General features: G+C 35.8%; 8 protein-coding genes across 16 annotated transcripts; 1 reads left to right on the top strand and 7 right to left on the bottom strand.

Annotated features, from left to right (window-relative positions):
- The first annotated feature begins 13,328 nt into the window (after positions 1–13,328).
- On the top strand, positions 13,329–22,775 carry LOC105046451 (serine/threonine-protein phosphatase PP2A-2 catalytic subunit). Of its 5 annotated transcripts, XM_010925043.4 has the most exons (11): positions 13,329–13,632; positions 17,169–17,225; positions 18,461–18,544; positions 18,748–18,819; positions 18,904–18,975; positions 19,151–19,191; positions 19,733–19,799; positions 20,851–21,042; positions 21,117–21,206; positions 21,407–21,514; positions 22,292–22,775. In XM_010925043.4, exons 1-11 carry the CDS (start codon positions 13,540–13,542, stop codon positions 22,355–22,357), a joined length of 942 nt encoding a protein of 313 aa, XP_010923345.1. In that variant the 5' UTR covers positions 13,329–13,539; the 3' UTR covers positions 22,358–22,775. The 5 variants fall into 5 exon arrangements, with proteins under 5 accessions (XP_010923345.1, XP_073115999.1, XP_073115996.1 ...); XM_073259895.1 differs by lacking the exon at positions 17,169–17,225 and having other exon boundaries at positions 13,336–13,632; XM_073259896.1 differs by lacking the exon at positions 18,748–18,819 and having other exon boundaries at positions 13,337–13,632.
- Positions 22,776–33,347: 10,572 nt separating this feature from the next.
- LOC105046453 (lipid phosphate phosphatase delta) lies at positions 33,348–40,127 on the bottom strand. 2 transcript variants are annotated; one of them, XM_010925049.4, is made up of 8 exons: positions 39,729–40,127; positions 39,521–39,616; positions 39,351–39,425; positions 39,088–39,218; positions 35,289–35,389; positions 34,942–35,070; positions 34,700–34,815; positions 33,348–33,886 (listed from the first exon to the last, which is right to left on the bottom strand). In XM_010925049.4, the coding sequence occupies exons 1-8, from the start codon at positions 39,891–39,893 to the stop codon at positions 33,476–33,478; spliced, it is 1,224 nt and encodes a 407-aa protein (XP_010923351.1). In that variant the 5' UTR covers positions 39,894–40,127; the 3' UTR covers positions 33,348–33,475. The 2 variants fall into 2 exon arrangements, with proteins under 2 accessions (XP_010923351.1, XP_010923350.1); XM_010925048.4 differs by having other exon boundaries at positions 35,289–35,392; positions 39,729–40,106.
- Positions 40,128–40,871: 744 nt separating this feature from the next.
- LOC105046454 (phosphatidate cytidylyltransferase 1) lies at positions 40,872–55,906 on the bottom strand. Of its 2 annotated transcripts, XM_010925051.4 has the most exons (12): positions 55,553–55,906; positions 53,437–53,545; positions 52,728–52,981; positions 52,389–52,540; positions 50,624–50,765; positions 49,488–49,644; positions 45,715–45,762; positions 45,546–45,632; positions 44,966–45,094; positions 44,827–44,883; positions 41,238–41,321; positions 40,872–41,159 (listed from the first exon to the last, which is right to left on the bottom strand). In XM_010925051.4, exons 2-12 carry the CDS (start codon positions 53,512–53,514, stop codon positions 41,070–41,072), a joined length of 1,278 nt encoding a protein of 425 aa, XP_010923353.1. In that variant the 5' UTR covers positions 53,515–53,545; positions 55,553–55,906; the 3' UTR covers positions 40,872–41,069. The 2 variants fall into 2 exon arrangements, with proteins under 2 accessions (XP_010923353.1, XP_010923354.1); XM_010925052.3 differs by lacking the exons at positions 53,437–53,545; positions 55,553–55,906 and having other exon boundaries at positions 52,389–52,545; positions 52,728–52,872.
- Positions 55,907–59,939: 4,033 nt separating this feature from the next.
- On the bottom strand, positions 59,940–60,671 carry LOC140858624 (uncharacterized). Its single transcript, XM_073259894.1, has one exon. The coding sequence runs from the start codon at positions 60,534–60,536 to the stop codon at positions 60,060–60,062; it is 477 nt and encodes a 158-aa protein (XP_073115995.1). The 5' UTR covers positions 60,537–60,671; the 3' UTR covers positions 59,940–60,059.
- Positions 60,672–62,599: 1,928 nt separating this feature from the next.
- On the bottom strand, positions 62,600–67,754 carry LOC105046481 (constitutive photomorphogenesis protein 10). The gene is made up of 4 exons (XM_019851142.3): positions 67,480–67,754; positions 65,587–65,660; positions 63,109–63,256; positions 62,600–62,972 (listed from the first exon to the last, which is right to left on the bottom strand). The coding sequence occupies exons 1-4, from the start codon at positions 67,703–67,705 to the stop codon at positions 62,875–62,877; spliced, it is 546 nt and encodes a 181-aa protein (XP_019706701.1). The 5' UTR covers positions 67,706–67,754; the 3' UTR covers positions 62,600–62,874.
- A 1,862-nt stretch (positions 67,755–69,616) lies between these two features.
- LOC105046455 (uncharacterized) lies at positions 69,617–89,257 on the bottom strand. 2 transcript variants are annotated; one of them, XM_010925053.4, is made up of 15 exons: positions 88,911–89,248; positions 87,801–87,935; positions 87,564–87,643; positions 87,331–87,414; positions 85,830–85,917; positions 85,533–85,696; positions 83,359–85,369; positions 79,731–80,041; positions 78,885–79,203; positions 78,502–78,657; positions 78,181–78,322; positions 75,053–75,129; positions 70,843–70,982; positions 70,382–70,490; positions 69,617–70,238 (listed from the first exon to the last, which is right to left on the bottom strand). In XM_010925053.4, the coding sequence occupies exons 1-15, from the start codon at positions 89,091–89,093 to the stop codon at positions 70,044–70,046; spliced, it is 4,194 nt and encodes a 1,397-aa protein (XP_010923355.1). In that variant the 5' UTR covers positions 89,094–89,248; the 3' UTR covers positions 69,617–70,043. The 2 variants fall into 2 exon arrangements, 1 of the variants encoding a protein (XP_010923355.1); XR_002164961.3 differs by lacking the exons at positions 69,617–70,238; positions 70,382–70,490; positions 70,843–70,982; positions 75,053–75,129 and having other exon boundaries at positions 78,185–78,322; positions 78,893–79,203; positions 88,911–89,257.
- A 1,761-nt stretch (positions 89,258–91,018) lies between these two features.
- On the bottom strand, positions 91,019–98,171 carry LOC105046456 (probable homogentisate phytyltransferase 2, chloroplastic). Its single transcript, XM_010925054.4, has 11 exons — positions 97,815–98,171; positions 97,388–97,509; positions 97,110–97,256; positions 96,649–96,874; positions 95,631–95,704; positions 95,349–95,441; positions 94,121–94,238; positions 93,739–93,801; positions 92,851–92,883; positions 91,447–91,521; positions 91,019–91,355 (listed from the first exon to the last, which is right to left on the bottom strand). The coding sequence occupies exons 1-10, from the start codon at positions 98,070–98,072 to the stop codon at positions 91,447–91,449; spliced, it is 1,209 nt and encodes a 402-aa protein (XP_010923356.1). The 5' UTR covers positions 98,073–98,171; the 3' UTR covers positions 91,019–91,355.
- A 1,426-nt stretch (positions 98,172–99,597) lies between these two features.
- Positions 99,598–102,955, bottom strand: LOC105046457 (small ribosomal subunit protein eS28). Of its 2 annotated transcripts, none has more exons than XM_019851072.3 (2): positions 102,908–102,955; positions 99,598–100,098 (listed from the first exon to the last, which is right to left on the bottom strand). In XM_019851072.3, the coding sequence occupies exon 2, from the start codon at positions 100,095–100,097 to the stop codon at positions 99,900–99,902; it is 198 nt and encodes a 65-aa protein (XP_019706631.1). In that variant the 5' UTR covers position 100,098; positions 102,908–102,955; the 3' UTR covers positions 99,598–99,899. The 2 variants fall into 2 exon arrangements, with proteins under 2 accessions (XP_019706631.1, XP_073115993.1); XM_073259892.1 differs by having other exon boundaries at positions 102,846–102,934.
- Between the last annotated feature and the right edge of the window lie 16,386 nt (positions 102,956–119,341).

Here is a 119,341-nt window from a genome sequence, read left to right as displayed (position 1 = left end):
AATTTATCTTAAATTAACAGTCATCTTTGCCACCAGTAATAATTGATTATACTATATATGTGTATCATTCATTTTGAATAATAAACTTTTTCTCTTCTAATATAAAATCTTGGGTCAAATGATGTCAAATTTAATCTACGATGATTTCAATATGTCTCACAAGTTGTAATTCTGAATTTATCTTAAACTAAAAAGCATCTTTACCCAAGTTTAGCCTAGAATGATATGACCATAAATTTAACTTGGCATAGTAAATTTTTTCAAGTATCCACGGTCTTTAGAAAATATACTAGACGATTAGATCTAGTTTTTGTAAAAAAATTATATTTTTTTTTCTTTTTCTTTCAAACTAGATGCTTCTCTCTTGTGCATTAGAACATCGCTTCTTCTTTCATGCAGTAGAATACATCCACATGGAACAACAAGCTGGTGGAACCAATCAATTTAATGGAACTCTTTCAATAGCACAATTTAGAACCTTGAATGCCTCCAAATTTATTATAGATGCTGACTTATATGAAAATTCACCAGCAAAACTCCCATATAAGTGCATTCCTCCGATGAGGGTTTCAAAAACCCAGACAACACACACACACAAAAAGCAACACAAAAGCCAAAGACGAAAAAACCTTGGTCTAAACTAGAGCATGGTTTTATAAAGAGAAAGAGACGGAAAAAAAATATAACGCCTTCTACAAATAAAAGAGAGAACTTTAATGTATAAAAGAAAGAAATAGCAAAAAGAAGAAGAAGAAGAAGAAGAAGGATAGAGCACTTATTTGGGAAGAAATCTTAGTGTAAGGGATTGGAAGAGCTTCTTGTACATCTAGAGCACAGATCTGAGACCAACGAAGGAAATGGAACCTTAGATGGTGGCTAGGGTTTGCAATCGGCAAGAGGAGAAGAGAGAAAGTCGGACAAGACAAGATCAGAGGATTTCAGAGAGTTCAGCCAACATAACCCAAATATTTGGGATCCACGGGTATGTGGGTAATGGGTAAAATCCAGATCCGAAATCCAAACCCATTAAGAAGCAAGCATTTACAGCCCAAGCCCAAGATGGCAGAAGACCATTCAAACCCATTCACTGTAATCTCAGCTTAGCAGCTAAAGCATAAATAGCATGTAACAGAAAGTTAAAAAAGCAAGCAAGTAAATAATATTTTTTTCTTCCCAAAAATTTTCCTCTTCTTCCTCTCAAATCTATCTGTCGTATTCTCTTCTTCTCTGAATTCTCCTTCTTACCTCTTTATTTCTCATCAGACCCATCTGAATTTCTCTTCTCGATCATTAATTCTTCATCACATATTCGAACAAAACTCTTACCTTCATTTTCTTTACTTGGATCTACATAGATTTGGGAATATTTGGCCAGAAAAACTTACTTTAGAGCACTAGGCTATTACAACTTCGTATCAGAGCAGTGAAATTTTTGGATCTGAGGATGTGGACACCACTCGTACTTGGATCTATCCAATTCAGCAGATCGGCATCAGGTATTCAATATATCTCTGAATTTCATACCAAATAAATAGTAGTAGCATAGATCTGAACAGTAGTAGTTTAGATCTAAACAGAAATAGCATAAATCTAATCTGTACCAAGATCTAGAAGTGATCACTATTCCAAAACTTAGAAATAGCAATCAGGCCTCAAGATCATCATCAACCATCTTGGCTGTAAATTTTCTGTAGCCAGGAGAGTAAAGTAGTAGTATAAAATATACTCAAAGTAGCTCAAAAAAATTCAAAATAGGAATGAAAAAAAATAGAAATAGAAATAAATATCAGAACCAATTCTTCTAGAAAGAAGAAGAAATGGCTGAGGAAATCAGATTAAGAGAAATCAATAAGAGCCTCAGAATTTTAGAAGAGAAAATGCAGGTACTTACCATTGAATGCCATAGTCAGATAGAAGGAAGAATTCATCAAGTTACTGAAGAATATAATATCAAAATTAAAGTTCTGGCAAAGCAGTTAGATGAGATACAACTAGAAGAAAAGTAGAGATATAAAGTACTGCAAATTGAAGTAGCAAAGAGGCATGAAATCATGATGCAGGAACAGAATCGTAGGTATGAGCGGTTGTTGAAGCTTATGACACCCCAGCTATCAGTATCCCAGTCTGTTACTCTAATCTCTGCATACAATATCCCAATAATTATAAAAAATAAAAAAATAAATGTACAAGATCAATCTGATGCAAGTTCATCAGCATCAGCAGCTGAAGATAAGGGCAAAGAAATATTATCCACTCCATATAAGTTAATGGACAGAATGGAGGACATTCCAAGCAGAACAAACTTTCATATACCTTATCCAAAGTTGGATTTTTCAACTTTCAGTAGAGAGGAACCTAGAGAATGGGACAGCAAATATGAGCAATACTTCAAAATATATCAAATCTCTATTACTCACTAGGTGAAAATAGCCACCATGCATTTCATAGAAAAGGCACACAAATAGAAGGAAGGATATCTGACAAATAAATCAAATTTGAATTAGAAAGAACTAGTAGAAGCAGTGAACAGAAGATTTGATAATAGCAATATGATGCAGTTAATTAGGGAATTTAATAAATTGATACAAACAGGTACTGTAAAAAAATATCAGGAGAAGTTTGAAGATCTGAGAGCTAGAATGATGTATTACAATCCAGTACTCATCAAAAAATATTTCATAGAAAGCTACATCTGTGGATTAAAAGAAGAGCTGGCACCATTTATTGATTTATCTCATCCTATCACATTGGAAGAAGTATATGAACAAGCCAAATTACTTGAACAAGCACTAGCAGTAATGTGGAGGAAGAGTAAAGGGGCTAATAGAATAACTCTCTCATAACCTGCTGGATATCATGCTCCAAAATTTGCTACACAAGAAGAAACGCATAAGCCCCAAAGTACCAGATTTGTAAACTTACCTCAAGGAGTTGGAAGGCAGCAATGGGAATAAAGGAAGGTAGCAGGCTTATATTTTAGATGTGGGGAGAAGTATCATATTGGCCAGTAATATTCTCAGAAATCAGCTCATTCAATCAATGCCATAGTAGAAGAAGATGAAGTAATTGATGAACATTTTTTACATGAGGAAGAAGAAGAAGAGAAAATTATGATGGAAGATGGAAAAGAGAATAAGTTGGAAACTGCTATATATGCTCTAGTTGGACAAAATCAGCATGAAACCATCTAAATACAAGGAGAAGCAAATAATAAGATAGTGATTATTCTGATTGATACAGGAAGCACTCACAGTTTTATAGATTTTCAGATAGTCAAAAAAGTAAAAGCTACTCTTACCCCTGCAAACCTAGTGACTGTGGCCAATGGACATAAGATTCTAAGTAAATTAAAATGTGCCAACTACCAGTGGATCATGTAAAGAGAACCATATCAGACAGATCTAAGGGTGATCATACTAGATGGATCAAGTATAATCTTGAGAATAGATTGGTTGAGAACCTATGAGAAGATAATTTTTGACTATCAAAATAATTATGTTACATTCACCGAGGATGAAAAACAGATGACACTTAGAGGTATAACTGGAGGGTCCAAATTGAAACCTACTAAGGCCAAACTCCAAATGGTTACAGCTATAGGTATAAGGCTGGACCAAAAGAAAATTGCTGTTCTATTGGGCACCTAGTGAATATTGAGAAGAGCAAAGGAAAAGCAAAAATATCTTTAATAGTGAATAAGATTTTAAAATAATACTCAGATATATTTCAAGAACCTAAAAAATTGCCCCCCCAGCAGACCACAAAACCACAGATACCACTACTGTCTAGAACCAACCCTGTCAACATTTGGCCTTATAGGTATACTTTTGAACAAAAAGATGAAATACAGAGACAAATATAAGAAATACTCAGTTTTGCCATCATTCAACTCAGTACCAACCCATATGCATCACCAGTGCTTTTAGTTAAGAAGAAGGATAACAGCTAGAGGTTTTGTGTGGATTACAGACAACTAAATAAGGCAACAGTGAAAGACAAATACCTCATTCCACTAATTGATGATCTTTTGGATGAACTTCAAAGATCTCAATATTTTTCTAAAATAGACTTGAGATCTAGATACCATCAGGTAAGGATGAACCCTGAAGATGTGTAAAAGACAGCATTCAGAACTCATATAGGGTATTATAAATTTTTGGTTATGCCCTTTGGGTTAACTAATGCACGGGCAACATTTCAAGTCATCATGAATGAGGTTTTCTCTACTTATCTCAAAAAATTTGTATTAATTTTCATTAATGATATTTTTGTGTACAACCAAATATTTGAGGAGTATGTGGAGCATCTCAAGGAGATCCTAAAATTATTGAGAAAAAACTTACTATATGCCAAAAAATCCAAATGCTTCTTTGGACAGCAAGAGGTGGTATCTAAGGCACATTATCACAAGAGAAGGAGTGGCCACTGACCCAAAAAAAATGACAGTAATGAGAAAATGGCCTACACCAACTACACTCAAAGAATTGAGAAGATTTTTGGATCTCATAGGGTATTATAGAGATTCATTAAAGAATATGGAACCATCAGTAAACCCTTGACTGAACTCCTCAAAAAAGATAACTTTCATTGAAATGAGGAGGCTCGAGAAGCTTTTGAGAAATTAAAGGAGGTAATGACAACTACCCCAGTCCTGGCAATTCTCAATTATATCTTACCATTAACACTAGAAGTAGATGCTAATAGGTATAAAATTGGAGCAGTGCTTACCCAACAAGGAAGATCCATAGCTTACCTTAGCAAAGAATTGAGTGAAAGGCACAAGGGACTATCAACATATGAAAAAAAAATTTTAGCAATACTGTGAACAATATCTAAGTGGAAATATTACATTAGTCCCAGATCCTTCATCATCAGGACTGACCACCAGAGCCTAAAGTACCTATTAAAGCAGAAGATCACTATAGCCATCCAATAGAAGGGAATGATGAAACTCATGGGATTGGACTATTCTATACAGTACAAAAAGGGGAAGAAAAATCTTGTAGTTGATGCTTTATCAAGATGGAGATCAGTGAAAGAAAGTATACAAGCTATAACCGCAGTAGTACCCATATGGAGTAGTAAAATTGCAGATAACTATGAAGGGGATCAGTAGATCCAACAGATCATAGCAGAGGTACTTATCCAATCTGATTACTCTTATAATCAAGGAGTGTTCTAATTCAATGATAGTTTTTATATGGAAAGCGCAGGAGGATTAAGACAGAAACTTTTAGAAGTTATGCATGCATCCTCCTTGGGACGTCATTCTAGAATGAGCCACACTTACAGAAGGATTAAGCAACTATTTTATTGGCCTGGATTGAAAAGAGAAGTAGATAAAAAGGTAAAGAAATGTGAAATCTGTATCAAGAATAAAATTGATAGAATTCTATATGCAGACCTATTACAACCTCTACAAATCTCGACCCAAGCTTGGCAAGAAATCAACATGGACTTTATCGAGGTACTATCCAAATTAGAAGAAAAAGGTACAATATTGATGGTAGTGAACCGACTTACTAAATATGCACATTTTATTTTCTTAACACATCCCTACTCAACACAAGAGATAGCAAATGCCTTCCTAGATACTGTGTATAAACTGCATGGGATGCCTTAGGGCATTATATCTGATAGGAACAAGGTATTTACCAATCAAGTGTGGTAAGATCTGTTCAAAATAATGGGGGTCAAATTACAGTGAAGCATAGCTTACCACCCACAGACTGATGGACAGATTGAAAGCGCAAACCGTTGCTTGAAGACTTACCTGCGTTACTTCTATTTTCAGAGTCTACATAAATAGCACAAGTGGGTATCCCTGGCTGAATGGTGGTATAATACTAACTACCACTCCTCCCTAGGGATGATATCCTATTAGGTCTTGTATAGTCATCCACCCCCTATGTATCCAGTAATCGATATGGGAATGGACATACACACTACAGCAGAAGACTGGAATAAGGAAAGAAACCAAATGATACATATGCTAAGGGACAGACTCAGAGAAGCTCAAAATTGCATGAAACAAAATGCAGACAAGAGAAGAATGGACAAGGAGTATAAAGAAGGAGATATGGTATACCTCAAACTTCAGTCATACAAACAAAGCACAGTGGCCATCCGTAGGAACCTCAAACTTACCTCATAATACTATGGTCTTTTCAAAATATTAGAAAGGGTCGGACCTGTGGTTTACAGGTTACAACTTCCTGAAGGGTCCCGAATACACCTCGTTTTTTATGTTTCTCTACTTAAGAGAAGTATTCAGAACCCACAGCAAGCCTCATGACAGTTCTCCTCACTGAGAAAGATGGATAGGTATTAGCACAACCAGAAAAAATTTTGGACCGTAGAATGATCCCTCGAAGAAACAGAGCCGTTATCCAAGTGTTGATTAAATGGAGTAACCTCAATGAGGAAGAAGCTATTTGGGAGGACTACTAGGTTTTCAAAAATCTATATCCTCAGTTTGATCCTTGAGGACAAGGATTTATTGGAGTAGGAGGGGATGTAACACCCTCTGCAAATAAAAGAGAGAACTTTAGTGTATAAAAGAAAGAAATAGCAAAAAAAATAAGAAAAAAAATAGAAGAAGGATAGAACACTTATCTGAGAAGAAACCTCAGCGTAAGGGATCGGAAGAGCTTTTTGTCCATCTGGAGCGCTGATCTGAGACCAACGAAGGAAATGGAACCCTAGATGGCGGCTAGGGTTTGCAATTGGGAAGAGGAGAAGAAAGGAAGTCAGACAAGATAGGATCAAGGGATTCCAGAGAGTTTGGCCGATATAACCCAAATATCTGAGATCCATAGATATGTGGGTAACAGGTAAAATCCAGATTCAAAATTTGAACCTATTAAGAAGCAAGCATTTACAGTCATATTTAAGACGGCAGAAGCCCATCCAGACCCATTCACTGTAATCTCAGCTTAACAGTTGAAGTATAAATAGCATGTAACAGAAAATTAAAAAAGCAAGCAAAGAAATAATATTTTTTTCCTCCCAAAAATTTTTCTCTTCTCCCTCTCAGATCTATCTTCCATATTCTCTTCTCTTCTCTTCTTTGAATTCTCCTTCTTATCTCTCTATTTCTCATCAGATCCACCTGAATTTCTCTCCTCGATCATTAATTCTTCTTTATAGATCCGAACTAAACCCTTACCTTTATTTTCTTTACTTGGATCTACATAGATCTAGGAACATTTGGCCAAAAAAACTTACCTTGGAGCACTGGGCCATCATAAAAAATAAAAAATGAAAAAAATGAAAGCAAAGATTGGAAAAAGACTTGGAGAGGTGTGGGAGAAATTCTAGGATCTATTCTTTGGAAGGGGAGCGAGAGATTGGGGGCTGCGGGAAGAAACCTTAAAGCTTTTCGAAGAGAGAAGAGAGACCGCATGCGACGAAGTCGAGACTAGGAAAAAATATTTCATATTGGGAGTGGCTATTTTCTACTCTAATATAATTCTTTTTTTTGTCTTCTACCTTTATTATTGTCCGAACCCTAATTATTGTAGAATGAGAAACAGAGAGATGGGGGAGAAAAAGAGACAGAAAGTTGAAAAAATTGAGAGTAGAGGTGTAACCGAGATGGAGGAGTCAATTAGTTGAAAGCTTGAGCAACTCGATTCAAAATATTCAAATTCAAATTGCAATTCGAGGTTGATTGGATCTTAATACGAATTTAGTTTAATAAAAAATAGATAAAACTCGAGATCCATTAGACTCGGATATCAATATCAAGCTCGAAATCAAGTCTGTACCTACTAATAATGTATATTAATATATACATATTATAAATAAAAATAATATTATTAAAAATATATAAATTCGAATAGATTCATGAGTTTTCTAATGAAGTATCCTGTTTCTCGAACTCGATTCGAAAGTTATTTAAAATATTCAAGTTTAACTCAAGTTTAATAATAACAGAGTCGAATCAAACTCGAGTAGCTCGTAAGTAGCTCGATTTATTTATACCCCTAGTTCAGAGGACTCAGACTAGCGTCATCGATAAAACAGGCATCTTAGATTGTGATCTAGCTAGGACAACCATTGGACCTACGTGGATAGATACATCTCGACTAGTGGATCGATGTACCAATAAGTAACTTTACATAGCCACGTGATAGTTTAGTAATACACTTATCCTTCAATAAATTGAACTTTTGCATACAGACCCCTAGTAAATTAGATATCTTAGTTAGGAGTTGCCTGTGCATGATTTAAATTAAGGGATATTATGATAAGTTTTCTCGAACCACTATATATTAAATATTTAATATTAGAATATGTTATACTCATCAAAAAGAAGCAATGGAAAGGAAGGCGGCGGCCATGCTATTTGAATTTTTTTTTATCATACCTCAATTTAAGGAAGGAAGGTCTAAGGTGATAGTATCTAAGGTTGGGTTGATCTTTTTAAGAAACATCAACCATTAGATCGTACCCTATATAGATCTCAAAGCAATATAAATTTTTTCATTCATTTAATGTATAGATCTCAAAATGACCATTGCACAATCTAACAGTAGATTCATATTAAGAAAAGAGAATTCTTCTTTCACACAAAAAATAATAATATTTTATATGATGTTCTTGATTTTTTAATTTTATAAATAATTTGATATCTAAATGCACTTTGATTTTGAGATATCATATATTTTTTATTAAAATAATTAACTAGAACTAGTATGCTCATTAGACCATTTTATATCTTAAAAAAAAAAGATATTTGATCATCATTTTGACGAGCGTTACACCTAGAGCTTTGGTTGCAACCATCATTCCATTATGACAACAATATAAATTAAAAATATTTTTTGTTATATACATTTAAGGTTATTAGATTCAAAAAATCTTCAAGCAAATCCAAATCATATTTTCTCATTAAAAATATATGACATATTCAAATTACCAAACTTTATTATTTCCATTATGATATTACAACAATGAAAGTTATATCATTTATTTTTAAAAGTTTCCATAAAAAATCAATTGGAGGATTAATTAGATAAATAATAGATATTGATTATGCTACATGATGACAAAAATTAGCTTTGGAGGAGTTCATATATCTTAATTTAAACTCAAAAGACACATCTTTTAATTTGAAAATTAAGCTCATAAGAGACATAATTTCATTAATGAGATACAATAAGTTAGAAGAATACACTTATCAAGGAAAGGCCATAACTTATTTTTTATGAAACACATTCACTTGCACTGTCTCATAGAATGGATTACCATCTTTGTGAGATTTGAGAAGTACGAGTGAATTAAGGTTGTCCATTTACTGGGCTTATTATTTGATTGGGTGTGTATAGAGAGGTCACATGTAATATTTTTCCTATATCTATTTTGAAGATTTTTAGCATTGTATCATATCTGAGTTAAGGTTTAGAAGGTTTATTAAGAATCTTCTTTGAGTGCATGTTAAAAGACTTTGGTAGATCATTATATCTTGATTGCATATGGAGGCGAATTATACTTTAAAAAAAATATTTTTTATATCATGTCTTGAAAAAGCTTTTATTCTTCTAATCATGTTTGTTTTGTTGTAAAAATTCTAGATTATTTGAAGTATTATTTCTAATATTTTCATCCATGATATCATTGAACTACTTGGATATATATCATAAATTAGGGAGGCTTTCTTTCAATTATAATGTATGTTGTGCATATAAATAATGTTTAGTTCAAATACTAAATTACAAAAAAAAAGACTTAACTTTGCTGCTTAATTTTTAGATTTATTTTCAATAATAAAATTTACACAGAAGAAGAGAAAAACAAAAGAGAGAAATGGAGCTTTAGTATATATGTTTTAATTATATTTAGTACATCTCAATAGTTATATATATTAGTATACAAACTTTATATAAAAAAATATAGGTTGATACAAAATCATGCTAACAAAAAAAATATTATGCGATCATATTAACAAAGAAAAATATTATAGATTGTCATATAATTTTTGAAATTATATGATCTAAAATCATATGATCGCTAGAATAATGTGATTACTTAAAATCATACTAACACCTTCCCTCAAACTCCAGGCAATATTGTAGATGCACATTTGAGTTTGAAAATTAGATCACGAATATACTCATAAATTGACATCATAAATCGAGAGCTAACATAGCATCATAGAGACTGATTAGTGAAATAAAAGATATCATAACAGCTCAGAAGCTGATTCAACATATTAAAAATTGATATAGCAATTCAGAAGTTGATATGGCAAATTAATATATCTGATGACATAACTATAAAAAAATATGCAGAAGATGACAGTTATAATAAAGATCAGCACTCAACAAGAAGGTAGTAGAAAGTTAATAATCCTTATATACAAAAATACCACGAGAGAAAAGATCGATGCTAAAAAAAAAACAGTCGAAGACTGATGATCCTTATAAATAAAAATATCATGCAAAAAAGGCTAACACTCAATAAAAAGATAGCCGAATGCTAATGATAGAGAGGAATTTATCAAGCAATGATAAGGAGAGACGATCAAAGATTTAAATACGTGAAGAAAAACGGTGGATAGAAGTTACGGATTCATCAGAAGATAAGAGATATTTGGTTATTAATCTATCGAAAAATTAAAAATCTGCAGATCTATTGAAATACATAGAATCTGTAAGGAAATATAGATTGATTAATCGACAGTGAAGATTTTTAAGGCTTGTAAATATGATAACAACATTCACAACAAAGGTAAAAGAAATGATGACTTCATCTGCAAGTGATCAAGGACTCTAATACTATGATAAAATATTTTTCAAAGAAGATGAAAAAAAAGAAGAAGAGAGAATAGGCTTTATTACTTCTGTTTTAATCACATTTAGCAAATCTCAAGGATTATATATATTAGTCTACATACTCCATATAAGAAAAATAATATAGACTGATACGGAATCATGATAATAAAGAAAAATATAATGGGATCATGCCAACAAAAAAAGTATTATGGACTATCATGTGATCCTTAAAATCATGTGATCACTTAAAATCAAAATGATCCCTAGAATCATATGATCGCCTAAAATCATACTAACACTTAAAATAAAAAATCAGTATACTGGTTTATAAATTAGTATATCACCACCTTTTGATGGTTGATAATGAAGTAGATCTCAGTCTTTATTAGATGCAACAAATTAAAATTTTGAGCATACAAAATTGGGGGTACACATGTTGACTCTATTTTGAGAACTTTGCCTTATGATAGTGGATAGTTGGTAGCAATTAGACACTTTCAGAAAATCAAATTGCAAGTTGTTGCGGAGATATTTAAAATTAGATGGAAAAAGATGAGATACTAACTTATTGATAAAGCTTCTCAGCGGTTATACCATTGGAGAATCATACAAGAGACAAATGAGGTTTGGATACATCTGGACTATCATATACAAATTGCATTCTTGTGTGGGCTATAAATATTGGGTGCTAACATATATTTTCATATGCTTCTTGATTACAGATCATGATCTTTTAAATCTTTCATAAATTTTATTAAACATGGATGGAAGGATAAATAAGATCAACATATCCCTAGATTCTACATTAGCATACAAAAAATAACATTATAATATATTTGCTTAAATTCAAAAAATGATGACAATAACAAAAAATGAAGAGTAATGGTGGTAATTCAAGGAAGGAAGAAAGTCTAAGCAAACCTTTCATGTGTGTGATGAAAATACCGCTCTTAGTTTATCCCTCTTTTTTTATTTTAAGGCTAACTCTTCATTTGACTTGGAAAAGACTTGCACGCAAGAACATATTATCACAGAACTTACACATCCAATTAACTAACTTAAAAATAAAATAGAGTTTAACAGCAATATATGTAAAGATCACAAGCTCATAATAATATTTCAAAGCTCTGTAAAGGCTTGCAGCAAATACGAGGAACTAGAACAGATATGATTGTGAAGCAATGATAGATGCAGCACATGCCCTTCTTATTTGATTTCTTGATAGAAAATAAAAGGATGGGCCGTTCGCCAATCTCTTGCAGCCCCATTCAACAATCCATTCTTCCCCCATGATGCATCCAGCTACTTTGTGTGCTGGAAACAACCCAAAGCTCTAAAATCTAAGAAAAATCCTACGGAGCATGGAGGGAGGCCCCAAGGAACCAACCTCCAATCTCATATAGGTACTAATACCATCAAGCACAGACATACATTTTTGCTTCTCAAATGGGAAAAATTATTGGTTAGAACGATTTTATCATGTGTATCTTGCACCATCCAATAATAAGTCAGTATATCATCTATTATTGGAAATAGGTGCACCGTTATCCAAGATACACTATCCAATAATAAGCTACCACATCATTTATTATTGAAAAAATATGGACCGTTATCAAAGAAGATAATGGTGTACATTTTTCCAACAATAGATAGTGTGCTGGTTTATTATTGGATGGTGTAAGATATACGTGGTACAACTGTTCTAACTAATAATTCTTCAAATGCCTTTTGCTAATATATAAGATGTGCCTCAAGTAATTTAAAAAATTATTGGTTAGATCCATTCTATCCCATATATCTTAGACTATTCAATAAGAAGCCGTCACATTATTTATTATTAAAAAAATATATTATTTTTTAAGTTTGATTTAAAATTTTGAATGAAAAAAATTATTGTTAATTATGATTGACTGGTTGATAATTTTGCTATTTTGAATGAGAATTTATTTATTTTTTGGATAATATGATGGTCCAAGATACGTGTGAAATAATAATTGTAACCGATAATTTCTCAAAATAATTTATCTAGAGTGCTTCTAGAGAAATTATTGCCTGGATGTCGAGCCAAAAAAAAAAAAAAGCCTGGACTATGCCCAGGTAGAGCAGCACAAACCGTGGGGCATATGTGCATGGTGGATAATGCACGATCGAGAATTCATGACAGGCAAGGGTCAATGTGGCGTGTTATCCACCGTCGGATTTGGGCGGTCTACCTGGCGTGGTCCGGGCAATAATTTCTCAACAAATTAATGCATGAATCAGATCCAAACGGACCAGCGGAAGCCTGTGAGCCTATGCACGGTGGATCACGCGCAATCGGTAATGGGTGAAACACGAGGGGTAACGTGGTATGTTATCCACCGTGGGATTTGGCGTGGTCCATTGGACCTGGTCCAAGTAACAATTGAAGGAGTCCTCCTCACTGACTAGACAGTTGACACGTTTACTGGTGCCTGGGATATGCTGTTCGATGAGAGAGAGCCGATAGCGGTTCCGGCTTTCTAATTTTGTTTTCGATTAGGATTTTCTTTTCTTTAACGCGAGCGGCACAAATAAAGTGACCACGGGAAGCAAGGGCGGGGGTTTCTTTCTTTTTCCTAGTTTCTCTGGCTCTGAGCGATCCTCTCCTCGTCTGCCTCTCTGCCCCCTTCGCCACTTCGCCTTCGAAGCCCCGAGAGAGAGAGGATTGAGATCCCTAGGCGGCGAAATCTGGGGTTAGGGTTTCGTTCTCGTGGCGGCGTCGGGCGAGCTGGAGGCGAAGATGAGCGCGAATCCGGCACCGGCGAGCTCACATGGCAACCTCGACGAGCAGATTGCGCAGCTCATGCAGTGCAAGCCCCTACCAGAGCAAGAGGTTCTCTCTTTCTCCGTTTCTCCATTCCTAATCTCGAAAGGATTTCACTTAAGCGAATGTTTTCCTTTTTGTCTCTTTGATTCTTGTCGTTGGTGCTCGAATCGGGGCGGGGTTTCGACGGATCTGGGCTGGTGCGAGTGTTTTCCGGCGGAAAACGAGGTTCGCTTCGAGCGATCTGCGAACAGATCACGTTTCAAAGTTTTTTTTTTCTGAAACTTTTTTTTAAAAGGGAGACTGGACTTTCGGAACAGATTGGGGCTTTTTTTTGGTAGGAATTTATTGGTGGATTTGCTGGATCTGTTAAAAGATTTTGCCTTTTATTGCAAGAGTTGGATGGTAGAGTGACGTTTGGATCCGATATGGAGGAAAAATGTCTTTTCCACTCACTGGTATCTTCTTTAGTTGGAGTAATTAAGTTAAATCCGAGAATTTGTAGCGGTGAGGTGTCATCGTTTTTATTAACATAAATGGTTCCCATCCTTTTTGCATACTTGATGTTTTTATTAACATACATGGCTCGCATCCTTTTGGATAGTTTATGACGTTCTCGTGTCACATCTAGAGTTAAATCAGTGATCCTCAAAGCGAAGGAGGTTTCTTATGTTTTTAACCACCTACGTAGTTCTTTGTTTGAAACTAATTATCGCTTAAAAAGTACATCGAGAGATGTCAAACAGGATCTTCTCTTGGTGAAGATAGAGTCTCTGCTCTATTTTGTCGAGTTTTTTTTTTTTTTTTTTGATGCTCCTGGAGACAACATGAATTTGAGTGTATATGTATGCATGTCATGTGGACATGCTTGTACACGTGTGCTCATGCACATGTGTGCAGTTGCTGCATGAGTCCGTTATATCAATCTGGTTTTACAATTAGGTAGTGCACTTGCTTGAAAGATGCTTGGTGCAGTAGGATGAACCATATGTTGTTTTTATGCTAAATTACCTCATCAGCATCATATGATTTATATTATTTTGAAGCACATATTTGCTCCATTTTCTGAATTTCTGCTTCATTATACCGATCGATGCCATTATACATGTCTACTCCAATGGAGTCTGTTCATAGTTTATCATAGTAAACACATTCAATTGTGCTCTAGTGCATTAATTATAATTGCCTGGTGGTAAACTAAGTAATTTTGTTGAATATGCATAATTGCTTTGTTCAACCTGCTTATCTGCACAAATAGAAGGTTGCTTCAAATATTCAAGTAAAAGTATTGCCTGTATGAGTAATGCATATATTTGTTTTCCATAATTTACTGCCTGTTGCATAAAATATTGAAGAGTACGGATTTATTTTAAAAAGACAGAAATGATGTACTAGTGACAATGTTGTACATTGGTATTTACATATTTAAAGAGTTGACATATGTAGACTTTATGTTCATAGCGGAAAACATGATTAACTCGCTGCATTTTTTCCGTCCCTTGATTCAATTTTAATTAAGTTGCAGAAACAACAGGATAGCATGTGACGCCATCTATGGGGTCCTTATGTGGGCACTAAGTAGGCCGAGAAAATTAATATGAATACCTGATCTTGTGCTTTTACTTTGTATAATCTATCTTGGAACTCTCAAGCATCATGAACTGAGAGGGTAAATGTCACGCAAAGTGGGGGAGTTTGTAAATGGCACATGTTAAATTTCAATCTGCAATTTTTTTAGTACATCAAGTAATTTATTTATGGACACTTTTAGGAGCTCTAGACCTCCCTCCAATGCCAACAAGACCTTATGTTGAGAGTTCATGTGTTATATCTATCTGAAAGGGGCCCTGAATATATCAGATGACCTTAGATAGCTCCCATAGCCAATGTTTTTCACCTACATGGTGGTCCTTACTAGGACTTGAGGATTTTGGCGTCTATAATCATATTTTGGTGAGTCTTAATTGTTCCGGATCCTAAAAACCTACACCCATACAGGATCCCAGATCATAGTCAACTGACTTTATGCCACTTATCAATAACCCCTCAACCTTCTCTATCCTCTTAAGGTCTCTATTGTTGTTACCATGCTTATTAACATCCGTAGGGCTTTAGAAACCCCTTGAAACATGAAAATGGGGTTCAATGTTTTGAATACCTTTAATTGAGATCTTGACCAACACCCATTTAGTCCAAAAATTTTAGGTCTAGTATTTGTCCTTCACACCAACCCGCATTATACCACAAAAGGGTGGTCTCCATCTGGCTTTCTTAGTGGTCTGAATAACCACTGCAAAAGAGACTGATTGGACTATCTAACAATCCCATCATACCATAAAACCCTGTATGACATAATACAAATCTTTTCTATGCAAGGGGCCACACTTTTCATGCAAGTCCACCATACCTTGTCAAATTTCAACACAAGCAAACAAGTTATTAGTTGGATGATTTTTTCCTCCACTATAGCACAATTCTTTTACAATGTGTAATGAGCCATATGTAGGAGAATCCTTCTTGTTTTTCTTTTCCCATACATCCTTGTTCCTAAACCCACTTGATTACCCTTTTGCCTTAAGCTCTGGGATGCATGCCCTGATAGCCTTTGTTTGCACTAATTTATCTGTTTTATGGCATCTCGCCACTGCGAACACAAAAGACCAAACCTTCTTTGCATATATCTCATGTTGACAAATTTTCCTTGTTATGATTCCTTATCCATGTTTTTTTTTTTTTTAATGCATTCCATGGGTAACAAGTGCATGGTTACTTGCACCATGCAATCTATCCCAAGCACCAAAACATGCCTTTTGGTGTATGATTTTACTCTTACAACCCACATAGCCACACTTGTTGTTGTTTCTTCATCATAAAATGATCTCTTGCTTTTTCATCACCACCCTTCGTCACAAAGACTCCATAATCCTAATTTCATCCATACACCTGTCCTAGTGTATGACTATATCCTCCCCATCAATTTGTGTTTATTGACACCAACACTTGTTTGGATGCTTGACCATTGCACTGATGTGATATGTGTGATATGGGTGGAATTGGCTTGGTGAAGATGGCAGAGGAAGAGAACCTAATTCTATAAATTCAGCAGTCTTGTGATTTATTAACATATTATCACCTATCAAATAATGGTGATCTTTTAAGAAATAATGGGAGTCTAGACTCAATCAACTACCTCTCTAATCTCTCTCTGATCAACTGCCTTCCTAATCCCTTCCTTTTCTTCCACTCAGGCCTTCCCACTTCTGTGGGAGATAGCCTCCAAAATAATGTGGCTGGGCAACCAAACAGAACCTGAAAGAATACAAAATATACCCTTTGGTTCTTCCACATAATATGTAGTAAGAAAGTCTGTTGTTTCTTCTACATCTCTCTTTTTCAGATTCCATCCCAAAATTTTTAAGAATAGCAAATTAGTGAAAAAATATCAGGTGACTTTTCATCATTGCTTTTTACTTAATTATGCATTGCAGTATCTGTTATACCCAATTCACTATCAGCAGTTGTTATTTTTAAATCAGAATTCAACTTTGTCACTTAAAATATAGGCTTTACCTAGCTTTCAAATTTTCTGAATCTCTATCATGCAGGTTAGGGTGTTATGTGAGAAGGCAAAAGAAATTTTGATGGAAGAGAGCAATGTTCAGGCAAGGCCTACTTATTGTTTATTGTTGTTTGATCAATATCTTTTTGTGAGGCTTTCTTATTTGTTCATGTTTCAAAGAAAGGATTGAGGCCAGATGCACTTTCGTGTAGATCATGTTTACTGTCAATACTCTTCCTCTTTTTATTTTTTATTTTTTTTTGCTTTTAAATATAGGGTATATAAACTAGGTGAGACATATGGAAGAATCATATTGTTGGATTGGAAGAGGAAGTTTGGATAAGGTTGAAAATACAAAATTTCCCTTTTCTATCCATTTGTTGCACTTTCATGATGGGGCAAATGTTTTGTCAGCTTATACACTTAATTTGTGATGTAAGAAAGTGATGTTTCAGAAAATCTGTTAAAAAAGTTTATGCTGATCAACTAATTCTTAAATTAGTTTAGATTGATATGGCAACTTGACTTTCTTGATCGATCTTCTTTAGATTAAGCTGTATTTTAGGCTGTAACATGGTTTCTATGCAGATGCACCATAGATTTTACACTATAACATCCAGGCTCTTCTTGCCCATTCTGTTATGAGCCTACCCTGTAAGTAATGTATCTCTGTTTATTATAGAAACAAAGGAATAACATTACTCTCCCCTGTTTGTTGGGATGTAGTATGGTTCCATTGTTATGCAATCTCTTTGTTTCTTTTTTTGCAATCTTTTGATTCAATCGCTTGCCTCAAATGCTATAAGAAAAAGTGGATGTTTTGGTGTCAATGCATCCATGATGAGCCATTGCCATTGGAAGTACTGGAAGTGGCTGTTATATCTGCAATTATTGTTCTATTTTCTGATGTTCCATTGAGGATGAAGTTTAACCGATGATGAGGCCTTGAATTGTACCAGACCTGGATTCCTTACAGTCAGTGAAATTAGAGGCTAATATTTGATGATTATGAGTTGATTTATGATTGGGATGAGCTTATGTGGAATGTTATTTGTCAAATAACATCTTTTGAAAATATTTTGATCTTATTTATGATTCAATCTTCTGATTATGTGTCGGAAGTGTTGTTTTTGTCTTTTCTTAATGTTTGTTGAATTTTTGAGGTAAATAGTGTTCTACGAATAGATTCTTGAACTTCGAAATTCACATGATCAGTCTTTCTTCTTAAGTTGTGCGGTTGTTGATTCACACTTAGTTGTTGAAATTTCCAATCTTACTGCAAACTTAAAATAAATTATTTTTGTTTTGAAACTAAACTATCATACTGGGGTATTGCAGCCCGTGCAAAGCCCTGTAACAATATGTGGTGACATTCATGGGCAATTTCATGATCTTGCGGAACTATTTCGAATTGGAGGGAAGGTAATCTCTCTCTCTCTCTCTCTCTCTCTCTCTCTCTATACAACATGTTTCAATTGCATTAATTATTACCTATAACCATTTTTTCCCTAAATTAAGCACTCTTTGACATGTTGTAATTGCTTAAAACTTCAGAAGTCGAAATTCTGCTTGTATTTGCAATGTTGCTGACAGTACCCCCTTTTTTTTTTTTCAATTACTTGTAGTGTCCCGATACAAATTACTTATTTATGGGCGATTATGTAGACCGTGGGTACTATTCTGTTGAAACTGTTACGGTAAATTGCATGCCATTTTTAGATTGTCATTTTGTTGTGTCATTTCATAGAATTAGGTAAAATACTGATTGTTTTGATTGACAGCTATTGGTGGCCCTGAAGGTGCGATATCCACAACGAATTACCATCCTTAGAGGAAACCATGAGAGTCGTCAGGTATGTAGTTTGAATTTTTTTGTTGACATCATTTTAACCAAAACTGAATTAATGAGCTAAAACCTAAATATAATTCCTAGCACTTCATTTAGGTCTTAAGTAGTCTATAATCAATAATTAACTTTTGGTGCTAAATTTGCAGAGTTTTGAACTGAAATAATTTATTGAATTGCAGATTACTCAAGTTTATGGATTTTATGATGAATGCTTGCGAAAGTGAGTTCCTTCTTTTCTTCCTTTTTTTTTATTAAAAAAAATTATCTTTCAGCCATTTGTCTAATACATCATCCATTGGTTGTTGGTCTTGAGATTGATAAAGAACCTGTTCTTTAGCTATTTGCATTACCTCTTCCTTTTCTGATCCACTGCTTAAAAGTATGTGCATAAGAAAGGTGAACATGATATTGTTCATTTTCAGTGTGACACAATTACTGCAGCTTGCTTATCTATCACAAGTACACTTATCTCAGACTTAAGGCTAAATTATATCAACCATGAAAAGTGATGTGTAGCCAACCTAGATTTTTTTAAAAAAAAAAAATTAAAAAAAATAAAATTAAGCTCCCTCCGTGCCTCCCTCCTGCTCCTGCATGCGTGCATTTTCTAAAGAGCATGTTTTGCATTCTTGCACTTTCTTTCAAAAATTTAAATTAAGCTTTTGTAAAATTGTTCTAATGAGTACATTCTTTGCATTCTAGACTTGCAATTCAGTAGTTTCAAGTCTAGTTTACTGATTTTTGTTTTCATTAATTGGCAGATATGGTAATGCAAATGTGTGGAAGATCTTCACAGACCTTTTTGATTATTTCCCACTGACAGCATTGGTCTGTACTCAGCGTTTCCTGAAATTTCTTTTGCATTTTATGTATTCTTTCTTCCTTTCTCACTTTCTATTTCTTTCAGTTAGGCCTGCTGATATGTTTTTTAATGGTGTTCGGGTGTGGTTTGGATAATGCAATTTTCTCATAGAGTATGTAATTTACCCCTACCATTTGCACAGTATTTTTCTCAGCTGGTCTGCATTAGTTGGGTCTAATACTAGTAGCAGGATATGCCCAAGGTACATCTCATCTGCGATGTTAATAGGTGATTGGAATGTTTTTCTCCTGCCACAAGTCCACTTATCAGTTTTCTTACGGTATTGGGCTGTCCTAAGGAGATTCTGTGTACATTAATGGACAGCAACTCTTTTTATATCATATTTAATGTATTTCATATCGCTGATGCCTAAATGTTATAAAGGAAGATTTATTCCTAAAAGCTTTCTTGTTACTTCACTAAACTAAGGTTATTATTATTTGCTTATGGAAACATCTTCAGAAAGTTGTCTTTTCTTGAAATTAGATCATCTCAACATATTTCACTATTCCAAAATATTATATGCAGATGGCATATGATGGTGCAAAATATGTCTACTTGTTAAAATTAAATTGCATTTGGTGTAGTTGAAGGATAGTTGTATTGAAAGACCTGTACGAGTTTTTCTTTAGAACCATTAAAGTTCTTTTTTTTTTTTTTAAAGAAAACTTCGGTAAAATGCTAGTAGAAGATTCATTTATGCTTCATCTTTTATAGTTTCGAAAACATCCAATTATTGACAGATGGAGTTGTTTTCTATGATAATATATTATTTTCAAGTTGTCACATAGTTCTGTCTTTGTGATGTAATGACTTCTTTATATGAGGTTCTATACACTTTACACAATAGATAACTATTTTATGTGCAATTTGATGTTAATCTACGAGTACAATGATATTTGACCTTTTCCCACCTGGCTGGTGAGTGTTGGGTCCTTGCCATGCTTGTGAGTTGGTTCTTTCTTGCTTCCAATACTTTAATAATATATACAATTTGCAACATGCTGCATTCTGCAGGTTGAATCAGAAATATTTTGCCTTCATGGTGGGTTGTCTCCATCTATCGAGACCCTTGATAACATACGCAACTTTGACCGCGTTCAAGAAGTTCCTCATGAGGGAGCTATGTGTGATCTTCTATGGTCTGACCCAGATGACAGATGTGGATGGGGTATTTCTCCCCGTGGTGCTGGATATACCTTTGGCCAAGTATGGTAACCGCTTCTCTTTTTTGTGTTCTTATTGTGATCACTTTCTTTACCATGTCAATTTGGTAATTTCAGGATATATCTGAGCAATTTAACCATACCAACAACCTTAAGCTGATAGCCAGAGCTCATCAATTGGTCATGGAGGGATATAACTGGGGACATGTAATTATCCATTCATAATTTATTTTTTTCTGTCTTCTGCACTTATCATTATTTATATTTTTGTTTCTTCTGCTCTAGTGATTTAGAAGTTCGTATTTTTTTCTATCTTCTGCACTAATCATTGTTTTTATTTTTGTTTCTTCTACACTAGTGTTTTAGAAGTTCATCATGTGTTGATTATTTTGGTTTTGAAAAAACAGGAACAAAAAGTGGTTACCATATTTAGTGCTCCTAATTATTGCTACCGCTGTGGGAATATGGCTTCCATCTTGGAAGTTGATGACTGCAAGGGGCATACGTTTATCCAGGTAGATCTCTCTCTCTCTTTCTCGTGCGTGCACGCACCCTCTATCCATTCAGACTAATGGGTCTGGACACTGTGTGTACAAGATTTGCATGATCTTGGTAATGCTTATTCAGGAAACAAAAGATTCTGCTTGAGAAAAGTTCTTGAAATTTCTATTAAATATATCCATCTGAAGTGTTGAAATTATCAGATATTTTGATGCATTTTTGTTTGCACTGAAAATATTGTTAATCATATTATAGGAAAGAAGGAATTATAAATGTAGATGTAATTAGGCTATGGCTATCTACATGACCAGTGCAAATGTCCTATGGATGAAATTGTGCCACAGCGAGTGCATACAGGCCAGGTTACCTGTTAAGTAGGGGAAAGGTTTTTGCTTAGCTTTCTCTGTACCCTCTCTACTCATTCATATGCATCTAGCTTCTGCCATCCCGAATTCTTCAATTATCTTGATATCTCAGACTTGTTTTGCTTTCTGATAACGGCCAAAACTCACTAGATTTTCAGACATTTTCTGTTGTAAATGGTGAAAATGTTGATGAGAGTTCTTTGCCAAGCATAATGAAATAAGTCTATGGATTGCCATTGTTTTTAAATGAGCTAGAAATATTATTGCTGTTGGTAGCCCAAGGCCAATGCTTTTTATCAAGTTCCTAATTGTGTTAGGCCTTGCACTAGGTGCTCTGTGGACTGGACTTGTCTTATGGGTCTATAGCTATTGCCTGTATTAATTGTGATGGAATTCTTGTTAATTTGGCTTGTCTCATGCTTGTAGTTTGAGCCAGCCCCCAGGAGAGGAGAGCCCGACGTAACTCGTAGAACACCTGATTACTTCCTATGAAGCAATTATTGAAGGAGGTGATTTGCAGATTTCTGGAAACAGGTCTATGCTTGCTAAATGAGGTTGTGAAGCAGATATTTCCTCAAGATTCTATGATCAGATTGACATTTTTATTTCAGGCTGCTGTGCTCGGTGGTTTGTGGGGAAGGGAATGTATAATTGGTGGGAGGGTTCCATTTGTTTCTGAGCCACAGACCTGTAATTGGTTTCCATTGTGGTCAGAGGCAGCAGAGCTGATATTGCAGAGTCGGCAGCAGCATGTATCATTTTAAAGAGAACTACAGCTTCCCTCTTTTGTTGTGGTTTTTGTTTTCTTTTTTCTTTTTTCATTTCCTTTTTTTGATCTTGTAGAGGGGAAGAATTTTGAATTTAGGGGGTGCTTTGCTCAAAGTATTAGATATAACTGATTTATCTGCAATGATTCTCTTTTTCTGCTTGCAGCTGTCAGTGGACGAGTTCAACCTACCTTGTAAGTTACTAGGAGTAATACAGTATCTGAATCTGCACGCCCTTTAGCCGCCCTATACCTCGTCCTCTATGTGTGTTTAGAGGTGAACGTTCAAACTTTTCAAAGGTATTAGATGTTTCTGTGAGCATTCCTTCCATGGTTTAATGCATATGGCTCTGAGGGTTCATGCTGAGTATTGAATTGTCGTACGCTTGGAATGCTGATGGTTGCATGGCTGGTGAGTTCTTTTTAAAAATACTTTTATCTGTGTGATTGAAAAGAACTACGAGTCTACACGGTGGGTTTGGCATGTTTGGTTCTGAAACTTTGCCTTATTGATTGTGGTGGCATGATCGCTGATACGATGATTAAAAATAATTCAGCATAATTTGTGCCCCTTGAATTTCTCGTTAAATTTGTACATCTTGCATGATACATCATAATATTGCTCAAGGTGTGATGAAGCTATAAACTTTAAAGCTACTTGAGGTTTTTGTTATGCGTGTGGAGATTTTGAGTCTAAATTTTCCATTGTCATCTTTGTGCGTGATATTTTTTCAATTAATTTTGTTACAGGGAGATGGGGTTTGTATCTTCTAATCTCCATCCGATTCATTTAGGTGATAAATTTAAAGTAGTCCAGAGTTTGCATTTTCTTTTTGTTTTTTAAACTCTACCAATGGAACCAATTGTCACCCGCGGCACGGACTTAAGTTCTGTCATTACTTGCTTGTAGGCAAGATACTGAATTTTTCAGTGAGTGAAAAGGGAGAGAATTACATAGAAGAAAGAATATACAAACATTTGGAACTTCCGATGCTATCTTTGCCAAAGATCTTGAAAAAAGTGGGGAAGATTGCTGTGAGACTTATTTTGCGTAAGGAATATCATTAAAAGGTGTAGGTATGGGATTGCTGTCGAACATCTGGCTCATCATTCTCCAGTATTATATTATCATTTTACTTTTTAAACATTGCAAATTTGTGATTCTGTCTTTACTTTTAATTTGTAGGATAGATTCCTCTGGTGCTAGTGCCCGCCCTTCTTTGTAAAGGAATACTATTCCAGTATTAACTGCCCTTCCTAGACACCAAAGGAATATTTGGATGGCATAAAGCGTACGGCGGATGGTACAATGGAGTTTAAATGACATATTGTCACGTTATCAATAATAAAAAAAGTACGTGCACTCAAGGGCGGTTACTGCATTTTACAACCAAAGGTTTGACCTTTTGGTAATTGAAACCCGGCAAACTAGACCTTCACGTTAGCCCTTCGTTCACTCTGCTCTACCTTTTTCTTCCTCCTCCCCTTCTCTTTGTTATTTTTTGTTGGATACAGACGGCCGGTCACTCTGTTCACTTTGTTCAATTTTAACGACCTGAATTGTACTCATTATGATTTTATTTATTTATTTATTTTTTTTGGTATGCATGGATAGGCGATCATGTTATTCTGATGTGAGAGTAGTCTAAAAGATCATAGTACAAAAAATCCTATAGGGCCAGCATGCAGGTGTCGTTTGATCTCCAGATCCAATCTTCTGAGTGCTTCGTCACAAAAGAAGCGACTCAATCAACCATGCTATTCATCTTTCGATAAATATGTTAGACCGACATCACAATTGAAAGATGAAGAGCAGTTCAGATGTCATAGAGAAGTAGATGGGCCTTCTGTTATTTCGTGTTGTCTTAGATTTAGTCGATAACAATGGCAGAATCTTCCTTAATGAATATCCTCTTCGTCTACAATATTTTCCTGGCATAGATGATGCCTATCCATATGGCATGAAGCTTGATTTCTGGGATAGAAGGCTTAAAGAGATAAGAGGCTCTTACTGCCAGCAATCTAGCATTCGGATCTTAGATGACAAAGTCTGTACTATCTCTTCTATCTCTGACACTGGCATCGAAGTTTATCTTGACAAATTTCAAAGGAGGATACTCTCAAGAAATGAAAATAATCTTTCGGATCACTGAAGGAGCAGCATGGAAGTCTTAAGGATCGGCAGCATTAAGGGGTAGGTCAATGGTGTCGAAATAGCAATATTCTTCAGTCAAGTTGATGGCTCTCTCTAGCATCTGCTGTGTAAGCACCACTTCATCTTCGAAAATCAAGCTGCTCCTGGAAAGCTAGATTTGATAGGTGACATAAGCCATTCTAGCCCTTTCAATTAGAGGTTATCCTCTCAGCCATACTTTGATGGATCGCGCTCAGAAAGGACTCCAACTAAGAGCCACTACTCGCTTTCCAAAGCTGGTCGCTTGTCCTCCTCTAAATTAGCTTCTTTCTCGGACAACATAGAATGGCATGCTCGGTCGACTCATCTTCCAGTCCATAGATCAGATAAGAAATTGAAAGTTTCATGCCTGTATCTAAGAAGCATGTGTGTCGGAAGCTGGTCCCAAGCAAGCTTCTAGAGAAAGTCTCACTCGAGGGTGGGCGGTCGCTCTTCAAATTCAAGCAGTCTCGATCCTCCTATTCATTGTCGGCCTGCACATCTTTGACAAGTCTCTCATGGAAGCCTTAGGATAGCATGAGCGGCCCCACTCCCTTAAATCCTGACTGCAATGAATCAGAATCGGAGTGATGAGGATCCGATTAGCAAGCAGACCATCAAATAACTAGGTGATATCTTGAGCCCTCCAGCCTCTACCACCAGCTGTGAGCAAATCACAGACCCGTGATGGTCATCTATCTCATTACTGACATAGGTTAGCCAATGGAAAAGAGGCATATTGGAAATCCATGCATCTTAGCTTACATCCACCAAAATTTCAGCTCCAATCAATCATCTGACCTGGGCCAGTACTGTAGGCTCGCGAGCACAAATCTCCTTTCAGATGGAGTAACTACAGATGGCCTGGATCTAGGACTCTTGACTCCACACCTCATATCGTGCTTTCATCACTTTGCTCCATAGGTACTTAAGTTGGATAAGGAATTTGACAGCATGTCTAGCGATCTTAGTCTTCCTTCTAACCAATAGAAACTAAATCCCAAGACCTCCATCCCTCGTAGGTTGGCAGAACATCTCTCAAGACAACAGGTGGATCCCATGACTATCATGTCTCGAGTCTCACAGAAAGTTTCGGAACTACTGCTTCAATCCTTTAAGACAAGATCTTGGCACAATTATATTAACCAAGAGATATACTGGGATGGAGCTTAGCATCGATCTCACAAACATCATCCTGCCTATCATAGAGAGGGTATTAGCTCACCATCCCTCGAGGCGATCTTGAACCCACTGCTCCATGAGCCTACAACTGATCCTTCGAAAGTATCGCCCTATGATGGGAATACCTAGATAGGTCAAAGCACAGATCTGCTTTTGGATCCCCAATCTTCTCCGAATTATCTATTTCACTTGGGCCTTCATCCTGGGCCTCTTTATGACTTTATTAACAAGCTAATTTGTGTGCACATTGCTTTCTTTGGATTCTTTAAACACGCTGTTGTACTAAAGTGATAAAGCTAGGCAAGCCACGTGCTTGGTTGCCAAAGAAAATGATCAGCCTTTAGCTGCTTACCAAAAAAAAAAAATGATCAGCCTTCAGTTGGACTCAAGCAATAACCAGTTTGTATGGTCTTCCAAATTACATCCTGCACGGCATGCACTAATACGGCCTTGCACAACATCAATGAGTTCTTTATCAAAATAATTTTAAAAAAAATTATTTATAAAAATAATATAATTTTTAATTTATTTATCAAATTAATATAAATTTTATAAAACGTCATTTGGAATAACATTTTATAGTATCCACGTCACCACCCTTTTTCTACGTAGACGACGAACAAAAAAAAAAAAAAAACTCATCATTTTAAATAGTATTTTTAAAAATGCCATTTGAAATGATGTTTTCAAAAATGCCATTTTAAATGACGAGTTTAATTATTTATTTTTCAAAAAAAATAAAAAAAATAAAAAAAATTATAATTTTAATTTAAATAAAAAACATCATTTCAAATTTATTTTTTTAAAAAAATATCTTAAAAAATTTAAAAAATAAAAAATATCATAAAAAATGAGAAAAAAAATAAAAATTATGATTTTGAATTTAAAAAAAAATAAAAATTTTAATTTTAATTCAAATAAAAATCATTATTTTAAATTACTTTCCTCATTTCAAATTAATTTTTTTAAAAAATATTCCAAACAAAGAAAAAAATATCTAAAAAAAATACCATAAAAATAAAAAAAAAGTTAAATGAGAAAAAAAATTAAAATTTTAAATTATAAAAAAATAAAAATTTTAATTTGAATTCAAAAAAATAAAAAAAATAAAAAATACCATAAAAAAAGTGAAAAAAAGGAAAAAAATGGAAAAAAATAAAAATTATTAATTTAATTTTTTTAAAAAATAAAAATTTTAACCTTAATTCAAATAAAAATTATCATTTCAAATTACTATCTTCATTTTAAATTAATTTTTTAATTAAAAAATCTCATAAAAATAACTTAAAAAAATAAAAAAAAATTAAAAATATCATAAAAAAGAGAAAAAATAAAAAAAATAAAATTTGAAATGAAAAATACCAAAGAAAATGATGTTTTTAAAAATACCATTTAAAATTATAAAGAATTATATTTCTAAATTTTGAAAAAAATAAAAATTTTAATTTTAATTCAAATAAAAAATATCATTTCAAATTAAATTTTTAAAAAAATATCTCAAAAAAAGAGAAAAAATAGCTAAAGAAATAAAAAAACACCATAAAAATAGGAAAAAAAGTAAAAAAGTAAAAAAATTATAATTATAATTTTTTTATAAAAAAATTATAATTTTTATTTGAATTCAAAAAAAATTATTATTTCAAATTACTTTCTCCATTTCAAATTAATTTTATTAATAAAATATCTCAAAAAAATAAAAATTTCCTCAAAAAGATAAAAAAATAAAAAAGATCATAAAAAAGAAGAAAAATGAGAAAAAATTGAAAAAAAATTAAAATTAAAATTTAAAAAAAAATAAAAATTTTAATTCTAAGAAAGATGAGACACATAAGACTCTGTGTATCTATATCCACAAAGCATAATATCTGATCACTTGAAATGGTGTTTTCAAAAATAGACTTAAATATCAAAAAAATAGAAAAATATAACTTTTAAATTTTAAAAATAAAAAAATAAAAAAATTATAATTCTAAATTTTTTAAAAAATAAAATTTTTTATTTAATTAAAATAAATTTTAATTAAATAAAATAAAATAAAATAATTAATTTTAATTTAAATAAATTTTAAAAAAAGAGAAAAAAATAGAAAACCAATCCGTATCATCCCCGTACTGACTTATAGCAGCCCAAACCGCATCACACCTAGCAGTTGGTAAAAGCACCATAATGTATCGAAATCTTACCGATCTATACCAGCCTATACCACATCGTACATAGCTGTTCGTATCCGTATCAGATCAAGATGTACCAGTGCAATCCGATTTATCTCATTTATCGAAAAATCGGTTTGAACTTTGATGGTTTCCCACCGACTTGTCTGATTTAGCTTATTTTTAGATATTTTAAAAAATATAATTAAATTATCTGATATATTATTATTATTTGCATTATAATTTTTATAGTCCTTTTAGCATAACTTTTTCTCTCCTAATGTTCTGAGACACATGAGAGTATGTGTATCCATATCCACAAAACATAATATCTGATCATTTAAAATTAAATAATATAAAATAAAATCAATAATTAATAATATAAAACAGAATAAAAATATCAAGTGTACATAAAATAGTATAATAAAAGTTTCAAAAATACTAAGTACAAATCTAAAAAATACTAAGTCCTACAAGGACGTCGTGGTGCCCGTGGTCGCTTAGACCTTCTTAGAAAGGTCCTCAGCGGCTGCTCCTGCTCCTATATCTGCTGTGATGGCTCCTCCTCTATATTAGTGGAGGTCTGCTGGTCATGTTGCTCAGGAATAACTGATGCTGTCGGATCATCTACGGACTGAGCGACCCCCTCAACCCTCTCATCTGGATATACGGATGGGTCTGAAAAAAAAGTGTCATACTCATGTGGCCAACTGGTACCCGATGATGTCATCTGGAGAATGTAGGAAGAAGAAGGTGCTACCATCTGTGGATCAAAAGGTGGTGGCATCTGTGTAGTGTTTAGTGATGACATTTGCGGAATATACGGTGATGGCATATGTGAAATATATGGTGACGGCGTATATCTCATATCTAGTGCATCGGCTGCTCTATACCAAGGCGCACAGGGTTTGAAAAAAATTTCATGAAACAACTGTATCGAAATTTGCATGTTGAAGTGCAGCCATATAATAGGATAATTTAGCATAAGACGGCTCCCATTCTCCATAAATATCAATCAATGCCTTCTGTTTTTCACATCATGCTTTCCTATATGACACTGTATATTGAAATTGATCATTAACGGTTGCCACAATAGCTTCAACTCTAACACTGGGATCTTTCTCAACAATATATCGGACTAGTGTGCCAATCATCCTTCCACTGACATGTTTGTGGTCTCGACTCAATCCTGTAAACAAACAAGTGTGAGGACCCTCATATCTTGTGATTTGAAAATATCCATATTTTTTCAACAATGCAGCATGAAGCCTTCATTTACAATTTTGAATATTATCTGATGATGCGCATCGTACGGACCATAACTTTGAATGCGACTAAACTATATTATATGTTCGATGCTTCATAATGTGATAAAGATCAACAGCTCTCCTTATATAATCTTTACTCTCAAATATTAGACTTTTAGAAAATTCAGTCATCGAGGAGTCCCAAAACTGATAGTCAGAGTTCAATCTTCGATCAGCACTAACACAACCACCATCATCTAAATTATATCATTAAAAAATTATGGAGATTCGTGCAAACGAGGTTGAGGTTCTCCCACATTAATATTAGGCTGAACATCTTCATCATCATCCTCATCTTCACTATCATCATCTTGACTGCTACTGTCCTCATCCATTCAATCATCTTTATCTCCGCTTTCATCTGACTCAAAGCCTAGATTATCAGAATTTATTCCATCACCTACCCAGTCATCGTTCCCTATATGAGTGTCATCTCCTGTACTTACCACTATTACCAAAGAAGAAGTCACTATAGCAGAAGACACAGGAGAAGTCACCATAGGACTTTAAATAATTGGACAACTAGGATCGACAGTAATAGAATGTTGTTCTGCAAATATGGCCTCAATACTGTCGGTTTGCACCATAGGAGTTACGAAAGGTGAGGAAGGCCCAATAGTATTATCCGCTTGGGTTAAAAGCCGACTATAGTATCCAAAGCTCGGTACATCTTCCTTTTCAATATATAATTTTAAAAATCGACATTCTGAATATTTCAAAGAAAAGCTCAGTATTTTTTCGACATCTTCATCGTCATCAATTGGAACTAAGATATACTTGCTCTGTATTAACTGTCCCGACAGATTAGGAGATCTCCATTTTAATTTTATTTCATATTTCTCTTTATCTACAGAAATACTACTGTATAAATGGTCCAATAATTCTTAACGTGATAATGATGAAGATACTCTAATCATCCAGTTTGCAGAGTGACTATACTACACACCAGTTTCATTATTCTGTATTATGCCATCATAATACAATAGTATACGAACCCGAGTGCTGGCCATTTTTTCAGAGAAATCTATAATAAAATCAAAATCAAAAAATTTAGTATTAATAATTATTTTATCATTTCAAAATTTTTACATGATAAATGCATCATATCATCAACAAATAGATACAGATAGGTCCTATCCCATTCGAGAATTGCATTAATTCTATAGGTTAATTACATCAATATGTAATAGGGACCAAAAAAATTTTGACAGTATTTCTCCTAAGTTCTTCCCACACGGTTGAAAATGTATGAGAAAAACTAAAAAAAAATACTGTCCGAAATTTCTCTCGAACCCTCTGCATATCGTTCGAATAATGTAATTACCTACAGAATTAAATGTAATTCCCAAACTATCCAAACCGAACAATCAATTGACCAATATATATTTTATGGTGTCCGCATAAAAATATATAATCAAATATATATTTTATACGGATACCGTAGAATATCCTACATTGGTCAACTGACAGGTCTACGGTTTCATAAAATATAATATATTTTAAAATTATTAAATTAGGGTTGAATCAAATTTTAAAACAAATTCAAATCTAATGAGATAAAAAAAAATAAAAAATAATGAGATAAAAATAAAAAATAAAAAGATCGAAATAGAAGGGCGCCGTAGGGTCGTCGCCGGTCGGCCACCGCACGGCCGCGTGGGGCTGCTGCTGGGGGCCATCATCGGTCGGCCGCAGCAGGGCCACACGGGGCCGCCACCGTCGGGCCATGTGGGGCCATCGGGGGCCCATCGCGGGGCCGCCGTCGGGGGCCCGCTGTAGGGCCGTCGCCGGTCGGCCGCCACAGGGCCACCACTGGGGAGGGGCCATCGCTGGGGAGGGTCCGCCGTGGGTGGGGATGGGGCGGGGCGGCCGGCCAAGGGAAGGGGAGGGGCGGGGCGGCCATCGCTGGCCCATCGATCGATGGGCCAATGATATGGGGGGGTGCGCGGGTCCGCCGTCGATCAGCTGTCGCCAGCGGGCCAAGGAAAAAGAGGGAGAGAGAGGAAGAGGGAGAGAGAGAGGAAGAGGAAAGAGAGAAGAGAGAGCTCACCGCCGTCAGAGCTCGCCGCCGTGTCGTCGGAGAGAAGGAAGACACGGAGAAGGAAGGCACTGGAGAAAAAAAAGTTTTTTTTTGGATCTTAAGCAACAAAAACGCCAAAAGAATGGCGTTTTTGAAAACGCTATTCCAAATGGCATTTTCAAAAATACTATTTTTTTTTATATTTTTTATTTTATTTTATTTTATTTATTTTTTTATGATATTTTTAATTTTTTTAATTTTTTGAGTTATTTTTATGAAATTTTTTAATAAAAAAATTAATTTAAAATGAGGATAGTAATTTGAAATGATAATTTTTATTTGAATTAAAGTTAAAATTTTTATTTTTTTTAAATTTAAATTTATAATTTTTATTTTTTTTCTCATTTTTCACTTTTTTTATGGCATTTTTTATTTTTTTATTTTATTTTTTTAAATTCAAATTAAAATTTTTATTTTTTTATAATTTAAAATTATAATTATAATTTTTTTCCATTTTTACCTTTTTTTTCCTATTTTTATGGCATTTTTTTAGATATTTTTTAAGGTATTTTTTTGAAATATTTTTTTTAAAAAATTAATTTTAAAAGGAGATTGTAATTTGAAATGATGATTTTTATTTTAATTAAAATTAAAATTTTTATTTTTTTTAAATTTAGAATTACAATTTTTATTTTTTTCAATCTTTTTTTTTATGATATTTTTATTTTTTTTACACTTTTTTTTTAAAAAAATTGAAATGGAGATACTAATTTGAAATGACGATTTTTATTTGAATCAAAATTAAATTTTTATTTTTTTAAAAAATTTAAAATTATAATTTTTTTATTTTTTTTAATAAATAAATAATTAAACTCGTCATTTAAAATGATGTTTTTGAAAATGTCATTTGAAATGATGTTTTCAAAAATGAAAATGGTGTTTCCAAAAATATCATTTAAAATGACAAGTTTAATTTTTTTTTTATTCATCATTCATGTGGAAAAAAAATGATGATGTGAAGACTATAAAATGTCATTTGAAATGATATTTTATAAAATTTATATTAATTTAATAAATAAATTAAAAATTATATTATTTTTATAAATAATTTTTTTAATAAAATTATTTTGATAAAAAACTCTAATACCAATCATCTTGTCTTATTTGTATGATCCAATCATCAAGATGAGCATATGATAATTGAGACTCGCAGAAATAAAATGATGTGATTGATGTGATGCACTATAGAATAAGATGACGTGATAGACATGGTGCACATGGCGCAGGATATTATTCCTCCACTAGGAATCAAGCAGTGACAGGTAAGATAATCAGGAAAAAGAATCTCCACTTGGAATGTGGCTATACGCTTCTATTTGGATCCTCTGAAAGGTACTTATCTTGGTGCAACGTCCAAAACACCATTATAATTCCTATGCGCAACTCTTGTCTATATGCATGATATTCCATCAATAGTATACTTGGCATCTAAAACCCCGCAAAATTTAGATATATTCTTTACATATCATAAAGAAAAAACCGAACTGAGGGCCTTCTTCCCCTCCCTTCCCATTAAGGCTTATTATAGTTATCACACCAGTCCAGGGAAAAATCATACCAGTATCCCACTTACAGGCTGTATAAGGCGCACTAAAAGGGTACCCCCCCCCCACACCAACCATGGAACTCTCCTTGTTGCAGCAGGTTTACCAGCCAGTCTATGGGACCTTTGTTTCTCTCAGAGATTATTTTTTCATAAATTTCAGGTCAGCCTATGTAGCAGCTTATTCCATTTCAGTAAGATGGTCACAAGAAGAAAGTAAGGCCTGATTGGTTGTACAGGACATCAGAATGCATCAACCATTTTAAGGCACAGATAACTCGTATTTGAAAGGCAATAATTTACAAAATCAATATCAACAAAAGATTTCATTTACAACTTCATAAGAGCAATGTGAGAAACTGCGAATCGAAACAGGCTACAACTCTCATTTGTAGAGTACGTATACCTGCTACAAATTTAGATGAGAGAAGAGTGATGGAACCAAGTCCACCACCGACCATGCAAGGCCAGCATACTGGAGAAACCTTATTCCAGTGTCAACATCATATGCTTTCCGAGGGAAGAAAGAAGTCACTCTCTGAAGATAACCCAATTGCTTACCATCAGACTTGCTCTTACCGCTATCAGATCCTCTCAATGCTGGGACATAGCATGAGGACACTATTGGGATGCCCAAAGTGTTGCACATCACAGGGAGCAACCACTTGGCTATGGCCTTGCTGCAGAACTTCACTACGAGTATGGTGGGTATGCCAACCAACATCCTTCCCAAGAAGACAAGAAGGGGTAGCTGTGGGCTAAATATGTGTGGTACGCCGTCATGGTGAAAATGAAAGTAAGTTTGCTGGATTCCACTCACCTAAATGATAAAGGGGGAAAAAGAAAAGAAAAAATTAAGATTAAGTGTTCTCAATTTGATTAATCAGCAAATAGAAATTTCACTGCTGTGAGAAGAGAATGAAATTGTCACCTCTAGAATTAAAAATACAGTAGAGAAGGTTAGCGCCAGAGCAAATAGAGGTGTTTTCAATCTTTTTTCTACATTTACTACCATTGTTTATGTCAGTCTGGGGGGATGCATATGAAATGCGACAAGTGCAGGCAAAATGGATGCCTGAAAGGGTGATGGCAGACTACATATCATAGTTTATGTCAGTCTGGGTGACAGGTATAAAATGTGACGATTGTTGGCAGGCTGGATGCCTGACAGGGATATCCTTGAATCAACATTTGCCCCAAGTATTTTGGGGGTTTCATATATAATATCATCGACTTCCCAATATTTGTTTCCAAGCCCCTGAAAGAAAGAACTAAGCAGAGGTTTGCTTATTATCAACTAATCTAGATATGCCCTAATATAATTGTGGACAGTTCAAACCTGAAAAAAGCTGCACTCGAGGAATTGTGAGAAGTAGATAGTGGTACCTATACTTTCATCAAACAGTAGTTGTTTCTTTTTCCCCAAAATAAGTGGTTCGCTAAAATGCCCAGCACAATAGTGAGCTGATAGTCCCACATGGTTCCCTTTGATTAACGAAGGAATGGTTCCCTCACATGAATTGGTTCATACTTATTCTTACACCTACTAGACATGATGAAAACCATCCTACCATAGAAACCTAAGGGTTTGCATAAAAAAATAGATTTAAATGAAATCTAAATTGATGCTTACGATTCCGAAGGCAACACCATTAAATGCTGTGTGGTATTCGAAGCTTGGAGTTGGGAATTCTGGAGTAGGATATGCAAAACACAACAGGAAAGAAAGGCTAGCCCAGAAGGACGTAACTGCAAAGCAAATCAGATTAAAAAGAAAAAAAATCATCAACTGTGCACAGTGCTGAAAGAAGATGTTCTTCCAATCACAAACAAGGCATTTGATGATAAACAATACAAAACTTTTAATTTGCATACCATTTTGCCCAGATATAATAAAATCATCAACAAATCCATGGATTGTCAACCAAAAGGCAAGGATAACAAGCCCAAAGCTGATCCCAGCAGCAACATCAATCAAACTATGCATGCCCAAATATATCCTCCCTACAAAAAGAAGTGAAACCAAGTTTATACATCCAGAAGTAGAACACAGAGAATGGAAATCACAAACACCATTAAAAGTAATTCCTCCTCCCTCCCCTTTATAAAAAAGAATTCTTTCTATATTTAAACCTGTCTCCTTAAATGTATCCTGTCATCAACATAAATATCAAACACTGACAAGCATCTGCTAACAGATCTAAAAAGAGGTTGAAACTCACCTATGCCGATTAGCATGACAAGTGTGAAAATTAAAGCAAACCCAACAGCAACCGTGACACCATTTTGAACACCATGAGTCAGAACATAGTGCAGCAAATATCTGCTACATCCACAAACCAGCATAACAAATGTTAGACAAGTTCCTTTCCACACTCAACTCATCTATAACTGAATTTCTGCATATTATACTATTGCTTTAAAAAGCAAATGGTTCAACAAATCAGTAAGTCAATAAGAGAGAAATAACACGAAGGAATTAAAAATTGAATTACCAGCACTTCATCCGTTTATATTTTTTGTCAAGTGGAAACTGCTCTCTTTTTCTTCTTCTTCTTCTTTTTTTCTTTTTTTCTTTCTTTTTTTTTTGTGGGCAGGGGGGTGGGGGGTTGTGAAAGTGGTACTTTTAATTACTCTGGATCAAAGTTTTAAATCCCGTAGGATAGGGGTGTTCCGGTCTATCCACAGAGTATGCCCTGCTGTCCTGCCCCATTTTGGTTTTAGGTAACCCGTTTTCCCATCGGGACTTAAAACCATGCTCTTTACTGCAAGACCTATCATTATTTAGAAGAAGCATTACAAGTTTTGACAGTTTGGAGAAGGCATAAACAATTGTCAATTGTCACATGCAAAAGGTGGTTATTATCAATTTGGTAAAGAATGTTGAAAGGAGGCTAGACAAGCAGTATTAGGCCAATCAAATGAGGAGGCACCCGACATAGGCAGTCCAGTCTACAGTCCCCTGAGAGTTTCCCTTCTCCAAACTCTTCCAAGTGGGTCAAAGACAATGAGAGCATTTTTGTTTTCATCCGCATTTGTTCAAGTTTCATATGGTTTCTTTCATTTACATAGTGCCATATTCCTAGTTTTCTCATAGATTCCTTCATACCCTGTAACCTTGTCGGAATGGCTTAACATGGCTCGCTTGGTTTGGCTAGTAGCCAAGCTAAGCTAGAGTCCAGATCCTGAGCTTGAAACATAAACAAACAAAAATAAGCTATGTCCAGCTTGCTTATGTTCATCTAGATTCAGCTTAATATAAATGTATGAATATAAATAAAATGCAAACATAAATATAAATATAAATATAAATATAAATTACATCTATATATAATCTATCATCAGCTTATTTAGTATATAATTAATATGTCTTTAATTGTATTCCAAGATAAGAGAATCTATGCATAATATTGCATATTCAAGTATAAGACGTAAGTTACTCAACTATCAAATAGAATCCAGCGGTCGAGTTATTATTTGCCCATCAGGAGGGAGATATGCATGTCACCGATCCTAATCCCCTCTCACCACACTAGCCCTAACCTCTCTTCGGCCCAATACCAAGAGACCTCCACAACAAGTGAAGCTACATTGAAGGCTAGGGCTGAGCAAATAACCAAAATCCAAAGAAACCCATCCAATCCAACCCGTATGAAACCGAACTCGTATGAAACCGAACTTGAATCGGGTTGTTATTCGTAAAAAATTCAGTTAATTACAATCAGATTCGGTTTTTGCATTTTTAATCCGTATGAAATTGAATCCGATCGACCGATATAGTATTTTCAATATTTAGGCTACTTGGAGAATTGGAAATTGATAATTATGACATGTTATGTACTAACTTATGGATGTTATGAAATTATTATATCCGAGTTTCTATATGAATTAAATGGTGTATTGATTTGTAATGTTTAAAATCAACATTGGATCAATATTGAAGCCCAAACTGACACAACCCATCCGAACCCGCTACAAATCGTTAACTTTGGTTTCAAACGGTTTATATATGATAAATGGTCGGCAGCGGGTTGGATTTTCTTCAATCCGATTGGATTTGGTCGGATCAAATTTTTCTTTCAACCCGACCCGTGCTCAGCCCTATTGAAGGCAAGGGGGCCATAGCCCCGCTTGAGTCTAGAACTTTCCCAGTATGCTGCTCTTTTCCTATTGCCTAGACATCTCCAACTACTTGGCCTTGTCCCCTCCATGTCCCATTGACTTTAATTGCCCCTCTCCTTTCCATAACCTGGTTTCTTTCCATCACCGCGTACTTAAAACGTATCTATATCACCTATAAAACTTTTCTAAAACTTTTATTTTTCAAGTTCTTATTTTCCTAATCTAATTCCCATGATTTAGAAGATAAAAATCATGGCATTTGTAATAACAGTTATGAACCAAGAGCAAATATCTTTTACCAACAAAATACCTAAAATTTCTCCTGTTCTCATGCACCCATACCCCCACTAACTCTCCAAGAACTGGACCTAAAAGATGCTCTCCTAAGTATCATAATTCTGAGATTTTCTCCTTGGTGGATGAATTGATACACTACTTCCCCTCTCTCTCTCTCTCTTACATTTTTATCCCATCTCTTTTAAATCTCACAATTCATTGCCAGCCTCTTTTTTTTTTTTTTGTTGATGTCTCTATAGCTGTTTTGCCTGTTTAATATAAAGAACTAACACTGGAGTTTGCATCATTTTATCAATTTGATTAATCACCACTAAGAATTTAAAAAAAAAAAACAAATATTTCAATATATGCTGAAATTTTTTATTTGTTGAACTATTAAGGATAAAAGATAATACCTTTTCCCTGAAAAATAGTAATTTATTGGAACATGTAAGCAATTAATGTTAAGTTTTCTTCGGGTGAAAAAAACCGCATACTAAGGAAAAAAAATCATCGGTTGATTTTCATGATTAACCTCATATAGCAAATATGTTTAACATTGTATCGTTTGCTAAGTTTGTACTAAGAAATTAGATAAAATTTATTATATATTATTTAAAAATGAAATACAAATTAATATACTTATTCACCATTTTATACTTATTAAACATTTCTGGCTAATGTTCCCCCCATATAAAATCCTACCTCTCCCACTACTACTCAACACTCCTCCCCCTTCCCCACCTTCCAGTGGACAATCTCACATGTCTAGAAGGTTCAGCATGATCCAGTTCTTCCATCTCTGCCTCAGACTTGATCTAACTCCTTCCTTTGCTGCCTCTGCCAATTCAACCTTGAGTTATGTTTAGCAAAAGGGGGGGAAACCTCACCTGAGACTAGTGTAGCCAGCCAGTGATGAGACGAAAAAGCATAATAATTGCAGACTGCGTTAAAATGGCTGTCCACTTATAATATGTTATAATCACATTGATTAGGCATCTAGAAAAGGTCATTCTAAGTGCACAGCCAGAAGGTAACTTAGTCATGTAAGTTAAAAAAATGCATTGCATTGTCATCAGTGTAATTGGAATATACTTGTATATTTTTAGCTGGCAAAGAGATTTCATTTAAGGAGATATTTTGGATGAATTTCTTGCCAATCATTCTTGTTGTAGCCCATAGAGCCCAAACAAAATTAATTGTTGATTCCAAATTGATGCTTCTTGCCTCTAATTTCTGAGATTTTATATTTTGTGTTGGTTAATGATAGAGCTTAAATGGTTCAATCTGCCCTAAGAGTGCAGAACTGGCGTGGATAGAGAAGAGTTGGACATTGTTCTCTGGGAACTGGACTTCTAGGTAGTCAATCGCATTAGACCAAGGCCAACTTAGGGAGATCGATCTCTTGAAGGAATCATATTTGTGATACACTGAATTAGTTAGGTTCATCGATCAAAGTCTACAGCTTCCCAACAACAACATCCTTAGGCCTTGATGGAAAAGCTTTCAGTGGCCTTCGGTCATTGTCTTTATGTATCGGACAAAATCTCTACATCATAACATGCAAAAGAAGGGAACAACAAGCATCGACAGGTAAGATGACTAATAGAAGCAAAAGAATACCCGGAGAGGCAAACAGTGTTGAGAGCATGTGAAGAAGGCAATCCATATTCCATGGCATTCTCCTTCTCATCTTTAGTAGCAGTCACTCTTCTCACAGGAGGACTGCTGGGTCTTGGAGCCGATACCATATCCTACAATCCGACAATCAAAAGATCAATAACTCAACAAAAAGAAGACAGAGAACCAAAAAAACGCATGCATTAAATGACTTTCCTAAGGATCGCAGATCGAGACCAATCTCAAATAGGCATCTAATCTACTACCTTTATGGAGTTTCCAATGTAATCGCAGAAAGCCATCAACAGGGTCATCTGCCTGGCCAATTTGCTATGCCCACTCTACAAAATTATCGAAAGCAAATAAGACGAATGAATCGTTTTTACCCAAAATAACCAAAATTAATGGAGAGAAAAATAGAGAATCCAAAACATACCCAAAAGAGAAGAGGAAGAAATCCGGTGTAAAAGGGCACGGACACGACGCAGGACAGCACCGAGAACATATTATCCAAGAAGCGATGCTGAATCCTCTGTTCAAGAAATCAAAAAAAAGAACCCCAAAACACAATAAATATCCCAACTTTCGCACAAAGACGCCCTCAGAATCGGCGAAAAAGGGGTCGATTGGTCGCTAGAGCTCACCTGCAACCGAAGGATGGAAGGGGTATCGACGATGACGCGGCGGGTGACCCAGGGCTGCGTCAGGGCTCTCACCCTCCGGGTCAGATCGAACGCCGACGACGCCAGCACCCATCCCAAGATCGAGGAGAGGATCAGGGTTTGCCAGAACGGCATGCCTCCTTCCATCTCTCCCTCTCTCTCTCTGAGAAAATTTAAGCTATATGTATGTATCTAAAGATGCCACCCTCGTACCAAGCAACATGTGGTTTTCCTAGAGTTCTTGGGATATAAATGGCCTGGTTTACGAGTAGCTTCTAGTTGAATTCATACCTACCATGTAATAATGCTATAATAAATTCTGGAATTCCTAAGCCCAAAGACCAGTTCTTTTTTTCCTCATTCTTTCCCCTCTGGATTGGATTGATTTTTTTTTTTTTTCCATGTTTCTAATTTTTATTACGGGATGGATGCGGACGCTGTTGACTTGTTGTGGGGCTCCTTCGTTTGTATGGCTCGGAATCAACGAGAGTCCGACGTTTTGAATGGCCGTGTGGAGTGGGGTGGTGGAAGAAGTCGCTGGAGACTCCCTCCCTAGCCCCCGGGTTTCGTCTCTTCTGGCGTCCGCAGCCCCCCTTTTGTGACCGGGCACCCAGAACCCAGGGGCCAGCGGGCTTTTCCGTCAGGCGTGCGATCGTTTTCTTAATTAATAGTGTTTGGCAAGAAAATAATGTCGGAATTCGTTATGTTGCATCCGGAACCAGGGAATTTCTTGCTGCGGCCGGCTGTATGTCATGGATGGATGGTGGTCTGACTTTGTACCTTATCTTGAACGGACTCTCTCTCTCTCTGCCGTTTCAAATTTAAATCGTCGGCACCTACCTCCAGTCAATGGTCAAGCAGTTCACACATTTACGCGCCGAGCATTGCACGTCTAATTATTTGCCGTCCAATGTGGGAGCTCATCCACCAACGCTCCATTTGATAGCATCCTCTACATGCATTCCCAGGCTCGAGTTTTCCCACAGGTAAACCATCTACCGCAATTTTCGACAGTCTCAAAAAAAAAAAGAAAAAAAAAAAGAAAAAAAAAAATCAATTCGCTGATTTTAATCTCTCTGTCTATCTTTCCTCGTGAAGATGCAAGAGTAAGCCTTCTCACGCATGTTTCGAATGGAATGTTCATTTTTCTCTTGAAGCGCAAGGACGGTTTCAAGACCATACAAGGGTTCTAAGACTAAAGATTCATCAAATTGACATGGTTTAAGGAGCTATACAAAGCATTTAAAACCATGTTGATGGATCAAATATTTAGAGCACACCGTTTCACAAGCACTGCAACTAACAAAAGTAAATCAGATGGTTTTAGGGTGGCATAGCCTGTCTGTCTTGAAAGATCTTCCCAAGTTGCTCGTACAGAGTTTGCTGCTCCTCAAAGGTAAGGTTCCTTAGTATCTGCATCACATCCACAGTCAGTCTCTGATTGAGAGAAGCAGATTATGGAAATAATAATAATGTAAGAAGAAAATATACCTGGTCCAGAATCATTTCAACCGAAAAGCTCTCAGGCATCACAAAAGATTGATGGTATATGTACGCAAAAACTGCCATAACCATCTACAACAAAATGCAAGCAGAAAATTGTTTACAAATAGGCATACAGGGTATGCATGTATGTGCGCGCAGAGGTTATGTTTTAAGGCATAATATAAAACATAACAAGTGAATGAAATATGGACAGGCAAAAAGGCCATAATTTTTTTCAACAGAACAATACCATGCTATTCTTTTATTTCATGGGAAGGAAACATGCAACCAGAGAATTATCTAACAAAAAATATACAAATTAGCACATCATTAATTTATTAGAATATATTTGTCATATAGCATTTAACTATGTACAAGATATCAACAATAGTGGCCATGTAACAATACTTGTTTTCCAAAATATTTCGGAAATGTAATTATGATGCAGTCAATAGGGGCCGCTGCTTGGTGCAATAATAAAAGGCTTGGGTTGACAAGTGTAAGGGCAGGGGTGAGCAGCCACTTTGTGCAAAAAAATTATCAAAGGTCATGTCTACCCCTAATTGCTGGGACGGCAACCAGGCAATGGTGAAAATCATAATGTCATCAGTGCATTTCAGTTCAAGTTTCTGGTGTGCAGCCATCTAGATCAACAGCAACAGGATGAATTAAAGCAAGAATATTGAATTTTGTTTTTCTATATTTTTATTACCTTGTTAATAATAGATTCATTTCGATCAAACTTGGTTCTTCATATACAATCTATTGTAGCAATCATCTAAACTTGACTACAACATTGCTGTATGATCTTGATGAAATCAAACATGTGCTAACATAATTTTGTAAAACACCTTATTCTTTGCAAGACTGAAAAAAAGAAGATAGAAAAAGAATCTTTACGCGGCAACTCTTTTCCTTCCCAATTCCACATTGGTCATATGGCTGAAAGATTGGTTAATCCCCATGATTGGCAGCAAAATGTCATTGGTCAGGCCGTCAGAGTATAAAAGCTTCATAGTGACTACTTATATATTGGCGGACAAGTACAATTAAATTTGTACACAAGGTGACATAAACTCCACTAGAGAACTAATGAAAAACAATAGTGGGTGTGCTACAAAATGAAAACACTATTATAAACATTGAAAGGATGATGTAGGACAGTCTCTGAACAGGACCTATTAGGGTTTAAGATAAAAATTAACTAATAGATTTCTGAAAATTTAATTATGATCTAAATGTTAGTTAAAATTAAAGTATGAGGGTCGAAATCTCAATTCAAAATTGATTGTGATGAATCTAAAATATATGAAACTAATGCCCAATTAGGACATAGGAGGGATTCCGATTGGTTAGGAATACATTTAAGTGCTTTACTGTCCATTCAGGTCCAGGTCTGGACTTCTTATTCCTTGTTTTTGGGCTACAGATCCAAAGTCTGGATTTTATGTGGTGTGCAACTGCATAGAAGTCTGCTAGATAACAGATACGTGCTGTAAAGATTAAATCTTGCAGGAAAGCTGACTACAAATAAATAGAACTAGGTTCAAGGATTGATGCAATGATGCTTGGAAGGAAAACAAGGGAGGAAGAACCAGATGTACAGAAAAAAAAAGGAAATGGAAAGTTAACACAAGAATAAACGAAATAGGAAAGATGCCACTGTACTCTTTCTGAGACCTAGAATCACACCTAGGATTTGAAGGTCTCACACCTCCAATACACAGAATCCAAAAGTCCTATTTCTTACAAAAAGAAGCCCTTACCATTTAGGAGGTGTTTGGTTGGGGGGATTGGGGGTTTGAAATCGGAATCGGAATGGGTGACTCCCATCCCAACCGTTTGGTTGGGAGGAGTCCCATTCCGATTCCGATTTCGGGGTGGAATGAGAATGGCTCAATCTATATAGAACTCAATCCCTACTCCCCTCTATGGATTCAAATTTTCATTCCGATTCCGATTCCAATTCCGGTCATGAACCAAACGCTTTGGGGGATTTGGCCATTCCGATTTCAATTCCGATTCCAAGGGGGTATTTGGTTCGCAACCGGAATTGAAATGGGAATGAAAATCGGAATGGCTTGGAATCAGAATCGGAATGGCCAAATCCCCCGAAGCGTTTGATTCGTGACCGAAATCGGAATCAGAATTGGAATGAAAATTTGAATCCATAGAGGAGAGTAGGGATTGAGTTCTATATAGATTGAGCCATTCCCATTCCACTCCGGAATCGGAATCGGAATGGGACTCCTCCCAACCAAACGGTTGGAATGGGAGTCACCCATTCTGATTCCGATTCCAGACCCCTACTCCCCCCAACCAAACACCCCCTTAATTAATTGCAAAATTAACCCTATGCACGGTGCATGGTTGCTGTAGAATGAAGAGTACCATGATAAATATTATGTAAAAATTATGCCCAGCAAGCTGTTAAATAAGATCTGTTTTTTTTTTTTTTTTTCTATCTCCACTCTCAATTCAAATAACCGACTAGAAACTAAAAATAACTAGTTATGAAAGAACAAAATTACAGCAAGTTAACTAAGATTATATCTAAGAGAAATCCCTGCAGCCCTTTGGTGCATCATGACAATGAACTCATGTCCATCAATGGACTTGCTGAACTTGGAAACATTTACAATTAGCAAAATGCAATGGAAAACACCCAGACCATACACATTGTACAGAACAAATTAAGCATAAACAGAGATCATCATTGGATACCAAGGAAGAGTTGGATTAAGGTAGAGAGGGATGACTTAAAGAGATTTACTTCCAAACAAAGTTTTAAATCATAGGACAGGGGTGTCCCAAATACTCCACAGAACGGGACACCCTATTGTCCCGCCCCATCCCAGTTATAGTTCCAGTCATGAGTCTCAATAGATATCCGTCATCTCTCTCCCCTTCTTCTTTCCGTTCTTTCTTTCTTTTTCTTCTTTTCTACGTTTTTTTTTATTTTCTTCTACCTTCCTTTCTTTTCCCTTTTTTTTTTTGTTTCTTACCGCTTTCTTTATTCTTATTTCTTCTTCTTTCTCTTTCCTTTCTTTCTTTCTTTCCTTTCTTTTTCTTCTCCCTTTTCTTTTTTCCTTTCGTTTTTCCTATTTTTCTTTCCTTTCAGTTTTTTCTTTTCTTCATCTTTCCTTCTTTTTTTCCTCTTTCTTCTTCTCTCCCCGCATGGATGGGTTTTGTAGTCCCGACCATGTCCCGGCCCTATTTTCTCACAGAAACGGGACGGGACAGCCGAGATGCCCCCCTATCCCATCAGGACTTAAAATCTTGCTTCCAAACACTTCAGTAGCTACCAATAAAAATGTAGAATCCCAGTAGCTGAACAACAGAATAGTGCTTAAATGAAATTGGTGTACTTAGTCTCAAACTGGTAATACAGTTACAATGATAATACAAGAATCCAGTTGTTTGCTTTACCGAAAAGCTGTGAATAAGCAATATCACAACTGCCAAAATAGTTGATTAGAAGCAAACATAAATATCATATGCTAAATTTTTTTTCAGTGTTATTCATACTTTCATGATCTAGAATATACTAAAATGTTTAATACTTGAGTAGTATCTAAAATTCCCATCAACTTACTTGGCAATCCATTCTATCAGTAATTCCACCATGTCCAGGGATGCTATCACCGAAATCCTAAAATTATTGAAAGGAAAAAAGATGTCATTATTTTTCCAACTCTCTCAAATATTTAGTCCTACAGTTAAAAAATGAGCACCTTAAATTTAAATGCCCTTTTGAAACCACTTGCAAAAAAACCTCCAAATGGTGCTATTATTGATGCAAATAGACCAAGAGCAAGAACATGCCACTGCACAGGCAAAATTGGTACTTCCTTCCAAGGAAACTGCAGGAACAACAAGGGCATATTAGATATAAATTGAAAAAAGATAATCAAATTAACTAATACTGTAAGAAAAAGAATGATCATATCTATAAAATAAAAAGAGCAGATCAAATAGGTTTAAAGCATAAACAACTGCTTATAAATATCATAATGACACGTCAACCAATGACATGGGTCTTTTCTAGAAATGAAATATATTCCATAGTTAAGACCAAGAAGGGAAAAAGAATCATCCATTTAGCAAGAACAAAATGGAAGCAGCATTAAAAATTAGTTCCATAAACACTTGCTTTAGCATTTAAAAAAAAAGGGTTAAGAACATTCATGGCTAAAAAGAAGGAAAAAAAATTGCCCTTTCATCAAACCAAAAAAAAAAAATCTATTTTAAGAAAATTTGAAATGAGGATAAATTTATGCAATGAAATCAATTTTAAGTTTTTAGAGTTCTCACCCATTGAGGCACCCATCCCTGTAAAGAATAATATTCTGGTTTAAACATTGGCCCAGGATCACAGTGAAGCCATGCCGTAGACAAGTCCTGTAAGTATTCCAACTCTGAGATTCAGATAACCAACAACATTGGATATGGAATCATTAATGATTACAAAGGAAAAGGTTACCTTTCTTGGGCATGTTAGCCACTGGAAGCGACCCATTAGATTTGCTAGCTGCACAAAGCATATAGAACAGATTTGTGATTTAGAATATATAAGAGTACATAAAAAAGGGGTGTTTGTGGATGGACGTATCTATATAAAGCTGATCTATTCAAATATAATCACAAAAACACACATAAGCTTAAAAATATATCACCATTAATGTGCACCTGCACGTTTACACATTTGCACCATTATTCAAGGAAAAGAGAAGTTAAACAAATGGCAAGGAGTGCTCAAGTGCAGGACCCAGAAAAAAGGAAGAGGCTAAAATACCAATCAATGTGAAACATTTGCTACTGAAGGGCTGATACAAATTTATGCACCTTAATGTGGGGTTGTTTTTTGAGTTTCCTGGATTCACATTATACTTCAGGGCTTATATTGAAATGCTGTAAAAGTTTATTTAAGCAATTTCTTAAGTTTTAGATGGTGTCTTTATAGCAAAATTTATTTTCCTTGCAGATTATCTTCAACTATCGATGACCATAATGACTGATTCCAGGAGCTAATTTGCTAAAATGATTTGGTTTTTTAGCTCAAAGAGGATGGTTTTGAATTTCAGTGTTTGTCTATAATGTGTTATGAACAGACAAGTATGTTTCGTTCAGTTTGTATGTGGTTTTAGCAATTTTTGAATGGTTACGGGCTTACAGCTAAATGATAGAAGAAGTTTGAACATTTCAGGGTAGCATATTTTGAAGTTTGAACGGTCATCATTATGTCTAATGATAAAAAGCATGTAAGATGTCCAAGATATGCTGTATAATGAACCAAGCTGCATTGAGAGAACAAGGAAAGGAAATGTCCACTCTATTTGACAGATTAAATGCAAATCAAACCTAAGTTCAAGTACCAACTTGCAACTGGTGATATTCTTTGTTTCTGCAACTGTTAATAAAGCTGTCCAAGCATTTGCACCAATAATAGGAAAAAGGAAAATGTCCGGAAAATATACACAGTATAGCAGAGGTTTGTACGTCAAGCTCCAACATAAACATTAATGAATGAATTTTAGATAGTGATATCCATCAGCACTAGTACCAGAACAGCCTGTCTGCAAATAGCAAAGAGGCAATTGGAATTCTTGCTTGGAGCGAAAGATCCAAATGACTAACGACATAATTAAAAGATAAAGTTACAAACATTTCTGCTGAAATGTATATCATAGAACCCATACAGGTCCATTTTTTTCTCTTCATGCCTGCTTTTTATGTCCATCTTTATCGCTTCCCCTTTATTTTTGTCGATTAGAATGTTTCAATAGGGCCATAACAAGCCAAACTTGCCTCTTTCTTCATATATGGTACTGGTTTCAGCGAAAGGGCACAATCATTGGGGACCTTAAAATCCAGGGGAGGTGAGAGAGCCTTGTGAGAAAAAATGATCTGATCATCCACTTTAGAGAAAGCTCCAGTGACACTTGTAAGAACTAAGAACCATCACCCTTCATTCAATCAGACACATCACATGGTCATCCGTTTTCTTTCTTTTTTTTTTTTTTTCTTTTTTTGGATTTTGTTCAATAAATCATGGACCAGGAAAGTTTGTAGAGGGGGCAACAACCAGCATTAGATTATCAATGATGCATGCTATACCATGAAAATAATAAAAGGGTTGATACCGTTGATTCATACTTCATGAGTTTCGTAAGGAGATGTTCTGTAAGAATGATAACATAGACACGTTGATTAACTCGATGAATAGCTCCACTTGATACTGGTCTTTGTCAAATTTGAAAGCACTCTTTCAAGCTTAATAATAAATTAACCACCAAAATTACTCAACAACTTTATACAAAATACAACCTTCATCAAATTCAGATACTTCAGTCATTATTATAAGAATTAAAAAAAAAAGAGAGTTTGACAAATTTGAAGGTGAATTCAGGTGAATTCTTTCAAAAGCAGCATCAATTAAGCAACGAAAAATTGCCAAACTTCTTTATATGGATGGCCAGATACAACCTTTATTACATAGGGATGTTTCAGGACAACAGGGGGAAAAAATCATCCATTAGAATGCAGGTTATTTACAAAAAATAAGATCACAGGTCACAATTACCAATGAAAATCAAGCGAAACATGCTTAAAGATCAAACATAAGGTCACACATCTGCCTGTGAAACTGTTTTTGCTGCAACTTAAATGCACAGAAAAGAAGTCTTATAACTAAAAACATTCAAAAGAAAATTACCATTTTTCTTTGCAAGACAACAAAATCTTCTACAACATTCATGACCAGTAATTCAAAAGAATTGTTAAGTGACAAAAAAACAAGTCTCTATTTCCAAGAAAATCACAAGAAACAATCATAGGACAGGAATAAAATCTGCTGACTTCATGTGCACCTTGCACCAGTGCGCATTACATGTGTGCATGAGAGAGAGAGAGAGAGAGAGAGAGAGATGTTCATGGCAAGCTAATAAAAAGTAAGCACAAACTTTTACTTTAACAATAAACAATCCTTGGACAAGAGAATACTGGCTGCCTCCACAGCACACAGGCACACATCACCAACTTGTGCAATAGAAATGACTTTTTATAACTGGTGGACAGCATTAAGGCAAAAAGCAATTTTCTTGGGTCCAAAATTCATAAAAAGGAAACTGGAAAACAAAGCCATGAAGAGAGGGTGAGTGATATGTCAGTGACCTTAATTTTGCAAAGTTTCAAATGACTGACTCTATGGATATTTCAGTTTTTAAATAAAATTACATCCATTATGCTTCACATGATTCTTGAAAAACAATGTTCATCATATAATTTGTATTGCAAGAAACGACATGCACCCTAACCATGGATGCATGTCTCCCGAAATCCTCTGCCCTTTCTAGGTCTTTTAACCATAGTTGAACCCAGAAAATGTGTCTGCAAATCATACTTTATGTACAATTAATGGAGATCACTCCCACCGATTCAAAACCCAAAGAATCACAAGAGAAGGTGCATAGGAACAGGGCAGTATCTCAGCACAACTGAACATTTGGAGTGGAGATGAGCATCATTATTGACTATTGAGTGGGCTGAAATTTAACAAGGAGAAGAAACTGAAGGAACAGCTCCCTTGAAACAGCTAGACATGAGAAATTCAAATTCAGTGGCAACAGTGTAAGTGTTCATACTTGAATGAAGAGACAGGAGAAAACATTCTGGCATATATATCAAACGGAGGTGAAAATTCAAACCACCAATCTTGTGTAACTGTTAACATATACATAAGGGTGCGCTGATGGAGTGATATTCAGCTAATTCCAGCTTTGCAAGCAACAGAACTGTTAGACAACTATATGAACTTAGCTTACTGTATATCTGGCTCTCCTGTTTGCAGCAGCTCAATACCATGCTGGTTCGGAATTTCAAATTTCAAGAAGTTTCCAAGCTAAGGCTTGCATCCTGGCATAATATATATTCTTTTTTATAAATTTTAGAACAAATATTGAATAAACTTATGGTCGGGTTTCAGAGGACTAGTGCTTGCTGTCTGATAGTTGGAGAACTCTTGTTGTAACAACAAAGAAAGAAGGAAAAAGGTACCATGCCATCAGGTAATGGTTAGTTGACCCAGTGTAGAGAGTTATAAACTTATAATTCTCAACAACAGTGTAATAGACAAGGCTAGCATAGATGCACAAACAAAGAGATCATACCTGTGTGTGCATGTGCTTGTCTATATGAATATATATACAGTATATAAGAGAACAGACATGATTTATAATTCAGGAACAAGATGCTTACCACAAAAGCGGAGAACATGGTTGTGACTAATGCACCGATGAAACCCTCCCAAGTTTTCTTTGGAGAAAGTTTGATCAAAGGTGTTCTCCCAAAAAAGAATCCAAAGAAATATGCAGCAATATCATTGATGACGATAAGCGACGCTGGCAAAAGAAACCTGCAAATAAATCCATCCTTACTACAAGGTAGTTTAATATAACTGGATAATCTGGATTAATATCAGAAAAGCCAAAATAATAAAAAGCCTGCTACAGGACATAGCATCTAAAAGGAAAAATATAAAGTAAACCATCCTCAAACGAACAAAATTTCACTGCTTGGTCCTTTTTCAGAGCAGCAGCCAAAAAAAAAAAAATCAAACAAAAAGAATAAAGCACTACAAATATTTCTTCACAACCTTCTTTTAAAGCAGTATAAAGAATAGGTCCATAAAACTGGTACTGGGAACTTGATTAACATATTACCAGCCATATGATAAAATCAGCATGGTATGATATGCACCCCATACTGAGACAAACTCAACACTTTTTTCACTCCCCAGCCATGGCATCACCCAAAACCGTGTGGAATGGGTTCGTAATGGGTGCGTCAGCCAAAGCGAATCTCAGTAATGTACTGGTGCCTTACTGGTACAGTATAATATGGTAGATACAACAGATGTAGATTGAGATGGAGAGTCAAAGGAGTTAAAAAGAAAAGGAAAAAAAAAACAACCAGCACTAGTACCATGCCTCCTGAGTCTCAAATTATTAGAAACCTTAATGGATTAACCTCAATTTAACCTACTATGAGGACCCTTCCACAGAACATAATACTTTTCAAATATAGACATATGCAAGTACATCACATACCTTCTTGTTGGAAAATCTATGATCATAAAACATAACATGAGAGAGAAGAAAAAGCTATACACTTCATTGATGATTAAAACTATAAACATGTGGCATAATTAGGCTGGCTTTTGAACAATCAAATAATTCATAAAATTAGCACACTATTACAGAAAGAAAAAAGTCATGCCTTTCAAAAAATAATTTGCACAATGATGAAGTACTACAGATCTGAAACAAATGATGTTGACTAGAACAAGCTTCTAGCTCATTCACATCATAAATAAGGGATAAATAATTATTTACCAGAATATTCCTTCAAATATATTTGCGACAGTGAAAGAGGACTGGACAGAAACTATTAGAAGGATCATGTGAGTCCACGCGTACTGGCTAAACTGATACTTGTACATCTTCTTCTTTAGTGTAAGAATAAACCATACAAAACCTAAGCCACCAATAGACAAAGATTAATAACTAAAGGAATGCATTAAAGTATGAATGTACATATAGGAAAATAAAATAAAAAAAGGTAGTAATCTTAGGGCAACATTTTAAATTCAGATAGGCCCTGTTAAATTTGGATCAACAAGGTCTGGACACCAATAAGATAAGGAATAAGTTTAAGCAAAAAAAAGAAAAAAAAAAGAAAATGAAAGAACAACGCTGTTCTGTGCATAATCTGAAACATCCACAGCTACAAAAAAGGCAAGCATTTCAAGAATGTTTTGGTAGAATAATACATGAAAACTATAATTACCGCTTTGAACTATTATAACTTAGGCAGTCTATTTGATCCCTCAACCCTTGCTAGCAAGAATATTCTGTTTAGGAGGGTGCCACTGCTGTTGAATCTCCTTGGAAACTATTTACCACACATACTACATAAGTGTTCCCTCATTAAATTTTTTTTAAGAGACCTGCTTTCCCATACCGACATCATACCCACTTTTCTAGTAACTAAGCCTCAACACTCCTCTCGCCCCCACCCCCCCAGCCCCAACAACAAAAAAAAAAAAAAGGAAGAAGAAGAAGAACACCAAATCACCAAAAAAAAAGAAAAAAATAGAAAAAACAAGAAGCTAAGTTAGTCCATTCCCTTTATACATCACAAAAATGGATGACCAATGCAACATTTCTCCAGTATATCTTCATTATTTGCACTTTTTCATAAAAATAAAAGATCTTTAGTGCTAGTGATTGGTGAAATTAGAGAAGAAGGTGAGTAACTTTATCTTCTGTACTTTGCATTTTCTTTAAATCATAAAGAGTGGATTATTTTCACTAGATTAATTTTATATAGCAATGACACTCTTAATTGTTATGGTATTACATCATGATATTTACGGGGGTGTTTGGTCGGGGGTGTTGAGGCTTGGAATGGATGACTCCCATTCCAACCGTTTAGTTGGGGGGAGTCCCATTCTAATTCTGAGACGGAATGAGAATGGCCCAATCCCTCTAAAACCCAATCCTGACTCTCCCCTAAGGATTCAAATCTCCATTCCGATTCTAATTCCAATTCCGGTCATGATCCAAACTCTACGTGGAGCATGGCCATTCTGATTCCCATTCTGATTTCAATTTCGATTCTGATTCTGACTCCGGTCGCGAACTAAACACCCCATGTTGAGTCTGTTGTTGAAGTTGCCTCTAAAATCAGAAGTTACTCTAGTTTGTAACTTCATTAGAATAAAGAATTTTGTCTCTTTCCAGAACTTCTTTCCTCGTAAAGTTATTCTGTTATGATGTTAAATCAGTTATATTTTATCACATATTGATCTGCTACATCATTTTGCAACATGTTCATTCATTCCCCTCCACATTGTTAATTAAAATGTGACATTGAAACTGCATAATAGTCTAAAGCAATTGAACAAGCCATGAGATAAGAGAAGGATGAACCAGCAATGTCCTGGTTTCATACAAAATGATAGGAGAGAAGAACAGAGAAAACCTTCAGTAATACAAGGAGGCACAAACAAAGTTCATGGTTCCTGAATTTTTATCTTTAGAATGTGATCACAATATATGCTCATATATGATAAAAGAACATAACAAAAATGATAACCTGCAATATATAGGAAATAGCAGATAACCATCTGGTATTTGATAAGCCCGCTCACAAGCTGATATAGCAATTTATCTGAAGTAACAGTATTGACAAGCTGTCTGCTGAGAAAGCGTCCGTAAGTAAACAACATTGCGGTGAAGAAAAAATGCCTGCACTGTGGAGAATGGATAAATTAAATGAGACTTGATTCAAACCAATAAGCACTCATTCAATATTTTTCTTTTTTCTTTTTTCTTTTTTTTTTTTTTTGGATGGGGGTGGGAGGAACATAATTCAGTTGATTAACACTGGCTACCGAACATGATGGAAACATAATCAAATAGAACGAAGATATACCAGTTTAAAAGCCTGAAACCTGGAAGCTGTCTGTCTTCATTAGCTTTCCTAAGCAAATTAAACAGCTCCCTTGCCATAAAGATTTGGATGACAACAATCATGCCCCAGATATATAGATGACCCATGTAGATTATAAATGCAAAAGCCCCTATCATCCACAATGATGAATGCGTACGAATAAGCATTGATTTGTATTTGTTGCGGTCATTGACAAGCAAATTTGCCCCATTTGCTTTATTTGCATCTTGAGAAACCTGAAACAATGGAATTATTTATTTTTATATGTTCCATCATCAACTGCAGCAGTCCAACAATCCACCTGCTTAAACTAATCAAATTTTACTACATTTGCCAAAATAAATCATCAACCAATGCACCTAACAGCATATGAAGCTATACTATTACTCATCATTCTAACAATGGCTGACAACGGAGTAGCCCAAAGGCTATATAGCAAGTTAATCGTAAAAAGACAATGGCCAACTAGACTAGGAAAGAGAAAATGATTTTCAATCCATCAATAAGCTGTTCAGTGGTGTAAATAAACATGAAGTTTAATAAATCAATCCTAAGCTGTAGCTGTTTTAGTTCTGTCGAATCCTCAAAATACTCATTTATGAGAATCAAAAGAAAATCCAGGTTTCTAAACAAATGACTATAGAATAAGAAAAATAACTAGAAAATGAACCAAGAAAAGCAAGTAACTAACCTCAGTTGAGCGTTTCCGATGCCGAACCCGCCCCAGATGATTTGATGGAGTGTCATTGGAGCTGCTATCCTTTTGCATAGTTGCTTTATTTTGTTATCTACCAAAATGACTGACATTGACAGAACATTGTTCTTAATTAAACAAGTTAAAAACCCTATCATTCACCTACAAAAGACTATGAATAAATATATCTCTGATAGTCTGTCAAACATTAAAGTTCGCAATTTTTTAATTCAAAAGACATAACAGCAGCACAGCTAAAGAAAAACCAAGATTTATGAGCATCTACTAAATGCAATTTTTTCGATTTCCATGATGTATTTTGTTTAAAGCAGGAAGCATAGTTTGCCAGCGACTTTAATTAGTTAAAATATAAATCAAATTTACATGCACATTTGTTCAATGAATTGTATGTCATAAAGTTTGAATCCCTCACTATTTTAAAAAAATAATTCTCATTAATGCACATGATTTAAATGATACTCAGAACAACTGTACAGAAATTTTAATTCCTTCTTTCTTTATCCTCTTTTCATTAGCAGTGGCATTGATTAAGCATTTTCACAGTTTAAGCATGTTGACTGATTGATGACTCAAGAGTCAAGACAACATTAAATATAAGTGTCTTAAAGACTTTTGGGACATCATTAAATATCACAGTGCTTGATAGTACTCCAAATCAATTGCTACCACTTTCAAGTTTTCACTTTCCAACATTTATTCCACACTAGGTTCACAATCTACGCATCCACTTCGAACCCTTCATAGCTTCAATTTTACATTCTTTCATTGCATGAGCAATCCTTGACTAGGTAAACTTAAAAGCACTTTGGCCCACCCTCAAGCAAAATAGACAAACTTGTTTACTATAACACCTGCTGCTTTTAGACTTCAATTCCACAAAAATTTATGATTGCCCCTTTCATTTCAATGGCTCTTCTACCACTCCCATATACTTTAACCTAACAACATTTTTCCCAAAAAGATTTAAGTTGTATAATTACAAATTAATTTAGCATTCCTTCCAGCCTCAAAACTTTGATTCAATTTTAAACCCACACTATTCAAGTCGACAATGTGCCGTTCCTCAAGAACGCACCATGGGCTTCAATTACTGTGAGAATCTGTGGGAGCATGCATTTAGTCCTACATTGATTATTTGCTAGAAAGATTTTAGATACTTATATAAGATCAAAGAAACCAAATAATACATTCCTGCTAGCCTTTCTGCATAAGGATGGCAACAGGTCGGATTAAGCAATACCTGTACCTATCTCGTCATGGAAAAAATCCATACCCATATCCGCCCTGTACCCTCTCGGGTTGGGTCGAGTATACCGGCCTTGCCTCGGGTGTTGTCGGATCGGGTCGGATCGGATCTCACAAATCTCCCTCAAATGCTCTTCTTCCCCATGGATCTTTGAAAAAGAGAATGAAATGAAGAGGAAAAGAAGCTTATGGGCCCTAGGAGTTGAACAGAGTGAGAACAGCCTTGTTCATGCGGATCTCGCATCATGGATTTCTTATCATATTCATATGAAAACAAAACTCTATAAATCAAAAATAGGTCGAGTAAAACCCATCCCATTCAGGTCGGGTTGGGTATCCAATGGGTTGGCCAAAATCCTATTTTTGGATAAGAAAGACCCTAAATCGTTACAAATGGTATTAGAGTCAGTCCAGCCTATAGCCTATGTGAACTAGGAGATATTGTAGTACGGGTTTACTAGGAGTAACCACGGGCCAATCATGGTATTAATGAATAGATACATGAATTTGAATCTTTAACTGGCAGGGATGCCGGGATTAAACGAAGGGAATATTTGAGGATCCATGCGAGTGTATATGTAGTCCTATCGATTTTGTGAAAACTTATGCAGGGCTGAGTCCAAATAATACTTTCCGGCTAGCTTTTTTGGATGAGGTCCTAGGCCGTTACAATTACAAATCAAGAATCCTGTCAAAAGAAAGTCTTTCCAAACCAAACAAACATGCTAGGTTTCTTCCGGTTAGATCATTTACCATATAAAGAAAAGTAAAGAGTCAAAGAATAAATGGGGATTCAAATCAGATTTGCAACCATCGCAAGAAAAAGAGAAAAGAGATCAAATCGTACCTCCTTTACCACGCCTCACCGGAACGAAAAGATCACAGATAACAATGAGACTCCGTCACTACTCCAAGGCGGCGATCCCTTTGACAGTTCGAATTTCGCTCGTAAGATTCTCTATGATCGCCAAGAAAAATGGGATCCACAGATAGCAGATAGTGGCAACAATCCTTGCTACCTTTGGGCTTAGAGAGCTGAGAGAGAGAAGGGAGGAAAGCGCACGGCAAATCTTAAGAGCCTCCGGTCTAGACGTAGCTCAAAGAACGGCTTACAAAGGAGGGGATTTTGGGTGGAGTAGTAAACTAGCAATAGAGATGGTAGAGCGCAGCCTTCCGGTCTTTTTCTCGGGGCGGTGGTTTGAAGAGAAGGGAGGTGGATGAGGAAGAGGGTTTCGTTGCATCGGCGGCAGGAAGACCCGGACAAGTCCCCACCGGAGATCTTTCATCCTCCTGCACCGATCGTAAAGCTATCATTCCACGGCGGATTCGTTCGAAAGATGGAACCTCGGCATTTCATTTCATTGTTTTAGAAGTGGTCTATTTATCCTATTTATACGAAAAATGCGTGTACATACGTATTGATATGGCATATAATTAACCCATCTATCGTGGAGGGACACATGGCGGGCAATTTGCCAATTTCAAACAAATTCAGATATCTAAGCGGTTACTCTGAAGAAGATAGGCCCCAATAAATCAAGTCTTTACCCATCTAGATATTTTGCCTAAGTAATAGCTATATAGGGTGTTGAGAAGAGTCCTCTATACTATAAATTTCATCCTCTTCCACCCAACAAAAGGAAGAGGGACACATCCCACTGGATCTTTCCTCTTCTCCCAATTGTGGCCGACCAAAGTATGGGGCCCTCGTCTGACATTCGAAAAGGCAACAGCCTATCATTCCATAGGGTTATATCTCCTCACTCTCGCTCTCTCTTCTCTTTGAAAATTCAGATTTGGTCTTTTCGAAATTCCATGATCTCACTTATTTTCTATAGCCTCTTTTATCCCTTTCAAGTACTTGAGGGTAGCCTAATTGCCTCCTCCTTTTGAACTCCCATGGCCGACTAAGCAAAAGCAAAGGGCAACGAGGTCTTCTCCATCAATCGCTTCGAAAAAGCTATTTGCTACTTCTTAAAAGTGATTATGCTTGATCCCATGAAGTAAATCTTCCATTTTAACTGCTCTGTGGCTATGCTTCCGTCCATTGCTATGCTGAGACCATCGCCGACAATGTCTACGGCCACACCCGTTGCCGGAGCCCTCACCCATTGGAAAGATCTTCCAAAGGTTGGATCTATGGACCAAGCTTACAACAAATCCGATCACTATGGGTGCCACAGTCGGATGTTGTCAAGATAATGCAAGACCAACCAGAGTTCATTGACTTTGAGGTCGAACTTCATGAAGAGATCGAGCGATCTTTGCCGGCGATCCTAAGATCTAATTGGATCTCGTTGCTCCTAACACTATCATCATTGATCTCCAGATCAGCCACACACTGATTAGATCAAAACTAACCCAACCATCTCTAGATCCACCCCGTGCCGACTATATTAGAACGAGACCGACTATCTCCAGATCAGCCATATGCTGACAATATAGGAATCAGACTGACCATCTCCAGATTGGTTATCTATTGACCAAATCCAAGCCAGACCAATCAAAACAGTGTATCACACTCTAATCATTTATTACATCTTCTTTATTACTGTTGTTCTAAAGATGACCTGGCTAAGACATTGAAGGATTTGGCCAAAGCTAATTCAATAAGCTTTTTCTTTTTGTGTGCAGATTTACGACTTTCCAAGATAAATCATCTTCCACCATTGCAGATTGAATAGCGCCTCTACGTCTTAAGATCTTTAATAAAATTATCATCATCGGACTGGATTTTAGCAGCAACATACACAAGCATATGGAAATTAACTTTAATTCACTCGGAGTTGAAACCAATAAAACATCCAAATGGCGAGTTCTAGCAAAAGCTAGTTCTTGCTTCCCACTTCTTGGTAACCATAACAACTAACAATATAACTCAAGTTGGTCGAGTTAGTCCAAAGAATTAAACCTATACCAAATTTGTTTAATAAACTACCAACTTTGATGCAACCCAATCAGATATAAACCTTAACCAACCTAATCTAAACATGACTCAAGTCTATAATTTCCATATTTCCAATCCAAATGTAGTTTGGATCTAGTTAGGTTAAGCCGAGCTGAGTATGGTCAACATCTTGCGAGCTTTGTGTAAAGGATGGGCAAGCTGGAAGATGTATGGATCAAATTTAGTTTTGCTTTAGGTGGGGTCGAATTGGAGGAACCTTTAACCAAACCCAATCTGACTTTTGATCAGATTGATGAGTAGCAATTGGACCCAGTCTAAACCGATAGTACAGATCTGTGAGGTTGGTTTGGATTAACTTTTGCACCCACAAGAATCAATCACTCCTAGACTGAACGCCAGATTCGCAAAATAAGGGAGAGCATTGTGATATAGGTTGGTGTTCTTACAGGGAGTTTTTTTTTTTTTTTTGATAAACGAAGTTAGTGAGACACTTCCCTCATGAATATATTATGCATAGTAATAGCAAGCTGACGGTTACAACTTGAAGATTAGAGGATAAGTGACATAGTTATGAATGAAAGAGTTGTGTCTAGGAGAGAGAGCAAGGTAGGAGGGTAGAGAAGCATGATCAATAGTTTCTATCTCCCTGTGTTATGACTACATACGCTAGCTTAAGTAGAGGGGAGGAAGTATTCCAAAGAAGGGGAAAACTTATAGTGGAGGCTGGCAAACTGTTCGCCTTTTAAGCTCCTTGTCCAATCACCAAAAAGGTAGATGATCTTCTTCGCCAAGGTAATCTGACAAAGAGCTTCACATCCAAATATTCTATTGTTGCACTCTACCCAAATGCACAATTAAGTAATAGTGACCAGGGTGTCTGAGGCTGTCAAAGATTTTTTATCAGCATACCGTTGTCTCCAAAAGTGCTAGAACTCTTGGACTTCATTTGGAAGAGGTGTATGGGGAAGTAGTTGGCTCCAAATTTTCTTGGTGAAGGGGCATGATACAAAGAGATGATCTGAAGTTTCACTGTGATATCCATATAAGGAACATTGATTAGGACCCTGCATTCTTTTTTTATTCAGAACTTTCCAGGTTAGCACCCGATTGTTATAGCAAAGCTAGTTGAAAATTTTGCACTTCTTTGGTAAGGGAAGCTTCCAAGTCACTTTGCCAAACTGAGAGATGACCCCTCCCATGTATTAGAAACTTGTAGCAATTGAAAACCGAGTACCTGTTGGATGAACTCCATGTCCATTTTCTATAATCTAAGATGAATTTCGTTGAGGATGATTTGGAGATGTTGATATTCGGTAATGCCAGTTGTGGGGAGTGGGCACTTGAAATTATTTGTCCAATCAGATTGGGCCATGAACTCGGCTACACTTAGGTTCTTCTCTTTTGCAAACAAATATAAGGTGGGGAAGATGGTGTTTAAAGAAGAGTTATCCACCCAGGCTTCTTATAAGGAACTAGAACCAGAGAAGGGGTGGGCCCCTGGTGGTGGCATCCCGACGGGAGAGAATGAGGACATAAGAGAGGTTTATATATCTGTAACCTTACTCCCATCATATTTTTGTAACACAACTGTGGTCTAAACTCATCAAAATTTTGAATTCTCTAAATGATTTTTGACCAAATTGATATTGAGAAGACCCAAAATTTCAAAATTTCAAATAGAACTAGCACAAAATTTTCTCTTTGCCCTTACTTCACCGCGAGCATACCCTATCAAGATGAACCCTTGAGCTAATTTCCACACTTGAAGCCATTACATGCACAGAATCCCAACCAATTATCATAATCCTTAGTGATTTTAAATCTAACTCTGATATTAATCTTAACCCTAATCTCTGATACTACTTCTGTCATGCCTTAGCCCATGTAAATGTCATATTGTTTGACATGATGCGCAATGTGCATCTAATGTTGCATTGGATTTGCACTCAAAAAACTTGTGAAAAATATATAAAATCTGTAGATTGAAGAAACCAAAAATAATTGTTTGGTAACTCAAACTCTCATGCGAAAAAGTCACTCAAGCGGCTTGCTCTTCCTTTATTTCATCGCGTGACAAATTTTTTGATACTAATTCAGAATGAACAATGAAATAGCAACACACCAGCCGAGTGATATTTATTACTCATTAAAGCACTTTCATAGATTTGTAATTTACTACTGTGTGAAAAATGTAATAACAATTTTCCTCAAGTATCACAAAAAGCATGCTACCAATCTTGCCTTCTCCATGAGATCTGTACTACTCGATCAGGAGCCGGATTTGAAGCTTAAAACCATGGCAAGAGTGATATGAAAGCCATAGAAATAATTCTTAAAATGAGCTACCCTTGTCTCTTTTATGATATCATGCATTCATCACCCATATAAACATGATTCATGGCTATAGCCAGCAATAAACTGCAAAAAAGACACCATCTGAGATCCACTAAATCAACAGCTGAACCACATTTTTCTTCTTCGAGCTGCGCTTTACCTTGATCAAATGGTTCAACACCTTTGCGTACCGGGTCACCAGTCCAGCCATTGTGGCTCCTTCCATGCCCTCACCTTGTTTTCTTACTATAGGGAGGCTCTTCTCTGCTGCTTCCACACCCTCACCTTGTTTTCTTACTACAGGGAGGCTCTTCTCTGCTGCTGCTTCCATGAGCTTCTTACCATCCACATTATCTTGAACAGTTCCACTCTCAGCCTCGGTTCCATTCTCAGCCTTCTCTCCATTGCTTTCTTTCATCAGCTCCTTCAACGAAACACGATGGAAGCCATCGTTGCTCTTCTTCTGCAGCTCCTCATCTTCATCCTGAGAGCTCTTGGTGGTGGTGGTTGTGGAAGTGGGCTTTCTAGTTCTTCTGGACATGCTCGGGTCGTATCGCCGTTGCTTGATTGGTTCGCATTTGCTCGCCATTGTTGTTGATGCAAGAAGACCACCAGAGCATCTGCTTGTTTCCTCTTTCAGGAGGGCAGGAGCGAGAGACTGCTTTATGTGCAACTTAAGCTTAGGTGAGGAGGGGCAGGTTGCTTCACAGAAGGTAGAGTGTCTGTCTCAAAAGGTCAAGTTAATTGAAAGATCAACATCTCTTTAGAGCTGTCAGTTTGAACTAAGAGTGAGATTGAAGCATCCTAGAATCAGATGGGACATATTTTGGTGCATGAAAAATATTATAAACTTAACCATTTGATCCACTTAGAGCATTATCAGGTCATTTATCACAACATTGGCTTTAACCATTTGATTCACCAACAGCTTTATCTAGTCATTGGTCACAAGATCGGAATTCCTGAATAATTTGGCAAGGAAGGATTTGAAATTTGGGTACTTGCAGAAAGTAGTCAAAGTTGGAGGACCCCCCCGCCCCCCCGCCAAATAAAAGGGAAGAAAAAAGATTAGGTGAGGAAATAGAAAATGGATCCGAGGGGAACAAATAAAGCATGTAAGACTTAATGACAACAATTAAAAAAAATAATCAACAAATAGTTCATGTGTATCTTATCAGTAAGTGCACTATCCTCGAAAAAAAAGGCAACATATGAAATTTTTGAACAATCTGTGAACAATTTGTTTTCAGAAATAGTTACAGCAATCATTTAGCTATGAAACGTTCAATCACCTGAAGAAATATGGTGACTGTTCTTGTGTGCAATTTTTTCTCAAAAGAACTTAACATCCCAATCCTTTCATACACGCAGATCAACTTTAAATGGTTTCTTTTCATCTGATGGCAGTTCCCTTTTTTTTTTTTGTGTGTGTGTGTGTGTGTACATTCTGATGGCAGTTACAGGACTCAATTTTCCACAAAATTTATTTCAGAAATTCTTGATACTAATGTGCCGTGATGCTAATAATGGTAATAAGGATACAGAATCCACCCCCCTGTTTTTTATTAATATTTAAATGAAAGAATAAGCTTAGCAGCACAGAAGATTATATACTGACTGATATGACTATATTTAAATTATGGTCCCCATAGAGGTTGAACCAAGGGCTAGAAACATGAACATTAGAATCAAATTAAAGGCCAACAACAACCCTTCTCATTCTCTAAAATTTGAGGTCCACCTGTCCATTCTTTTTGACAAAAATTAAGATCTACTCGACTGCTACCCTACCTTTCAGATTGTTGCATCTGATTTAACAATGACTTTGGAGTTCTTTTCTTGCTTTTCCATTCAAATAGAAATGGAGACTTAAAATGTAATCTTGGGTCTAATAGTTTATTCCTGATGTTTCAAGAAACATAATATATTTGAGGGTCTTGAATCCAATGCAACACCTCCTGCCAATGTCCATCTTGTAAGAGTAGGAATATCACCTTACGATAATTTCACCCTTTGAAGGTAACGTGAAAATACAAAAACTCTTCATTGCGTATTAATGAAACCATTATCAATTCCAGGGACAAGAGAACCAAGCACAATTGTTTAATTCCTGTAGTTTGAAAAGAAATATAAATGCTTTAGGATGCTAGCTGATTTATTGTGCATCTGGTCTATAATCTTTTTTTCCTTGTGGAGACGATTATCTTCAAATAATAAAGTTTAGAAACCATTTCAGTTTGCAGAAAATCGACACTCAAGACATCAAAAAATTTAACAACATGACAGTCATAGTTCTCAGAGATGACCAATGTAGGAAAATTTAACGTAGTTGGCTAGTCCAAATAGCTAAAGTAGCTAGGTGCCTCTGAACCAATCATATGCTTGAATTCATTCTTGACCATGGTATGTCCGGTTACCAGTATCACAATCAATGAATTTTTAGATTTCTGACAAGGGTCCTAGGTTCCTGATGAGGGTCCTCTATCATCCTCCACTCTAACAATATATTTGACAAAGAACGTAGAAACCAATCTTAGGCACAACTGTAAAAGTTTAAAGTCCTCAAACATGATGTTGAACTCAAATGATTTAAGCACGCATTGAGAAGTTTGTGTGCCACTTATAGAATGTTCAGCTCATCAAGAAAACAAGTTCACAACAAAAACAAGGCCATTCTGTACATTTTAATAGCAGATAGACATTGTTCTCTGATTCTCTCTTGCAATACTCATGCTCAAATACAAGAGTCCTTACCTGGAAAAACATAGAGGAACAAACTATTTACAGCTAAAAACAAGTTCAGTTGCTTATCATATCATCAGGAGCACTGTATCCAGCTTCTCAAACTATTGCAGGAAATTTTCTATGATCATTAATTTCACCAAATTCTCTGCATTAGCTTTCTGGTTATCAGGATGCTGATATCTTTATCTGGCAAAACGCATTGTCCATTCAGCAGCTATTTCATCATGTTTAGCTCTATCTGTCAAATACAAGCAAGCAATGCTTGACACTAGGGGTTTATCTGCAAAGATGGAACACAATGTTTTAAAAGAGAATATCCAAATCCAAGATTTTTCATATGACTAAAGGATACATGTAGAATGGTACTTCATCAACAAAATCAAAGATCAGAGACTAAAAGAAATAATAGTACATACATGGATCAGGATTGGTGATAATTGCCTTAATGGTCAGCAGCACGTTTGAAATTGTCAGAGCAGGACTCCAACCATCTTTCAAGATGTCCAGATTTAGATTTCCAGTAGAGTCGACATTACAGTGGAATATCCTAGTTTTGAATGTAACCTGCAAAGCAAAATGATCAAATTGGGATCAGAATCAAAAGATGAAAGAAAATGAATGGCATGTAGAATGTGATAGTAAGTCTCCAATGCAATTGCAGATAAAATGAAAACTATTAGAAATAGCCACTATTAGAAATGACTGGTTTCACTCTATTTACTCCCTTGTGTAACATGGCACTAAAGCAGAAGATCTTTATTCTATCCTTTGCCACTAAATCAAGATGCTGACAACATGCAATTGATATACTACTCTGGCATGCAATCTCTCACTAAGTTATTTTTCTGCAAGGCAGAAACTTCCTACCAGTTCAGGTCTATTCAATTTTGACTTATTCCTGCTAACCAAGGATGAGCAAGAAAAATAAACACCAATCTTTAAATGGCAAAGTCAAGAATAATAAATGCAGCCAAGAATAACGATACCCTGAATTCTGGTAGATCTTTGTTTCTAGTGAAATGCCAACCTTGTTGAACTTCATTTCTTCGAGAAAGAAACGTGAAGATAAAGAAAGCAGAGGAAAACTTTGATCCTCTGACACCTGGCCAACTCATCTGACTGAATAATTCACCAGAATGATCATGCATTTAAAATAATGGAACTGACCACCGATGATGGTGAGCGGATTAGAATTTTTGACCCCAAAATTAAAGCTAAATTCTATTTCATCTTGCTGACAGGTGTTTCAGTTGAGAGGTCAATCCTACTGGTTTTTCAACCTATTTCTTCTCCTAGGCCTTGATCGAATGAGGTGGAGAAGTCAACAACTAGAAACTTCTCAAATTTTACTCTAACAACTTAGAGCCTCACCCAAAAGGTTAGCTAAAAGGTATTATTTGAATTCCTTGGCCCTGTAGAAACATTCAAGATTTTTTCAATAAATAACTGATGTGGAACAAAATACACGTCTGCACAAGCCTTCACATACTCTTTCTGTTTAAGCCCTAGCATCCTTGCCAAACTAAGGATTCAAATCTATGCATCCATTCATAAACACCACGATCGATCCATGGTCAGCTCAATGAACCCGTGCTGTAATATCCTCTAGCCCATATAGGCTATGAGTTGTGTCGGCTCTGATATCATTTATAACGACCTAAGACTTCACCCAAAAAGATTAGTCAGAAGGTATTATTTGGATTCTTCGATCCTGCATAAATACCCAAGATCTTTTCAGTAAATAACCTATACAGGACTAAATACATGCTAACATAAGTCCTCAAATACTCCCCCCACTTAAGCCCTAGCATTCTCACCAAGGCATATCGGTTACATGAGCGTGTATTTAGTCTCATATCGGTTGTTCGTTGGAAAGATCTTATATACTTATATAGGGCAAAAAATTCAAATAATACCTTCTGATTAATCTTTTTGAATAAAGTCCTGAGTTATTACACAGTATCAAAGCGGAGTAGACCGATAACCTATGTGGACTAGGGGACGCTACAGCACAAGCCCATTTAAATGGACCATAAGTTGATTGTGGCGTTTGTGATTGGATTTGAATGGATTTGCATCTTTAGCTTGGCGATGATGACAGAGATTAAACGAAAGTATGTGAGGACCTATGTGGGTGTGTATTTAGCCCCACATTAATTATTTGTGGGGAAGATCTTAGGTTCTTATACAGAGCCAGAGAACCCAAATAATACCTTTTAGCTAGCCCTTTAGGTGAGGCTCTGGATTGTTACATTTACTGCTCTAGATCATTGCAGAAGCATCGAAACCTTTCTATTTCATCTTCTTTTTATCGACAATACTTGAAGGACTTTTATATGTGCTTTAAGAACTTCCAATTGGAATAGAAACTACAGTACAGATCCAAAACCTCTACTTCTTTTCTTACATATGGTAAAGGATGTCGACCAAACTAAGAATAAAACAAGGCTGCACTCAACTTGAAGGTTGAAAAAGTCAATATTGGGATTCAAGAAGCGGTTTCTAAAACTTTTATGACTTTTTTTGACTAAGAAACCTAGCAAAACTTCATCAGACATCCTTTACCCAACAAACACCCAAAAATTTGAAACAACCATACACCTATAAAACTTTCAATCCTAAAAATTGCCAGTCTACATGAATTTATTAATATTATGTGGATGCATCATATACAATCAGCAAGTCACTGGGTAGAGGAAACATTAGAGAGATAAGTGCTATATTGTTAAATCCAAGTAGATCTAAAGAACTGAAGAAATTCAGATGATATGACTTGACAACATCATATTAAAGTACTGTTATATAACCAAAAATTTTTAAGATATCATTATGATGTATGACTTTCATAGAAGTGAAAACATGGTGTTTCATTTCCCAGTTCAATTTTCTCATACCTGGGGGGGTCTGAATGGATAATTTTGTGGAAACACGATGTCAAGAAAAAATATTCCACCTTCATATGGAGAACCTACATACAAGAACAATATCAGCTAAATAACCCATAGTTGAATCCTTCTAAAATTTCGTTTTCTTATACAATATTTTTATATAACTAACAAGCAAAAGCAAACATAAACTAGAGATTAGTTGATATTAATGCATTTCATGGTATAAAAAACAAAAAAAAAAAGTAAAAGAACCAAATTATGTAAATCTGACATCCACTCATCAATTGTGCAAAGCTTAGGAATACCACATTAGCCAATTTTGCCACCAAGGTTAATGAAGTAGTCAGCAGTGCGAGTTGGCATCGAATCAACATCAACATCATTGGTGGCCCTACTTGTGCACTCCTCTACTGCTCCACCCTTTCAAATGTCATCCTCTTGCTCAATATTGTCAACGGCGATGGTGCTTAGGAAGCTAGTGGAAGAAGACATCCCCTTGCTTACCACTCACCACCACCCTCTTTCTTGTCTTGATCATTCTTTGTAATGGAGGAATTTGTCAAGAAAGCTGGCATTTTTTAGGTTTTCTAAACCCACGCTCTAATATCATAACATCCATGCCTTTGCAAATGAATAGATCACTTTTAGCATTCTTTAATCTCTATCTTTTCTTCTTTTGTTTCTCTTTTCTTCGTCCTTTTCTTCCCTTTTCTTTTCCTCTTTTGCTTTTCCTTTCTTTCCACTGCTTCCGCCCTCATTATGTTTGGGTCTTCAAATCCTACTTTGTCTTTTCCATTATATTTTGTCTGCCCTCAGTATGTTTGGGTGTTCAAACTCCTACTTTGTCTTTTCCATTATATTTTGTCTTTATTTTTCCTTCTTTTATTTGATTCTACACTCCTTTTTTTACTTTATATGTTTCCTCCTTTACCCAACCTCCCCCTCCTGCACAAGAGCACGTATTTTCACAGTCTGCATACTTCCTTTTGTTTTAATTGTTCTTATTTGTATTTTTTCCTCACTTCTCTATTTATAAATTAATATGTCATGAAATCATACGTTCATATTGATTCATCTAAGCTTCTATCACCTTAGAATGGTTTATTTAGTTATTTATATATTCCTCATCCCACTCCCTTTTTTGGTGAAGTTGATGGCATATGTCACTAAGCAGGAAAGGGTCCCCACCAACTAGGGATCATCTAGACACCTCGACAATCTAGCAAGCTACAACTATAAAGCAGTTTCCTAATAGAAATAAATCCAACAATAGACATGAAGCAAGCAAAACATTAATTGAATTTCGATGCAGGAAACATTTTTAAATAGAATGATTCACCTTGTTCTTCACGTTTTCAACTATCCTTGCCAAAAGGCGAAAAGCGTGAAGGAAAATGTAGTGAAGTCCTGGTAATTCTTAAAAAAAAATCAAGAAAACCTCATTTCTTCAAATAGAGTCAGCTATAGGGGTTCTGCTTCGGCATTTTCTTCATGTCAAAACACATGTAAAGATAAAAGAAGTATAGGACACTTAATTGCAAATGGCATCACCAGTCTTAAGTTATAGCAAATAAAACATGCTTCAACTAGTACATAAATAATTCCCCAGATCAAAACAGATAAATAGTCAGAAATATACCCATAACTCATTAATTAAGAAACAAACTAAGGACTAAAAATATTTCCCTATGGAATTAAACATTCTAAGTGAAAATACATTCAAGCCATAACTAACACATGCCATCAATAACCCTAGTCCCATTCTTCCATACAGAGGATTACACCTTCAACTCTAGAATTCGTGGAAACTAATTCATCGAAATATTCGAGGGTGAGGTGGTTCTCAATTGAATAAGAGGCGGAGGTGAGAAAGGGGTTAGTTAGAGTACAATAGAATACCTTGAGGTCCGATCATGGTGGAGACCCAGTGGAAGAGATTATCGCCCTTGGGGCCGGCGGAGCAACCGGCGGGGGGATCGGCGTTGAGCTCTAGCATCTCCTTCTGGATCCTCTTTCCCAACGTTTGCACTGACGTCTTCGATGGAAACGGCTGCACCCATCCGCCGTCGCCGTTGCCGCCGCCTCCTCCGACGCCGGAGCTCGGGAGGCCAGTGGAAGACGACATCCCTCACTCCCCACTACCCAACTGGAACTACCTCTCAAATATCTTCGCGGATAAAAGAGAAACGAACGAGTTATAGCAGTGGAGAAAAAATTATCTATAATTCTAAAGATAGACAGGGGTTTGGGTGTAATAATGTAGCTATTAAGTTTTGATTCGAGCCGGCACGTCGACTGCCGAGGCTAGTACAAATTCGAACAGCGGCTGAGGACTTATCTGTAATTATAGTAAGGTTTTGAAGTTAAGTGTAATAAATGAAGGTGTTAGTTTCAACCGGTCCAGGCTTGAGGCATGAGGAGACTAGCATAAGACTTATCTCTAATTATGATACATTATGGGTGGATAAACAAGGATACAAATTTGGAGTTTAAGTAACAGAGCTAGTTCAGTTATTGAGTTCGAATTAGGTTTGACATGTTGCTTTAGGGAACTAGTTAAATTTTTGATAGAAGTGATCACGCAAATGACCACTTACATATTTTGGTGACATCGAATAATACCTCGAATCAACTTAGTATTAGAAATGAGTTCCTGTATTATATGTGCTCTAATTTCTATCGGACGACCTCACATCTGCTTTACTGACATCAAGAGAAACAATGAAAATAAGGATTTTATAAATAAAAAAATATTTGTTTATTATGTTTCATAAATAATGAGAACAAATTCTTCACCAAATGGAGAATATGACCATCTAGTTTTTTTCTCTCATTGCACTGCAAGGACACATTTATTATGTTTTTCTTTTATTGGCACTAATGCATGTGAGGTCATAATTTTTTTTTTTGATAAATGTGGAATATAATTATGTTCATGTTAGTTGGCAAACTCATGCACCTTAATGAATCTATTCTGAGTTCTGAAAAATGCATGAAATTGCTCACTAGATTCTTTTTCAAGATCACACTAAATGATACATTCCTCTTGGTGAATCTATTCTTAGTTGCCTTCTCTGAAATATTTTTCTTCGGCAGAGGATTCACCTAGGTGATGCAGAATTGATTCAAGCATTATTTGAGCAAACAACATGTCTAGGTCTTCCACAAAAAAATTGAAGGTATGGTGCCCTTTAGCAGACACTTTTTGTCATTCTTTTGTAAATGTAACTCATTTCAGAATTCTCAAACTATTAATACATCTTTCCTTTCCAAAAGAATATTGCATACATTTTAGAAGCTTTTTACAGGGTCATATGAATAACCGAACCCTTATATAGTACTTGGCATGTGCACTGCACTAGATTGCCGTCGAATCAACAGTGAAATGCCTTTTATTGGATTTTCTTTTGTGATATTTTTTTCCCTTAATTTAGATTGATGAATATGCTAGCATTTTCTAATGCATGCACCTCTTCTTTCTCTCCCTCTCTACTAAAAATATCAATGGAGATTTGATTGGGTGAGCCATGCAGCTATACGCTTGCCATGTTAGGTGGCATTGCAAATAGAACCAATCGACCGTAAACCAATTTGAAGTGGAAATTTTATAATCCAGTGTTTATCTTCAGGAATAACTCGAACATCAACTTGCTACGCCACCTAAAGCAAATGGTAACAAGAAGTCAAAATCATGATTATTTTTTGTGTAATTTTTAAATGCTTATGGCACTATCTTTTCCTCAATGTGTTTATTGCTTGATCTTGTTTCCAGTCTAACATCAAATACTTTTCTTGCTTATATGACCAAATGATATTGATACCCTTCACCTAGTCATTAAAACGACCCCTCTTATTTCATATGGTAAAATATGATATTTTTCAACCTGGATTTTATCCTGATGCGATGGTTGCTGAAGACAGCTTCCAAAATGCTTAGGAGCAATGCTAGGACATGAAAAATCTTACCTGTTCAAATTCTAAATGACAATGAGTGACAGAGACTAGAAAGAAAGTTTAGTGCTTGGACAGTGGATACTGGCGGAAATGCTTTGTGTCAGAGATTCATTCCTTGCAAGACATCAACAAAAACAGTATTAATGCATGCACAGACACAAGAGAGAACAAATCATATATCGTGATGCAGGTTCTCCACAATGGCCTAGCTTCTGAAAGGTCCCCTAACAGTATAGGCTCCTGCACAAGGATGCCCTTATGCCCTTCTGGTTTTACAAGGCTTCCTCCTGGATCCAGGGCTTCCAGAAAAAATCTGGCTCACTTTTGTACATGAATGTCGCATGAAAGACCACTGCAGATGAAGATGGTTCCATGCACCAGCTGCACTGGTGACCGTTATTTCTACGATGCGCAGATGAGCTACATAAGCCCATTTCAAGTGGGACTCTGATGTGTGTTGGTACAGCCGTCTGGTCCAATGCAGGGGAAAGGACTCAAAACGGGAAAGCCTAGTTAAGGGCACAATGAACTCGCTCCAGCAGCCGCACAACCCGATTGACAGAGATAAACAAATGTTGCGAGTCTGAAGTTGAAGGTCTTGTACTCTGCAAGCCAGATGATGCAAGCACAGCTTCTTGTTGCATGCTAGTTAGCTCCAAGAACTGGGCAAGCATGTCTCCATCAAGTATGGTAGGTACTCCCACCTGCATTGCAGCATTAAAAGTTGATGACATATAAATTGAATATATAATGGGATGGTAAATGCTAAGCCACAGGAAATAATAAAGCAACCATATCAGAGAGAAACATGAAGCATTAAGAGTCTAGTACAGTTTTGTAATCATACCGGTAACCCACGCCCACGGAATTCCTTGTGGTCATTTCCTAGGATTGGAGCAGTCAATGGATGAACTGCAAGTCTCCCTTGAACAGCTTCTAATAATTCATGCTCCTCACTGCATGATCACATCATACTATCAGATTTTAAAGAGTCTGTTCATTTATCTGAGAACATGGTGTACATATTGAAGGAAACCCTTTGCTGTTGCCATGCTATATACGAAAGAACAAAAGTAAAACCAACTGAGCAACTAATAAGGGTACAAACAGAATGTATGCCCACATCATCCATCATGTTTAACACTTAAATAAACTAGGATACCTATGACAAAACTAACATCTTAGCTGAAATAACGCAAAGCATATACTGGTTGGATGCATTATATTATCTTCAAAGCATGCATTTAAAAATCTTTTTTTCTGGTACAACAATGGAGATAAACGAGAACTAGGAATAATCAATTTTACCTCGTAATAGGAATAAGGATCCACACACTTCCTAGCAATGTACTTGCAACAACACTGTTGTAGGCAGATTCTAAGACTACCTCCGCACCATCACAACCATTCAATACATCATCCACTGGAAGTTTGTACGAAAATGAAGCCTATAACCATTCAAGAAATAAAGTATTAAGAACACAACATTTTAAAAAAAAAAAAAAAGAGAGATTAAAGACACAAACATCCAACTCCTCACCAAAGTACAAACAAAATTATGCCAATTCCATTCAGCATTTCTTTATAGCAAATCACTGACAGTTAATACACAAGTTATACGAAGAGCCCACGGAGCTACAAGGACAATAAATGAAGCCTTGTAGAAACATATCAACTTTGTTTCATGCAAATGCCAAAAGAGGTTTTGGGGAAGATGGGGATTTTTTAATTTCACATCCATTTTGTTTCATTTTCAACTGTGGCCAGGTATCTCACTGGAGAAAGCTACCACCATCCAAGAACATCAAGTAGAAAAATAAGCAAGTGCAGACCAGGTAGCTTCTGCTATTTCTCACAGTCCCGAGGTTAGATATGTATTAAATTGAATTCGTATTTCTACACTGGCATATCTATTAACACAGAAATATATCCTCTCTTATTGCTAATGATGCTAACCATGCCCAAAACGACATGGCTTTTTTTTTCCCATTTCATTGTCACTCAGCAGTAGTTATATCACTGTTTTTGCATGGTGGAAAGATCAAACAGAGCAATTGTTCTACAGAAATGTGAATAATTCAGTGAGCTTCATACAACATTTTACTCAGGAACGGGGGTGGTCAAATTCTAGGTAATATTCCACATTTGGAAACCAAGAGAACTTGCAAAAGTCAGCGAAAGAAATATTGCAGTACATGCAAACCATAATAATCAACTCAAAATATTAATTCTTAAGACCAAACTGAGGAATTTTTATATAGCAAATTATGAAGAATGCTGGCAATTGACTTAAGCCACTTCCAATGGCTCAATTATAAGCTAAATCAAGCTTAAATCACATGAAAAGCAAATTCTCATTGATCCTTGTTATTGCAAAAAACTGACGAAGAAGATTGGCCATTGACTTGGCCAACAGCTTAATTATAGCCAAACCAAGCTGGAATAAATGAAAAACAAACTGTGGTTGATCCTCATTATTGGGTCAAATTAATCTTATTGAGCCTAAGCAAGCCCCAGCTCAATCAGGTCTCTCTCTCTCTCTCTGTATGTGTCTGTGTGTGCACGCATGCATGCACAACCGCACACACATAGTCAAGCCATTGAAACCAATTCTTAGGCCCTGATTTGAATCTAGCAAAATTTAAGGGTATCCAGCTGTTTGAGATAGGCCCGTGTTCAGCTCATCTCCTAATAAGATGATTAAGATCAATCAAATAGGAAGCAGCCCAAGCTTGTTCGGCATGTTTCAACCAACTAAACTATAAACCCCTATGGATCTCTAAATGCAATTTCTTCAGGAAGAATGGATAGAAAGAGGAGACCTTTGCACTATCTCTCCTGGGGTCCCCACAGGTGTTCTTTATAAGCAAAAAGCTTGATCAAGCTCAGCTTGATTACATCCCTAAACTCAGCTAATTACATCCCTAATAATGGCTGAATATTCCACTTCTACAGGTCAAAAACACAAGTTGAAGATATTGAACCTCAACTTTCTTATTTGGATTCTGCTGTCATTTTATGAATACCACATCATGCTATATCAGATGGATAAAGATAGTAAGACCTCCTAGAAGAAACAGGTTGAAATGAATGCGACTCAGTGAACCACTTCAAACACGCAACATGAACATAATTGAGATGGTTCAGAGACATTGCAATATCTGTTCTAAACAAAATAGTTTGGTCTTGACCGAACCTCCAAAACTCACATGAATTCAACACAAATGAACGTGTATGTGTATATGCAACACACATGGACATGTATGTGTATATGCACACACATTTATATAAACAATATACATACAAACATGTACACATTTATACAGAAACACACACACACACACAGATATACACATACAGACAGATGGACAGACTCATGAACATGGGAAAAACATGCATGCAGACTAGTATTCAGCATGTGTCACACATGTGAAAGAAAGTGGGAAACATGCGTGGCTGCGATACTATTAAAATCTGGATTTCTCCAAAACAACAGTGAATAATTACTACTTTCTTGTGATTTGTGATAAAGCAAATCTGGTCCTGATTGAAAATTTTGATTTTATTTCTTATTTCTGATAAAAGAGCATGGGTGGATCTGGTATTGTTTAAAAGTTAATCTGAGAGATGGTAAGTTAAAAAAAATCTATCATAAGTTTGGTTTATTTTTCCTTATTTGTCTTTTGGACTCCTTAAAATCCTCTTTCTGGACTCTTCCTTGGAAAAGGGAATATCATGGGGAGAAAAAAATGATACGGGAATTAAAAGAAAAAAAATGACCAAGAAAAACAGCATCTCAAATCCCTGAATAAAAACTCGCATTCTCGACTATGCTGTTGTGTTCACAGTTACTCTTTTTTATTTTATTTATTTTTGATATTTTTTACAAATTCCAATTCCAAAGTCTCATTCAATCAAATAAAAAAAAAAAACTCTGGGTGGAGCTAAAAATAAAAATATATCATGAAGCCGAAAAACAGAGAAAAATATATATTATGAAAACCATTCAGGTTAAAACCAGATCTTAAAAAATAAACCAGATCCCAAACAAATCGAATTACATTCATTTTATAGATTTCCCCATCTTGTCCTTCGATTTTCCAATCAGAGTGAATTATAGTTGTTTGTGTTCTTCCTTTTTGTGTTTTTCTTGTCTTAACTTCCTCTTGCGATATTGATCAGTATTTTGGTTTTTTATGCTTGTATATATCTTGGTCCTTTCCTTCTATATCCCTTATTATTGGAGTCTGGATTCTTTTTATTGTGTTATTCATGACATTTATTTTCCTTTCCATTCATCTGATTAGGAGTTTTTTCCTTTTGTTTTTATTTCCACTCATGCCACTTAGGAGCCTGATGTCTTTTCTGCACTATGAACCCAGATGCTTTCTGTTTTCCATCTCATGTGATAACTCGTGAGATGGTTGAATAACCACAGAAAAATTGCAATAGACGGACACGGCTATTGGGAGAGAGTTTCCATTATATATGTACCAACATATATGCATATATATGTGTATACACAGGCACACACACAGATATGATGTTTTTTATTCTACAACCCTAAAAGGCAAATCATTTCTTCTAACTGGAATTACAGCTTAAAAATCTATAAAATCACAAAAGAAGTTACTTGCCCAAGCTGTATGAATTTTCAAACCAACACAATTAGTAGTAAAATCCCCAGACTAAAATTATCAGAATATGTGCAGATTCCACTAGGCTACTGTTACTTCCATCTTATGCAATGCTCTCAAAAAATAATTCCAGGCTATTCCATTCCAGTCAAAATGTGAAAAATTCTACTGAAGCTCAAAGCACACCTGAAGATGTCCAAGACATTTTCATCAGTTCTAGATAATATATGGAACTAATAGTTACTAGTCAAAATTAGACTAATTTTTTTCTTCAGGGCAAAAAGGATAATGCTCAATATAATAATGTATCACTAATCCATATGTTGTAAGCTGTGAAGAAACATAGGAGATGCATGTCAGCTAACAACATAAAAGCAACTTACTAGAGTGGATGGGATTTTCTAACTCTATCACTTCTATCTTGTTTTGAAAGAAAATGGCCATCAAATATACTATTCAAGGTGGATTCCATCTAGTTTCCATTATACATACCACAGCAGCTCAAGCATGGCTTCCAAACAGCACGATCATTGTATAATGTAAACAGCACAAATCTCTAAATACGTTTCCTAGTAACCATATAGCTTTCCTGGACTTCTGATTTCTGATATTTCTCGAACAAAAGTAGCATCGAATCCAAGCTCTAAATCAATTCATCAAGATCACCCTGAATTCTTCTAGCTCCTTTTAATTCTACTTTTAAGAGATATAGATACATATACATATACATACACATACACATACATACATACATACATATAATATATCTATCTATCTATCTGTCTATATGTATGTCCATTCATCATTTTCATTTTACACACAGACAATTCATTTATCAAAATTCAAGAGTACCAATGATAAGGTGCAAGGGACTGAATTACCTTCTGAATGCTCATAACAGTCTCTCCCATGTAAAATGAACAATTTAGCACCAGGTTTTTTTCTGGGCTTTCACTAACTGCAATATAAAACCAAAATAAGCATCAGCATGAGGTTGTCCACAAGTATTACATGCTCATCATGTAAGTAATAAACTTCATGAGTAGGTGATGATTACAAGACCAGAATGGAAAGTTACACTTACACATTATGATGCAAAGGGCATTACACAGTAATAAGATGGCAATGGAATGCAAAGGCAACAAAAAAACACAATTGTAGTTTCAATCAATATTTTACAGAGTCATCCTTAATTGCATAATTCAGCATTTAGCTTAGATTTCTTAGAACACCTTTATTTATAATATGCTATACTGCAAACTCTTGGATTCGGGCCAATGGAGGTCCACTCAAAATCCTAGAGACATCCCCCTCTTAGAAAACATAGAAAGAAGAACATATCCCACTAATTATAAATAATTTCTTTAATTTTTTAATTATTATTAAAGTCCATAGTGAGAACACTAAAAGCAGAGACATCTGGTTAGAGAATTTTACTTTATTGTGTTTATGAGGAATTATAGTCTTGGTGAATTTGCCATAGAAACAAGAAAATCAAAGCAGCAGTCTGCAAAAGCAATTTTTCCATAAGGATAGTTTAGGTGACTCCTGCAAGGATAGTTACATGGAAGGGTCAGATGTATGCAGCCTCACCAAAGATCCAAGCATTGCATGAGTCACTTGGGAGAATTTTTACATTTATCTCTTGCTTGGTATGATAAGGATTCACCTGAGATCAAGTTATGTCATCTTCTGAGGTTCAGAAAGCAGTTCTGGTTTATTGATTGTGCTGACATATGTTCATATATCTAACTTGCAAACACATCAGGTTCATTTAATGCTGTTTACAAAATCTGAGGATACTGTGGTTTGTGTGTTAGAAGAGTAAATTGCATGTGCTATGTGCATGATAGAAAGGATGTTTTGATGGAAGGCTGGAAGCAATCTCTTAGCACATGGGGGAGAGGCTGTGTACATTTGACCCTCCCCGGACCCATATATGGTGGGAGCCTCGTGCACCAGGACACACTTTTTTTAGAGATTTTCTGCTTTTTAGAGCTTTAAAAGAGAAAAGTCATATTTAATTGTGGATTATACTTAGCCCAAGATACGAGTAAAGTAAGGAACAAAAAAGGGGTCAAATGAAGGAATCAAGGATTGCTGATGCAGAATCGAATCCCATGCCGACCAACTGGTAGTACAAGTTGGTATGCCCCCGTGCCGGATCCGAAGCAACACGGAAACGAGGGATGAACTGGGAACGACAAGAGAGAGGAGGGGGAGGGAGGGAGAGGGAAGGAAAGAGAGGCCGATGGAGACACAGAAGGGCCTTCGAGGTCTTCCAAGCTCTGCGAGAGAAAATGCGAGATGAGAGAGAGGAAAAGGGAGAGAAGAGGAGGGAGCGAAAGGCGATGGGAATGCCGCCGTACCCGTCGGATGGCCAAAAATAGCCTGACAGCTGCCGCGGGTTAGAAACAAGGGTTCGCCCTTATTTTGACGTGTTTCTTAAAAAACACGATACACAGTGAAGCCAGCAATGGGTTTGCCGGCTTCACCATGTATCGGCATCCCTCTGACGGCCTCTCCGTCAACTTCCGCTCCCTCCCCTTCTCTCCCTTCTCCTCTCTCTCTATCTCTCTCTCATCTCGCATCTTGCGGAGGATTGGAAGACCTAGAGGTCTCAGCAGCCCTCCGGCAGCCTTTCCTTTTCCTTCTCTCCTCTCCTCTCTCTCTTCCTCTCTTTCCTTCTCCTCGCTCCATCTTCGCTACCGTTCTGAATGGAATGCCTGAACCGCACCGATCCGCCGCCGGTACGGTTCGGCACACCTCGAATCGCACTTCCTTCTTCCTCACTCCGTTTTCACTAGCATCTCAAATTGAATGCTTGAACTGCACCAATTAGTTGCCTATATGGTTCGGCACGCCATGAACCGCCCGATACGGGATGGTTCGGCGAATGTTGGGAGGAATAATAAGGAACAAGTCTATTTTACAATATTCTTGGGATAAATGTATGCTATTTCAAGGGATAAATGAGTAACAGCATGAGAAGCAACCCCAACTTTTCTTATTCCAGTAGAAAGTAACAGTGTTTGGTAGGATAGGACGTAATAAAATGGAAGTAGTAGTCACCCCCAACCATTCCACTTTCTTTTGCAACCAAATGGAGACAAAAGGAATAATGGTCCTGAGTTATATTTGGCCTCCTGAATACTAGATTCAAAGATCCACTTAATTTTCCCCCATTAGGTGTTACATTCCAAAACCAAAATATATTTCTCAAACCACTTTCTATTTGGTTTTATAAACCAATCATCCTCGTTTGCAAATCTAATTGATCTAATACAAGGAATTCGAACTTTAGGGGAAAATTCTTGCAATGTTCCATAAAATTGTGGGCTTACATTTTGTCTTGTTTCTTTGGAAACATGCTTTGCAGTTCATGTACCCCTGCATTTGTCAACATGTAGAATTCAGATTGTCATGTGTTAGATTGTTTTATCCATTGAAAATGATGAAGCATGCATTCCAACATTTTTTATTTTTATGGTTTTTTTATAATTTTAAATAGTCTTAACAGAAACAACAAACTCTATAACCACGATCTCAAGCAATATAATATGCTTTAACATGTTTTTATTTTCTTTACTTTTGTTTATCTTTATATCCAATAATCAACTAATATTATGACTTTTAATCTTTTAGATTTTTTTTATTTATTTTCCAGCATCCCACAGAGAGACAGGAGAGAGTACCATTTATATGCATCAGAAAGGAAACAATAATACCAATGCAGAGAATGAAAATAATATAGAATATATGACATCCTTATGAGTAGTTTTTCAACAGAACACTCGAGAAAGGTAACTAACATGCTCAAACGCATTTTTTTCAGCTCAAATCAACAAGTGAAAGCATTTTAGGGAAAAAAAGCAAGTAAACTTCTCATTTTATTGCACATGTATTTTCAAGGATAACAAAGACATTGCAAATTATATATAGCGCAAACTGACAAGACCAATTTAAACAACTGCATGAGAAGAACACAAAGATGAAAAGCATCATATACCTTCTAAATTATTTGTGCATGACAGAACAGATATATTCCCTCTACGCTCTGATACTACAGCAGTGTCACAATCCATAAGAGCACAATCAGCAACCAACCTCTGAACAGGATCAGAATATAATAGCTCCAGTTTCTTAAGCTCCTAAAAAAAGAATTGAAATGGCAAAGGTCATTTAACCCCAATGAGCCAGAACCGAGACTAAACATTGACCAAAGAAATCCAAACCTTGAAAACATTTTAATTATGAAAGGGAAATGTAAATTTTGTTGTGGGACACAAAAGAATATGTCTTCATGAAGATTTCAGAAGATACAGCATACCTCATGATAAGAGTAGAAAAGGATACCATCACGACAGTCACCGACTGCTATTCTTGTAAAATGAGTCTTCAAACAAGTTATAGTAAACCGTGTCCTCGCTGAAGTAAACCTTCTCAACCGCTGAGGATTGTCATTCACAAAACCAAAAACAAAGAGCTGTTGAAGGAAAGGTAATCCATTAGCTAAACTCATATAAGTTAAGTGAGAGTGTGTGCGTCTGTCATATTCACTGCCCTTAACATCAAAACTACATGGTTCCTTACACAAGCTGCAAAATTAATATCAGTCCACTTACAGGTGAGAACTTATCCTGACAGTTATTGCTTTAGTATTCAAATTAAAATTTTCTCTAAACATCTAACATCTTGAAAATGATATCTTACAATATTACCAGCAGATGCCACGACATATCGGTCAAGATATGGACAAACAGAGAGTACAGCACCAGATAATGTATTTTGATAAATTAACCGCAACTGCACTGCTCCCATTTCTTCAAGTTGAATTCCTTCACAGCAAGTATCATTTGGACTGCTGCAAAGACTGCTGCTTGATAACTGTTCAGTTGCATAACCAACAATTTCACGGAATGGTGAACCAACTCGGGATGAAGGATTCAAAGTTGAACAATAGATCAGCGAGCTGCCTTCTGAAGAACTTTGTGCACTATCCAAGCTCAGCACAATCAAGCGTCCCTTGGCACTGTTGCAATCACAGTAAGGTTAATCAATTGATTGAATGTTATAAAACTGCATTCACTCGATAATAATATTTCATGAAGGAAAAAGTCTTAATGTTAACAGAGCAGGATTAGCCCTAACAACAAATATTCCCAAATCTATCATACCAATTATGAACACATCAATAAAATAGATCTTCTCATGAAACTTATAACAAAGTTGTCCAAAATGAACTGTCAATTATTTGAATTTACATAAAAGGGTATCAAAAAAAAAAATGCTGGGAAAGAAAGAAAAAATGATGGCGGGTGAATAGCAAATGTCATCTACTAATTTCTCATGTCAACTACTGTTGCATGCAATACACTCCCAAGCAAGCAGCAGCAGTTGGCATGAGAAAAAAGCATAAATTGGACCTTGCACACCAGTATACAACCAGCCGAGATCAGCCCTGTATTTAAACGGTACCAAGTGCATAAGTGTGAGCATGCATGTTTTGCAGCTGGAAGAGGAAAGGACAAATGAGAAGAAACAGTCCTGAAAACCAACCTTTCAGCTTCACCACTGGGCATAATGGTCCGGCCAGCAGACTGACTGGTCCCAACAACCAACACTTGCTCATTTCCCACCCTCACTATTTGCATGCATTTTGCTGTTTCCCCAGGTTCACACTTAAATTTTGAAAGCAGTGTCCCACTGAGAGGATCTACACGGCATATGTCTGACGAGCATGTAGCATCAGTTAGTCCAATCCTCATCACCAACAATGTTTTACTTTCGCTATGATATAAAACTTTTCGTGGTGTGCCTCCAATGGGGAACTTCTGCACGTTAAGTCTCTTGCTATGAACCATTTCAACCTGCAAAACAAGGAAACCAATGATAGAAACATAATATAGCTTCTATGAGAATATAGGTGGAAAACACAAAGTAATAACTAAGAAATAATCAGCAACAAGACCTGTCCATTCTTCAATAATGAATAACAAGGAGCTTGTGCTTTAATAATAGAACAGTTAATTCAGATGATGATATTATTCTTCTGCAAAAGATCCGGTTAACATATACATAGCATCTGACATCACAATGATATGCCAGCAACTTTCACTTGGAAAAGTTCTATTTATTGTATGGATTTATTTTAGGATCTGCAATTAAAATTCCTTTTGGTGAATTTTGAAAATTTAGTAATAATATTTTGCATGAAGATGATATTATTCTTCTGCCACAGATCTGGTTAATATATACATAGCATCTGACATCACAATGATATGTCAGCAACTTTCATTTGGAAAAGTTCTATTTATTGTATGGACTTATTTTAGGATCTGCTATTAAATTTCCTTTTGGGGAATTTCGAAAATTTAGTGATAATATTTTTCATGATATGTGTGTCTTACTTGAGTAGCACACAATTGTGCATAATTTCCTAAACTTGAGCAATATATTTATATAAGAGTAGAACTTCACACAAAAGTGCAAGTCCAACACTACCCTATAATCCCCCCTATCATCTCTAAACACTATTCACTATAACCCAGCCCCTGAGTGGAAACCTTTTCCAGAACATGGGAGGAAAGGAGGTGCATCCTGATGAGGTTTGGAGGATAAGAGCTTATTTTTCAACATTCGTGATCTTGCAAAGCCCCTACTGAATGCTCTACTGCTGTGAAATCGTCAGGAAAAACATGTATGCATGTGCACCACTCCACTGCACATATGCATGTGCACCGCAAGCAAGCGATACCAGATATTATGCAGGGGGGAAATCTACTTTTGTTTCTTTACTCCTAAGGAAACAAACCCTTGGTTTTGAGCACAGCTTACACTTGATTCCTGACACTTCTAACTATTCTTAATTCAAGCATGATCAACCACTAAAAAATATTATTCTAAAATCAACCTTGGTGCAGTGACGGAACATTTGTGAATTACTCACTTGGAGGACCATGTCAGAGATGCCAGAAGGAAATCCAAATTCTTTTCTTCCAAGCATAAGGAACCAACTACACCTGCTTCTAATGCTTCTTACTGCTGAAATATTCTTCTAAAACCAAATTTAGTGCGATAAAGGACTATGGTACATAACCCATCTGAGGGAAACCATGTATTTTTGGTAGTAAAAACAAAATAACCTAAACTGCAAGGAAAAAAAGGGCAACTGTTACAAATTTGGCATGTATTCTTTTAGTTACTTCCAGTAAAATGCTTACAAGAAGCTCCTCCTTCAACGCATATTTTATTATTTAAAAAGAAAAAAAAAAGATACCCTATTCTTGCAGAATCTGCTTCAATATACACAATATAAGTTGTCAACCATTTGTATTTAACATAAAGGATGTTTAATGAATTAAACATAATTTTCCATTGTTTGGTCAAGACACGTTTGGTTTTGAACCCGCACTAGGTAAGAATGTACCATTTCTTGTGGTTGGCTATTCCATGCACTTCCATACCTATCTACTGATATCTAAGGTAATTGTGCTTAGAATGGGTTTTTCCATCAAGCTTTATTTATGTATGCATAAAGCAAGAAGAAAAAAATGCTCATGTGGTAAAGTTGCTCATGTACAATACAAAAAATCCAACGAAGTGTTGAACATGCATTTGGATGAATACACGGTTATTATATGAATCATTCAACAACAATATGACAACATAAGAATATGTTTTAAACTAGTTATGTTACAAACCATTTGACAAAAACAACGTGCTGAGGAATGTGGTTTGTACTTTGTACCATGTACCGTGTTCCCATGATATGAATGCTCTTATATACTCAAAAACTTGATAAAAAATGTTACCTAGATCCTTACAGATTCTTTAAAATGGTGAATCCAGATTGATCCAAAATCCAACATATTAATCTGGGAAAAAGAAAAGAAAAGGAAATGAAATTTAGTTATAGCTATTAGCTAACTAAGAACTTTCTAAGAAGCATCACATGTACATAGGAAAACCTTTGCATTGTTATCAAACTTAGATGAGCTTGAATTTCTAAGTTAGAGGCCTAAAGACAGTTCATTCGTCTACTCTATTATAATTGAAATTCCTGTGGTTGGACCATCCTAGGTTCAGCTCCACTTTCTTTTATTTTTCAGTTGTTTTGTCTTTCCAATGTGACCTTGCTCCCTGTCTCCAACTTCACTAGTTCCTTCAGCCTACCCCATCATGGGTGGTCAACACATGCCCCAACCTCAAGTATACGATATGAAGTGTATCCTCCAGCAAACTAAGCTAGCCCAAGCATCAAGAATCAAGATTATTGACTATAATTGGGCATTTAGTAAAATCTGAGAAATTTGGAACTTCTTTAGCAACTCAAGATGGCCTTGGCTGCAAGTTCATATGATATCAATATATGCATTTGGTTAGAGCAATTGCACTTATACAATACGCTACCTTTTTTCTCCACTTTTCATATATGATCCTGATAGATGCCTTACAGATTTGTGCAATCAGTTTTAGTATTATATATAAAATGCATTGATACATCATTAACTTTGATTATTAATGAAGCTCAAAATATGCATACATTCACACGTCACGTCCAAATCTATACAGCTATGGTGTTACATTGTATTTGTAGAGCTCACAGAATCCAACACCCTAATCAAGTGGCAAGCACTGGTGCTGCTATTGGCAGCCATGCAACATGACAAGCAACATGCATTAAATGAAACTAATAAAAATATAACATCAAATAGTATTCCAGCATCAAACCTTTAACTGTTGAAAATAAAAACAAAATTACATTTTCTGAATCTTCCAAATTTCATTAAGTTACATATATGACAACACCAAAGGATGCATATTTACTATGCATTAGATGAAATTAATAAATTTATAACATCAAATACTAGTAGTTGTTTGCATCTTGCATTGTACTCATGGCAACCAAGAAGATAATTCGCCACTTGGCGGAAAAAACTGTACTGACTACCAACCAATCAATACGCAAGTGTCTCGCTTATGGAGTTAATGAAGAGGCATCTAGATAGAGTTCAGAAGGCCTAAAAATGAGCAGAAATAATCTCAAATGTATATTTTGGCAGTTTGTGGATATACATTATATGTAATGATAGGGCAAGGACAAGCATATAGCGCAAAAGGAAATGAAAAAGGCCTACTCCAAGCAATTTAAAACAAAATTAAAATTAGTACATAGGGTTCTCACCAAATGTAAGCAGTTCTCTGCAACAAATAAAATTCCCTTGGGGCAGTCGACAGAACACACTGGGGTTACATGAGTTGCAGACTGAAATGAGAGAGATGTATATGCAAGGCTGTGTCTTGCAGAATGCAATAACCAAGGCCTATCACTGAGAATAATAATGTCTGCATCAAGTGAATCATGCAGAGATACCAAAAATACAGGAGTAATCCCAATGCGACGGATGGCAATCAATTGTAAAAGAACTGGCATAGGTTTTTCAGTATTCTCCATCATCTTGCCAAGTGAATATGTAGACATGGTTTTCAATGAGGAATTTTCAACTTCCCTAAAGCAAGAACTACTAAATTGGCTCTGTCTGTTTGGTTCTGACCGGGAAAATGTAGAGATTGCAGGCCACTCAAACCGAAGTAGCATTCCATTTCTCAGACCTGAAAGAACATAGGGCCGATCAATTGATACAAGTCTAACATCTTCAGGGATGCAACCAGTAATAGGGCTTCCCAGTATATTATTTATTGAGATGCTTCCGATAGCAAGGACTCTGATGCTTCCTACAGGGGAAAATGAAAGAATTTCCACTGATGGTTTATGCGTACCAATGACAAAAAGCTTACTAATTTCAACTTTACTTGAGAGACTAGCCTCATGATCCTTGTGAGCCAATCTAACTTCTGAAGTTAAAAGCCCATGGTTGACATGTCCTCGTGGTATAGATATGCAAGATACTTCATGCTGCAGTCTCACATGCTGAATCTCAAATATTTCATAATGATAAGCTGAAAGTGATCTGACTCCAAGAATATATAGAAAGCAAGGATTAGAAGTAGCTACAATTATCAAATTGCATCCAACTGCACCCACACTGATGGTCACAGTGTCAGGATACCAATAGGTGCAAATTGGTGCAGAAAGAGGGACACCTTCAGTATGAGCAAATGTAGTGGGTAAACAAAGTCTTACACCTGTCCTGTGAATTTGCACGAGCAACCCATCAGCCACCATGCCACAGGCCAAAGTGCAAACATCAGACTGAAAACCGATAGCATCACTGACATCAACAAAGCTTAAACCAACTGACAGTACTCTAGTTTCTTCAACAAAAGACAACACAAGAAAAGAATGGTGAGAATCACCTTCTTTCATCCTCAGTGTCCATGTACCAGTTACTCCTTGATAAATCGGGCCAGTCCTTAAAAGCTTTTCTACACTGATACCACTTCGAATAATTCTTAATGATCCCTCAGGACTCATTCCACAACAGGCAAACATTTGATCCTGTTTCTCATCATGGTAATCAGCAACAGATAAATCCAGAATTGGTGCTATGTTTTGAATGGGACTTCTGTAAAGCAACCTACCATGCTCCAACTTGAGGACCATCCCATCCCCCATCTCTACAAGCCCTGCAATTAACCCACCATTGACCCATAGCAGTGCCTTGCAAGGCAATCCCTTGTAGAGACAGTCAGATAAATTAACTCTGACTCCCTCAGTGTCGAAATTGATTTCAATTATATACAGTTCCCCTGTGTCCAAACAAAAGATCAACTTTGAACTCATTGACTCACCAGGTTCCCAACTCCATGAACACACATGCTTGTGATTTAAATTTCCTTTACCACTTCCACTATCAATGTTCATAGGGTCATCATCCTTGACCATATAATCAGCAGAATCTCTCAATTCTAGCAAAGCACAAGCAGCTACATTAAACATACCTTCATCATCAACATCTAGTCCTCTACATGATTCCTCAATAGAATTTCGCTCTTCAATAACACTAGGTAAATTTAAGTTAATCCTGTGAATACAACAGATATTTTCTGGGTCTCTAAGATCCATTAAAAGCACATCGCCAATCCTAAACAGAAATGCAAAGCCAGAAAGATGAGGCACTGCAGATACACTAAGTGCAAGAGGTCCAGGTTCTGCAAATCGAGATAGAAAATGAATAGTATGTGTCCGAGAGTTGCATCCAAACAATATCAAGTCATTCATGGCAGAGACTTTCCTGCAGTGCAAATTTCAAAACTTTCTGCAGTCAGACATGTTCAGCTCTTCATGTAGACATTGCATCACTAACAGTGAAACAGTAAATAAATTCCTACAAAGCCAATCCCACACAATGTCAATTCAAAAATGGCACCCAGAAACACAATGAAACAAAACCACACCTGTGCATTATTATCGCCAATACAGGATCATATCCTCCTATGCTTAGATGACCAGTGCCATTTGAAATGAAGCTCATGCTCCAAATTGTACCACGGATGCTAGTCATTGATGTATCCATTGTAGTGCTCATCTCTCCTCCATTTTCTGGTGGATAGAAGATTTTCTGAAATTATGACATGAGATCTTCAAACTCTGAAATAAGTACTATAACATATTAGATGGACCAGACTAAAGCAATTGTTCAGTCTATACATTATACAACATTTAGGTTGATCAACTGATTCTCAATTACTGACCTCACCAACAACATTGCTTCCAGCAGATTTAGAAACAGAAAACAGGGCAAATCGGTCTTCATATGCACTAACAGCAACAAAAGAACCTCTGAAAAATGAAAACTAAGTGATTACCAATAATGGCTTAAGGCACTGAAAAAGGATGCCATTGACCTAAGAAATGAAGAGAGAAACATTTTCTTTTTTAACATGAGTAGACATCCTGTTTCCAAAGACAAGTACCTACTAGAACTAGCCAGATTGAAATACTTCACCATGCTTGCTCAGCATTAAAAGAACAAAAATGAAGACACTATGAAATGAAAAAATTGCTATTGGCAGTTAGAGTCCTCTAACATTTTCAGAATACTTAAGCAAAAAATGTATGAAGTTCTTAAAACCAAATTAAATATCATTAAGTTTATTTCATCAAAAAGAAGAAAAAAAATAACATGTCTACGAATATGTTGCTACAGGACCTGCACTTAAAGAATGTTATTTCCAAAATACCCTTTGCATATACAGCTGGAGTACAGCTAGATATTGCACTGGTACAGTTATCGGTTGCTAGTTATATAGCAGAGGAGCCAAAAAGAATATGGTAACTCATTAGAGTGTATTTTCTACCTTAGTCATCGCCAGCCAAGCTTATAACCACACTGTTCAACAGTGACAATTTTTAAAATATTTTATTCATCTGACATCCTTGATTGATTCAGCTCAGCAAGCAATATATGTCTAGCTTCTGTCTCCATTTCTACCCCCAAAACACCAATTCAAGTCTCACCTTTTATTATTTAAGTCGTCCCTCATCATTTTATCCAATGACAAAGCGAGTTTTTATTCTAGCTGATGACACTGTTCTTGATATGTTAAAATAAATTTTCCTATCTGAATTTGCAAACTGCTTTAAAAGTTACATCATACACATGGCATCCTACTTGCACCACTCAAGTGCACTCACTTGGTTATAGATAAAACCAACCCCAATGAAATCATTCATTCATCTCAGCAGTGATGACTCATGCTCTAAATATGGGAACCAGAGATTGTATCAATGCCTATGTAAATTCATGGAGACTTAATATGTATGATTAACTCATGGTTAACCCATAAAGGTAAATTAGGTTATCATTCATCCCTCTCCATGTTAGTAACCTTTGTTACTCCTTGCAGAATCCAACAACATATTGTTGATCGGGAAGTTCATACGATAATAATGAACCATGGGATTATTGTTTCACCTTGAGGAGGTTTAAAATATAGTTATGCTATGTTATAATGGATAAGTAATGCACATACATCATAAGTAGACTAGGAATAATTATACACATGTTAATAGTCAGTTAATGCAGAGTGACATCCAATACTAACAGCACAAGTCATTTGACCATCTCGTTATGAAGGAGTTCAACTAGAACGTGCCAAGACTTCCCCTTACAAAAAGCCTACTGCTGAGTATCTTAGAAAGCCAGTTTCCAAAGAGAAAATAAAACATAAGAAAGGTTGGGAAGAAGCTTACTCAGGATGAACAGCTAACATTCTTCCCAGTTGATGAATCGAGTTTCCTGGTTTGGATAATTCAATGTGTGTCATGGCAAAGAACCTGTAACAAATTAGGGTACACCAATAATTAATTATAGTTCACCTTATGAAAGAAATTTAGTGGAAGTGCGCACAGCTCAACATAATAAAGATATATCTCATAGCAAAATGGATTAACAATCACAATTAAAGAATATAGTGCAAGCTAACCTATGCATTTCCAAACAAAAGGTAAGAAAAGAAAGCTTTCCAGAATCTGAAAGAACAACTAAAAGGTCTTTCCCTTGTTCCTGTAAAACATAAGCAGCATTTTATCAAGACGATGGATAGAATTCTTTATACACAGATAAAATATTGTGCATGATAATGTAATTACAATTTAATGCCTCAAAAGAAAGCTGCTAGTTAATAAAATAAATGCTAATGGAGCATAAATTACAACAAAACCTGAGGCATAGCTTCATGAAATTTCTCATTCCACCGCAGTATAGCAAGATCTTTTATCGTGCCGAATACACTTTGCTCACAGATTGATTGTACAATTCCATCTTCGCCGACTACTACCAATTCAAGTGATGTCTCCTGAAAGCATTTGTCCATTACAAAGAATGGTCACTATAAGCATGAATAAAGCTTTCTCTTAAAATCAAACTTCCAGAAGAAAGAGGGCCTTGAATTGGCTATGTTTCTTTGAGCAACACACCATTTCATAATAAATATTCATGTGCTTAGGTTCATCATAGAAGTGCCTGGTGAGTTGTGACAATTTCAGTCTTTAAAACTTCTACAGCTCTGTGAGTGAATTATGGCAAAAAAGACATTTGCATGCCTGGAATTATAATATCACGTGGCAGTCAGCTCCAAAAAACTAACACCAATAGCCAGTTTTACAGTGGACCAGACACGTTGGCTTAAACAAATAGCAACAAGGGATCTTTTGGAACAATAAACAGTTTACATATCCCCATTGTACAAATAATTGGCTTAAACAAATAGCAACAAGGGACCTTTTGAAAAAATAAACAGTTTACATATCCCCATTGTACAAATAATTAACCTACATAAAGCCAGCGTCTTTATCCGCAATTGGCATTTTTATCCACAATTACGCCCTACCATCTTGCGAGCAAAAGGGGTTAGCAGCAAGACAGTTCCTGGTTTGGGCAGCAAAAAGTAAACTGTAGTACATGCTTTAATTTTCATCCCGAAGTTTTTATGCCTTCAATAGTCTGAATACCCTCAGCTTCTTTCACAACTTGGTTCACCGTTATAACAAACGAACAAATTACAGCGGTACAACAACATAAAAAGGGCACACAGAACTAATTAAGGTGGCATATACAATTCTTTATGAAATAAAACCAAATTTAAACGAATAAAAGTAAATATAGATAAGATCAAGACAACTACTAACGGCGCTTTGTGAATCATGGATTAATGAAGAAACAACTACTAGCACACATTAAGAACATGATCGAAGGAGAAATTGGCCTGAAGAGTACAATGGTTGAGCTCGAAAAAATCGAAGATCTAGATTAAAGAGGAGGAAGGAGGCACCTTTCCCAAGACGACGTCGATGGAGGAGGGGGAACGGAGGTGGCCTTGGACGGCCTGAAGGACGGCGCTTCCACGGAGGACGCACTTGGCCAGGTAGTGGACGCCACCGGCGACGCCGCCGACCGTGGCCTGCGGCCGCGACTGGCTTCCGGCTGGCAACTCCTCTTCCTCCATCCCCACCATCTCTCTCTCTCTCTCTCTCTCGATAGATCGATCGATCTCTGGAGGTGGCGAGGGCTTCGATGGAATGAGAGTTAGGGTTCGGTTGGTAAGAACGTCGGCGGGTAGAGTTCAGGAAACGTTTCGGGGGACAGAAGTACCTGCTAGGACTGGTTGGGTGGGCTGCCCCCGGCGTCAGCCGTCCATTCAGATGCGCCCGTGATGCTGGATTACTGCAGGGCCCGTGGTACATGTGCAATAGCCAGAGGCGTTCTCTCAATGGTTCAAATTTTTTAGATTGTATCGGATCTAATTATTTTTATCAATATAATCTGGTTCGAAAGTTAAGATGATCTGATTTAATTTATAATTTTTATATAAAATAATTTAATTATTTAATTTGATTTTATAAAAATATTAAATTAGATTAAATTTTAAATTATATATATATATATATATATATTAATATAGCGTTCTCTAAATGGTTCAAATTTTTTAGATTGCATCGGATCTAATTATTTTTATCAATATAATCTGGTTCGAAAGTTAAGATGATCTAATTTAATTTATAATTATTATATAAAATAATTTAATTATTTAATTTGATTTTATAAAAATATTAAATTAGATTAAATTTTAAATCATATATATATATATATATATATATATATATATATATATATTAACACATAAAATAGAGTCTAATTTTTGGTTGGATATAGATATAATTTTTATGTTAATGATTTCAAAAATTAGAATGATATATTGTTTCAAAAATTATTTTAATAATTTTAATTTTTATTTAATTAAAATATTATTTTTAAATTTTTTTTATTATAATATGTTAAATTATTAATTAAATCAGATTAAATTGTAATTCATTAATTTGATTTAATTTAATTTGATTTGGATGATAAAATAATTTGATTTAATTTATAAATTTAATAAAATTTATTGATTTGATTGAAAAATATCTCCGAATCAGACCGTATACGTCCTTAGCCACAACCATTAAGTGGGTCACGTATTCCCTCGCCGTGGGTTCAGATTCCTACCATAAAAAATCATTCACCGTCCATTTAAATAGGCCCATATAATCAAAGGCAGCGTGATTTGACAAGCTCTAAGCAGTACGAGTACTGGCTGCATGTTGTCTGCTCAGAAATGAAACACTTGAAGGGGATTGATGCAACTATCGTTCGACGTCTATCGCACTGGAGAGGAAATTAAATAACTCCTTATTTGAGAACTGCCCTGGCCTCGGTGAGCTATATCTCGTCCACTAATCTTCGATTATATTTCAGCTTCTTTCTAAATGATGAAAATTAACTGCTTATTAGATCATCTTTTCGTTTGAATGATAAAAATGAATACGAATAATTTTCTAAGTTTAAATTTAAAGTTTTGCCCTTTCTTCCAACGTCATCTTTCAAATGCTTGCTTTTAAGTCTTGATTTCACATTTTTTATATTTTAAAGATCTGTTTGAATATGTCTATATGATTGAACTGAAAATTCTATAAGATTCATGGATTAAATCATTCATTTAAACATGATCTTATATTAATCAAACATCATCCAACTTAGATCCTGCGAAAAGAGAATAAAGACCTTTATATAAAAAAAAATTCCTTGTAGTCCAAAAGCCAAGATTTCGTCTAAGTTTGAACAAGCTCTTACACAATGTAAATAGATGGGTCAACAGGTTCATTTCCATAGAATTTTCAGTCCCATACTATAGAAACATCCAAAGATATCCTTAATATTGATTATTTCTTAATAGACTGTAAGAATTAAATAATTGATCTTTTTTTCATATATATATATATATATATATATATATATATATATATATATATATATATATCCAGACTTATCCGTTTGATAACACTATTCAATTGATCAAGGTAGCAAGCATTTTAACATTGCAAAGTGATTAACACCGATATATGCCGAGAGAAATTAGCAGATAACACACTATGGGGTTCTTAATCAGGAAAATAGTAACATTCTTTGGGCATCAACACCTTCCAAGCAATGGTTAAGCCTGTCTAATGCATGGCACTTCTTGAAACTACTTGACTCTTCCTTGATAGCCATAAGTAGCAGGTACAAAACAAGTAAAAATGAGTAGTGATTAGGTTCAAGTATGTCTTGACAAGATCCTCCGCTATCGTTGAGTCCATTCCTAGCAGCAAACCATGCTCATTATAGATCATTTTACACCGATGATCTTGGGTCCTCAGTTTTTGACTGCACTTTGTACTACATGTGGATTGATCTCAAGCTGCCAATGGGAACAAACTCATAATTACTCATTGTATCCAGATGTGGCAGAAAATCTAAATCCTACAATAAACTAAAAAACTTTTACTTGCCTATATAAGTGGAAATATGGTGTATTCAGCATAGAAGAGGTACCAAATAAACCGATAGAATTGCGAAATTGCTTCCTGCAAAACAGAAAAAAGAATATATCATCTGGCGAGATGATAATATATACTTCAGGTTTTGATTGTTCAGCGAATAACATAACTGTTTGGAATTTGATTTTGTATGTGATACCTATCTGGTATGCACTTGCATACGATCAAGAGCATCACCAAGCTAACTTTGTCCAATAATTTGACAAACAATAAACCCAAGAAGGCAAAAACTATGCAGAAAATGATGTACACCCGGCTGTCTTTTTATGAGAGAATTTTATTTTTATGTGGATTCTAGGATTAGAATTTTATAAGAGCTTTAGTATTTTATTTCTATATAGATTCTTATTAGGATTTTGGGTTGTCTCTATACAAACTCAGTACCGTGCTAATTGAGATATAATTTGCATTATTGAATTTTGAGATTCAAGAATATTGAGTTGCCATCTCCCTTTGCCTTCTTCTCCTCCTTCCTCCTATTCTCTTTCTCCCTACTGAGATTTGATATTTGAGATCCGATACTGATGCTTTTCAGATCTTTTACTTCAACCCATGGTACATAAATGATATTGATAAAGGATTCTGTGGCCCAAATCAGATCTTATAACGCAGATTATGGTCAGGTAAGAAAAAAAAGGTCTTCTAGTTGGGGAGTATTTGTAAATTACAGGACTTCATTTTTTTTGTTTGTTATGCTTGTACAAAAATGTCTGTCTCCTGAATGGCAAAGCTCAAAAAGAAGAGATCAATGCTGCAGCATCATTATCCCATTAAAATAAGTAATTTTGTATAGCTTTATATCTTCTAGAGGAAAAACAATGAGTAAAACAAGACATCAAATGACAAGGATTCATTATGGTAATCTCCATCAAGTGGTGAAAATTATATGAAGTTGGAGATTACTTGCCATTTCTGTCCATCAAAATATCACTTTCTCAGGTCTGAAAGGAGAAAATGCTTTTCTTAGTAACTACTGTTGCTTCTTCACTGATGCAGGATGGAAATTATTTGCCAATAACTACTAACCTTTATGTTCTTTCTTTTTGTTTGCAGGTTATTTATCTAATGAATGAGAGTGAGAGGGGGAGAGAGGGAGAGAGAGAGAGAGAGAGAGATGTTAGCATGCTTCACTATGCTTCTCTTCTCCTGAACTGATAGGTCTAATTGAGATATTTGCACTTCTTGCAATCCATTAAAATGTGAATCCCTAATGCAGTCATGCATAAATAACATTGCAGTCACACATAAATAATACCATTATTCCAATTCTTCATAAACACAGCATATATAAGTGACCGAGAAATAAATATAACGATTGTGTAAAATAAAAAAAAACTAAAAAGAAAAAAACTCTACCTTTGTATACTTTGCTTGTTCCAGAACCCATGCCTGAAACCATATGCACCCAGAAAATGAAGTTAGTCCATTAAAAGATTGCCCACCTTATTTAATAAAGGAAGGATACTCTTGAGCATATACATATGCCATGCGAGTTATCAGGATGTGTGCTGGTTTCAACATCAATAATTTAGAGTGGGCATCATGGAAGCATGACAAGAATCAAGTAGTTGATATGGTTCTAGGTAGCAAAAACAGTGTTAAAATCATTACATCTATGGATGAAATCCAGCATAATCTTCAGAAACTTCTTTAAAAAAAAAAAAAAAAAGAAAGAAAGGAAGATTTTTGTTGTTTCAATTATTGGATCCACTATGTGCAAATCTTTGTCAAATTGATAAGGTTGCAGAAGCATTAATTCTGAAGAATTTGTATTTTCTATACATATTCTTATGTTTCTCTTTTGGTATTATATAGTTCATCATTTCTTTCTACCAAAAAATATAGTTCGTTATTTCTTGCTAGTATGCTGGTCACTAATGAAAAATAGCATGAAACTTTTAATTAGAAGCAATCTTTTTTATTTTTAAGAATCTTGTTGGCCATTCTTAAAATAGTTTTTGATCAAATAATTTCAAATATTAATATATAAGCCTTTTTGTCCTGGAAGGGAAAAGATAAGTAATTTGTTCTTTACTGATAGGAAAACAATAAGAAAAATTAGCACTGTTGGTTATTGCCCTAGCCACTTCATTACATCAATTATCATACAATGTACGTGCTAAATAAAGAAAAGGTTGGAAGCAATTAATCATGCAGATCCAGGGGCATAGTGAAATGCTACTCAAGGAAATAGATATGTAATGTATATATGCACTAAAGTTAATAAAACGGACAAGAAAAGACCTGGAAAATCAGCCATAATGCAAAGATAGCGTGTGCAGGCACCATTATGCTGCGTCTGAAATCCTGCAATGCAAAAAGACAGCTTTCAAACCACAATTTCAAAAAGGGATGGTTGTATAATTCAGTTTGCGTATCTCCAGAATAAAATGTCTCATGGTGTTCAGCTTCAAGCACAACCTAATCCAATAAAAAAACTGACAACTGACGAAATCACTCCTTGTGTTAACTTGGTCGCCTATTATTCTTACACGGACAAAAACTCCCAGATTCTAGACCACTTGAAGAAAAATCATCATGGATATTAGGTATAAGAACAATTAAACAGATCAAGGAGAAATCAAAACCTACGATAGAAGGTTCAAAAAAAAAAAAGTATGTTCACCTGAGGCATATAAATTGCTACAAGAATAGCACCCAGATAATTTGCCAGCAAAAGCCCAGAACCAAGAAATGCAATATTTCTGACTCCAAGCCTTGTTGCCAAGGTTGATATTTTAAACCTACAGGAAAGAATGCAAGGCATGGATTTGGAAAAAACAATTAAATTATATACAGCCATGACAAACATAAAATTACATGGTACAAATATTCAATATACGACAGACAATAATATCTTGATGTTTTGTAATCAAAAGAAAGAAATACGGAAATATTGCTGCAGCACTGTCTACCTGGCATGTGGCATTTTAAGTTGCAGGAAGCCTAAATTCTTGGGAATGCAAATGGTATTTTGTTCTAGAAATAGCTTGTCCACATACGTGAATGTTAGATGTGGTTCACTTCCCATCAGTTTAGGCTGATGAGTTGACATGGTATTTTCTAAGCATGCAACAGATATTTGTCTCGCCCAGCATAATCAAAGACAAAAATTTCAACGGCATTTAATCTCAATCAATAAACCAAAATCACCTAGCTTAATCAATATAATGAAATGACTATCGAAAAGGCAAAAAAAAAAAAAAAATAATCGGGAAGATTCAAGGTGCAGAAACTAAAGATATTATAATAAGATAAAAAGGGGAGAAAGAAGCATGAAAACACAAACAGTCAACTAGGCAACAGCATCTGTGATCAAGGAAAAAAAAAAAATTGAAACTTAAGGTTAAGTAAGGACCAAGAAGTAAGTATTTCCTAGTACATGCAGGCAACATATACAATTATAGCATGCAAACCTCAAGAGCATGTACCCACACTAAGTGCACATCGATATACAAGCATAATGCATATCAAATGATGCCAAAATAAATAATACAGGAGTTCAACAATGACAACATAACAAGCATATCTAATGCACGTATATCTGTGATGGGCTGCTATACCAATATCTGTCATTGCCATATATGTCAAGAAGGACAAAGACCAAATAGACTTTTAGATAAATTTTCTGTTCTTAATGAGAATTTGGCAAGGATCTAGCAAGTGACCTGTTAATAGGCACTGCAAGAGAACTATTCTAAAATAGGAAAATGGTTGCTTTATCGATTTGATAACAAGACTGAACTTTAAGAAATTTGTGAGGGTAGAAAGGAATGCAACACAGTGGCAAAGTGACATGAAAAAGGCAGGCATCTCATGCAATCCACAGTTATAGGACATTCCAAGTTACTCACTTGCGGTCGCCCTCTACATCTGGAAGATCTTTGGTTATAGCAATAACCAAAGCAAATACCGTCACAAAGGTTGTGATGAAAGCAACAGGTGAGCTGCAGATAGAAAGACATTACATGGAGTTAGACATCACCATGTGGATGCATCTGCAGTGAGATGCAAAACAACTTTGACTTGTTTGTTCGAAAAAATATTGGTATTAATTTGAGCATGTTATATATCTAAATTTGAATTTATAATATAGGTTACCTAGCGATATTACGAACCAATGAACAGATTTTTACCTCCATCTGAATGTAAGACCCAATGCAGCTCTAGTAGCATAATATACACCAAAATTCAGAAGAAAACCACGTACCTATGAAATCAAGATTAACAAAAATATGTAAAAAAATGATCAGCATTAGACATTCTTTGGGCCATACTAATAATTCAAGTCAAATCCTAAAAAACAAATTATTAGAATATAACAAGCAAATACATCCATAAGGAAGTGGAAATAACATTTCTTTTGTACTTGATCCAAGAATTCTCCCATACGATTTCAATTTTACCAATTCATGAAGCGAAATAAACAACCAAATATAATTTCCCATGCATATTAAATTGCAAATTTCTCAAATGGTTCCACTGTTTTTATCATTTGTGGCATTTATGAGCTTAACAATGGATAAAAATCACTTGATATCAAACAAAAGCCAGCCAAGTTTGAAAACAAAGCAATATGCTAGAATGTTTTATCAAAATCAAGTAACTGAGAAAGGTGCACCAAAGAATTTTAAAAATTTAAGTAATTCAAATTAGAACAGGATCGGACAAATATTAGAAAAGCAAAAAAGAGACAAAAAGATAGAATGGATAATGACAGAAAATCCAACAATATGCATCTAAATAAGTAAGTAATAAAAACCCAGCATAACACCATCTCTAATATTGCTTTTAGGGGGAAAAGTCATCAAGCCACTTTCAGGTTCACAAGGCATAGTGGTTTTAGAACCTATGATGCCAAACTGTCAATCCACACTATCAGGAGTTGTAGATACCAACTGTACAGATTGCATGGTACATGCACAGTTGTATATATCTCTGTGTCGGATGTGTGTATTGTAATAAACTGTTTCACTATTTGCCAACTGATTGTTTCATCCATTTGCAATGACCCTGATACTTGTTCATCCGGTATCATCCTTTGATCATGTTAAAAAGATTGACTGCAGCCTTGTTGCACTCAGAACTTTAGAATGAATAAGAGTAAGCATACATTCAGAAGGAAACAAGAGAAAAAGGTATAGCAAAGCATACCATGGCAATAATAAGAAATGCGACAACAGGATATCTCTTTAATCTAAATGGAGGAACAGAATATATAGTGCCAAGGAAAAGTCCCAGACAGTAGAGAGAAGAAATGAATGGCCCAAAGTTCCATCCGACAATCAGAAGGCCAACAGCCGCAAAAAATAACACCAAAATCCATGCTGACTGCACTGAGAGGTCCCCCGCAGCTATAGGCAAATATGGCTTGTTCACCCTGTAACAAGAAGAAAAATCATAGGCATGTATATATGGACAAATATAGACATTTGCATCAATTGAGGCCTTTCAGGAAGCACATACAAGAAACAGAAGGTATTTTTTTTAAAGCAGCATAAGGTCAAAAGAAGATCTTCTGCGAGTTCTTTGACTCATGAAGAGTACGACACATACATGAAGCTGAACAGCTATTATGTACATAAGGTGAAATGCGCGAATATAATTCAACATACTTGTCTATTCCAATATCATAAATCTGATTGATTCCAACTATATAACCATTGCCACAGATAAGCGCTACAAGTCCATAGAATGCTTTGAATGTCAACCACCAATTTATCAGCTCCCGGTTCTCTATCAGAGCTCTTGCAACCAAAGCTCTGTCATCAAGCAAAGATGTACATGAGAGAAGGGTACAACAATCAGTACTAGGAAGAGATGCAAGCAAGATTGATGTCAAAGAAATCAATGATGAAACGATGCTAGGTCGGCCAAGATTTTAATTGCTTACATGGAACCCAAAGTCGTCCCACGGATGGTATGAGGCCTCAAAAACCTCCAACATGAATCTCTCAATTCTGAAATTTTTTCTGACAATGGACTAGACCCAGCAGCACTCGCTTGAGAACATGCCTGATCACCATTCCAAGTTGATTTGAGCTTTCTCCTTCGATTATAGGAATTCTTTCAAAAAAGTATACATATATATAACCATTTCCATTTCTTTCTTCCCCTTTTATATGTGTCACTAACAACAATTCTAGTTGTATCCCGATTCTTCTCGAGGAAAACATAAAAAGACGAAGAATAATTACAAATTGGAACATCTAACCAAGTATTCAGCATATGGCAAAGTAAGAGCATACACCGAGATGAAAGAAAACGAGAATCTAAGTAGGTGCTAGAAATTTGAATGTCTGAGGGCGAATGCGGGGAACCTTGATAGAGAAACGTGTATGGCTTCCGCCAGTACGGGGTTTGCCGCGAGAAACGGCGAGTGAAGCGGAGAAAGGATTCGAGAGATCGCGGAGAGAAGCGACTGCGCTGGTGGAGAGAAGAGGAGGCCGAGGGCGGTGGAAGCCGGCGAAGTGGCGAGTAATAGTACTAGTAGTGAAGCGAGGAGAGGGAAGGGGGCAAGAGCCGCGGTGAGAGGAGGGAGAGGTGGGGGAGAAGGAGAAGGAGGAGGAGAGAGCCATGGGGCAGAGAGCTTGGAGTCCTCTCGCCCAATAATTGCGTCGCTCTGCTTCTCGTCCGCACGGTGGGGGCTCCCGCTATGCTACTTTTGGGGGCCTGATCTTAATTGCCCGTTGGATGCAATGTTTTCTGCAGGGCATGGTCCCAACGTCCCCCTTGGACCTCCACTAACATCTTCTTACCACCAAAACAACGTGTTTATCAGTACACCTTCTTAAATCACTTCATTGTTTCCATGTGCCGCGCGAAAGTAATCAGCCGGCAGATGGGTTAGCTCGATTGTTGGTTAATGTTTTTTACTGTTCTACTATATCTCTCTCTTCCTCTGCGTGCAATTTTATTCAGGCTGATACGTATGGTGTGTGTTACTCTCAGCTATAAACATGTAAATCCCCCTATTTTTCCTTCTTTTTTGGGCATTTGCCCCCTATATATATATATATATATATATATATATATATATATGTATGTATGTATGTAAACTACAACAACGTGTTTATCACCAACCAATGCGGTCCAGGGCCACAGGCATCAACTGACTCGGCCTACAACAACGTGTTTATCACCAACCAATGCGGTCCAGGGCCACAGGCATCAACTGACTCGAGGCCGAAGGGCATAACCACCTTGGGACCGAGTTAGGTCAATTTTCAGTCAATGCAGAACATTAACAGTAGAATCGGCACCGATAATAAAATTAGTACGGTACAAAGAACAAAGGAAGTGAGTTGACTCATAAATGGAATCCACCTGAGCTCAGAATGAAATGATCAAAGTTCAAATTAGCAACAGGGTTCATGCATGGTCATGCAAATCCAAGGCTGTCCTTAATCCATTAAAAAGACCTAAGTTGCGCATTGAATGGTCAGAGTTAGCCTCTTTCTTCATTCTGGACATCATACATGATACCATCAAAAAGTAATAGAGCTTTAGCATAAGAGACGCTGTCAATGTCCAGTTTGAGACATCAAAGCTGGAAATGCATCACCGCTTGCTCTCAGTCAAAATTTGCAGGCCCTGTAAAACTGCATTCAGAATTTCAGATATGTAAAGCTCTAAGGGTGACTAAGACATGTTGCAGTTTGGAACCAAAGCATCGAAGGAAGCACTTTTCAACATAGTCAGCGCAGGGTTTCTTTGTCACTAGAATAAGCACATCAAATTCCAATTCCCTATCGTTGCCTCACATTCCACTCTGATTTCTACTTAAATTTCCATCTCATACTTGCAAACCATGCATGCCGTGAGATTCCCCATGACAGACCTGCAGCTTGAGCTTGGAGCATCAGGAATCAAAATCAACCATGTCATAAGCATTTCTCAGGCACTTCGATATATCACTCACTCATTACAACACGAAGATTGCCGGGGAAGATTCCAACCTAAAGAGCAGTTGTTCGGTGCCAAAACAAAACAGCAAAATCCCACTTAAAAAAAGCATCAAATAATTTTAACTAAAGGGGGCAGCGATACACCTTGGCCTAAGAAATATTTGCAATGCCGTTGATCTGCCTCCAAACAAAGTCATAAATTGAAGCCGGAGATTCATAGCACAAATAGGAAACGTAACATTTTTGGACCACAGGGTATATAGTTTCAAAAACCTTGATAAAAGCAAAAATTAAGCTAAATCCAAAACTAGAAACAAAACAACCATGTTGCACTTCGTCTGGCTCTGTAGCAACATCACACATAAACTATAATGAACTCCAACAAGAAAAATCCAAAAACCAGCACTAGTGCTAATGGAAAACATGACAAAAGGCATCAAGAAGCTCCATTTTAGAAACATCACATGAAGGTAGGCATGATCAGACCATGCAGTAGCATCAGCGCAGCCTCCTAGCTTCCCTTTCAGACTCGAGAAGGGTAAGGACATCACCTTCCCTAACTGGGCCCTTCACGTTCCTCATAATAAGTCTATTTTGATCATCCAAAAACTTGACCCTGACCTGGGTCACCTGACCTCTCGATCCGGTTCGGCCCATCACTTTAACCACCACAGCAAGCTTAACTTGAGTATCCATGCTGTAACATGTAACACAATCAAAGCTAATTAGAACAGAAAAATTTCCAGAGGCTTTATAAACAAAAATGATTAAGGGATTCTAATGATAGTTAAGAATAAATTGAAGAAAAAGGAGAGCTGAGCATAACTGAACACAAATCTTAGTAAAATAATTTCCAGTGGCAGCAATATGTTCACAAAAGCTTGAAAGAAATAGATTAACAAGTAATAAAAATGGTTTGTTACAAAAATTTAGCAGGCAATGCACTATCAGATCTGGTGATATTGGCATAAGCACTACTGTTCAGGGCCCTTCTGCAGCCGACAATGTCACACATGTTTGTGTGCTATACATACATGCAAATACATGGCTGGGATTTGCTTAACAACTACAGAATCAAGACATGGTTTATTCAGTTTGTCTAAATTGTCTTTACAATTTTATTATACTTAATGCAACACTAAATGTACAATTTACTTGTAGCTTAGTTGATCTAAATGGTTTAAATATCTTGAAAAGCAAGCATAGGAATATCTAATTAACATGTCATTGTCTGTGATTTTCTCATGTACTAGATCATCTGGAAAATACTTTAGACCATTTTGCACCCAATACCATCTAGTAATTCTAAAATACAGACTCCAAATATTAACAGTACCAAAGATCGAAACAACCGAAGCAACAACAGAAGGTGACAGGAAAAAAAAAAAAGACATATCGAATCTCTATTCTCCTAAGAAACTATCCAATGTTCTAAAACATGTTACATGTCAAAAGACATGTTTCAATTCTCATAAAGAAACATATTACTAAGTAGCTGCATTCAGAATCATTTGCACCTCTCCAGAGACTGTCCAATAAAGTAGATATGAAACAAACTTCTGAATGCCAGAAAATTCTTAAAAATTGTAACTCTTAGCTTAGACAACTTGTCACGGCTTAAAATCTGGTCACATTTTGTTTGGCATAAAATGCTTGGGAACATAAATGGTGGACACCAAAAACTGCCTGCAGCACTACAGAACCTTTGACTAGAAAAAGCCAGTAATCATTAAACAGTTCTAGATATAAATATCAAATAACATGACTACGTCAAGGTTAAATCAATGCACACAACTCAATATATATATATATATATATATATATCTATATATATATATATATATATATATATATATATATATAACAGAAGTAAAGAGACCAAGAAGGGAGGAAAGACAAAAGAAATCTGAGTGGCATATGTACTTTAGGTTAACAGAACATCATGACATTAGAGCTCAATGGCTACAACCAAAGAGTGCAAAAATAGTAAGTGTGGAGCCAAGAAGCAGTATATAAACGTTATTCAGAGTTTGGAGAATTGCAATAAGAGAGAGAAATAAAGAATATGCAACAGCATGGTTTAAATTGATCTAATCAATCTAAAGAAATTGAAAGCCAACGAAAAAATCATACTGATTTGGAAATTAGATATGATGGCAACGAAAAGGTCTCCGCATAAACATTACATGCACAACATATTGTTTCTTATTACATTAACTTTTAATTGTCTGGAATTACCATTATGATGATTCATCCATACAAAGAAAGCATAAGGCAGCATGAATAGATACACGTACATGAAACCAAAATTAACGTTGCTACAGAAAAGAACCTATTCATTTCTCTTCTTTAACATAGAAATATCTATAAACATGGTGAAATAGTAATTCTTGAAGCTAAAATTCATTATATGGCAAGTAGTTCCCTGCATTGGCCACTTTATAGGTGCACCCAGATTTCAGCCTGAACAAAGCTACTAGCTACAATGTCTGCAACAACTCTTTACAGAAGTATATTTATCCTTTGATCAACCCAGCCACTCAAGATAGAAATACGCAACGAGAGAACAAGAGAAAGCATTCAACTGGGAATATATCTACCCCTTGTCGATAAAGTCAAAGAGATTTAATATGGGGTCAGAAAACAAGATAGAAACCTTAAGTTGTATTGCATAAGGTGAAACATGTTGATTATTCAAGTGGTCAGTCACTGACTTGATCCAACAAGTTTTTGTTTTAGAACACTAGCTTGTTCGGCCAAATAGCATATCACATCACCAATAGCAAGCAATTGGCTAAAAAAGGAAAAGTAGGCAGGCTAAAATCTAAAGCAGCTGGAAAATACTAACTAAAATAGAATAAACCTATTTACTTTTGATAAACGTTTTCTTGGAAAAAACCTTCCATTTAGCTGAGAGGAAAATCGGAAATTTTTGATAAAGTGGAGACTTAGAGAAAGGCCTAATCTGTAATAATAAATCCTTCAGGCATCAAGTGATCTCGATTCTAAATACTACCAGGGAATCTACAATCATCAGCACAAAGATACAAATTAGGCCATAACATTTGGCAACAAAAATTTATCACCAGCAAAGAGCAGAACTTCAATATATGATCGGTATCTACCATGAAGCTAATTGATTTTTCGCCTCGAAAGAGTCCGTAATTCGTAAGCAAGTAATTAACCAATTATTATATAAGCAATCGATCCAACAAAAAAATAGAACGAAATTTTGGAGAAACTCTCAAATCTGACTGCAAGATAATCTATAGATCCATACCAACACCCGAACATTAAGAACCATACCTCTAGATCAATTTATCAAATAACGAAAAGAACCGATCAAAGTATCAGAGAAATCTAAAATAAACTTGAAATCAATATGAGATGGCAAATTTAGCAGATTCAATCTGGAGCGAACAAGAAAATAAGAGATATTCCCACCAAAATATTGTGTTCTGACGGAAAAAACGAAGATTTATTAGGGTTTCCAACGATCTACCAACCTCTCTAGATGCGAGGACGCTTCAAGCGGCAGCCGACTAGAGAGTTGGAAGGGAATCAAGCAGGGTAGCAAAACCCTAACTTCAGGGGCATATATAGGGAGGCTTTAGAAACTTTAGCCTTGGGTTTCGAAGAATTCACGGGTTTGCCCCCACAATCACGGGCACCGGCACGTACCAGTCCAATGTGACATCAGGGACGCGAACCAAGTTGAGCAGGGGTCTGAAAAGGTGATTGGTAGCGGTACCAGGGAATAGGGTCGTGAGAATCTCAATTCTATTCTCCTGGATAGTATTTGGTAGTCAAGACGGTACTTTTAAAATAAAAATATCAATTTTTTGAAATATCTACGCATCATCCCTATTACAATTTTATATTTGATTGAAAATGTAGGAGGCTCATCCAAAATAACATGATATTATTTTTTAATCTAAAATAAGATATAATTATTTTTTATGATAGATCTAGAATAAAATATTTTATGATTTAATATGAAATAGTTTAAATTAAATAGAAGAGAATAAAATATAATTAATATATTTTTGATTTGAATTACAAAATTCATGAACTCTATTTTTTAATAATATGTTTGAAGGAATAAAATAAAATAAATTCTTATTCCATCTTATTTCTGACAACCAAACGCTATTCTAAGGAGCCATCCAATGCTCTAAAACATGTTCCTTGTCACAAGACATGTTTCAATTCTTATATAAAGAAAAGAAATACAGTAAATAGTTGCATTCAGAGTCACTCACGCCTACCCTCACTTCTCTCCAGAGACTGTCCAATCAAGTAGATATAAAGGAAACTTCAGAATGCCAGAAAATTCTTAAAAATTGTAACTCTTAGCTTACACAACTTGTCACAGCTTAAAATCTGGTCACATTTTGTTTGGCATATAATGCTCGGGAACATTAAAAACTATAACTCTAGATCGACTGATCAATTGAAGAAAAGAAGCGATCAAAGGATCGAAAAAATTTAAAATAAACCAGAAATCAATATGAGATGCCAACATAGCGGATTCAATCTGAAACGATGAAGAAAACAAGAGATATATCGAGTTACAGAGACCAAAAGATTGTATTTTGAGAGCAAAAATGAGGGTTTATTTGGGTCTAGAACGATCTATCAACCTCTCTGGTAGCAAGGAAGCGCCGAAGCGATGGGGAGCTTGAGAGTTGGAAGGCGGCCAAGAGAGGATGATAAACTCTACTTCCAGAAGCATATATATATAGATCAGATTTTACAAGCGTTAGCCTTGGAATTGCGAGAATTCACGGGTTTGCTCCCACAAATGCGGGCTCTGACACATGCTAGTCCGTTGTGAGAGCAGGCACGTAAACCCGATAAATTGAACCGTGTTCTGAAAAGGTGATCAGTGGCAATTAGGTTTTGAAACATTGTCTTGCTTCATTGGCTGGCCTATAAGATAATCGGCTCAAAAATTTTCAAGATTATTCAAATATATATATATATATATATATATATATATATATATATATATATATATATATATATAGAGGCTAAGGTTCGATTTATATTTGAGTACGGTTCGATTGATATTCGAGTCCATTTGAATCAATATCGAGGATTGCCTTATTTTCATCTAGTCGAGTTTGAGCTTGGATATCAAGATTTGATCGATTTTTAATCAATTTTTAAGCTTGAGTATTTTAAATCAAATCGAAATCGAACTTCTAACTATTCAACTTGGCTTAGCTAGCTTGCACCTTTGAATATCCTTATAGGATTTGATAAGCATAATGATGGTTATGAAACCATTATGGCTGCTACTATAATGGTTATAATATTGTTATTTAAAATGTTAGTGCTACATGAGTTAGGGTGTATATGAATTCTATTTATTTGACTAATTGAGCCATCGGGATATGCTCATTTTAGAGAAATATTAATAAAATTGTTTTGTTTGCATGTTGAAGAATTTTTTTATAAAATAGATTTTCAAATATTAACTTGATCTTAATGGGCTAAAACTTCAATAACTTGATATAGGAAATTGACGGACCCTACGATAACAACCATAATGGCATAAAAATAAATGTATTAGTTTTTTACAATTCCTCTTCATATTTGTATATTGCAAGTCAATTATCATGATTTTGTGGGCTAGTATGCCTCATTTTTTAAAAACAACGACAAGAATCATGTTTGTAGGAAATAAGTTCAATGTTTTTGATATAATATATAATCAACCTACATATTATGGATGGATTTATAGAAAGTATTATGAAAAAATTTAAATTCTTGATAGGATCCAAATAATGAAGAAGATCATAATAGATTTGAATCTATATAAGAAAATAGATTACGATAATCTCTTCATTTCTGTCTTAAAATTATAATTGATTCATGCTCCATCACCTATATAAATAGGGCCAAGGAGATCTAGGGGGACAAGGCCTTAAAAGGGAGACACTCCCATAAGGCTTTAAAAGGGAGACACTCCTATAACTTAAAGATCTCATGCTGAGAGGCCTTTAAGCCCTTATCGATCATTCTATCCTTTCTTATAGGTCAGCAAATCTATAAGGAGATATTCGAGACTGAGGTGATGATCCAGCCTGATGTCGAGCTACCAAGTTCAAAGCTGAGGTGAAAGATGAGATTAAAGTAATAACCAAGATTGAGCTACCAAATTAAAGGCTCGAGCAAAAAGTTTGAGGTCGACTCTAAAGGCCCAGCTCCTAAACCCAACCTTAGAAGGCTGAGGTGAGAAGCCCAAGGCCAAGATCCCAAAGGTTGAACACTCAATATAAATTAAAGAAAGCCCAGGTGAAACCATGACTCAAGAAGGCTGAGGTGAACGTAGATCAAAATCAAGTCGATCGAATGGAGCAATATTTTACTTTAATTTTGTTGCCCAGCTATGCAACCCAAGAGGGGGGGTGAATTGGGTTTCTAAAAATTTTAAGCTTCACTTATGACTTGTGAGAAGTGTTTGACAAAGCTAAATAAATAGGGAGAGTAGAATTAATTCAAGGCTAATAGCAAGAGCAAGAATGCAAGAGAGTAATGAAGAGATAAAGAAGAGCAATTAGACATACACCAAACAAAAGGATTTATAGTGGTTCGGTGCCAACCTTGCACCTACATCCACTCCCCAAGCTCCTACTTGAGAATTCCAATCCACTAATCTTGTATTCAACCCGAATACAAACGTCGGAAACTCCGACTCTAGCTATCCCAAGCTAGACCACTTATTTTCCGGGTACAAACCAACCCTATACACTCCGATTCAAGGTTCGGATCAATCTTCCCTTGTTTTGGAACCCCTCCAAAACAAAACCAATCACTCAAACTGAGTATAACAATTTATAATACAATTAAGCACAAAGAAAGCTCCTTCAATGAGCGAATATAACTTTAAATATACTTTACTTAAGAGAAGAAGACCCTTTTTGAATTTTCTCAAGGTGGATGGAGACTTGAAAATACTCTTGAGGAGTTGGTGAGCTTGGATTGAAGGCTTCTTGAAAGATTTGAATGAGCACTTGCTTAGGGCTGAAACGTTGGCTTGAAATTCCTTTTTCAAAATCTCTCTCTTTGAATCCTCTCTTTTTTCTTCTTTTTGTTCTTCTTTTGTTCTCCTTTTTCTTATTTTCTTGATTTCCACATTTTTGTCCCTTTTATAGCTTTAAGAAATAGTGGAAAACTTTCTAGGCTGAAAAAGAGCCGTTAGACTGCATTAAAAGAGCATTAAGAGCATTTAAAACGAGTTTAAAACTAGCCGTTGTGGAAAAATTCCGTCACAGGGGTCGACTCATGAGTTGACTCATGCCTGGGGGTCGACTCATGGGTCGATCTCTGTGAAAAATCGTCACAGAAGTGAACGAGATCCATGGTTCTGTAAAACTGGCAAAAAGACCCGCAGAGGTCGACTCATGAGTCGACTCATGCCTTGGGGGTCGACTCATTGAGTCGACTCACAGGGAGTGCCAAGACAGTGCCGGTCAAGAATTTCAGCGTGCCAGTCGTCTCATGTGCCGTGAGTTGACTCATGATTTTCAATCATGCATATCTTTCAATATACAAGTTCAAAATCAATAAAATTTTCACCATTGGATCACAAATCTTTTGTTCTATCATTTGATACTATCAAATCAGAATTTTGATAAAATTATAATTTTGCCCCTGAGGAGCAATAAGGCTTTTTTTTTCAAGTGAGAAAACATTGGTACCCCTTCAACTGCTTTGTAATCATCAAAATCAATCTAAGGAGCAACAATCTCCCCCTTTTTGATGATGACAAAATATTTGAACAAAAGTATTTATATGAATCATAAATTTCAATGAAATGCATTATAGGTAGTTTGAAGATAAATAAGAAATTTACTACCAACTTAAAAGTGTATTTGCTTGAAAAAAAGATTGATTCTTTTGGCATGTGATACATGTGCCCATTTGCATAAATAATTTACCTATTGCTTAATGATTTGAAATTTTGCTCATTTGATTATGTGATTTTGGTATCAAAATAGAAAATTTGTTATTGTTATCAGAGCAAAACAGAATTTACCTTATGATTTGAGAATTGCGTATTTGAAAATATCTCATTTGCTCATTTGCTTGTTTTTCAAATTTCTTAGCATCTTGAAAATTTGCTCATTCTCATTTGATTATTTAGTTTTAGTATCAGAGCAAGTTGCATCTTGAAAATTTGCTCATTCTCATTTAATTTTTTTGTTTTAGTATCAGAGCAAGTTTAACAATTAAGTGTATCAATGTATGTCTAAGAATTAATTGTAAAGTATATCAGAGCATGTCAAATTTTAAAGCATATCAGAGCATGTCTAAGAAGTAATTTTAAAGGTTGCTCATTTGTTTTGTGCTTAGCAATTTTAAAGGTTGCTCATTTGCTTTGTGCCTAGCAATTCATTTATATTTTGTTAGCAATCTTGTTTTTGATATTTTAATTTCTCCCAATTCACTCATTTTATTTTTTAATTTCTCCCAATTCACTCATTTTATTTTTTAATTTCTCCCAATTCACTCATTTTATTTTTTAATTTCTCCCAATTCACTCATTTTATTTTTAAGTCATTTAATAATCTTGCTTTTGATCTTTTTCTTTAATTTCTCCCCCTTTTTGACATCATCAAACATTGTTAACTCTCCCTCTTTTTTGAATACATTCTCTCTTTAGTGTTTCTTCAAACTTCTTGTGCTAATCATTAATGTTTACTCCCCTTGAATACAGCAATCATAAAACAAAATATGCCATTGAGTACCGTAGATAAAATATGCCATTAAGAGAAGATATATAATCAAAAGATGATTGATACCATTACAAAAAGTAGATATATAATTAAAAGATGATTAAAAACATAGTTGTTTCAATACATATTTCTTAATATAAAAGTCAACTAGTTAACATCATTACATGGCCCAAAATGACAGATCTTAGAAAGAACAACAGACATGAATAAACAACAAGGATCTGGTAGTGCTCATGACTCTATGGATCGGAATCAAATGTATCAGAGATGGGGTGGGGAGATGATGGATCACGACCAGGAGCTCGTCCTCTACCCCGTCTGCCTCTGCCACGAGTGGAGGTGCTGGCATGAGTAGGTGGGCAAGATGATCCTGGAGGCTGAGAACGTTCAGAGGTCAAAGACTGGACTGCAAGAGAGAGCCTGATGGAATCAAGAACGTTCAGAGCTCTTGAAACAGATTGAAGCAGTGCAGTGAACTATGTAGAAGCATGCTCACTAGAGCCTCTGATTTCTCTCCTCAAGAACTCATAACCACCCTCCAATGCACCTCTGAGCCTGCCAGCCTCAGCAGTAAGGTCTGTGACCTCAATGGTGGACTCCTATGGCTGAGGATGGGCCAAAGCTAAGACTTGCCCCTGCAAGTCAAGTACTCTCCCAGTCAGTCTCAAAATACAATCCTCGAGCTGCTGAATCCGAACTGACTGATCTGTGATCATCTGAAATACAGTGGAGATATGGGGGATCAAGGTCTGATCAGATGTATCCAATGAAGTGGATCTCGGTGCAAATGTCGAAGTGCTCCACTGACGAGAAAGCAAGGAAGCCACACGCTGAGAAATCTGCTCAATCTGATCATCAGTCAATCTGAACTCTGAAGAGGATGCTCTGCTGTCTGGCTGCTGAACTGGTGTGTGCCTCCTGGTGAACTCTGAAGGGCCAGCCTCTGGGTCTGAAACGAACTGGATATCTGGAGAAGCTGCCCTGAAGTCATGGAGAGGAGATGAGGGACCTTCTTCCTCAGTTCTGTCCTCAACTCTATCCTCAGCTCTTTTTTCTGTACCCTTGATCCAACCACCATCAATTCTAGTGAATCCCATGCGGTGCAGAGTGTGTTGATTGATGGTGTCTGCGTGAGAAAGCCTAGCAGTTGCCTTCCCCTCAAAACTGACTCCAAACCTCCTGAAAACCAGTGTGAGGGCCATACCAAAAGGCAGATGTGCCTTGGATCTATTCAGTGTTTCTCTCATGGCCTCAATCATTAAAGCAGGGAGGTTTAAGGGGATTTGAGTGATCACATGAAACATTATACATATGTCTCGGCCAGAAAGGAGGTCATGTCTACCACTTCTCGGGAGAAAAAGCTTTGTCACTAATTGATGTAGAATTCTCATTTCAATTGACAAGATTTTGGCTTCTAATTTACTTAGACTTCCCGAGTAGGTTCCTCCTAAAATTACATTGATCCCCTCTTCCTTCACTGGGAGTTCCATGTTAGAATATCCCTCACAGGGCAAATGTAGAATCTCTCACAAAATAATAGGATCTAAGCAGATATCAATTTCCTTAACAGTAGAAGTTACTGTTCCATTGCCATAGTGCAGATTTAGATAAAACTCTCTAACCAAGTCTACATAAGTAACTTCCTTGAGAGAACAGTAAAATTTCCAACCTTGGCTTTTGATCTTTGTCCCAAAGGAGAAACCTTCTTTTTCAAAGAATCTAAAATCCACATTCTTGCCAGTTTCTACCTTTCTGTCAGAGGGAGGGATTTTGCTAGGGCTAAGAGGAGACTGAGAGGGACCTGGTGCAGACGCTGGTGCAGACACTGAAGCTGGAATGAGAGCAGAGGAGGTCTGAGAAGCTTGTCTTTTTCTGCGGATGCCTTCTTCCAGCGCACGGACTGATTTTCTTCTTTGAGGGAGTTTCATCTTTGGGGCCATTCTCACCACAAGAGCAGGCAGAGAGACTCGGAAGATCAAATGGGTGAGGAGAAGGAAGGTTACTAGAGGATGGAAAGAGATTTTGGCAGAGAGAAATGACGATTTTGAGAAGAACGGTGGAAGCTAGGGCACGCTCCAACCGCTTCAATCAAGGAAGAAAGATGCGAGAAGCTCCTTTCCCAAGGGGTGATTTGAGGTGGAGATGTGAAGGGAGAATGATCTTGGGCTAAATCCTTGGTTTTGGAGAGAACGAATGATGAGGACGACGAGTCTTGGAGGGAGGAAGACGAAGAAGAAGAATGAGTCGGCTCATGAACGGGCTTCAAGTTAAAAAGAAAAGAACCCGTGGGAAGTTGGCAATAATTTCAAGTATGCCATTGGGTCGACCCTAGGAGGTCGACTCATGAATCACAAAAATTCAGAAAAAATATGAATAAATTCCAAAAAAAATTAAAATATTGGGAGAAGAGATTTTGCTCAATGACAAGTAGTGAGAATGATAATCTTGAGCATTTAGGTCCAAGAGAGATGATGAAAATTGAGCTCAAAGAAAATTTTGACATCGATTTCTTGAAATTGGAGAAATATTTAGGCAAAAGGATCAAGAATTCCTAGATTTCTCCTAATTTCACAGAATCTATCCTCACTAAGGGCCTTTGTAAAGATATCAGCTAATTGATTTTCAGTGCAAACATATTCAAGAATTATATTTTTGTTTTGAACATGTTCTCTTATAAAATGATGTCTTATTTCAATATGTTTAGACCTTGAATGTTGAATTGGATTTTTAGATAGATTTATGACACTTGTGTTGTCACATCTTATTGGTGTTTCATTAAGTTTGATACCAAAGTCTTCGAGTTGTTGCTTAATCCACAAGATTTGAGCACAACAACTTCCGGCTGCAATGTATTCGGCCTCAGCCGTAGACAGTGCTACCAAATTTTATTTCTTGCTAAATCAGGAGATTAGGTTAACTCCAAGAAATTGGCAAGTTCCACTAGTACTTTTTCTGTCTAATCTACATCCAGCAAAATCAACATCTGAATATCCTATTAAGTCAATTAGTGAGTCCTTAGAGTACCATAATCCTAGAGTTTGAGTACCATTTAAATATCTAAGGATTCTTTTAACAGCATTCAAGTGAGATTCTTTAGGATTAGATTGAAATCTAGCACATAAACAAACACTAAATATGATATCAGGCCTACTTGAAGTTAAATATAATAGAGATCCAATCATACCTCTATAGTATTTTAAGTCTACACATTTACCTTCATCATCCTTATCAAGCTTACATGAGGGGCTCATGGGTGTGCCAATTGGTTTGGAGTTCTCCATTCCAAATCTTTTGAGTAGTTCCTTGGTGTACTTGCTTTGGGTGATAGAGATTCCCTCTTTTATTTGTTTGATTTGGAGTCCGAGGAAGAAGGTAAGTTCTCCCATCATGCTCATCTCGAACTCCCCCTGCATGAGCTTAGCAAAGTCTTAACAAAAAGATTCATTAGTAGACCCAAAAATTATGTCATCAACATAAATTTGTATAACTAACATATCATTTTGATTTCTTTTAATAAAGAGGGTTGTGTCTACATTACCTCTTGAAAAATCATTATTTAGTAAGAATTTGCTTAGCCTATCATACCAAGCTCTAGGTGCTTGTTTTAATCCATATAGAGCTTTATTTAATTTAAAAATATGATTAGGAAAAGCATGATTTTCAAATCCTGGGGGTTGTTCTACATAGACTTTTTCAGCAATATATCCATTCAAAAATACACTTTTGACATCCATTTGAAATAATTTAAATTTCATAAAGCAAGCATATGCAAGTAGAAGTCTAATGGCCTCTAATCTAGCAACAGGTGCAAAGGTCTCATCAAAATCAATCTCTTCTTCTTGATTATAACCTTTAGCAACCAACCTTGCTTTATTTCTTATTATATTTCCATATTCATCTAATTTGTTCCTAAAGACCCATTTTGTGCCAATTATTGAATGATTTTTAGGTCTTGATATTAAAGTCCATACATTATTTCTTTCAAATTGATTAAGTTCCTCTTGCATTGCATTAATCCAATTATAATCATTTTCAGCTTCTTCAATAGTTTTTGGTTCAAGATGAGATACAAAAGCACGATGATTAAATACATCTCTAAGTGAAGAATGAGTTTTTACCCCATGCATAGGATCACCAATAATTAGCTCCTTAGGGTGATTGTGAACATACCTCCATTCTTTGGGTATGTCATTTATACCTTGAGGTTGTTCTTGATGTTCTTCACCTCCCTCATCTTGTTTGTCTTCATGTTTCTTATCCTCTTGAATTGTTGAATCTTTCAGAGTGATCTCCTTCATTCCTTCTATAAGAGGATCTGCATCATCAACATTTTCATTCTTTCTTGAAGGAAGATCGTTAGATTCATCAAAGACAACATGTATGGACTCCTCTACTACTAAGATTCTTTTGTTAAAAACTCTAAAAGCTTTACTAGTGGAGGAGTAACCAAGAAAGATTGCTTCATCTGATTTAGCATCAAATTTTCCAAGTCTTTCTTTACCATTATTTAACACAAAACATCGGCAACCAAAAATATGAAAATAAGCAATATTAGGTTTTCTTTCTTTCCAAAGCTCATAGGGGGTTTTCTTTAAAATTTGTCTAATCAAGGCATGATTTAAAATGTAACATGCTGTGTTGATTGCTTCCGTCCAAAAATATCTTGGAAGGTTGCTTTCACAAAGTATGGTACGGGCCATTTCTTCTAAGGTTCTGTTTTTCCTTTCTACTACCCCATTTTGTTGGGGAGTCCTAGGAGCAGAGAAGTTATGGCCAATTCTCTTTTCATCACAAAAGTTTTCAAAGTCTTGATTTTCAAATTCAGTTCCACGATCGCTTCGAACATTTTGAATTGAAAATCCTTTCTCATTAGTGACTTTTCATTAAAATTTAGTGAAAACATGAAAAGTTTCATCTTTGTGTGCTAAAAAGAAGACCCAAGTAAAACGAGAGTAATCATATATAATTACAAAACCGTATCATTTTCCTCCTAGACTAGTGGTTCTAGTAGGTCCAAATAAGTCCATATGTAAAAGCTCTAAAGGTCTAAAGGTAGAAATAATATTTTTGGATTTAAATGAAACTCTTGTTTGTTTACCTAGTTGGCATGCATCATAAATTTTATCCTTTTCAAAATTCAGTTTTGGCAAATCAAGAACTAATTCTTTCTTAATTAATTTTGAAAGAGAATGCATGCTAATGTGTGCAAGTCTGCGATGCCAAAGCCAACTAGTCTCATTAACTTTAGCATTCAAGGATACTAGGCATTGCATGTTTATTTTGGCTAGATCATTTAAATCTACCATATAAACATTACCATGTCTATGTCCAATAAATTTAATGTCATCATGAATAGGACTAGTTACTATGCAAACAGATGATTCAAAAACAACCTTATATCCTTTATCACAAAATTGACTAATGCTTAGTAAGTTATGCTTTAAACCATCTACTAACGAAATATTTTCAATATATTTGGAGGGAGTGATACCAATGTTACCTATACCGATGATCTTCCCTTTGCCATTGTCTCCAAAGGTGACCATCCCTTCATCCTTAGCATCAAGAGTGATGAATTGGGATTCATCACCAGTCATGTGTCTCGAGCATCCACTGTCAAGATATCATTTTCTGTTTCCTCCTTGGGATGCTAGACACACCTGCAAGCAAAAGTCAAGTTTTTATTTTAGGTACCCAAGCTTTCTTGGGTCCTTTTTGATTAGTCATAATGGTTCCTTTTGGAACCCATATTTTCTTTATAGTTGAATTTGCAGATTTGTTAGAGAAGCAAGTGTATGACTTATGTCCTACTCTACCACATGTGAATCAAGTAATATTAGAAGACTTGTTACTTAAAGAGTTTACATAAATATTTTTCAGATATTTTTGTTTCTTCAAGGGATTATAGCCAAGTCCAGTCTTATCATACACAGCCTTTTGATTATCAAGAATCATATTAAATTTCTTTGAACTCAAGGTGAACTTTTCTACTATTGGTTTTAGCTTGGTAATTTCATTCTTTAAGCTTTGATTTTCTTGAAGTAGGGTGGATTTCTCAATTGAAATATTTTCAATTTGTTTCAATAAAGATTGATTTTTCAATTTTAGCTCTTTGTTCTTCATTCCTAGTTTCTTTAATTCATCAACTAAATCATAGAAAGCTTCATGTAATTCTTCAAATGTAAAGTCACTAAGAGTATCAGAAATTACCTCATTTTCGTGTGCCATAAGGCACAGGTTGGCTTGTTCGGTTGAGTTTTCTTCATCGGAGCTTGAGTCATCACTCGCACTCCAAGTAGCCATCATGGCCTTCTTTTTGTACTTCTTGGGACCTTTCTTCAGCTGAGGGCATTCGGATTTGAAGTGTCCCGGCTTCTTACATTCGTAGCAGATAACGGGTTGGTCTTTCTCTTTTTCTTTGCTCTGTTCCCCTTTTGTGAATGGCCTCTTCCTTATCCCCTGTTTCCTTTTCCTCAAAAATTTCTTGAATCTTCGGGTAATGAGTGCCATCTCTTCATCCTGTTCTTCATCTTCAGTGTCATCAGTTTCTTCATCTGGTGGAGCTGTGGATTTGAGGGCAATGGTTCTTTTCTTTTTGACTTCTTCCTCTTAATGTTGCTTCATGCTTAGCTCATGAGTCATCAATGATCCTAGAAGCTCTTCCAAGGGTAGAATGTTCAAGTCCTTAGCTTCTTGAATGGCAGTCACTTTGGCTTTCCAAGTTCTTGGTAAGGACCTGAGAATCTTTTTTACAAGCTCACTATTAGTATAGGACTTACCAAGACTCTTTAAACCATTAATAATATCAGTAAAGCGAGTAAACATGCCAGTTATGGACTCATCATGCTCCATTTTAAACAATTCATATTTATGCACAAGCATATTGATTTTAGACTCCTTTACTTGATTGGTTCCCTCATGGGTTACTTCTAACCTATCCCATATTTCTTTAGCAGATAAGCAGGTAGAAATGCGATTAAATTCGTTAGCATCAAGAGCACAATAAAGAACATTCATTGCTTTAGCATTTAATTGGACCATCTTCTTATCAACCTCATCCCATTCTTTCTCGGGTTTGGTTGATTCCTCACCGTCTATAATTTTAATGGATGTGTGAGGACCGTTCACTATGATACTCCACATATCATAGTCGAGTGCTTGAATGAATATTTTCATCCGAGCTTTCCAATAGGTGTAATTAGACCCATTGAAAAGTGGAGGTCGGTTGGTGGATTGCCCATCGGCTAAAGATGTGCTGACATGGGTTGCCATAGATCTTTGGCTCTTTGATTGTTTAGATCAAAGAAGGGCTAGAGCACCGGGCTCTGATACCACTTGTTGCCCAGCTATGCAACCCAAGAGGGGGGGTGAATTGGGTTTCTAAAAATTTTAAGCTTCACTTATGACTTGTGAGAAGTGTTTGACAAAGCTAAATAAATAGGGAGAGTAGAATTAATTCAAGGCTAATAGCAAGAGCAAGAATGCAAGAGAGTAATGAAAAGATAAAGAAGAGCAATTAGACACACACCAAACAAAAAGATTTATAGTAGTTCGGTGCCAACCTTGCACCTACATCCACTCCCCAAGCTCCTACTTGGGAATTCCAATCCACTAATCTTGTATTCAACCCGAATACAAATGTTGGAAACTCTAGCTATCCCAAGCTAGACCACTTATTTTTTGGGTATAAGCCAATCCTATACACTCCGATTCAAGGTTCGGATCAACCTTCCCTTGTTTTGGAATCCCTCCAAAATAAAACTAATCACTCAAACTGAGTATAATAATTTATAATACAATTAAGCACAAAGAAAGCTCCTTCAATGAGTGAATATAACTTTAAATACACTTTACTTAAGAGAAGAAGACCCTTTTTGGATTTTCTCAAGGTGGATGGAGACTTGAAAGTGCTCTTGAGGAGTTGGTGAGCTTGGATTGAAGGCTTCTTGAAAGATTTGAATGAGCACTTGCTTAGGGCTGAAACGTTGGCTTGAAATCCCTTTTGCAAAATCTCTCTCTTTGAATCCTCTCTTTTTTCTTCTTTTTGTTCTTCTTTTGTTCTCCTTTTTCTTATTTTCTTGATTTCCACGTTTTTGTCCCTTTTATAGCTTTAAGAAATAGTGGAAAACTTTTTAGGCTGAAAAAGAGCCGTTAGACTGCATTAAAAGAGCATTAAGAGTATTTAAAACGGGTTAAAAACTAGCCGTTGCGAAAAAATTCCGTCACAGGGGTCGACTCATGAGTCGACTTATGCCTGGGGGTCGACTCATGGGTCGACCTCTATGGAAAATCGTCACAGAAGTGAACGGGATCCATGGTTCTGTAAAACTGGCAAAAAGACCCGCAGAGGTCGACTCATGAGTCGACTCATGCCTTGGGGGTCGACTCATTGAGTCGACTCACAGGGAGTGCCAAGACAGTGCCGATCAGAAATTTCAGCGTGCCAGTCGTCTCATGTGCCGTGAGTCGACTCATGAGTCGACTCATGATTTTCAATCATGCATATCTTTCAATATACAAGTTCAAAATTAATAAAATTTTCACCATTGGATCACAAATCTTTTGTTCTATCATTTGATACTATCAAATCAGAATTTTGATAAAATTATAATTTTGCCCCTGAGGAGCAATAAGGCTTTTTTTTTTCAAGTGAGAAAATATTGGTATCCCTTCAACTGCTTTGTAATCATCAAATCAATCTAAGGAGTAACAAATCTTCTCTTATATTTTTTTTTATTGCAGTTATTTCAAAGCTCTTTATAACTTAGGTATCGAAGGGCTCGATCGGAGCCAGTCCGATAAGCTTTTCTCATCTTTTGGTATACAAATTCGTGACTCTCCAAGATAAATCGATGCTCCATATTCCACCACCATAAATCGAGTGGATCAATCAACACACTCTATATTCCTAGATCTTCAATGAGATCCATCATCATCGGCTCAAATTTCAGTGGCAATAGTTCTTTTTCTTTGAAAGAACAGGAAAACATCAAAAAATAGTGACAAAAATTTGATCTTTTATTATTTTTATTTTATTTTAGTATATCAACTATGATCCTATCATTACCATTGAAAATTTGCAAGGTTGCTATTGTGTCAAGAATGATTGAATTGGAGTTTAATCAAGCTTGGCTTGAAATTAGTTTGAAGCTTGTTTGTTTTATTTGTGATTTAATCAAGCTTATTTTGCATTGTAGCTTTGTCCTCTCAAGACATCCATGGTTTTTATATTCTAAGTATTGGTGTGGTCCCCCTTCAAATAGGATCCATGCCCTCTTGAAAATAAAATAAAAAGGAAAATGTGATGGTTTAGGTCACTTATTTTTGTTGGCCTCGATTTTATTGAGGCAATAGGCGTCTCCATGCAGTGCAGTATAAAAATAGAGGCGACAGTGTAAGAAAAAAAGATAAGGAAGAAAAAAAGATGTTACTTTATCAGATGATCAGATGGTTAATCGTATCTTGATTTTGATAAATTCTCTATATATTTTTTTAGTATCAGAGCTACAAGTTAAACGATTTTGATCTTTAAAAAAAAAATTTCGTTAATTATTTCAAGCATCCATATATTTGGTGAGATCTGCCTTTATTTATTATTGAAATCTATTTTATTTGTGATGATTGTTTTTTTGTGAAAGTCAAGATTTATTTTTGATGATATATTAGTGTAACCTCTAGTTGATCTCGAGAAGACCTAAAGTAATCTCATTATTTTAAATAGTAGAAAATTCACATCAAAATTATTGTGCTCTTTTTTGTGATTTGTTTGATTATTTTTTTTATTAATTATCTGATTAGATTGTCGAGATTATTGTTGCTTTGCGAAATCCCATTTAATTATACAAAGAGGAAAAAAAGTTTGTGGCATTATTATCCATGATTGCAGTTTTTCACAACACCAACTAATCTTCATATAAAGAGAAAAATTTCTTTTAACAGATGATGCATATAATGTGAGCATTGATCAATATGGGTTTAAATTCATTACCTTCTAATTTTTTTGAACATCCTCAGGATAGATATTAGTGGTTAATTATTTTTGAGGATAAAATGCCAAAGGCCTTTCTATTCACCAAGGTTATTTGCATAGATAAAATATTACCTTCTGCTAATTTGATTGCATTTTGGATGAAAATATGATCACCATCCTACTCTTGGAACCAATTATCGATAACATTGGAGAGGAAAAATTGGGTAGAGGTTTGATTTATGCTTAATAGTACCTTTTAGGTGTTCTAAAAATTGAGAGGTAGGATGGGGGAGCTTCAATGTCAAATATCGGTATATGACTGTAGATATGAGATTTGGACTATCTCTAGCAATTCTAATGAAAAATTAAGATACATATACAGGACCACTAATACACAGATTAGTGATAAAGAAACTCTATACTATGTGTGTAATAGTTGATGTTTGGGTCAAATAAATATAGTTCAAGATCTAATTTACTCTGTTTTCTTTATATGAAAAGTATTCACACAAAAGTTAAGTCACCTTACCCATTGCATAGTATAAGTACCCAAAAATTTATGTTATTTTACTTTATAATTTTTTGAAAAAATTTGAGTTTTATGGGAGATTGTTGGAGGAAAAACTCAAAATTTTTCTATAATATCCATTCAAGTATTTTAATTTTATTGTTTAAATATTTTAATTTCTTTATTATCATGATTTTAATTTCAGACAATTGGATTTCTAATTATCAATGGTCATGTATATTTAATCTCATTTTTATTTTCTAACTGTTGGATTCCATATTAAAGGTTCTGACCGTTGGACTTCTTATTAGTTTTGGAAATTGATGCAAGTTAAGTGTCGAGTCTTTGGGCTCTTCTGTTTGAACAAGTCAGTAGTCTAGTTACAATAATAGATTCTATTTTAACTACTTATCCTGTATAGTGATCATATCACTATCCCACGATAGATTTTATAAGCCTATAAATAGGCCTGCATATAGTGTACTGTGTGTGAGAATAAAAGATAAGCTCTTCTTTGTTTTAGTGTCTCCTTCACCTATATTTTTCTTTGTGTTGTATAGTTCTTCTTTTCATCACAGAAAAACAGCAACTAAAGCTGCTCTTGTCTCAAACTCAATTTCAACATTTGGTATCAGAGCCAGGTTCATTCTACTCGGACAGAAAGAAAGAAGAGTAGAAATTGTCAGCAATACGAGTTCTCCTCAAGTATCTTTCT

The sequence above is a fragment of the Elaeis guineensis genome, chromosome 6 (assembly GCF_000442705.2).
Source record: "Elaeis guineensis isolate ETL-2024a chromosome 6, EG11, whole genome shotgun sequence".
NCBI lineage: Eukaryota > Viridiplantae > Streptophyta > Magnoliopsida > Arecales > Arecaceae > Elaeis > Elaeis guineensis.
The sequence above is the reverse complement of the archived record's forward strand: the minus strand, read 5'-3'. Positions and strand labels throughout refer to the sequence as shown.

Bases quoted from the DNA above. Each gene is read 5' to 3' on its own strand.
- LOC105046451 (XM_010925043.4), top strand. From the start codon at position 13,540: ATGAGCGCGAATCCGGCACCGGCGAGCTCACATGGCAACCTCGACGAG. The intron at 19,192-19,732 runs GTGAGTTCCTTC...ATTAATTGGCAG, and splicing joins TATGATGAATGCTTGCGAAA to ATATGGTAATGCAAATGTGT. The intron at 21,515-22,291 runs GTAGATCTCTCT...TCATGCTTGTAG, and splicing joins AGGGGCATACGTTTATCCAG to TTTGAGCCAGCCCCCAGGAG.
- LOC105046453 (XM_010925048.4), bottom strand. From the start codon at position 39,893: ATGGAAGGAGGCATGCCGTTCTGGCAAACCCTGATCCTCTCCTCGATC. The intron at 39,219-39,350 runs GTAGTAGATTAG...GTCGGATTGTAG, and splicing joins ACATTGGAAACTCCATAAAG to GATATGGTATCGGCTCCAAG. The intron at 35,393-39,087 runs GTATTCTTTTGC...TTGTGGATGTAG, and splicing joins AACACTGTTTGCCTCTCCGG to CAGATATTTGCTGCACTATG.
- LOC105046454 (XM_010925051.4), bottom strand. From the start codon at position 53,514: ATGCAAAAGGATAGCAGCTCCAATGACACTCCATCAAATCATCTGGGG. The intron at 52,541-52,727 runs GTATATCTTCGT...TCCACAGTGCAG, and splicing joins GGTTTCAGGCTTTTAAACTG to GCATTTTTTCTTCACCGCAA. The intron at 41,322-44,826 runs GTAAGTTGATGG...ATTTTGTTGTAG, and splicing joins CTGATAGAATGGATTGCCAA to ATGGTTATGGCAGTTTTTGC.
- LOC140858624 (XM_073259894.1), bottom strand. From the start codon at position 60,536: ATGGCGAGCAAATGCGAACCAATCAAGCAACGGCGATACGACCCGAGC.
- LOC105046481 (XM_019851142.3), bottom strand. From the start codon at position 67,705: ATGTCGTCTTCCACTGGCCTCCCGAGCTCCGGCGTCGGAGGAGGCGGC. The intron at 63,257-65,586 runs GTATGAGAAAAT...TTTGCTTTGCAG, and splicing joins ATCCATTCAGACCCCCCCAG to GTTACATTCAAAACTAGGAT. The intron at 62,973-63,108 runs GTATGTACTATT...CCATCTTTGCAG, and splicing joins TATCACCAATCCTGATCCAT to ATAAACCCCTAGTGTCAAGC.
- LOC105046455 (XM_010925053.4), bottom strand. From the start codon at position 89,093: ATGGTGGGGATGGAGGAAGAGGAGTTGCCAGCCGGAAGCCAGTCGCGG. The intron at 87,644-87,800 runs GTTTTGTTGTAA...TATGTTTTACAG, and splicing joins TTCATGAAGCTATGCCTCAG to GAACAAGGGAAAGACCTTTT. The intron at 70,239-70,381 runs GTATGATTACAA...GCTGCAATGCAG, and splicing joins TCCGTGGGCGTGGGTTACCG to GTGGGAGTACCTACCATACT.
- LOC105046456 (XM_010925054.4), bottom strand. From the start codon at position 98,072: ATGGCTCTCTCCTCCTCCTTCTCCTTCTCCCCCACCTCTCCCTCCTCT. The intron at 97,257-97,387 runs GTAAGCAATTAA...GCTTGATGACAG, and splicing joins GGGACGACTTTGGGTTCCAT to AGCTTTGGTTGCAAGAGCTC. The intron at 96,875-97,109 runs GTATGTTGAATT...TTCTTGTTACAG, and splicing joins TATGATATTGGAATAGACAA to GGTGAACAAGCCATATTTGC.
- LOC105046457 (XM_019851072.3), bottom strand. From the start codon at position 100,097: ATGGATACTCAAGTTAAGCTTGCTGTGGTGGTTAAAGTGATGGGCCGA.